The sequence below is a fragment of the Cydia amplana genome, chromosome 1, assembly GCF_948474715.1.
Source record: "Cydia amplana chromosome 1, ilCydAmpl1.1, whole genome shotgun sequence".
In the NCBI taxonomy this organism is placed as follows: domain Eukaryota; kingdom Metazoa; phylum Arthropoda; class Insecta; order Lepidoptera; family Tortricidae; genus Cydia; species Cydia amplana.
Genome location: NC_086069.1, coordinates 22,764,760 through 22,878,693, shown reverse-complemented (window position 1 = coordinate 22,878,693; position 113,934 = coordinate 22,764,760). Strand labels below are relative to the sequence as shown.

General features: G+C 37.4%; 9 protein-coding genes and 1 long non-coding RNA gene across 10 annotated transcripts; 5 read left to right on the top strand and 5 right to left on the bottom strand.

Moving 5' to 3' along the window:
* Positions 1-5,061: 5,061 nt before the first annotated feature.
* LOC134653992 (protein apnoia) lies at positions 5,062-12,033 on the top strand. Its single transcript, XM_063509365.1, has 3 exons — positions 5,062-5,557; positions 11,126-11,301; positions 11,820-12,033. Exons 1-3 carry the CDS (start codon positions 5,452-5,454, stop codon positions 11,979-11,981), a joined length of 444 nt encoding a protein of 147 aa, XP_063365435.1. The 5' UTR covers positions 5,062-5,451; the 3' UTR covers positions 11,982-12,033.
* A 14,033-nt stretch (positions 12,034-26,066) lies between these two features.
* Positions 26,067-28,924, top strand: LOC134653982 (uncharacterized). The gene is made up of 2 exons (XM_063509354.1): positions 26,067-26,330; positions 28,620-28,924. Exons 1-2 carry the CDS (start codon positions 26,120-26,122, stop codon positions 28,889-28,891), a joined length of 483 nt encoding a protein of 160 aa, XP_063365424.1. The 5' UTR covers positions 26,067-26,119; the 3' UTR covers positions 28,892-28,924.
* A 4,858-nt stretch (positions 28,925-33,782) lies between these two features.
* On the top strand, positions 33,783-37,104 carry LOC134650599 (interleukin-1 receptor-associated kinase 4-like). The gene is made up of 4 exons (XM_063505555.1): positions 33,783-34,030; positions 34,664-34,830; positions 34,981-35,924; positions 36,697-37,104. The coding sequence occupies exons 1-4, from the start codon at positions 33,867-33,869 to the stop codon at positions 37,084-37,086; spliced, it is 1,665 nt and encodes a 554-aa protein (XP_063361625.1). The 5' UTR covers positions 33,783-33,866; the 3' UTR covers positions 37,087-37,104.
* Positions 37,105-39,275: 2,171 nt separating this feature from the next.
* Positions 39,276-50,020, bottom strand: LOC134653961 (spermidine synthase). Its single transcript, XM_063509331.1, has 4 exons — positions 49,808-50,020; positions 49,008-49,133; positions 40,187-40,485; positions 39,276-39,537 (listed from the first exon to the last, which is right to left on the bottom strand). Exons 1-4 carry the CDS (start codon positions 50,009-50,011, stop codon positions 39,303-39,305), a joined length of 864 nt encoding a protein of 287 aa, XP_063365401.1. The 5' UTR covers positions 50,012-50,020; the 3' UTR covers positions 39,276-39,302.
* LOC134650592 (uncharacterized) lies at positions 45,893-48,277 on the bottom strand. The gene is made up of 2 exons (XR_010097053.1): positions 47,072-48,277; positions 45,893-46,837 (listed from the first exon to the last, which is right to left on the bottom strand). It is a non-coding gene; the product is annotated as an uncharacterized LOC134650592 (long non-coding RNA).
* Positions 50,021-52,016: 1,996 nt separating the features above from the next.
* LOC134653949 (ubiquitin-like-conjugating enzyme ATG10) lies at positions 52,017-58,068 on the top strand. Its single transcript, XM_063509322.1, has 2 exons — positions 52,017-52,327; positions 57,856-58,068. The coding sequence occupies exons 1-2, from the start codon at positions 52,035-52,037 to the stop codon at positions 58,055-58,057; spliced, it is 495 nt and encodes a 164-aa protein (XP_063365392.1). The 5' UTR covers positions 52,017-52,034; the 3' UTR covers positions 58,058-58,068.
* A 560-nt stretch (positions 58,069-58,628) lies between these two features.
* LOC134651350 (U4/U6.U5 tri-snRNP-associated protein 1) lies at positions 58,629-79,964 on the bottom strand. Its single transcript, XM_063506432.1, has 16 exons — positions 79,725-79,964; positions 74,529-74,667; positions 73,528-73,700; positions 72,743-72,875; positions 72,101-72,206; positions 71,625-71,759; positions 70,495-70,608; positions 69,134-69,259; positions 67,572-67,649; positions 66,775-66,903; positions 65,839-65,926; positions 65,254-65,387; positions 62,378-62,536; positions 60,510-60,787; positions 59,396-59,627; positions 58,629-58,823 (listed from the first exon to the last, which is right to left on the bottom strand). Exons 1-16 carry the CDS (start codon positions 79,861-79,863, stop codon positions 58,698-58,700), a joined length of 2,289 nt encoding a protein of 762 aa, XP_063362502.1. The 5' UTR covers positions 79,864-79,964; the 3' UTR covers positions 58,629-58,697.
* Positions 79,965-82,773: 2,809 nt separating this feature from the next.
* LOC134650581 (aminoacylase-1-like) lies at positions 82,774-91,741 on the bottom strand. The gene is made up of 9 exons (XM_063505538.1): positions 91,464-91,741; positions 89,258-89,427; positions 88,581-88,752; positions 86,265-86,411; positions 86,084-86,154; positions 85,008-85,124; positions 84,257-84,352; positions 83,839-83,972; positions 82,774-83,113 (listed from the first exon to the last, which is right to left on the bottom strand). The coding sequence occupies exons 1-9, from the start codon at positions 91,543-91,545 to the stop codon at positions 82,909-82,911; spliced, it is 1,194 nt and encodes a 397-aa protein (XP_063361608.1). The 5' UTR covers positions 91,546-91,741; the 3' UTR covers positions 82,774-82,908.
* A 658-nt stretch (positions 91,742-92,399) lies between these two features.
* On the top strand, positions 92,400-94,294 carry LOC134653938 (uncharacterized). Its single transcript, XM_063509311.1, has 4 exons — positions 92,400-92,611; positions 92,808-93,143; positions 93,535-93,722; positions 94,222-94,294. The coding sequence occupies exons 1-4, from the start codon at positions 92,455-92,457 to the stop codon at positions 94,252-94,254; spliced, it is 714 nt and encodes a 237-aa protein (XP_063365381.1). The 5' UTR covers positions 92,400-92,454; the 3' UTR covers positions 94,255-94,294.
* A 404-nt stretch (positions 94,295-94,698) lies between these two features.
* LOC134650570 (large ribosomal subunit protein uL4m) lies at positions 94,699-95,833 on the bottom strand. Its single transcript, XM_063505527.1, has 2 exons — positions 95,077-95,833; positions 94,699-94,958 (listed from the first exon to the last, which is right to left on the bottom strand). The coding sequence occupies exons 1-2, from the start codon at positions 95,715-95,717 to the stop codon at positions 94,742-94,744; spliced, it is 858 nt and encodes a 285-aa protein (XP_063361597.1). The 5' UTR covers positions 95,718-95,833; the 3' UTR covers positions 94,699-94,741.
* Between the last annotated feature and the right edge of the window lie 18,101 nt (positions 95,834-113,934).

Here is a 113,934-nt window from a genome sequence, read left to right as displayed (position 1 = left end):
ATAAAATGAGAGGAGGTTGAAAATGGCTTCGAGAAAAAGATGGTACGGCCGTGGCTCTTTGTTTTTCTTGACTTGACGGGGGCACTGCCTTACCCCCAACATATTTAATTAGTAAATTCGGTTCGTTTGAAGCGCCGAACCTCGGTTTGCACACATCGAAGCGTTAATTAAAGCGTCAGGGATCAGGAAGAAGGGTTTGGATATTTCAACATCATTTTTCATTTCAGGCTGGATACACGATTTAATTAACTTGCCTCACCCGTTAATAAATCATGCACTGTGATTAGGGATTCTATAAGTCAGTGTCGGCGCGTCAGACATATTATAAGAAGATATTACTTACTAGGTAAGCCGTAGCTAATTTAGTATGCTTTTTCTTAGAGATCCGTAGGATAACATACTAATCTTATCCGATAGATCTCTAAGAAAAAGCATACTTAAAACCTAATCCTAATCCCTTCAGACTATGGAAGCGAAGCGAGCTCTACTGATAACGCTCCGTTACTAAAGAGCCGAAAGTCCGTCTAGTCTAACTGTGCACCAATTCAATTCGAACAGAACAAAGTGAGGCGCTGACATTATAAAAGTCAAATTTAACATTTCCACACTTTATCATTGCAAATGCCATGCAGAGTCCGACTCTACCGCGAGAGCTTGGTCCGACTCTACCGCGAAAATCTAAATTTTGTTATATCTTTTTTGAAACATGTTTTACCGTTTATCACCGTAATTTTGTTAATCTTGAGAGATCTATCAATAGAGAGGCAGATTAACGAAATTTCCATTTTAGATTTTCACGGTATATCCTTTATAGCAGCGATCGGCAACCTGCGGCCCGTGAACCTGTCACTTGTGGCCGGCGAGCCTCCCTGGCTATTTTGTATGTAATATTGACAAACGACAATGTCTGATAAAGTCATAAATATTAACAAAGTGCGGCCCGCGTCAACTTCGTTAACTACTTGTGGCCCTTGGCTGCTAAAAGGTTGCCGACCGCTGCTTTATAGTATAAATTACAGTTTCTGTTGTTTTTGTAGGTACTCAATCAATCAACTCAGACTGTACTGGACAACTGTTAGGGTCCTACTGGGACGTAGAAATAAATCGCGGACTGTATCAAAATAGGCTGGTTTATTCCGCCTTAATTACAAGAAGAAATCCCGGCCAAACAATTATAAAATTAAATTCGGTATTCGTCCGTTGCCGGTGAAGTAGGTAAAGGCAAGTGAGTGCCGCGCGTCGCTCGCGGCTTGCCGCGATGACGTCGCGTGCTGCCCGCCGCCCGCGCGTCTCCTCCCGTGCGTATATCCAGTACTTAACAACAACCATGGTCGTAGAATTGTGATTGCTTGGTTTGATATGTGGGATCAATGCCTTACATGCCCCTTCATTTGGCTTTAATCGATTTTTTTATTACTTAAGTAATGTAGGAGGAAAAATGTCGAGCATATTTTTGCAAGGTCCTAACTCTTATTAATCTGTCGAAAAACTTAATAACTATGATGGTGCATAGCTGTGCTTAACATTAATAATATACTTATCCATCAAATTATTTACAGATATTTTATGTACCGTAAAACGGGGTCACCAGCAATCGCGGGGTGAATAGAGAAAATTTCGGTACTTTCCTTTAAGTACACTGTTATATTTTAAAAACTAGACTACCATTCCCATTTCTATTGAGATAACAATTATAGTAGAATATTCAATCTTTAATCTGGTAACACAAATCAAGCATGAATATGATCACAAGTAATAAATATTTTAGTTTGAAGTGAGGCCTTGTGAAAGTAAGATATATTGCCTGTCTGAACTTTGACATAGCAGTGAAATACAGGTTAGTTATTGGGTTATTTATGATGTATTAAGTAAACAAGTTCTTCTAGTGTTTAAATAATAAAAGATAATGCCGATTTTCCTTATTAATTAAAGATAAATGTGCAAAAAACAAATCATAACCGTTTTTTACATCCCAACGGGGTGAATAGATACGACAACAGGGTGAGGAGAGACGCCATATGGGGTCAACAGACACGTCATATGGAGTGAATGGAAATATTTATGCTAGGGTTGTCAAAACGTATTTTCTCCAATTTTTTAAATTACTTATCAATACTATGAAGTATAAAATTTAGCAATGTTTCATATATTTTGGTATTAAATATGAGTTTTGAGTTTGAACACTTTTTTATCATAGTTCATTATGATTTTATGTATTATGATATGAATATTTATCACTGCTCTTTAAATAATAAGTAGGTACTTAAAGAATATGCCTCTAGTGTAAGCTAAGTTGATTTTTTACGTACAATTCTCATACGTTTTATGAGTATGTGACTAGTTTAATTATGGTTGATTAATAAAAAAAGTGATTTACTGAAAGTCAGTTTATTTATTTACTTTTATCCTAATAAAAACCTATTTGAAATTTGTGACAGCCCTGACTGTTTTTTCTAATCACCCCATATGACGTGTCTATCGACCCCGTTTTACGATACGTCGAAATCGGGTAGTTTTTCTTGATTTTCTCTAAAATAAGCGGGTTGAAATTAAAAATAAGTATACAGAATTGAAGAACTAAGCAAGACTCAAATCATGATATCAAAATTATTACTTTTATCATTTGGATTCTTGGTGAAAATCGTCCTTGAAGTTGAAAATCGTGTCTATTCACCCCGTTTTACGGTAATGTTTATTAATTATGTTAATGTTAATCAGACAGGAAAATGAGGACTACGCAAGGCATGACGTCTGCCAGGACCTCCTGGTCCTATCCTACCACTATCACTATCCTAGATTCACGGCATAGCAGGAAATGGCCCATATTGCCAAAATCGAGTGCATTAGCATACGGCGCGCGGCGGCCGCTGCCGGTCACGGACGAATTGTCGTCGCGCGCCGGCGGCGACGCACAGCGCGGATTTCTCTACCACCGCTACGTGCGGCGACTTCATTACTCGTGTCTAATTATACGACAACGAGACAATGCGATACTTAATACATATGTTTTATTAAACAGTGCTTCAAACAAATCGTCACTTCTAATGGCACTGAAATATATTGTTTCTTCACGCTTCACGCGCCACAGCATTTAATTGAGGCGTATATTTTATGTACACCAGCCTTAGTAGCACGGTCGCATTTTTATCGTTTGTCACCATGCCACGTTCTAACAAGTATGTAAGTGCGAAAGTGACGGGCATAGTGATAGTCGATAAAAATGGAACCATGCTGAGCCCGCAGGCCGTAATTTTATGTACTTAAAATATTAATATTATGTACCTATTCGAATTTATTTTTAGCTCATTCGCGTTTCTAAATAGGTATTATTTTAAACTATAATTTAAAAAAATGCTTTATGTATTGTACCTAAATTACGTAGTGTCTCACATTACTTAATTAAAGATATTCGAGAATTAGAGACATAGAACCTACCGCGACCCACTTCGTTAATTGTTTCATCTATTTGCCTCTCTATGGCTCAAAATATGCAACGCAGATTACGAGTAACATAATTTGGTAACACAGAAAATGGCTGCTGCAAACATTTATTAGACTGGAAATTATATTTTTACAAGTGAACCGAATTTTCATTGCTAATCGTAACCCGCTTCATAAATCAACAGTAAAGTACCTAACTGTCAGAGCTTGAGAAATTGAACTATTTTGATTATAAGTAAATACCTATTTTATTGAGCCAAGCGTTACTTTACGAAAATCCACATTAGTTAATATTGCTTTGCGGATTCCACTACCTAAATCAAAACGTGCTAGTTAAGAGGGGGCGTAATTCCAGGTAATTAGAAAGGAACAAATGATATAGCGCATATTTATCGCTGGGTACTGTATATCGCGCCCGAACGCAGGTCAATTGGTAGATTTGAGTTATAATTACAACTCTGAGAATTGCAGGAGTGGCTCTCGTCGGTGTTATTTTAATTGTTTGGGGTCACGAGCAAATAATATTAATTGGGGGCTAAGCTATTTCCGATAACGGTATTATGGAACCTAATCAAATTTAAATAGTAGGAACATCTAACGGTTCATTTTGGAGCCGTTACCCCCAAGTAATTTTGAGTACCTACTCTTATTTAAATAGACACTTTTTAAATTAAAAAGCTCAATATTACTTAAGTACTTACATTAACATTTGACTGCCAGTAGAATAGTTAAATCCGTAAGAATTGAGCATAGGTACACTAGGTACAATCGCCATCAATAAATCGGGACGGCCAAGGTGCTCACAAATATCTGAACACACCTCTATTATCAAGGCGATAGGATGCCAGTTCAGATATTTTTGAGCACCTTGGACGTTCCCATAAAGCTGATAGCTACTGTACATACTTGTAACATAGGTAACTAATGATAGTAATCATATTATCTCGACGAATAATTATCTTTTCCTAATTATCTTCTTGTAGATATTGTCTGAATGAAACCGTTTATCATTTAGGTACAAATGACAGTGAACAGAGTAACGCCGTCACAATGCCTTCTAATCTATAGCTTTTCTTCCGTTCTATCCTGGTGATGACAGATAATGACGGGAGTTAATCTCTTTTACAGTCGAAAATTGCTAATTGCAAGCCGAAAAAAGTTTAATAACATCGTGGATTTGATTTCTAAAGAAAATCTGACACTCACTAACGATAATTAGCGAACAGTTCTGTTTACTCGCCTCATTAAAACATAAAAAAAAACCTTATTTTATTTGAACATTAATACCGGTTTAACTAAGAGTGCTTGTCTAGCTAAATTAGCAACTAGAACTATATTTTCTGGGATTCAATGATGCAACCCACGTCTTGCACCTTGGTGCAACGAAGGATCTCGACATTCCGACATAACCGACATACCGAGCATGGCAATCTTCTCTTCTCTGGACTGAACTGGACAGCACTGGAGAACAAAAGAGAATAGAAGAGCACTGGACTGGTCTGGATCGGACTGGACTTATCCGCTGAACCGATGATATTGATGAACATTTATACTCCATCTCCATCTCCAACTTGTCCAATATTTTCAACTTTTCTATATTATAAAAAATCCAACAGCTTAATTCATATGGAATAATTATCGAGCTCGTTTATGAATATGTATGTAAGTAGACGCGGCGGTAATGACATGGACTCACGCGTCCGTGTTTCTCACTTTCAATTATGCCGATAAGGATCAGAAGTCGTTGTCGATGTCCAATATGTCCATGGGGAGCACTGGGCCCGTTAATGATTCAACATTAGTCGATCAGGGCCGGGAATCGGGGCCAATTTCAACAGTCACGCACTGTGCTTTCTTTACCCATCGTGACTTTGGTCTCGCCGACCATTGTCTTCGCAGGACACTTTATATCCTGGGTGCATGTGAAAATACAATCAGTCATAGTGTAGCGACTGACTGGCGATCGTCCTTTCTTTTAATTGCAGTTCAGAAGTGTTGTGGGTGGCCGATATGTGTAACAAATTCACCGTGTTGTCCCTAGCCTACGTGGCTATATTCGTAGGCTTAGTGCAATGTGAGGAAGATGCATCTAACTTGACGGAAATTTTGAGCAGCGGTAAATACATTATATTCTACTAACAAACTCTCCGAAATTTGTTATACCTACTTTATCAGTTTATAATATCATTACATATATGAGGGTCCCTAGAGAGAAAAGTATCTACTTATACGGAAGTAATATGCTTAAGATTTTCCTTATTAATTGGGTACTAAGTTTGCCAGCATATTGAACAAGAATAAATAGGTCTAAGAAAAGTCCTTCAACGGACATAATAGCTAAGGCCCCATTTTTACCTAATAAGTACTTAACTTCTTTACCGAATTGGGCAATTTGTAATATTCTTACCTAAATAACTTCTTGCATCTATTAAGAAAGTCTATTTACACATATTTTATGAGAAGCTTATTGCCTTACACGTACCGAAAAACGACTTGCAAACTTCGTGCATCTCGTCTGTGCTTTTATATTGGTGCAAGTGCAAAGCACGATGCACTGAAATAATTTTTACAGTACATACTTTCCCGAACTAGTGCGGTAAATAGCACTTTCCGTTCGTATGTCGAAAGTTTAAAGTGCCATATGTACTGTAAACCGTTGTACGATACTCGTGCGAATAGGTAATTCGCAACTCGTGTCGATTTAAAAATATTCGGTCGTGTTTTAATTTATCGCCACTCGTTTCAAACTTCCTCTTTTCCGCACTTGTATCGTAAATAACTATTTTTATACAGTTGCCCAAAAAGGGGTTCTTTACGTGGGGCCTAAACAACGTTTGGAAAGTAAGTTGTTGCGAACTAGTGTTTTTTAATAACCGTTTACTTTGCATGTGCAAGTGTCATTGGGTACTAGTCTCGTGTCTTTTATTCGTCTACAGCTCATAAAATACATCTCGGGACACTTTTTACATTTGTAATAAAATATACTACATATTTTGAAATTCTAATTACAAATACAAATGCATTTATTTCATTACTTTTTACATCAGTTCTTAGGTATAATATAAGGGTTAGGTAGGGTTAATTAGCGCTCCAGTTTTGTCACTGAAGACTAATCTAAAATAATGTTCCATTATTTAGGCATAAACCGAATCCGACGTACCTAATGTACCTTAATTTTAGGATACAAATTAACTTTGTACGAGTATAAGTATTATGTCGAACGATGGCAACAAAGATATCGCACTTGGCTAGAAAGATTTTAACGAGTGTAAGTTAATGATATGTTCTGAATAGCACCGCACGGTGTTGCCAGTAATTAAAAAGATTACGCAGTAATTAAAAAGATTAAGCAGTTATTTAATACAAAGAGTATGCTCTTAAGCTCTCGTCCGTTAACAGAAAGTCTTAATTTGACTCACAGTAATCATAAGTTACCTTCTTTGATTACGAGTACCATGCCAACCTAGTATCGAATTAATTCTACTTTGCATGAGCTTATACAATGTCATATATTAAATTATGGGAAAATTGTTAGTTAGAAACATGCAATGAATGTTCGCATGAGACCATATACTAAGACAGCTTAATGCTCCTTTATTACTATTATTATATGAGAGAACTAAGAATTCTCATACTTTTACTATAAAATGGGAAATGCAAACAATGAAGTACTTAGGTACCATTTTAGGGTTCCGTAGCCAAATGGCAAAAAACGGAACCCTTATGGATTCGTCATGTCTGTCTGTCTGTCCGTCCGTCCGTATGTCACACACAGCCACTTTTTTCCGAAACTATAAGAACTATACTGTTGAAACTTGGTAAGTAGATGTATTCTGTGAACCGCATTAAGATTTTCACACAAAAATAGAAAAAAATGTACTTCTTATTAGTCTACCTCATACTCTAAACCTATTGTAGTGCCGTTATGCAACCTAAGGTAATAAAAATGTGTGCCCAACCCAAATCCAATCTAATAACTCCTATTTTTAAAATATCAATTGAACCTCCGGAGTAAATAAACGCTTATGTAGATCTCTTTTATGTAAGTTTTAATAATATTTAGCGAATAATGTTAGTTTGGTACAGCGGATAAAAAAGTCATTTCACAGAGCAAATATTCGACTAGCTAAGTAGCTGTATCCTGACGGTGTTTTTTTGAATTCCGTTAACTTCGTGGTATGGCTAAGTACATTAAAGGAAACTAAGATGTGTGTAGATATAATTAATGTGTGTGTAGATATAAGTAATGAGCGGCCGCTGAGCGGGCGGCGTCCCTAAGTGTAAGGCCTGAGTGGACGCTCGGAGCGGAGCGTTGGGCGGGGCGTGCAGCGTGGCGTCGGGCTCACAAGTGACTTGAGCAGCATGCACTAAGGCCGCTCCTATACGTTTGCATTTGTTTAACATGCACGCCGCGCGGGCCCCGCCCCGCTGCACGCCCAACTCGAGCGTCCACTCAGGCCTTACACTAAAGAGGGACAAGTATGCCGTTGTCAAACTTCTTGTTCGTTCCCCTTGCCGTGGAGACGCCTGGGTGCTGGTGCGCGGAAGCGAAAACTTTTCTTGGGGAGCTGGGACGCCTGCAGGAGAGGGGTCTCGACCCCCGCTCTGGGTCGTTCCTAGCGCAGACTCGCAGAGGTTGTCTATCGCGAATCAAGGCGGAAACGCGGCTAGCGTGATGGACACCTTTGGGCGGCTAGCGTGATGGGCACGGGAACGATGCGGGGCGGGGTGGGTTGTTCGAGTACGTAGTTAGGTTTAGTTTCAATTATATTTCTTTGTGCTTGTATTTATTAGTTCTTTTAGTGATTTTATTCTCCTTTTTGTTATGTTATTGGTTTTATTTGATATGAAAGATATATGGGATTAATGTGTTTCATTTTATAGGTAAAATTATTATTGCAATAATATTTTAAAGTGAAACATCACGATTTGGTTTCGGTTGGTTGATTTTATAAAGGTATTTAAAACTTAATGAAATATTTCCAGGCGGATTACCACGGATTTCTATTTGCGTGACCGACCCTGTTTTGTAGGTATTTTATTAAATATCTCGGATTGCGAAACATTCAACACTTAATTACAAGTTTATGTTATTCTTGCTATATTTGATATACGATTACCAAGTCAAATATCCCAAGATATTTTATTTAGATATCTGATGATAGTGATGGTGAACAACGAAATCAAATAGGTATAAGAACTCTGTAATATAATAAAAAAATAAAAACAATGACATTGCGTTAAATCTGAGCTTGTTAGATTCAACTTTAAGTGCAGTCGAAAGTCGAAAGTTACAGTCGGAAAATTAAACGCTACAGCAAAATAGTTAAATTCAATACAAGTGCGAAAAAGAGGAAATTCGGAACGAGTGGAGATAAATTAAAACACGACCGAAGGGAGTAGGTAAATCGACACGAGTTGCGAATTACCTATTCGCACGTGTATCGAACAACGTTTTACAGTACATATGGCACTTTAAAGTTTCGACATACACACGAAAAGTGCTATTTTACGCACTAGTACGAAAGCCCCATATGTACTGTAAAAGTTTTTTTTTACGGAAACGAATATAGGTAATATTAGTAAGGTTATAATGGGTATCAACCTTTCACGAAGGACCTACTATACAGTGTGGAAAGATAAGTCGAGCCCTGGAGGGAAACTACCTTAAATCCTTAAGCTGGCTCATTTTACTTAAAGGAGACATTCCTTTATTTTTAAAAAGAAACAAAACTGCATTCAAAGATTTTCTAAAACTCGCTTGCCTCGCCCGGGACTCGAACCGACTAAAAATTCCAAAAAATAAAAACTCGCAATTTTATTCTACTAGTCGATACAGTTAATGTTAATGATAACATTTCTCCAAGAAACATTAGGTCTCAAACTCCTCTGTCGTACAAAATATCCATAAAATGTAATATTTAGTACTCAAGATTTTTTTAGACAAGCCAAATTGAAGAAAAAAAAGGAAAAATACTTTGAATGCAGTTTTGTTTCTTTTTAAAAACAAAGTCCCCCATTAAGTAAAATGAGACAGCTTAAGGATTTAAAGTAGTTTCCCTCCAGGGCCCGACTTATCTTTCCACACTGTATATGTCGCAGGGAAATGATCAAAACAGAGATTTGAACAAATCTCTAAGGGATATGATCAAATCACGCAGGATGTTAAAATGGCGAATCCATATCATCATTTCCCTAGAAAAATTCAGTCATTTGACCAAATCACTGACTCTGTTTAGTGAAAAGACAAAATCGGCCAATAAACGCGAAACGCTTTTTCATTTCACTAGATTTGTTTAGGAATTTGACAAAATCCCTAACCACGACAGTAAGTTGACGAAACGAACTTAAAAAGTCAACTAGTTTTATCATTTCGCTAAACAAGTTTAGTGAAATGGTAAAGTCTCAACTGGAAGATAGTACCTATATGGTGATTTGATTAAATCTCTGAACAGTTTAGTGAAATGACGAAAGCAAGACAGAATACAACAGTTTACTCTACAGTTAAGCGATTTGATCAAATCTCTGACTAGATTAAGTGAACATTTTTGAAAATATCGGCTGAAAAAATGAAAGAGACTTCTCTGCACAAAGAGTTGCTAATCAAATCAAGCGTGTTGGTGGACGTCCCTAAGGTAGACAGAGGTCCATTAGATGGAAGTAATGTACCGGGCATTATTTTAAATAGGTATTAAAAATTATCTGTACCAAATCGGTACATCTGTCGGCATCATAATTTCAAAAAAATTCACTTAATCTAGTCAGAGATTTGATCAAATCGCTTAACTGTAGAGTAAACTGTTGTATTCTGTACTTGCTTTCGTCATTTCACTAAACCTTTCAGAGATTTAATCAAATTACCATATAGGTACCATCTTCCAGTTGAGACTTTATCATTTCACTAAACCTGTTTAGCGAAATGATAAAACAAGTTGATTTTTTAAGTTCGTTTCGTCAACTTACTGTCGTGGTTAGGGATTTTGTCAAATTCCTAAACAAATCTAGTGAAATGAAAAAGCGTTTCGCGTTTATTGGCCGATTTTGTCTTTTCACTAAACAGAGTCAGTGATTTGGTCAAATTACTGAATTTTTCTAGGGAAATGATGATATGGATTCGCCATTTTAACATCCTGCGTGATTTGATCATATCCCTTAGAGATTTGTTCGAATCTCTGTTTTGATCATTTCCCTGCGACATATATATATTTTTTTGGTATACTTATATAATTCTCTACCGCCTATTGTTTACCTCTGCTTGTGTTTCTATTTTCTCTTGTATTATTTACATTTATTGAGGTGTCCAATATAGAGTAATAGCCCTTGATTCTGTCTTACAAATACTTGGTTCACAGTCATATGGATACAATGGTCTTAAATTATATTGCCTTTTATGACATTTAGGAAACGCGCGGTTTTCGGTAGACGCAGAGGTAGAGATCCTCTGTGTACGCAGAGATAACATTTTGTTGTTTTAACGATCGCGTAGTGACTTTTTTAGAACCTTCTCATTGCCGTTGGGCATAATTTATTTAAGCTTTAGCTTTTACTAATCTAAGAACTTGAGATAACGTACAATCAGCTATAGAGAAAAGTGACCAGGGGGGCCCTGCTTAGGAGTTTGTATGGTGCTATGGTAAAGGTGCTAAGCGAATAGTATTGCTGACTGTACTCATTCTGTTTTCAGCAGAGGAGAGCGTCGGCCGTACGTTCGGCCACAACGCGCTGAAGCGGCTGTCGTTCATCTTCCTGCCCGTGATGTTCACGCTGGGTGTCATCTCGACGCTACTAATGGCGCTGGCCGTCATCTCCGTCAAGAACCTGGCCATCGGCGTTTTGCTGCTCATTGTCTCCGTCAGTCAGGTATGATCTAAATTTCATTATCATAATCTGCTTAAACCGTATACAACATCGTCGCATTTAGGACACGAAAGTTACGCTAGTTACGATCATAATACCTACAAATATTATATTTAGGCTCGTCACTCGTGGCATTATTCGGCACAGGTTCAGCTCGTATAACCGTCGCAGAAAGTAGAATCCGTAGAATAGCCATTGATGAGGCAAGGAGTTTTCGGCACAGACTCCATCTAACAAAAAGCTTATTCATAGCCAGCACTCAAACCCACAACCTCCATTATTAAAAACCACACGCCCAAACTGCTTGATTTCGAAAACTCATCAACAACCAAAACCACAAAACTACTACCACTAACGGCCTGGCCACGACATCGCGCGGCGGCGGCAGCGGCGAGCGGCGGCCATAGGTAGCGAGACACAGCGATCTGACCTTTCGTTCCCACCTATGGCCGCCGCTCGCCGCTGCCGCCGCCGCGCGATGTCGTGGCCGGCGCGTAATGCTGGTTACTGCATGTCTTCAGGCCGTATCGCGCTTGTTCGTGGCGGCGGCGCCGTCCCCCCTGGTGCACCTGCACCCGCGCGCCGAGCTGCTGCCCGCGCCCGTGGCCGCGCCCTGGCCCGCGCCCGGGCCTCTGCTCTCGCCCTGGGGCCGCTCCGACAACGACGCTACCATCTCCGACTAAATACTGCTATAGTCCAACCCGCCAGATACTAAATAAAATGCATTAAGTAGTCCTCTTTTCACATAGGTAGGTACACCCAGCTACAAAAGTGAATGGCCACTTATGAAAGAATTCCATTAAAGCCATATGTTTTTTTGCAACTATGCAGCTCGCTGGAAATTCTACGCAGGATCCTATGAAAAACAATGAGAACTTTCTTTTGACGCATATTCCGAATCTTTAGATAGAGACTAGAGCAAAAATAAAATGAGATTGTTATGTACTTATTTTATCTGCACCATTTAGCCGTAGAATCTACGAAAAAGTGACTTAAAATGGTTTTATTTTCATTTGATTTAGAAATCGACGAATACGAAGATTCTCAGAAATCTAAAAAAACAAGAGACGAATAGGTAACTAGAAGTAGTCTTTGTAAAGAGGATTTGTTCCTTAATTAAATAGGATCCTTAATTAAATTAGATTTCCTAGTAAGAACTGATAATAAAATATTATTTTCTATCAAATAAAAATTTTTGGATTATATAGATTGAAAATGTGGTACTCAGTCATGTTATTCAAATATAAAAACATACCTCAATAGTTATAAGTCCTATCTACCTTTAAACCTACCTTAAATATTTGCATTTGTTAGAATAGTGATTTAATTTATTTTATTTATTAATTTGTACCTTCATTCTGAATATTCAGATATATTAGTTTTGTCTGTCTCTCACGAACTCTTTTTGTGGCAGATAGACGACGAAAGAATGTTGATTACACCTACTTAGTTGAATAAGTATATTATAAAATAAATGAATAAAAACCTAATATAAAACATGTTGGTTTTTTGGTAATGTCTACCTATAGACCTCAGTCCTTCCTAGTTCCTAGTCCTTTTTATATTATACTAACTAGACATTTGGAAGTATTGTTATTGTGGCGGCAAGGCATTGTAACAATAAAATTATTGCAAATTGGATTGCGACCAATGCGACCCTTAACTTTCTGCTCGTAACATATCGAGCGCGACATATTATTGCACTCATGGTTCCGGAGAAACACAAACACTTTCATCAACATCTTCAAGCTGCCTGGGTTTTCCGGCACTCAGTATTTTTTATCAAGTCTGAAGCTATGCAGAGAAAACTCTTGATTGATAGTGTCATTTGCAGTGTTTACTGCGCGAAACAGCTTCATCTAAGCGTGCGATTCCTTAGCGAAACAAAAAGGGATCAAATTTGCGTTTATTATCTCGAGAAATCTTTTAGAGCGCAATTCAAGTTTTTAATAGGTAATTAATTACCTAACCCAGGAGTAGAGGAACTTCGGGATTTAATCATGATATTATCGTGCTAATATGATGTTGGAGCACTGTAGGTATGTTATGTGTTGGAGGCCAAAAATGTCCATAGGAACACTCAATGATTATTGGACGACTGTTTATATAAAAGTTCAGTCCGCGATAAAAGATTTTATCAAAAATGATTTTTTAACAAAAAAAAATATTTCATAATACTCGTAATATATTTCCCGCTGCTGGAGTCAACCTAGATTAGGTTTTATTTAGGTATCAAATGTTTATTGTTTTGGATTAACCGGCCAAGTGTGAGGCGGACTCGGGCACGAAGGGTTCCGTATAAGTAGGTACGCAAAAAACGGCAAAAAAATCACGTTTGTTGTGACCCACTCAAATATTTATTTAATTTTGTTTTTAGTACCTTCTTGTTGTTATAGCGGCAACAGAAATACATCACCTGTGAAAATTTCAACTGTCTAGCTATCACGGTTGATGAGTTACAGCCTGGTGACAGACAGACGCACAGTGGAGTCTTAGTAATAGGGTCCTGTTTCTACCTTTGAGTACGGAACCCTAAAAACATTATAAAAGCCTAACTTAAGAAACGAATTAAATAAAGGGCAATCTAGCCTACATCATCCTACATACGTCTCATTGTGAAAAAACCTCCTGTCAAATACGCGAGGGATTGGGATAATCCCACGCTGCGCTATTCCAAAGCGGAAGGGAATTATTTCATAACTAACTTAATTCAGGAAGCTGTTTGGCAAACATTTACCACTAAGTCTTTGAGCTAACATAACATTAATAATAATAATAATAAAGGTGGCGCATCAGGTGCCCATCTAGCGAGTGGCGAGTCACCGCCTGCCTCGACAATACTGTATAACACAATGTTATGGCAGGTGTCCGGAACTCTTAGCAATAGCCCAGTCTTTTTTCCACCCAAACTTAAAACATAGACCAGTACTCTGTCCATATTCTCTACAATAGCTTCCAATGCCTGCTGAAACCGGTTCATGGGTATCTATTGATGTACCCGTGAATGGGTTCCAGCAGGCGTTCTACATGACATCAAATCTCTCCAAATGGCCTCTACGTGTTGGATCTATATCCCCACGCACGCCTTATAAATGACCGGGCTCGAAAGACCCGAGAGTTTTATAACGGAGATACAAATAATAATAATAATAATTTGAGCCTATATACGTCCCACTGCTGGGCACAGGCCTCCTCTCATGCGCGAGAGGGCTCGGGCTATAGTCCCCACGCTAGCCCAATGCGGATTGGGGACTTCACATACACCTTTGAATTTCTTCGCAGATGTATGCAGGTTTCCTCACGATGTTTTCCTTCACCGAAAAGCTAGTGGTAAATATCAAATGATATTTCGTACATAAGTTCCGAAAAACTCATTGGTACGAGCCAGGATTTGAACCCGCGACCTCCGGATTGAAAGTCGGGCGTCATATCCACTCGGCCACCACCGCTTTTTAACATAACATTACATTACATTACATTAATTTAACCTCGTTTTCGTCGTTTCGCCGGTTTAACGTCGAAATGAGAGATAATAAGCTATTAGAAACTTAATTGTACCTATACGTATTATACTTATACATGCTCTTATGCTGACTAAATAGTCAAAGAAAATCTCGAGTCTGGACCGGGAGTTATTCAAGGTCAAAAGTCAGAACAATCGGGTTTTCGCGGATATCGATGTTTTTATTTAGCTCGAGCCAATGTTCAGATTTATATAAAAAAAATATCAAAAAAAAATATTCAGACAAGTTATTAGCTAGTAGAGGATAGAGAACGCACAGCGAGCGGTCACTCATACCTACATAGAGCAATTGAAGACCAACCGTGAATCGTAAACAATTATGTAAGGTAAAGGGCCCCAAGTTCGTGTTAGTACGTTATTTCGTTAGTTTTGTTTCTGGCGCAAATAATAATGAATACAAATATTTTTTATTCAAATTATACATATGAAAAAAATCTGTATTATTTAATCTCTTCAATAAAATAATAACCAATATTTTAGTGATTAAACTGAGAGTAATACGACGGTCGAAACTGTCAGACGGCCGCGAATAGCTGTGTTGTATGCGTGCACTTTTTTTAGGCGTAAGGTGCGCGCTCTCACTTGTTAAGCTTATAGGAAGGAAAAGCTAAACCCATTCGAAAAAAAGTTTTTGGGAGTGTTTCTGTGGGTTCCTTAGTAATTGATTTGATAAGAAAAAAGATTGAATATATGCATAGAAATACCTTAAAATTGCAATAAATCGACTCACGAAATAGCGGTCATTATATTTTTCGTGTGTCTCCTGTTTCGTGCCACTAACGAATCAAGGATTTTCTAGATACATTTTGAGTGCTTGTTTTTAAATATAACAACGAAGATAATGAAAAAAATAAATCAGAAAACAATTAATGTATTTCATGAAGTTTCGTATGAGCGAAATTCGGTATATGTTTTTTTCACTAGAATTCTCATAAAACGAGTTTGAATGTGACCCGAGTTTAAATTCTTAAGGTATATTCCACGTATATTCTCAATTTCTCATATTAACTACTAGCACAATTTTATTTATAATTCAATTTATTTGATTTATTTTTGTGTATGTTTATATTTAACGTATAAGATAGTTAATATGTTTTTTGTAAAAAAAAATTTTTGGTAATTTTTTTTTTTATTTTTTATTTATATAGTTTCGGCTTTTAATCAAGTATTAAAGTACCCATACGGTTTACGAAGTCTTAATTCAACCATTAAAGTCGACGAGTACAAAAAGCTTTAAGCTACTTAGCTCTCAATTTAATTTTTTTTTTCAATATTATTTTTAATTTGACCTTACAATTACTCGTAAGTAGGTAATTTAAAATGATTATCAGCAAATTATCACCAATTACTCTAAGAAAACTTTATTACGAAACAGGGGACACGAATTCACGAACTTAGGAGCTGAGCTAAATTTGTATCACGAAATGGGAGCCAAATAAGAGGTTCACGAAAAAATTCATATAAAAAAAAGTTTCAACTAAAACCCTATAGTTTATACATTAAATTATTAACAAAGAACTAATATAACTTACTCAAAAGCTTTCAAGGTGTTAATATGCTTAGTAATATTAAAAAAAAATGCTTGTTAATATACAAACTCTCAAGAGCCTTAACCTGCCGAAACAGGGGCCCTTTACCTTACTTATACTTGGTCAACCAGATCTTGACAGTAGAAAAAGGCGGCAAATTTGAAAAATGTAGGCGCGAAGGGATATCGTTCCATAGAAAATTTGAATTTCGCGCCTTTTTTTACTGACAAGATTTGGTTGACCAGCTATACCTAATATATTCTATAAAGTTCTCAAATCAATAAAACAATTTTTAGGTAATACAGAGATTATTATATTATGAAACAAAAGTAGGTTACTTATTAATCTATTAGATGCGATGAAACTACGAGGTAGCCGAGGTAGGCAACTTGGGTATTTATGTTGGGGCATCGACCGTAGGTACCTACATAGGGTCTCTGCATTGTACTAAGGCGACTGCATTATTTACTAACATTACTACCTCTAAAACAAGGAAAAGTGACCTTTAGCGCGAGCGGTTCGCCAAAAACGCTGCAAATAATGTTAAAGGTATGAAAATCGGTACGATTGATCTTTAGGACATTTGAAACAATTTGACCTGAAGCACCAACAAATAAAAAAAAACGAGAGTTATGAGGTCATCTTCTTTTTGTATGGAATATAAAATAATTTTGTTCAGAAACCTATCGTTTGTGGTATTAAACGAAAGGGCTTTCTGAGCCGATTCTAAAAATATATCACAACATTATTCATTACATTTCAGTATTTTTTTTATAATAAAAATAATTTCCAAAACATACCAAGTTTGGGCATCTCCAAATATACATATACCGTTAATTTTTTTTTGTAAATTATATCTCAAATTATACCTAATATCCTCTTATCTAATCGTAATAAAGCAATTTTGAAAATATTTACATTAAGCAATTTTTTTTTTAATTTTTTTTTTACAATTCTCAATTCTTACATAGACGATATTTACTACGTCTTATAGATTCCGAGATATAAGCGACTTTCTGAAAAAAAAAAACCGTTATACAGGCTATTTCCTGTAACAGGAGCAATAAATTAAACTGTAGGCTGTACTCCTCAAACTCACCAACATTTGTTCAGCAACTTTTAAAAATAACTTGTTATGATTTTTATTACACTTTAAAGTTCATTCTAAGACGCAACGTATTGCAAATTTTGTTATGTTTAGAGCGTGACAAAGCAACGTCAAATACACTGATGTCAGCGTACATTGAAGGCAATATTTATTTTGTATGAATAAGAGGAATTCTAAAAGATATGAAATTTTTAAAACTTGTTTCACAAAATATTATCTTCGGTTACCGCGATAGTTACTCATGAAATAAAACTATTAAAACGGATTATATCGCGTATGTTGAATTTATTCTATATCCCGACGTTTCGAACCCTCTACAGCGTTCGTAGTCAACGGGTGACTGAGGAAAAATTACACTGTGCAAATCTACCCACTTACAAAATAATGAACCATCATAAACTATAAATAATATAGATTAAGAAATATGTGTCCTAACTATGTATGTCATAGCTCCTCTCGTTTTTTTTTTGTTTGTTGGTGTTTCGGGTCAAATTGTTTCAAATGTCCTAAAGATCAATCGTACCGATTTTCATTCCTTTAACACCATTTGCAGCATTTTACTGAATTTCGCGGTGTACCGCTAGCGCTACTTATTGAGCATCACGAGAGCGTAAATTATTCACAACTCAAGCTGTATTCAAAATTAATATTACATATTTATCTTATACCTTTAAGCGAGCAGTTCTTTGTATTATACCTATCCATAAATCACGGGGGGCTTCAGTCATTACCCAGCACACACATGTGACACATGAATTGAAAGCGAGAGATGATGCAAATCATAAATACCGTGATGTTTTGTGTAATTAACAAGTGAAATTAAATAGACATCGGCATCAGAGTGATGGTGAAATCTGATATCAATAAGAACAATGATTCTTAAGATATCGGTTTCTCCATTGTTTAGGGCTTGTAAAATACAAGAATTATGTGCAAATGTACCTTTTTTTGCTACGGATAATTATGTATTAAGTTATTAACCCATCGCAAAAGTGGCGATCAGTCTTTACTTACACTGTTTGGCAAAGGTCATGCAGCAAAGATAGAATCACAAGAAGGCCAATTCAAACATACATTTTGATATCGTTATCAAAATGATGTCATTTTGTTATCATTCGCGTATGCATTTCGCTCGCACTTGTTCGTAGTATGTACCTATTGACGAGCGAGACCCACGGACGAATTTGTTCGTAGTATGTAATGTACCTATTGACGAGCGAGACCCACGGACGAATTTGTTCGTAGTATGTACCGGTCTATTGACGAGCGAGATCCACGGACGAATTTGGCATCAAAATGTAAGCTCAAGGAATTTTTCTTACCCAGTATTATATTACCTTCTCAAAAAAGGATTGGCTGCCGTTTTTTAGGGTTCCGTAGCCAAATGGCAAAAAACGGAACCCTTATAGATTCGTCATGTCTGTCTGTCTGTCTGTCCGTCTGTCCGTCTGTCCGTCTGTCTGTCCGTCCGTATGTCACAGCCACTTTTCTCCGAAACTATAAGAACTATACTGTTGAAACTTGGTAAGTAGATGTATTCTGTGAACCGCATTAAGATTTTCACACAAAAATAGAAAAAAAACAATAAATTTTTGGGGTTCCCCATACTTCGAACTGAAACTCAAATGTTTTTTTTTCATCAAACCCATACGTGTGGGGTATCTATGGATAGGTCTTCAAAAATGATATTGAGGTTTCTAATATCATTTTTTTCTAAACTGAATAGTTTGCGCGAGAGACACTTCCAAAGTGGTAAAATGTGTGTCCCCCCCCTGTAACTTCTAAAATAAGAGAATGATAAAACTAAAAAAAATATATGATGTACATTACCATGTAAACTTCCACCGAAAATTGGTTTGAACGAGATCTAGTAAGTAGTTTTTTTTTATACGTCATAAATCGCCTAAATACGGAACCCTTCATGGGCGAGTCCGACTCGCACTTGGCCGCTTTTTTGTTAATGTTATGAACAAAATTGGGCCCGGTAAAACTACACTCAATCTTATTTTTAGTGTACCGCGAACAAAATTTGTGCGGTATGGGATCACATCGGTCTTGCAAATCAGTTAAATGTGTTTTTTTTTTATTATGAATAAGCAATGGGAGAACATAAGAAGTGTTAGGTATTTTTAAAATTTCTTGTAAATTACTTTCATCGCTATAAACCTACTTTTGATTAAATATTGTACCTAATTATCACAAACACTTTTACATTTATAATATTACTAGCTGTTGCCCGCGACTTCGTACGCGTGGATTTGTATATTGGTGGTTATAAATTCTACATTAGCTTAGAACATTATGCAGCAAAAGATAGAAGTAGGGACGGTTAATCATTATTATACAACGCATGAGATTTGTCTTTCACAACCTGGCTACGAAGTTTCAAGCCCCTAACTGAATAAAATTGTTCTCGATAATCTCGATATAATCTCTCTCAATCCCCAGAAGATTTTCAAGTCCACTATTTAATAAAACCTATTACCTAACTACCTATTTACGAAGTTTGAAGGTCCTAGCTTTAAATAAAGTTGAACCCTCTACCAACTCTCAACCCCTGTTTAAACTTTTAGGGGATGAATTTTTAAAAACGCTGAAATTACTTTTCTTGTATTGTAATAATATGCCTTTATACAACGATTCAAGTCCCGCACTCCGATAAATATTTGGGTTCCATACAAATTTTCGACCCCCTTCACCACCATGGGGGATGAATTATTCAAAACTCTGAAATTAGTTTTCTTTTCTCTTAATAAAATACCTTTTTACGAAGCTTCAAGTTCCTAGCTTTAAATAAAATTATAACCTATACAATCTTTCAACCCCTTTTTAACCCTGTTATGGGATGAATTTTTAAAAACGCTGAAATAAGTTTTCTTGTGTTCTAATACCATGGCTTTATACAAAGATTTAAGTCTCGCACTCTCAAAAATATTTGATCTCCATACAAACTTTCAACCCCTTTTTCACCACCTCGGGGGATGAATTTTTAAAAACGCTGAATAGGTTTTTTTGTTTTTTAATAAAATTCCTTTTTACGAAGTTTCAAGTTCTTAGCTTTAAATAAAATTTGAACCCTATACAAAATTTCAACCCCTTTTGGACCCTTATAGGGTATGAATTTTTAAAAACGCTGAAATTACTTTTCTCGTATTCTAATAATATGTCATTATACAAAGATTCAAGTCCCGTACTTACAAAAAATATTGACCTCCATACAAATTTTCAACCCCTTATTCACCACATTAAATGATGAATTTTGAAAAACGCTAACAATAGTTATCTTCTCTTTTAATGAAATAACTTTTTACGAAGTTACAAATTCCTAGGTTAAAATAAAATATAAACCCTATACAATCTTTCAACCCCTTTTTAACCCTTTTAAGGGATGAATTTTTAAAAACGCTGAAATTACTTTTCTCGTATTCTAATAATATGTCATTATACAAAGATTCAAGTCCCGTACTTACAAAAAATATTGACCTCCATACAAATTTTCAACCCCTTTTTCACCACATTAAATGTTGAATTTTGAAAAACGCTAACAATAGTTAGCGTTAGTTAGAATAACTTTTTACGAAGTTACAAATTCGTAGGTTAAAATAAAATATAAACCCTATACAATCTTTCAACCCCTTTTAAGGGATGAATTTTTGAAAACGCTGAAATTACTTTTCTTGAGAATTAATAATATGGCTTTATACAAAGATTCAAGTCCCGCACTCTAAAAAATATTTGATCTCCGTACAAACTTTCAACCCCTTTTTCACCAACTCGGGGGATGAATTTTTTAAAACACTGAAATTTGTTTTGTTATTTTTTAATTTAATACCTTTTGGCGAAGTTTCAAGGTCTTAGCTTAATATAAATTTTGCACCCTAAGACAAAGTTTCATCCCCTTTTTTACCCTCTTAGGGGTTGAATTTCCTAAAACGTCGCAATTCCTTTTTTTTGCAATCGGCTATTATGCCTTTCTAAGAAGTTTCAAAGCATTTGTAATGGATTCAAACTTTCAACCCCTTTTTAACCCTGTTAGGGGATTAATTTTCAAAAACGCTGAAATTACTTTTCCTGTCTTATAATAATATACCCATATACAAAGTTTAAAGTCACACACTCACAAAAATATTTGATCTCCATACAAACTTTCAACCCCTTTTTCACCACCTTGGGGGATGACTTTTTAAAAACGCTGAAATTAGTTTTCTTATTTTTTAATATAATACATTTTTACAGAGTTTCAAATTCCTAGCTTAAAATAAATCTTGAACCCCATACAACCTTTCATCCCCTTTTTAACCCTTTTAAGGGATGAATTTTTAAAAACGCTGAAATTACTTTTCTTGAGTTTTAATAATATGGCTCTATACAAGAAGAATAACTTTTTACGAAGTTACAAATTCGTAGGTTAAAATAAAATATAAACCCTATACAATCTTTCAACCCCTTTTAAGGGATGAATTTTTAAAAACGCTGAAATTACTTTTCTTGAGTTTTAATAATATGGCTTTATACAAAGACTCAAGTCCCGCACTGTCAATAATATTTGATCTCCGTACAAACTTTCAACCCCTTTTTCACCACCTCGGGCGATGAATTTTTAAAAACGCTGAAATTTGTTTTCTTGTTTTTTAATTTAATACCTTTTTGCAAAGTTTCAAGGTCCTAGCTAAAAATAAAATTTGCACCCCAAGACAAAGTTTCATCCCCTTTTTTACCCCCTTAGGGGTTAAATTTCCTAAAACGTCGCAATTACTTTTTTTTGTAATCGGCTATTATGCCTTTCTAAGAAGTTTCAAAGCATTTGTAATGGATTCAAACTTTCAACCCCTTTTTAACCCTGTTAGGGGATTAATTTTCAAAAACGCTGAAATTACTTTTCCTGTCTTATAATAATATACCCATATACAAAGTTTAAAGTCACACACTCACAAAAATATTTGATCTCCATACAAACTTTCAACCCCTTTTTCACCACCTTGGGGGATGACTTTTTAAAAACGCTGAAATTAGTTTTCTTATTTTTTAATATAATACATTTTTACAGAGTTTCAAATTCCTAGCTTAAAATAAATCTTGAACCCCATACAACCTTTCATCCCCTTTTTAACCCTTTTAAGGGATGAATTTTTAAAAACGCTGAAATTACTTTTCTTGAGTTTTAATAATATGGCTCTATACAAAGACTCAAGTCCCGCACTGTCAATAATATTTGATCTCCGTACAAACTTTCAACCCCTTTTTCACCACCTCGGGCGATGAATTTTTAAAAACGCTGAAATTAGTTTTCTTGTTTTTTAATTTAATACCTTTTTGCAAAGTTTCAAGGTCCTAGCTAAAAATAAAATTTGCACCCCAAGACAAAGTTTCATCCCCTTTTTTACCCCCTTAGGGGTTGAATTTCCTAAAACGTCGCAATTACTTTTTTTTGTAATCGGCTATTATGCCTTTCTAAGAAGTTTCAAAGCATTTGTAATGGATTCAAACTTTCAACCCCTTTTTAACCCTGTTAGGGGATAAATTTTCAAAAACGCTGAAATTACTTTTCCTGTCTTATAATAATATACCCATATACAAAGTTTAAAGTCACACACTCACAAAAATATTTGATCTCCATACAAACTTTCAACCCCTTTTTCACCACCTTGGGGGATGAATTTTCGAAAACGCTGAAATTAGTTTTCTTGTTTTTTAATATAATACATTTTCACAAAGTTTCAAATTTCTAGCTTAAACTAAAACTTGAACCCCATACAACCTTTCATCCCCTTTTTAACCCCCTTAGGGGTTGAATTTTTCAAAATCGCTTCTTATCTCTTGTACACTTTACAAATGCAACCTAGTGTGCAAATTTCAACTTTCTAGCTTTTGTAGTTTCGGCTCTGCGTTGATGAATCAGTCAGTCAGTCAGTCAGTCAGTCAGTCAGTCAGTCAGGACACTTGCATTTATATATATAGATTACAGGATCTTTTTGAAATTCGAGAATGTTTCACTTTTGTCATACAGCGTCTTAGCGACTTAGTCATAAGTAGGCACTTCATTAACAAGATCATGATCAAGATCAAAACGCATTCGAGAACTCCATTTGCCGTAACTTTCACGGCCAGAATGCCGCGACTGCGTGTTTATTTTTTATTTCGGTGCAGAAAACATGTCAGCGTCATGGACCAAAGAATGCACGGACGCCGCGTCGCTGAGATAGGGATTTGATTCCATAACACACCGATTTCGCGCCTACACTTAGAGCTCATATTTGCTTGAACTATTTTCTCTCCTACAGCCCAAAAGATCACCTGATATTTAGCTCTATTATCGGATTTGACAAGGGTTTGACCCGTTAACGGTTCAGCTTTCGTTTTGTAAATGTATGAGAGTTGCGAAAATCAGTCATAACGACAGGGTGGCCGTAATTCTAAGATCTATGGTGACTGTCATACATTCATTTGATTCATACAGCTTTATTTTTGCCTAGATTTGTATCGACCGGTAGATTAATCCACCCATCACCCGCTATCCGCTATCTTCAGTTACCCGTGAATAAGATGCATGTGTAGTGTAACTGCGTCGAAATATCGGGAGCTAGAAAACAATACAATATCCCGGTCGATATAAGTCTAGTGAACTGTGAAACTAACCGTGAATCATTCAAAACGGTTGGCTTCTGTTCATTTTTATAACGTAAAGATTTATGTAGTACTATCAAAGGGTGGATTTGTGTATTTTGACAGTCGTGCTCTGGGGCGGTATTCAAATTTGAAAATCTGTTATGATTTTATATTGATGTGATACGAATACTCGCGCTAATTAATGCAATACAAGCGTGTCAAGGTACATATCATAACAGTAACAGAATCATAAGATTTTAAACTTGAATCGGCCTCGTGCTCAGTTTCGTTCGCCGCTATGATATGACCTTGTCGAACGGCATAGCTCCAAGTTACGGAATCCCATCGGAATTGTTAGTTTGCGTGGCAAATTATTCCAAGAAGACTTGGAAGTAACTTATTGTACCTGAGTATAAGTACCTACATATATAGGTACTAGGAATTTGACGAACATTATTTAATTACCTACTAACTTCAGTGAAAAGAAAGGAATTCAATCAAGCCAATCACTATACTTATGTCATGCAGATGTCAGATATAAAGACACGATTTTGCACCATCTGTCTGAGCTCATATTTTTACACAGACTCAATTTATTTTTATCTAAAAATAAACCAATGTCCTCCCTCACATTGGTTTATTTTTAGATCTAATATTTGCAGCACAGGATAGGTACATCCAAAATTAGAATAGGTACTTATGAGTAGGTACTGCGTCAGTATGACATCATAATGGTTTATCTACGGTGGCCATACAGTACTTACTCACATCTAGGCTTTATCATTCGAATATTGACTGCTAACTTTCAGATGACATAATACCTTATGCTTCATTCATCATGATCCGTCCGTCACAATCCGTCATGTGAGACTGGAGCCAATGGTAAGTTTCTATCTAATAAATAAAAATCTCATGCTTACGAGCGCGTTTCACTTTCAAACCAGAGGCTTAGCTAGTAAATAGAGAATACCTACTATCAAACTTCATTGTAGGTATGGACAACGCCGTGAGAATCCTCATTGTCGTAGATGGCGCTAACCGCGCATTACCATTTATTTGTGCCTACGCCAGCGGACAAGTCTAACTTACATTTCGACAGTTTTTATAGGTAAGTACGGTACGCCCAAAGCTAAAACGCAATAATAGTTAATAGCGCCACCAACCGATGAGGCATTTGGCACGCGGCAGGTACTGTATGGAGATTATGGAGAATATCGGTCTTCTTTACTTACTAGCCTCTGGTAAAACTGTAATAGCTAAACAGGTGAAAAGCAAGTAGGTAAGCGAAGCTATTGAGGTCGATGAACAAGATATAAAGCTTATTCGCAATTTCTAACTGGTTGCGGCGGTTCCGTTCCACCCAGGTTCCGTACGTATTCCCTACAGAGGGTCTTTAGCAATGGCAATAATCCTGGGATTGAGAAAGTTGTTTGAATATATTAGATGACGTGTTATCTCTGTTCAGCTTACTTTATTAGTAAAGTTCGATAGGCACAAACAGTAAAATGACGATTTGTATCGACGCAGTAAAATTAAATAGTTGTGTCCAGCCAAATCCAAACAGATTACCTATATAATTTAAACCGTATTTAAACAATAAGAATCAGATAACTGCTGTATGAATACTACGTGCATTTACGTAGGTACTTGCTTAATACCTTATTAAATTTTACTATTAAGCACTACAAACTCATCACGCGCTCGGATAAAAAAAAAGCTAAATGAAATTTAAAGAGAATACCTACCACAAATCAACATAAACGTATTTGAAATGTAAGGTCAATGCTCAATTAATTTATGATGAATTGCGTGGAAAACAGCTGCGTGTGATACGCGAATAATTCATCACACTTTATTGAAGTTATATCACCGTAACGTGATAGTAATTTTCTAAATCACTTCGTTACATGCATGTTATGTCATGCAAACTCGTTCCCAAATTTTCCATGCAGGGCAAGATCGAGATCTCAGTATGAATCCAGTTCGAACTGTTCGAAGCCGTTTGTCTGTTAGGGGGGAGTGTGCGCGCAGTACACTGCCAAAGTGTCCGGCAGAATGGGCGCACCGCGCACGCTGCTCTGCCTCGCGCTGCTGGCGGCTTGCGCCGGCGCCGGCGCCTCGCCGCAGAATGTGCCCGTACGTGCTGAAAAACAAATTGAGCTTTTCGATGGAGTCACCATGCACTTGCCGACTCCCGAAACCACAAACAGGACTGAGAATGCAATAGTTTCCTTTAAAATTGACACTAAAAGGAGCTTACAGGAAGGTAAGTGTAGAAAACTATTTTTATTAAAATTCCTTAAGTACGAGTATACGAATAGAGCGTGTTAAAATATTAAAAGTGTATTTAATGGAACATTCACGTGGTATACGTTATTGAGATTGCTTTTTATTTAAATAAAAACGTATCAAAATAATCAAACAAACATAATATCATATCCTTATTGCTAACTAAAATTAAAACTGAAAATAAAACTGTCATTATCATTACGGATAGGTACAAATCCCGCAAATGAGAGGATTGTGCGAACAGCTGGCTTATTTACTACTACATTATGTACAATCACTACATAGTATAAAACAAAGTCGCTTCCCGCTGTCTGTCTGTCTGTCTTTATGCTTAGATCTTTAAAACTACGCAACAGATTTTGATGCGGTTTTTTTTAATAGACAGAGTGATTCAAGAGGAAGGTTTTAGTATAATTTTTTAACCCGTGCGAAGCCGGGGCGGGTCGCTAGTACAGTATACATTAGAACCCTTTTACCTACCAAATGTGTATATACCTAATAGGTACGTAATAGTAATCTCTTTTTCAGACGCTCATGATACAAATTCTGCATTGTATTGTATTCCATTTGTGTTTCATTTTGAAATTTATACGACTAGGATATTTAATTAATTATGTGTAAGTTGTTTGTTAAATTTTAATCTTTAATTTAATTGTAATATTTATTTTTATTATTTAATTTAAAATTTTAAAAAATATGGACTCTTAATTGTTTGTAATATTTTTTTTTAATACGACAATGGAAAAATAAAGGCTAGGCTAGGTATTCTCAACTATTCCTTTTTCCATGTTTAATACTTGTAATCCACCTTATACCTTTTGCACATAGTTTAACTACAATCAGTTTCAAAAGTAGAAATGAAAGCAGATTTAATATGTATGTAGTTATTTAAGTCAGTTGAATCGCATTTGAATAAAATAATACTTATATAGGTAATAATTACCGTTATGACTTAACACTTTATTATTTTATATTTTTAGCGCCTCGTGCATAACACCGACACAAAACATAGTAATTAATAGGTTGTGTATAGTTAAAAACTTCAAACATGCACGTACGTTGTCGCTTCTACCAGTGCTATTTTGCTACAAGTAGTACGTTCCTTTAAATAACACTTTCCGATTACATAAGTTATTTTAGCCAACTTAATTATGCCACCCACCCCCATGCTCGAAAGAAAACGCATCTGATTCCAAAAATATTTTGAGTTTGTTTTCATAAAGGCCCGTTAAGCTTGAAAGTCTATAAAATACTGGAATTGCGGAAAGTGTAACTTTTTCACAACAACGTCCTTTGTAAACCAGCCACGAAATTTGGCCACGAGAAAGTAGAAATTACCTTTCGAGGCTGACGTGTATAATAATCAGAGCGGCTGCCTGTCGCGGCCCGGGCATGCCGCCATCATTAAATCGATCAACCATCTGCAAAGAAAGCGAAATGCAATGTGCATTCCATTTTTTTTTCAACTCCGTTTTAATAATTATGACACATACAATTAGTACAACAACTCTTAACACTTTCTTGTTAGGTGTAAAACGGCATTAAATCTCATTGACAACTGACAAAGGCATCGTTTGTTTTCATGAAATATGTCGTTTTGTTTTACATTTTATATCTCTAATTTCGTTTGGTTTCGTTCGTACATGCAGGGAAATCGGTAAGGTAGATTATCCCACCAAGGGCGTGGGAAGCGGAACAACCATATAATATTAAACAATTAATTTTACATACTATGTTACTTATATGTATACACAGGCTGATTTGTAATTCGAGACATTATTCCTTCAAGGCATCAGCTTCAAGGAGCTGATATTAAAGTTAATTAGCAACAAATTATGCCTTATAACCAGGGATCGAATAGTTATTTGTACAACAAGAGATTAAAGTTTGATATTTCTTCGAGTGCTTATTTTGAGTCCCGTGCAAGCGAAAGATTCTATAATAGATTCACGAGCGCAGCCCCCGTCTGTAGGTATTGAAAACATTTACTACCTACAGAAGTTACTTAAGTCTAAAGTCTATTTTTTTATTCGGTAGACTAAAATGACATTTCATTGTATGAAATGACACATGATGTTCATACCATGAAATGTCATTTTAGTCTACCGAATAAAAAAATAGACTTTAGCAATAAACTTTTCTTTCTGAAATTGAGCATTATTGCGTTATTAAATTTCTTTTTTCGACGGCCAGTCAGAAAGTTACAAAAAAAATCCGACACACCTACTCCCTTCCCTACTAAATTTGCATTTCTTAATGTTCCCAGGTCGCGGCAAACAGAAGAAGCTGATGGAGCGCATCTTGCCCATGTTCATCATGCCATTTGTCATCCAGTCCACCATCGTCCCCATGTTCCTCAGCATGCTCAAGTTCATGCTCTTCAAGTCCATGATGGTCGGCAAGCTGGCCTTGGCACTAATCCTCTTCAACGCGTTCAGAAACCACAACACCTTCAAAGGAAGAAAGGAGGAGCAGATTGCAGACGTCCACTACGGCTACCACGGACAAATGGAGGAATACGGGGCTTATATAAATTGAGGGTGTATCAACAAATTTGTGACTTTAAAAATGCTTTTTATGTCAGTTGAAAAAATTGTCGGTTAGTGTAGAACAACGAACGACCATGGTAGGTAATTAGGTATTCAAAATTACAAAAACTTTATATAATCACAGTCGAGAACTATTTAGGTATTGATTTAGTCAAGCAATTTATTATTTCAATAGAAACAATTGTTTGGAAATGGTTTGCATACGAAACGTAAATCATGCATGCAAGCAGAGCAATAATTTTCATTAAATACCTACTTCCCTGTTATTAACAAAAGGACCGGGGTACCTCTACGAATATGTTTGGTATAGTTTACTTGTAATAATGACTTTTATTCCAGCACTATAACGGAAATTACATGAACTCAGTGTATTTTTGTGGTATTTAACATTAAACCAATGTTAAGCGGTCGGCATTTTTTGAACTGATTTTATCGAGCAGTGGTGGCGAACAGGGGGAGGTGGGAGCGGAGACAAAAGAATAACTTTCGAGTAGTTAGTTACCTAATAGAAAATTTTATAATAAAATCCCGCAAGTACGTTTAACATATTATTATTTTTACTTTATTTTGGTGTGCTCGATAGAAAACCGCTCCGGGTAGGTACCAACCTACGCGACGCTACGCCGCCACTATTATCGACATTTTAATGTAAAAGCTTTAATTAACTATGTCATTATCTCATTAATTATGTACATACTGTATTTTCTTTGTAACTATTTCTAAGTATTTCCTAAAAGCTTAATATAGACTATTTCTCAGAGTTTGTAGATACCTACTGTAGCAGCCGTTAGCCACTAGGTATAACTTTCTAAAAATAAAGAAACACATTAGAACCGAGAAATGATTGAGTATGGCCAACATTACTATTTATTACAGACATTAGATACGAATAAAAAATAAAAGAAATGAATTGAAAAGGTAAACTTCGAAATCGTCGTCGTCGTCGTCGAGTCGTGAAATGTATTGGGCCGATTTGGGCCCCATACATTCCACGACTCTTCTCTTTCCGCACAGACTATAGTTTAATGTTATGTGACAAAAATATTGGAATTATATCTGTACTTACTTTGCTTTGTCTTTACAAGATATTCAAAGTACGAGGTGAAAATGTGATAGTTTTTTTACGTTTATTGTAAAAGGAAATGAGATCGCGTGGCGGTTCCACTTTTTACTCAGAACAAAAAATGACCGAGACTCACTTGAATTCAATTGTGTGGTTGTTTTAGCAAGATGCGACTTGCATAGCGAATTTAGCAATCCTGGTAAATAGGGTAGGTGCGTTAGTTTTCGTCCAGCTCTAGTTTTCGTCCACTTGATGAAATTGAATATAAATCTACATTGCTGCACAAATTTGGACTTAATACAATCCTTAATGTCGAGACAATATATCTATCTACATAAAAAATGTATTTGGCAAGTAGTAAATTAAATATCAAATATGTTATTTGCTAATCTGTCATGTGGACGAAAACTAGAGCATGGACGGAAACTAGCACAATGACCCTATACGAAACGTCCCGATAATAAAGAGTTATATAGATATTTTGACTTTTGACTGTATAAAATAAATACTAAACTCATTCTCTATTAAGTTTACTGTTCGCTTAATAATAATAAAGTACACAACAGAGACAGATAGACACTCATATGAGAGACAATATAGGCACCATCAGCTATGTGTTACCGAATCGGTAATGTCAAACTAATTTTATCATTTAATTAACAGACATATTTTAAGAGTCTGGAAAGTGAGGAATAGATGGATGGGTTAGTTCCTTTAAAGATACAAGTCCATCTACCTATTGCGCTTCACTTCATTCATAATCACTGTGAGGAAATAAATTAATTATTCTTTTTATAATTCTTTTACAAGATATATGTACCCTGATAACTTTACAGCCACTTGAATTTCAGTAGCGTTAATATAATATAATATATTAGTGTTTATTATTTTAGTCCCGTCCCATGATGATTTTGTAAAGTGGATTGCAAAAATTAACAATTCATTAAACAAACTTACCTCATCGGATCCAATCATTTCCGAACAGTGACGGGGAAAAACTATTCATGAAAGTTTATAATTGTTTGTTGGTACATCTTATTGTATATAGATAAGTTTAATTATTTCCTAAGATTAATTTATTGTTATTTATTTAAAAATTAAAATTAATAAATACCTACATTGCCATGTTTTTTCGTTAAAGGGTACAAAACGGACGGAAGCCTCAAATAAATACATCGGTCAAATCTTACAATAAAAAAATAATGCCTGATGTAGTTCTGTATTTTTGTATGTTTTTTTGGAGTCCTTGGAGGAATGTGAAAGTATACTTGGTCAAGCAGATCCATGTCGGTATAAAAAGGCGGCAAATTTGAAAAATATAGGCGCGTTGGGATATCTTCCCATAGAAAATTTGAATTTCGCGCCTTTTTTTTACTAACAAGCTTTGCTTGACCAGCTATAACTATATTTTGCATGCATACAAAGTTGTGCTCCCTGCGTAATTTGCGAAAAAATGCAAAAATTTCGGACTTTTTTCACTTTTTGCAGTTTCATTATGAAACTATGGGTTTGGGTCTTGAAATATAGAAAAAAACTAAAAATTTCATTTTAAGGAAAAAAATACCCTTTTTTAAAGCCCCATATTTCAAGAACTAATGCTGGTCAACCAAATCTTGTCAGTAAAAAAAGGCGCGAAATTCAAATTTTCTATGCGACGATATCCCTTCGCGCCTACATTTTTCAAATTTACCACCTTTTTCTACTGTCAAGATCTGGTTGACCAAGTATATTTGACATACTGCACTGTAAATCGGCTTAAATTGTTCCAAATTTAATGTACTTTCAACATTACACAGCAAGTTTAGACCAAAAAACATACAAAAAAAAATACAGAACTGCACTACATCACGCATTGTTTTTTTATAGCTGGTCAAGCAAATCTTGTCAGTAAAAAAAGGCGCGAAATTCAAATTTTCTATGGGACGATATCCCTTCGCGCCTACACTTTTCAAAATTGCCGCCTTTTTCTACTGACAAGATCTGCTTGACCAAGTATAGTAGAATTTTTTGTAAGATTTAACCGATCTAAAAGGGCTGTCCACACTCGTTCACGAATCGGGCTTAAAGGCCCCTCGAGACTATGTGCGTGAATCGCAGGCGAAGCCGCGAACGCGAGTGTGGAGTCGATTTCCACAGAACCAGATCTTGACAGTAGAAAAAGGCGGCAAACTTGAAAAATGTAGGCGCGAAGGGAAATCGTCCCGTAGAAAATTTGAATTTCGCGCCTTTTTTTACTGACAAGATTTGGTTGACCAGCTATAGTATTATTTATTCCGTGGTAGAGTCTGTGCGGAAAGAGAAGAGTCGTGGGATTTGAGGGCGCGCCAGTGCTATTTTATGGTTTTTGCTATGCTGACAACACTGGTCACGTGATTATAGTACGACACTAAAGGTTATGATACTTGAATCCCTTTTGCTCCAGGTTTTTGCCACGGCTTACTAAACCGAGCCTGGTGGTGGTGTCGGCTCGTCAACTCAATCCTCTGATTTAGCGCAGGCACTAATTTTCTTTTTAATACACACTCTTGTTTTTATGTCTCAGATATTAAAAAGTGACAGTGCGATTGACAAAACTGCTAAAACTAGTTAAGAATCTGCCCAATACAACTGTCATTTTAGTTCCAAACAAGATAGTCTCATTTATGTACTGCCTAATCTGTGCAATCCAACAGTTATTTTAATATAAAACCGGGTAGATCGGGTAGAAATTGGGCAATAGAACTGTAATTTTACTATCTGGGATATAAAAATAGTGCATAAGTAGGTAGGCCTTATTGGGATATGTCCGGTTCTCGCATCTCACGATATTTTACTTCGCCGAAAAGTCACTGCTAAATATGAAATATAATTTCGTAACTAACAGAACCCAGGAAACGAACTTACAAATAAAGAAATATTTTATTAGAAAAAGTTTTATTCTTTGTAATCGAAGTCTGAATTAAAATAGTCACTTATGTTTGAGCTAGCTTCAGAACAACCAGGGACACTCATATAACATATAACTATCTTTATCTGAATTGGATGTGCTTGAATCCGGCACGTAGATTACAATTTCTTGCATATCACCTACATAGCGGTCTTTTATTCGAGATACCGTAGGTACTTTTACTCAATCCTGAAAAAAATTACATATAAATATGCATAAAATGGCAAGTATCAAGACCATTTGAAAGTTATTTTAAAGATCATGAATAACCTGCATATTTATGAAAATGAATATATTTTGAATGAATATACTTACCGATTATGTACCGGAGACAAGTTACTTAGGGGGTCTATTAAATAGGTAATTATTTAATATTAAATACATCATCAATACCCGTCAATAGCGGAAACATGTTCCGCGATTTTTTGTAAGTCGATAGTCGGCTTTTAGCCGTTTTCTTCCCGCTGACAAAACCGAACAATGTTAAATATAATTTTCCTTGTGGTTTGTGTCCGGTTTTATCGTGTTTTGAAAATATTTTATACATAAAACTTGCGATTTTTGTTAATAAAAATATACAATGACAGAGATTTGTTTACTTTTTACAAGACAGGTGTCAAAGGTTTGATTGCCATATAAAATTGAAAATGTTAGTTCCCGTTTCTGCCACGACTCTTCTCTTTCCGCACAGACTCTATTATTTATTCTGTGACGATATACGTCAAATTCGGTAAAATGTCAAAATTGGCATAATATCAAAACTTGGTCGAGTTGAGATTTTAGTTTCACTGGGTTTTACATGGGTTTTTACCCTTTATATATTTACTGTTTACCCAAAGGGCTAAATATAAACGTTTCTTAGATTCCGAACCTCGAATTCCTGTTGTGAACACTACTGTATAGTTGTGTTTAGCACTATTCGAAAAGGGGAATGTGCTTAAGTTTTATAAATAAAGTTGTGTTTTGTTAAGGATCATGTTGGCAAATACAGAAATTCGCAATTTAAAAGAGGGCACCCTCGATACTATAATAAAAATATTGCATATTGTAGAAGACGATTGGAAGAAATTCATGGCTTTTATACCCATGGACCCTCAGAAGGAAAACTCAGATCGTAAATACAATAGTGAGCACATAAGGTGAGTCACAAACAGAAAATGAGTTGAATTTAAAAATAAAATAGTGAATTATAGTCTCCACACAGTTTTTTGGTAGTTTAACTAGTTTTTTAACAAGGATAAGCCATATGGATTAGATATTTACTTTACTCATGTAACAATAAATATAATTATACATTCTCTATTTGAGAACACTCTTACGTTAATCAACGTAAGCCTTTGGACTGAAAAAATGTGTATTTACTGGTACTACAATATATACATATTACATGCAGAAACATATATGTTTGAGTTGAGTTATCGTCACAAATACAGGGACCGTTACTAGTATAACTTAAAGTCAAAATATGACATTGCATTTGCAATAATTCATTGATATTCTACAATGGTAATTAGTTAAGGAAAATGAGTATCAGATTACCTAAATGAAATACAAAAATATTCATAAACTACCGAGATACCGAAAATGAATACCAGTATTTTTAAACAAGAGGCTAAAAATTAATCAACTTAACCAAACTGTTAAACCACTGTAATTTTTTTTATTTAATGAAGTGGTTTGTGGGCCACTGATGAGGCGCAATTAATTTATTACATAAAGTCATTTTCGCCAGTTTCTATCCCCTCAGGACTGTGACACTTTTTGTTTTACAGATTGATTGAGGAGCATTCCCGGGTTATCAATGAAAAATGTGCAAAAATTTTGTTTGATGAATGGGGAACCTCCGGCCAAATCAGGCCCACACTGAAGACAGTGCAACAAATTGCATTGAAAGCGGAGATGATGCGACTTGCAGATGAAATAGCTGACATTTTGGGAGGTAATACATAATATTTTTCATTATTGTTCAAGGAAATGAAATAATAATACAAATAGCTAAACCAGAAAGGTTCAAAAAGTGCAGGGTCTTTTAACATCCAAACATTTTGGGTCCTTGTAGATTTAATGAAAATGATCATAACATTTCCAGAGCCTCATCCCCCGCGGCCAACACAAGGACCTGGGGCTCCTGTAACTGAAAACATATCACTTTTATTGAATGACAGCAGCTCAGAAATCAGGGACACAACTGCACAGATGAAGTCTGAAAATAATGACATACAAGGACAGAGTACTGAACAAGTATATAACATGCCTAATTTTAAACTTATAGCAAAGTCTGTTGGCAGTGATGAGTCCTATAAACAAGAATCCAGCAAACGGTTTAGTGAACAATTGAATGATCAACAACCGTATCTACAACAAGCTAACTTCCAGCCTTCCGGTCATCAATTGGATTATCAATCTGAATATCAGCAATTTCAGACATCTGTGCCAAATATTCCTATATTTCAAGGAACAACTGAAGGTCTGACCCTGAGTAGTAAAATAGATTCATCAATCCTCCAAGATCCCGACTTGACCCACTTTGATTATGAGGAATTACAAACTGCCACAAATAATTTTTCTGATATTTGTAAAGTAGGATCTGGTGGTTTCGGGATTGTGTTCAAAGCTCCCCACCCCAGACACGGCATGCTGGCCGTCAAGAAAACTCACAACCAGCCCAACCAAGCAGAAGTGATGAGAACATTTAATTCCGAAGTACGGTATCTTTCGCAATTTCGCCACATAAACATAGTTCCAATATTGGGATTTTCTAAAAATGGTCCGGTGCCTTGTATTGTTTGCGAATTCATTGAAGGTGGTTCTTTGATTGAGAAAATAGCTGAAAAAGTGTTAAATGAGAGGCAGAGGATAGCTATCATGCAGGGAACGGCAGAGGGGCTCCGCTACCTGCACAACAACCGAACAGACCATCCCACCGTGCCATCGGCAACAGACCCCAGCGCACTAAATGTCTCCAGAATTAACTTCGTCCATGGTGACGTCAAAAGCGCAAACATTTTGCTTACAAAAGACTTTGTCCCCAAGGTTTGTGTTGAACTACATAACTTTTTCCCGTTTATATGCTGCCAAAGACTATAGCTATGCTTTTCTAATTAATGCTTGTCTAATGACCAAGGCCGTCATTTTCTTTAACTTCATGTACCATTTGTCAGCAGTAACAAATATTTTCTTACCTACCCTGCTGTAGCCACCGTGCAGGTCAGGAGCTCGACGACTCAAATAAAAAGCTTCAATTCTTAGTGAACTTATATAATCTTCCAAAGATACTGGTTTACAAGGGTTCTTGCCAAAACGGTTAAATGTAGAAGTGGTGTGGATATTGTATGAAGGCTGATGAGAGAGTGATTTGCATAATTTAAATAGTCCAAAAGGTGGTTTAAATTTAGGTGCCTCTAATTGGCCGCGATACAAAGTATGTGGAGCGCTCCTATTGGTGCTTAAGAAAAAGCTTCCGAATACTAGCCGAGCCCGACGGCCGCGTTTAGCTACTGCATTAGGAATATAGGTATTGAGATTTTATACAAATATAAAGATTCCGTTCGCAACACTGCTCACTTTTACCTTTATAACGTTTACAGATAAAAAAACGACTACTAAAATAATACACTACTCACTATCAGACTGACGTAAAAAGTAACTATCGCGTTTTTTTTTAAACAATTGTTGCGTTTTTATGTTAGTCAACAGGCGGGTCCACACAAAACGAGCCGCCTCGCGAGGAAATTGTCTTGCTCGCAGCAGCTCGTTCTGTGTAGACCCGCCTATTGCCGGTTAGAAACAGAATGTTTTCTTACAGCTCTGTGACTTCGGCCTAACGAAATCATATGAAGAAACATTCATCATGCCAACAACATTTGGAACACAAGTTTACATGGCGCCCGAGGCGATGCAAGGCACCGTCACTCCGAAATCAGACATATTCAGCTACGGAATCGTCTTACTAGAACTCTTAACTGGCCTCAAACCTCTTGTCTTAGCAGACAATACAAAAATAGACATTAAGACTTACATTTATGAGGGTACCAGTTGTGGGAAAAGTATTTATGAATTTCTGGACCATTCGACTCAATGGACGAAGGCCGAAGAGATCTTTGCGTTAGTCAAGAAATGTTTGGAGAATAACAGGCATGACCGGCCGACAAGTGAAGTTATATGTAATATATTGAATGCCTTCACTGACAACTGAAGTGATGTATCTGTGATGAGTTAATACTAGGAACCGTGAAATGTGCTTCTAGATTTGAAGTTCTATATTTGATAGCAATTTATTATTATTACACAGCCATATTTAATGATATTAACGGGTCTATCGCAATTAAATTGTAGGTATTTTAATGTTGTTTAAATGTTTAATCCATATTTCCGATGACATTTTGCTGACAGATCGGTCATCTCCATCTGTGACCACAGCTGGTGTCCCCCAGTTGAAATATCGGATTTAAGGTAAAATAATGAAAATCGCGGTAGACCCGTTAATATAATTAAACATGTGTGCATAAAGAGTTTAAGTTTACGCATAAAAACGCATTTAATGCGAAAATTAAATGTTGACAAACACTTGTTTAACCGCATTTAAAGAGTTATTTATATTCCAATGTTAAATTATTTATAATAATATAGGTAATTTAATTTTTATTATTAATCAGTTTTAAGTATATATAGTGTTCAGATATTTGTGAGTAACTTGGCTTCTCCGATAGGTATATCTGATGGCAACTGTCCCTACATTGTATAATATACCTACATGCTTTTAGGCCCAACATACACTAAATTTTACTTACGTAAGTAGGGAGACAGCTATACTACAGAATGATAGATGAATATCGTTATCTCATTCTAACAAATAGCTTTGTCCCTACTTACGTAAGTAAAATTTACCTATCTACAAGTGTATCTCAGGCTTTAGAATGAGCAACATACAAGGTTGACTCTTAGAGAATGCTTTTGGCATTAAGTCCGCCTTTTGTACAATAAGTTATTCGTTTTTGCAATAAAGTATAAAGAAATACATACACTATATTGCATGTTTCAAGCGCTAATACCACGTTCATATTCTTTCTTTTCGGTTCTATTTTTAGTTCTAATACACTTAGCATATTTATTTAAGTACCTAAGACCTATGAATGCATAGCCTATGCCTAGACATGTTTGACGGAAAATAAACATACGCAATAAAAAACATAATTTATTGTCATCGATTTAACGTTTACATAAATGTTTTATAAATATACAAAATTTATGTATAAAAATATCGTATTACATATACTTATAGATTGTGAGCAAATTTCCTCAGTGTAAATGCATTTTTTCCTTACTTTCACTACAATATTGTAAATGACCGAGCAAAAACTCAAAAATGCGCGTTTCCCAGAGATAAGACCTAGCTAGATCGATTTTTCGCACCCGAAAACCCCCATATGACATATTTCGAAATCGTTAGAGCCGTTTCCGAGATCCCGGAAATATTTAAACTACCTACAATAATTGTTCGTTTTAAGGTATAAATGTATTATAACTATATAAGTATGTTTGGTAATATATAACATGGAATGTGAGAAAAGCTTCAGACGCGTCCTCGTAAATATCAAATGTACAAATATACAGGTATGGTCTTATAACATTCAGTCTTACATTATAACCTGTTAAAATATATTCGTATTAGTACCTTTATATTTCAAAGATATGGAACAATTTGGAACATTTGTATAAAAATATAAATTTTTAGATTACTATAAAAAATAAGTGCTCCATGAACAAAGTTTTGTACGGAGCACGACGACACATTTAGAAGACACATTACATTTGAATGTCTTAACAAATAAGTATAAATTAACAATTAGCCAACAGTGAAAACATCTAAAAACAACAACATAATGAAATACCTTTCCTTATTGCATTCACTATACTTAATACATAGTTAGGTATAAAATCTAGGGTATTTCACATCTTGATTTTGTTCTAATAAAACTGTTCTGCTCGAGAGAAAATACTAAATTTGTTTTTTCATACTTTAAGAGTTAGAGTGCTACTTATAAAATTTTTACTTCCCACAGCAGCACACGCTACAAAAGCATAGTCTTTAGTTTTCAAGCTGAACTAGTTTAGGATTTCATTGCCTATTTATTGTATTAGAAACCACAAACCGGAGGCGCAAAAAATGGTTTAGAACGGTTTCTAAACCTTTGTCTGTACGTAATAGGTACTACAGAATCTCTAATCTGAAAATCTCAAGCTTGAAAACTAAAGACTACGCACATGACTTAAAATTAACTTTGAGCATGCGATGAGGTGGATATTTCGCATTAAGAGCACTTCATTGCCATATTTCACTCGAAACTAAGTAAAAAATGATAAAAAATGAAAATGTTATACCGTTAACTAGACCCGTTCCGGGTTAAGTACCTATGCGAGCTGATATTTAACAAACGTCGGCAGCACGAACGCAGCCTTGTGCACCTCCGAGTTGTAGTACCTCAGTTTCATGGCGGCTTCCTCGTCTTTAGTAAAGGTAATGGTGGGAGCGTCGAAGCGCGCGTTGGGGGTGAGAGAGCCGATCACGAACCCGATCTGGCCGGACGGGTAGGTCGGTACTGACGCGTAGGCGTAGGCCGCTGAGGGGAACTGTTTTCTGCAATGGCTGTGAAAAAGTATGTGTTAAACCAAGTTAAACATAGGTTTTACAAACAGTACAATTTTGTCTTTAACTGCTTAATCCAAGGCCTTCGGGATTTGTGCGCTTTAAAAAAATACCAAGTATATAGCTGGTCAAGCAAATCTTGACAGTAAAAAAAAGGCGCGAAATTCAAATTTTCTACGGGACGATATCCCTTCGCGCCTACATTTTTCATATTTGCCGCCTGTTTCTACTGACAAGATCTGCTTGACCAGCTATAGTTTGGCAAGAGTCACTTTTTACTGGAGTTTAGGTGGAGAAAATCATACTTCTTTTTCTTACACTTTTAGCATAGTTTGTCAAAAGACTGTCTCATTTCAAACATAGATATCTAGAGAGAATCATACTATCTTTGTCTTACACTAGTACTAGCACCCAAAAGAAAAGGATGAATATAGTTTTTTTTTTTGTTCTTATTTATTGACAAATTGGTTTGACCAATTATTTAAACACAAAAAAGGTACGAGGATAGTTTTTTTATCTTACTTCCACGGATAAAATTTGTTAGTCGGACTTTATGTACCAATTTGAACCAGGTAAATATACAAAAGAATGCCATTATTATTAAACACCGTGATCTTAATACAAAGCTCGTAGAAAGAAGTAAACATACCTCAGCGTACTCGTGACAAGGTGCAAATCATTCCAAATAGTTCCCGCCTGCGAGCACACGATACCGTCCTCCCTCAACGCGCTCTTCATCAAGCCGAAGTAATTCTCCTGGAACAGGCTGACGGCCGGGCCGACGGGGTCGCTGCTGTCGGTGATGATCACGTCGAACTCCGCGCTGTGCTGCTTCATGAACTCGAAGCCATCGCCGACGTGCAGCGTCAGCTTCGGACTGTCGAAGCCCACGGCCATGAAGGGGAGGTGTTTCTTTGATACCTCTATTACTTTTGCGTCGATTTCCACCTGGAAATCATTTTTACTTACAATATACGAGGGGTATTCAAAATATTCTCGGTATGAGAATGAAAACAAACAAGTACGAAAAGTTTGATATTTTTATTTTTCAATATACTCCCCCCCTATGTTCATACACTTAAAAGATCGATCAATTATTTTTTTTAATCCCTCGTAAAAATATTTTTTATCTTTCGTGTAAAAATGCTCCTCCACTGCCGCCTTCAATGCTTCATCGTCAGAAAATTTATTTCCACGCAGATCCTTTTTAAGATTGGGGAGCAAAAAGAAGTCGCTGGGGGCTAAGTCCGGACTATACGGTGGGTGAGTAACAGTTTTAAACCCACGTTCAACAATAGCTGCCTTGGCAATATGAGCAGTATGGACGGGGGCGTTGTCATGCAGAAGCAGAATACCTTTGGTTAACTTTCCTCGCCTCTTTTCTTTAATTACATCCTTTAATTGACGTAGAATGTTAGCGTAGTACTGTCCTGTGATATTTACACCTTTTTCTTTATAATCGATTAGTAATACTCCTTCACAATCCCAAAATATCGTGGCCATGACCTTGCCAGCTGAAGGGATGACCTTCAACTTCTTGGGATGAGCTGAACCCTTAATGTGCCACTGCATGGACTCTTGTTTACTCTCTGGGTCATAATGATGAACCCAGGTTTCATCTCCAGTAACTATTCTTTGCAGCACCTCATCAGGATTTTCACCGCACAGGTCAATAAAATCGGAACAACAAGCTACACGCATGTCTTTTTGAAGCCGAGTCAGCATTCGCGGAACCCATCTTGCACTTACTTTTGACATATTAAGATGGTCATGTATAATATCATGTACGGTACCAATAGAGAGATTGGTTACTTGTGCTATAGATTTTACCTTCACTCGACCATCTTCCAATATAAGTTTTTCCACTTTATCAATATTTTCTTGTGAAGTAGCTACTACAGGCCGGCCAGGTCTAGGGTCATCTTCAATACTCTCCCTTCCGCGTTTAAACTCGCTTGACCACTTTTGAATGGTAGATAAAGAAGGAGCAGACTCACGGTAAACACAATCCATTTCCTCTTTTATGGTTTTTTGATTTTTACCCTGTTTTGTCAAGAATTTTATCACGCATCGATGTTCTAATTTAGTTAACATTGTCAATTCGCACAGGATGTTCATGTTTGTTCAGCAATTGCAGAAAAACAAAAGACTATCTCGGTTCGAATTATACTTTTTTTTTAATGTCAATGAATAAACCTTAGCGGCCAGTAACGAAAGAAATTTTAGAAGAGGTCGTAAGATATCAATACCGAGAATATTTTGAACGCCCCTCGTAGTTGGTTTCTGGCTATGCGCAGGTTGTTTTATCAGCTACGGAATTAACTTACTGTTGGTAGGCCGTATTCAGTCGCAATAAGGTTCATGTTTAGTAATTCTGTGTTAACGATGGTATTGCATTACCAATAATAGAAAAATATCAACACAAATATTTTCGGACAAAAAAATCATTTATGTCAGTTTTTTAGCCCATAAAACACTGAGACAAATCACACAATACATAATACAAGTACTTAAACGACGGCAAAGCTTAACGCAGATGGCGCTGAAATCGTTTAAAAAAACGTATATTGAGAGGAGCTGAAGACATATACTTAACCTACTTACCTTTTTCTTTCGGGCGACAGTGATTAAGTAAGGAAATGTTCATACACGTTTTAACTAGACCAAGTATGAATTACTTACATGTGGCTTTCCATGTGCAATAAGGAGAAGGGTCCTTCTGCTTCATGTGCAATAAGGATCTTTCTATCGGAATTTCTGTTAGAATTTAAGATAAAAAGGACCTTATGACACTTGAAGCATAAGGTCCCTTCTATGTGGAAAGTCACATATGTATACCATACCTAGGTATTATCTGGTTGACCGCCGTTATCGTTGCCATCGTTGGTCGTCTAATAATTGCGTGTCTCACGTAAAAAAAATCTTCAAACTTACCACTAATATATATATGTGACGTTCCACGGAAAAAGTTACCTTATGGCGGCAGGCCTTATGGTGGGATGTCACATATAGTACCAGGAATTGTAAATACTAACTATCCTACTAGCTGAATCGAGAATCCGTCATTTCAAAGTTAGCATAGTCAATAAGTTGTCTGTATAAAACATACCCATAAATAAAACAACTTTCCTTGTTTACTAATCAGGTGGTGGTATATTTAAATATAATAGGCGTTTAGATGGAGGGTAACGAGAAGGAGAAGCCTCCAGACGAGGCTGATGATAATGACATGAACTGGGAGACAGTCTCACGTAAACGTAACTTGGATTTGTCACCGACCAAGCTGGAGCCTTCTCCTAAAAAAATAGTAATCGACCCGTCAGAGGCCGGCAAGCAGTCGGGTAATACAATTAATACAGTTGAGCCTAATAACAGTAATGTGGTTGACTTAAACAAAAATAATCCAGCCCAGACAAGTCAAATTAATACGGTTGATTCAAACAAAAATAATTCAGACGAGTTCAACCCACACTTATACAAACACCCCAGTCTAGACAGCAAATACCGAGAGTACAATGCCGAAGATGATGGACCATTTATAGTTCATGTCTCCAGAGAGTCTGCGCCATCTTCCAATGCTTCTCTAAAACCCATCAATGTAGGCCTTCTGCTTACTCAAGCAAATGTTAATAATATCCAGAAAGAAGGTGGTATTAAATCAGTAGGTCGCAACAGAGTAGCAGTAACTTTCTCCACAGCAGCTGATGCAAATAGCTTCCTAAAACACCCGTTACTAGACAAACATAAGTTTATAGCTGATATTCCCTCATACCATGTGTCGCGTATGGGAGTTGTGCGAGGAGTTCCTTCGGATTGGTCTATGGAGGAATTAGTCAACGGCACAAACCTCAAAGAAGGTAGAGGAAAAATCCTTAAGGCCCGACGACTGCAACGAAAGGTGACAAAGGATGATGGCTCCCCATCCTGGGTACCAACCCAGTCGGTGGTGGTTACTTTTGAAGGGCAATCCTTACCATCAAAAATCTTCGCCTACTACACCTCACTAGTTGTAGAAGTATATCAACTGCCAATTATTCAATGCAGGAAGTGCCTTAGGTTCGGACATATTCAAACACAGTGCCGGTCTGATGCCAGATGTTATAAGTGTGCACAAAAACACCCCGGTGATGGATGCAATGTAGCTCCAGAACATGTGACATGTATATTTTGTTCAGGCAGACACTTTGCTACAGAAAAAGTATGCAATGAATATGGTCGGCAAAAGGCCATTAAACTTGCCATGTCTGAACAGAACATCTCATACGCAGAAGCAGCGGCACAGTTCTCAGCAGTTCGCAGGCCATATTCAGATGTAGCAAGAGTCATGTTTGAACCGGTTACAGACTCTTCACAATCTTCCCAGTCCCCAGGCCACCCTAATACTTTCATGCCAACCCCTCCGCCCACCACATCATATCGTAAGACCGTATACCTACCGAGCGCCCCGGACGCGGGTCTCTCTCTCCCCGGGTTATGATAGAGAGGCTCACAAGAATATTGTCCGAACTCCCCCACCTCAACATCCTAATGGCCATGCTCTGAATGATTCTTCTTCCTACAATAGAATCACTCCCAATGAAGACCTAATGGAGCTCTGTATAAAACTCTTAACAAACATAATCGCTAAGTGGAGCGATTGCCTACCGAACGACGTTGCGCCCCTAATGATCACACTCGCGGAAAGACTTACATTTCATAACGGCCCCCCCGGTCACATTTCTACAATGGAATAGTCGAAGCATTATTCCAAAAAAACCTGACCTTATTCAGCTCATCAACAATCACGGTGTGACTGTTGCGGCCATTTCGGAGACGTGGTTACGCCCCGGAGCCTTTTTCAGAGTGCCGGGCTTCTCATGTCTCCGGGAAGATCGTAATGATGGACGCGCCGGATGTGCGTTGTTGATCAAACACGGTTACCCTTTCTCCCAAATTTCTATCCCCCCTCATTCGGATGGGATTAATGCCGTAGCTGCCAAGGTTATGGGCATTAATTTCATCTCTGTATATATTCCCCATACTGAAGTAGTTGATATAAATGAATTAAATTCTATTCTCAAATCGGCTCCACCTCCTCTTATAATTTTAGGGGACTTTAATTGTCACAATATGTCATGGGGGTCATACCATTCGGATGCGTTTTCATCTGCCCTGTTGGATTTATTCGATGAAATCAATGTAGGAGTTATTAATGACGGTACTCCCACGCATCGGGTATACCCAGGTCAGAACCCCCAGTCAGTTCTCGATCTATCTGTTTGTTCTCCTAGTTTGTCTTCTTTATTATCCTGGAGGGTATTACGCCAGTCGTTTGGCAGTGACCATTTCCCAATTATTATCACGAAGCCTTCTTCTATTCTCCCAACTCCCTCCCCTGAACCTCTTTTAAAACACAAAATTCAATCAGCAGACTGGCCCAATTATGCATTATTTATAGAGGAAAATATGAAAGAATGGGACACGAGCGAAATGGGTCAAGTTGAAAAATATTTAAAATTTACAAATGTGTTAATAGAGTCCGCCGATAAATTTATACCAAAAAAGAAACCTGCTAGACTTAAAATCCCATCTCCCCCGTGGTGGAACGCGGACTGTACGGTAGCCGTTAAGGAAAGAGATGCCGCTGAAAAGGCTTTCAACAATTCCGGAAATTTGGATGACTACATTTCTTTTAAAAAAATCTCGGCACGTACAAAGCGCTTCCTAGCAAAGGCTAAAAAGAGGGGATGGAAGGGATTCTGCGAGAGCTTATCTCCTAGAACCCCTCCATCACTGATATGGCGGAACATAAAGAGGTTCAGGGGTTCATTTCATCCAGAGTCTATGCCCACCACAGATGCTCCTTGGCTGTCAGACTTTGCAGATAGACTTGCCCCGCCAACTGCTCCTGAAGCATCCTGCTTGTTACTTCCCCCGCTGTCAGGCACCTTGAGCTCCCTGGACATGCCTTTCTCATATTCAGAGCTCAGTCTAGTGCTTAGTGGATTGAGAAATACTACACCTGGAGAGGATGGCATACCATACTGTTTCCTGTCTAAGCTAAATTCATATTCACAAGAGTATCTGCTTGGTATTCTAAACCACGCCTTTGACACGGGAGAGATTCCAGTTGACTGGAAGACCCAAGTTATTATCCCAATCCTAAAACCGTCTAAAAACCCAGACGAGTCTAGCTCATATCGCCCGATTGCTCTTTCCGCGACAATGGGAAAGATATTAGAGCATCTGGTTAAAAATAGATTGGAGTGGTTTGTGGAAAACAAAGGTATCCTGGCTGACACGCAGTTTGGCTTCCGAAAGGGCCGTAGTACAATGGACAGTTTAAATATTTTAGCAACTGATATCCGACTTACCCTTTCAAAAAACGAATATCTGCTGGGATGTTTTCTAGATATCTCTGCGGCCTACGACAATGTCCTTCTTCCGGTGCTCAGGGCAAAAATGCTACATCTGAGCATTCCCGCGAAGATTGTACATATTGTCACCAAATTGTTCATGGGTAGGTCAATTAAAATTAGGAATGGTAATTCTTATTACCCTCCTCGAACTTTGTGGCGTGGTCTTCCGCAAGGATCGGTGCTCAGCCCCCTACTTTACAGTATCTACACCTACGACTTGGAGCAATCTGTCCTATCCTTCTGTAATATCTTGCAGTATGCTGATGATCTAGTCTTATACACCTCAGCAAAGTCAATGGACAAAGCCACTGCTAGTCTAAATACAGCTTTGGGTTACCTCAAGGATTGGCTTGATGAACATGGTTTGACCCTATCACCAACAAAAAGTTGTGTAGTGACTTTCAGTCGCAGAAGGATCATGCCTGCCGCAGATGTCCGTTATGGTGGTGTTGTGATTCCAAGTAAAGAGTCAGTAAAATTTCTAGGTGTTATATTAGACCACAAAATGTCTGGCACCTCACACCACAAATATGTACTGGGTAAATGTGAGAAAAATATTAATATTCTGCGAGCGTTGTCAGGTGTCTGGTGGGGCTCCCATCCTTATTGCCAGAAGCTACTATATAATGCCATCATACGCAGCCATATGGACTATGGGTCATTTTTAATGGAACCCTGTAATAAGGATGGCCTAGATAAATTAGACCTTATACAGGCTAAATGTTTAAGGATCATACTAGGTGCTATGCTTCCTTCTCCCAAAAATGGCATGCAGGTGGAAGGTGTTGAACCGCCGTTATCTCTACGCAGACAATACCTCGCCGACAGGTTCTTGATTAAAGCCAGCTCTTATAACAACCACTTGCTGCTTCCACGCTTGCGAGCACTGGCACTGGAGGTCACTGAAAACCGATATTGGACATATAAAGCCTTTCCCAGAATAGTAATTTCTTTTTCAAAATTAATTAATATTCACCCCAGTGTATACCAATCTGGTACTAACCCTTTATTTGAAGTGGCGTTTGAGACCTTAATATACTCACCAAAAGTTATATTAGATATAGGAATTTTCAAAAATGATACAGGGGCAAACAACAAACTCAATAAATTTTTGGAAAAATGGCAAGAATACTTACCGGTTTTTACTGATGCATCTAAGGTGGATCCTACAAGATGCGTGGGAGCAGCGGTGTGGATTCCTCGGTACAATATTGCCCTCCCATTTAAATGTCCTCCTCAAGCATCCATTTTCACCGGTGAGGCAGTTGCTATTCTTGAGGCGGTAAAATATGCAGACACACATAACATTAAAAAAACAATTATCTTCTCTGACAGCAGGAGTTGCCTGCAGGCAATTGTAGGCAATCAATTCAAATTTAAAGCAAAATTTCCATTGATCCTTGAAATTAAGGCTGTGCTACGTAGGTGTGAACTGAGGGGCCTACATATTGTTCTCGGATGGGTTCCAAGCCACTGTGGTATTAGAGGTAATGAGATGGCTGATATATGGGCAAAACAGGCGATTGAGATTGGATCAATAAAACAGGAAATTTACAGTACTGACCTGTTGAGTTGTGCACTATCTGATATGTTTGATTCATGGCAGGAACAATGGGATACCTCTAGATTAGAGACCGGTAAACATTATGGCTGTATACAACCTCGAATTACTCGAAAACCGTGGTTCTATCGATTCCGTACTTCTCCGAAATGGGTAATATCCACCATTTGTCGCTTACGCTTAGGCAAAGTATGTACCCCGTTATTTCTGGCTATGATTGGTGTCCGTGCGAATTCAATGTGTGAATGTGGGTTGGATGAGGGCAACTTGGACCACATCTTCTTTGCTTGTTCAAAATGTAGCTACTCGCTGTACGATGTATTACCCGAAAATGTTCCACGACCTATATGCTTTAGCTCGCTACTTTGTCACATGGATACTAAGCTAACTTCTATCCTAATTAAATATTTACAAACGAATAACATTAAACTCTAAATAACGTCTTATCTTTTCTAATTTAACTCGTTTAATTCATGTCAATTTATACTCTATATCTTTATCTATATTATATATATAAAGTATTCTTCTCTTCCACTTCCTTCATGTTGGCACTACTAACGTTCTGTCACCCGCTTCCCGCTTTTTTGCTAATTTTTGTATTCGTCATGTGTTTGTCTGTGATGTTCATAACAATTATTTGTTTTTAGGGTTTCCCAACTACATCCTTCCAAAAATACAAAATTATTATACCGAACATTCTCCTCACGTGTGAAAGTCAACACCGACATTGGCAAATTCACCCTGGGCAAAATTGCAGGGAGTAAGCCAGGAGAAAAAAAAAAAAAAAAAAAAAAAAAAAAAAAAAGTTGTCTGTATAGGTACATCCTGTTGCCGGGTCAGCCTGGGGTACTGATAACAAAGATAACCACCCGACCTTCCCAATACCAAGTTCAGATAACAACACATTTAACTCTCTATCAGTCTAAGCAAACTAATACTTTATCTATGCTTTACTACTTACTAACGATGTTGGTATCGTCACTATTTCAAATCCTTATCTAAATGACTATGCTACTAATATTTAAAATAATTTTGGTTAGTAGGTGTGTTGCGGGTTAATATGCAGTTATTGAAATAACTAATGAGATTATAAACAAGCCTCATAGTACCTATTAACAATAAGCATCATTACTAAACAATGTTTCTTTTATTATTCAAATACGAATAAATAAAATAATGATTGCCATCTTATGTTGTTTCAATTTAAGGCCCTATCATTAAATACAAATGGGTATTATTTGTATGTGATAAAGTAAATTAGTTATTGTAATAGTGTCTAATGTCTATCACTCTTTTCATTATTAGAGTTATGATGTTGTATGGAATTATCATATCAATTTTTAACACACATCAACTTCACTTGTAACAAACAACAATGTAATCAAATCTAGCATGTTCATTTAAACTAGCCATATCATTTTGAAACCATGTAATAATATACTGATGAAAATACAATAATCAAGTACCAAATACTGTCAGCATGCTTTTTTAATGTTTTATATAAAGCTTACCTGAACAATTTGTTTCACCTTGGGATGCTTGGCAACTTCTCTGGCTACTCCGCCATCACCTCCACCCACAATTAGTACTTTTTCAGGATTTTTGTGGCAACATAAAGGCAAGAATGATATCATCTCCTACAAAAAACAACTTATAAATCATCATCATCTTCCTCGCGTTGTCCCGGCATTTTTGCCACGGCTCATGGGAGCCTGGGGTCCGCTTGGCAACTAATCCCAGTAATTGGCGTGGGCACTAGTTTTTACGAAAGCGACTGCCATCTGACCTTCCAACCCAGAGGGTAAACTAGGCCCGTATTGGGATTAGTCCGGTTTCCTCACAATGTTTTCCTTCACCAAAAAGCGACTGGTAAATATCGAATGATATTTCGTACATAAGTTCCGAAAAACTCATTGGTACGAGCCGGGGTTCGAACCCGCGACCTCCTGATTGCAAGTCGCACGCTCTTACCGCTAGGCCACCAGCACTTTTTTTTTTACTTATTAAATCACATATAATATTATTTACACACAGTTTAACAAAATTAGGACTGAAAGTCATTTTAACAAACTCATAACTGTATCATTGATAGTGTTCATAATATATTATAAAAGTCTCATATTCTTAATACATACATATAGGGTGACTGCTATAGTTACTAATAATGCAAATAAAATAAGTTTCCAACCACAATGTTTGTTTGTGAACTGTAACATAACATGCAGTGCTTTAGTTACACTAAATCCTGTTTTTTAAATTTAATTAAAATTTTATTTAAATAGTTAACTGAAATTAACCCAGTAAAACTGACCTGATAAGAAAATTCGTCTTTTTCAGTACACTGTATGATCCCATCCAGTACCAAAACTTTGCCTAAACTTGTAGTATCAAAAACCTGAACATGTTGGTATTCAGATTTCTCATCACAAAGCACCTCCTTCACTTCGAACGAAAACGTGCCTCCAGGCCATAATTCGCATGCCTCAGTAAACCAGTTCTTTTTAAGAGAGTCCATTTGGAGAAATTGTCTCTGGAAATAACAAAAATGAAAACTTCAAAACCCAAAATATTAAATAAAAATACTGAATTCTTATTAGAATTAAATATATTTTAAAATTAAACATAATTTATTGCAGGGTTGTAGACAAAATGTACCAAGACTAATTAATTATTTAAAAAAATGATGACTTACTTTCTGATCTGATGCACGAACAATATCAGAGCACAGAAATGAATATAATGAACAAAATGAATATTATGTTTAATAACTCTTGAAGCGTCAGAATGCGTTGAAACTTCACCGCAAGTTTAATCAGACTACGAGCAACTTAGTGAACTTGTATGGATGATCGTGCGCATCCGATTCCGATCTACTATAGTTTGACATTGACCACAGACCAACATTGACAGCATATTGACAGTATCAGTGACACTGACAACTTGACAAACATGTGTCAGCTGCATTTAAGACACAATTAAAACCTTAAACGCAGATATAGTCCGTCAACCAAATCTTGTCAGTAGCAATGTAAAGCAAACTAAAGTAGGGCAACACTCAAAGAGCAGTATTGCGCTAAGAAAAGCAGCAATGTACATCGAACCAAAATATTTTTTTTTCCGCTGAGCGCGCCCTGCGTACGTCAATTCAAATTGTCACTCGCGGTTTATTGAAAAAATTTGAAACATGGACGGACAATTTAAAAGCGATGTTAAAACAATGTTAATCAAAATGATGAACAAATTTGAAGATATCAAAAAACAACGCCCTATCTTAGTGCTTATATTCTCTTTGTTCCCTATCTATGTCTTCTAAAGTTTACTAAAATAAAATCATATCAAAATGCAGATAATTAGATAGTGCATATATTTGTTATTTACAATATAATATGCCACTTGTTAATGAAAATTAGTGTACTCTTCTGGATGAATATGACATACCTGTGTAATTTTTTTGATTGGTATATATTGTACAATAGGATTACATATTAAAAATAAAACAACTGATATTTGGGTGTTTATTTAATTGAAAGGTAAATAAGATAAGGGTCACTTTAGCTTACACTATAATTCAGGTCATTAATTGAAAAAATATAATGAAGTTACCAATGTTACCGGGTCACTTCAACCAAGCATAATACTCTGTAGTATTCTATTGCATCTTTGTAAATAGTCACAACTGATCGCTGAAAATATTAGACATGTGGGCCTATGGACGGTTTCCAGGACACAATTTATGGTCTTGTTGGATAGATTTAGGCATACGTTTTAATTTTATTTATGCCTTTTAACCCTAAAACAAAAAAACTGAACATAATCTTAAAAGTTCGAAAGAGTTCTTCCAGTATGTACTTGTCATAACCTCAATTTTTAGTAATGTTTACCATCAACGAGCATGATTGTACATTATAGGCCCCTTAGCTTTGCTTATTCTTATTTAATGTATTGGTATTTAATGGTGACAGCAGAAATATCTCTTGAAACAGAAACGATTCAGAATGAAAACCAAATGAAAACAAATAAGGTGACGGCTGTCATTCACGGTCCACATTCCACAGATAAAACACAGATGACACGCATTTTGGAATTATTCGAACACAGTGTTGCTAACCCGCGATTTTTCAAATTTGCCGCCTTTTACTACTGACAAGATTTGGTTGACGGACTTTAAATAGATAGATGCGCTGTTATATTTTTTAACAATTTTGTACGCAATGTCGTGGCCAGCGCGTGACACACTACCGGCTACCGCAACGCGACTTTGGTGCGCCGCACTCATAAGTGAGAGTGAGATTTCCCGTTCTCGCTCTCACTTATGGATGCGGTGCACCGTGACCTTGGTGCGGTAGTGTGTTACGGCTATTCCTATAAATAAACACAGACCCTCACAGACCAGACCTATAATTCGTTGTCTCAAACGTTTCCAACATGTCAGTAATTTTTATGTCAAGTATAAATAAAGCTTTTTGTTGTTTTGATTATTATAAAATATATAAAATTATAATTTGTTGAAACTAATTGCTTTCATTGTTTTGTACAGTATGAGCGCAATATCTTACGAAGACTTTTTCAATGCTGCTGAACAGTTTTTAAAGATTTCTCAAAAGATAAACGACGGATGGCAACTGTTGCAACTACAAGAAGATAAAAGTAAGATATACCTCAAGAAAGAGAGCTTTAAAGTTTGTGAAGGAACAGGTGAATCTCTTTTAAAAACTGAATATGTAATATTTTATAACCCTAGTTATGGGGTACCATCATTCAGTTTCAATGTGTGGAACTCAACAGGAGCCCTACTGACTTTGGAGAAAATTAGACAAATGTCTTTTATCAGGTAAAATTAGAATTTGATTTGGCTGGGATGTTTAACCATAGCCATTCACTATCTTTTGGGTTGGTGTATACTTGTATCACTGACCATCCAGCCTCTAGACTCAACTTAGGCCAATTCTTTCATGAAACCGATGCTGCCAAAAATACAGGGGTGCGGGGGACGAGGTGAGCGAGTCCCGTGCCGTGATTGGTCCGTTCAAACACACGTGGGCGTCAGACAGAAATATCTGCCGGGCGCTAGTGATGTGACACGTTGAATAATAACATTGTCAATCACGGTCAATAATGTAATAACAGTAATAATATGCAAGCATGTTTTGAATGCTATGTTGATTCGTTCGTTCGAAAACATTAACCCATAACGTTGTGGTTTCGTTTGCAGGTGTATCTGCTTTATATAATTAATTTAAAAATAAACTATTGGTAAAAAGGCGTCTTATGGGATTTAGAGAAGCGCGAGACGAGACGAGATGCGGATGCGGATATTCGCAACATCCTTGCTTGGAAGCACTTCATTCACGCAGCTCGCCCTTCGGCCTCGCTTTAAATTACTGAGGGTTGCACGCTTGGAAGTCGGGGTGAAGGCTTCGGGCCTTCGGCGGGTCAGCCTTCGGCCTCCCAGCCTGATATTCGCCCTTCGGGTTCGCTTAACCTACTTGGAAATTTTCCTTTGCCCGTGTCCGCCGCCATTTTGAGTGTTAATAAAAAATAATTCACATACTAATCTTGGGCCCCCAAGCTCGCCGCATGCCAAATCTCAACGCGCTCAGACCAACTTGAAAAAAAAAATCATATCATAATCATAATCATAATTCTTTATTGCAACCATGGTATTACAAGGTGTTCTTATGTTAGTTAGTACATTTTGAAACTTTTTAAATGCAATTTGTCTTGTCTCGGGCCCTCTATGGCATTTGGTCGAGCACCCCCCACCTATCTCTCACCTTTGAAGCTTTTCATAAAAAAAAGTGGCCATTTTTACCGCCATATTGGTTTTATTAAAAAAAAATCCATAGGAATACAGCTAGGTGACCCCGAGTTTTCGTGACCAAAATTTTAGCGCGCTGGGAGCATTTTGAAAAATGATCGCTATTTTGAATCCGCCATTTTGAAAAAATAATGGCGGCTTCAAAAACTGTCAGCGTCCCTCTATGACATTTGGTCGAGCATCTCCCACGTATCTGTCACCGTTTAGTGACCAAAAGTCGGATAATCCGGTAGACCAAAAGTCGGATTTTTCTGGAAGTCACCAAACCACCCCCTCTATAAGATAAGATAAGATAAGATAAGATTTCTTTATTGTCAAAGCTGGTACATAGGTCTTATTAATATCAAAAAAGTCCATCAGCTTGCCCATTTCGGGCGTACAATTATAAACTAACCTAGTGCATGCAAAAAACAATAACAATAACATAACATCATAACGATTCATTGTCTATGTACATAAAATATTCATTTAAATTATAGAAACTTGTTAACAGCCATTTCTTGAGCTTGTTTTTGAATCTAATCCCCTCTTGGGCCTTAATATATTCAGGCAAGTGATTAAATATTTTTATACCTGAGACATATGTGCTCTTGCTTAGTATAAAGCTAGACGACCTAACTGTACAAACATCATATTTATATTGCGATCTTATATTATTTTTTGAGTCACTTTTTTTCATAAATATGTCATTTTGTTCCTTAACCAATACACAAATTTCCAAAATATAGATACATGTCAGAGTTAATATTTCATTGTCTTTAAAAACTTCTCTAAGAGATTCCAGATGCCAAAGCTTAAATATTATACGCATGCATCTTTTTTGAAGAATGAATGTCGATTCAACGTTTACCGAATTTCCCCAAAATATTATGCCATATGTCAAGTGAGGATAAACATTTCCATAGTACGCCTTCTTTGCGACATCAGTTGAGGTTATATTGGCCAATATTGATAATGCGTAACATGCGCTAGCTAGTTTTTTATTTATTTTGTCTATGTGATGCTTCCAGTTTACGACCGTATCAAAGTCAAATACCCCAGGAACCCCCTTCTGGGAGAGCAATTATGTCAATTAATCAGTCTGGTTGCGGCTTTATATACAGGGTGGATTTTCTTTTTGGCTCAGTGAGGGCAGCTACCAGATCCCGTACTGCTACGAGAAAACGGTCTTAGGAGACCTTCCCTCCATTTCAAATTAGATCCCATTCCTATTGAGGATCAAAAGCTTGTATGGAAGCAAAAAAAATTCCGGCTATAAAAGCCACAAATCGAGGAAAACTTTTCCCATAATATTTGAATGAAAATGAAAACTTTTATTTTTCACATGCTACTTTTGTATGCCAATCGTTTCCATTCCTATCCAGTATCAATAGTTTCCTAGGGGTCGACTTACGGTAATGTACTAAAAAGCCACAAATTAATAAAAACTTTTTCCATACATTTACTATGGAGAAAATGTGAAATTTTATTCACAATTTTGTATAGGTGAACCAGGATCTATTGAGGGTGCGCCATTTTACGGAAATTTGTTGGTACTAATTTCTAGCAATGGCAACAATTACCCTCTATGATAGTTGTCAATATTGACAATGTAAACATTGCTTTGTCCATGGTATAATAATATACTCCGCCTGGTACTCTCTTCCGAGATTCGCGAATGACCTAACTGTCACTTGCCTACGTCATCATGCTGTTTACAGGTTCTCAAACTTTAAAATGTGGGAGAATTTTAACCAACGGTGAAAATTATTTTAACGGCATTAATTTTAAGTTATTCATGTAGAAACATAGTAGAATAAAACAAATCTATACTGCACTTTTCACTCCTACTCTTACAGTTCCGAATAGAACAGCCAACCATTTTCGTAACAAAACATTAATTACCAAGCTTACGACGTGAAAAGTTTGGAAAACACTGCGACTGCTGACACTGAGCGAGAAGGAAATAACAATTAACACGCGTTCGACAAGGATGACGGTCAGGGACAAAATGGCGGATTGTCAAATGTGACAGCGCTATCCTGTGTTGCCAGTAGTGTAAACAGAATTACCCGAACGTCTGAAATTTCTTTCGTGAATCGGAAGATATTGCTAACGAATAATTAAAAATGACGTGTTATTGTAAAATTTAAGATAAAATACATATAAATGAAAATTATAAAATTATAAAGAAATATTTTAACTTATTAACCATAGATATAATGTACCCATGTAACATGTTATGTTGAAATAAAGTGGCAATGTTTTTGTGACGTAGGTAAGTGACACTCTGGGAAGAGAAGACCATGTTTTATTAGACCATGGCTTTGTCTAGTTTCGTGTGAATTATTATTAGACTGCAATAATCATGCCGAAAGTTTTAGATTTTACAGAGAAAAAAGTTGTAAATAGTCTATATAGTTATTTATTGGAAAAAAAAACGTGCGGGAGAGAAATTTCTTCCATTAGAAAACATAACGAAATTAGCATCTGAATTGACGGGTAAGTTTCAAACTTATGGATAAATGTCACTATAGTCAGGTCGTCACGATTTGGTTGATGTCTTGTAATCATTTGATTTGTGTATTAGGTGTATCGCATGCATCGGTATCACGGATTGCTAGCGAAGGGCGTAAGGGCGTAATTAAACGACCAAACCTAAAAAAAAGGAACCAAAAAAAGAAAATTGACTTTACGCTATTCATTTTATCTAAATCGAGTCAGCCATTTAAGCGTAAAAACCGAAGAAATATCCAAACATCAAACTTCGCACTTATTAAAGTTGTCGGAATAAAACAAAAATCATCTGCCAATTTCCATTGTCCCCACTATACAAATTGTTGCTATATAAAATTCAAAACGAGCGCCCTCTTGACAATACTCCCAAAGTTTTGGTTTACCTATACCTCGCCCATCATTCGTACAGCAATGTCTTCATACAGTATTATGGTTCTTAAATGTAACAGGACAGGACTGATTGGCCAAATATTATGGAAAAATTTCCCTCGATTTGTGGCTTTTCTAGCCGGAAATTTTTTTTTGCTTCCATACAAGCTTTTGATCCTCAATAGGAATGGGATCGATTGGCATAAAAAAAAAAGTTTGTCAAAAATGACCTTTTTCTCGTATCCTGTATGTTTTTTCCAAAATCTGTAAATGCCAATCTTCATTAATTTGAAATCGAGGGAAGGTCTCTTAAGACCGTTTTCTCGTAGCAGTACGGGATCTGGTAGCTGCCCTCACTGAGCCAAAAAGAAAATCCACCCTGTATTCGCGGTATCCTACTATACCCACCCATTAAAAACACCCTGTATAATTCTATTAAGAGTTATTACATGGTTTAAATCAAATATTTATTTGTTATTATGTAAATGAAATGTTATTTAACACAATCTAACTAAATGAAGTTTAAATTATTTGGCCGAATGTTCAAGTATCATTGCCATGTTGGCAGTCGTACACAGAAAAAAAGCAAAAATTAAAAAGTTAAACCGACGCCCACTATTCTCAACAAAAATGGAATCAAAATAATGCATTTTAAATTGCAACCGTGTGTTTTTGTATAAAATTGGTCTTGTGATTAATTTAAATTTGCAATGTTTTTATAATCGCTAAAAGTAATACGAGTACCTATGTAGTGCTGAATTGACAATATCGTTTATGTTCAAGGGAAAATTGGTACCTGACCTTAAGTGTAATTCTCATATTATTTATTTGTTTTATAGTGAATTTTTCGCAAATACCTATGCGATTTGAATTGAATTACCTTGTCAATAGTAAACAATCACATTCTATGGATATGGACATCACTAGTTTGGGCTTAGGAATGTCACGTAATAAAAGACAAGAAAGGATGTATACGGATGCAGCGCGATAGAAAGAGACTTTCTTAAAAGACGTCATCGAGTTTCAAGCGCTGTCAAATTTGATGAGACGCTTAAATTAAAATATTTTTTATCCAAATCTCTAAAAAATCGGCTTACCTGTGAAATGAAATGCCATTTTTTTGTACACCAGAGTTTTTAGTGTTCTTGCCACACAATTTGACACAACAATAATGCATTTTTGATAGCAAAAACTTCTTCGAGCTACCGAAGTTTCTAGACCGAGCCCGGTCCGCCGACTGAAGTAAGCGGTGTAGGCGTGACTCGAAGATGGAGTAACGCTACCGTATGTGTGGCAGAGGGGGTAGCGCGACTATGCTATGTCTAGAGGCTGGATGGTCAGTGACTTGTATAGTATAGGAAAGGGGGCCCTATTTTATTGCACTATGTTGACTCTGTCACAAAAAATTCTCAAACACCTTTAAAAATTTACAATGACTACCCTGCCTATCTCCATGATTGTTGATCTTAGAGAAAAAATTTTTATACGACAATCAAAGTCCCAAGAACAGGGGCCTTATCCTATACTCGCCTTTTTTTGAAGATGAAATGAAATCACAATAAAATTACATTGTAACATAAACTAATAATAAAAGCATCTCTTTTACTAGAAATGCCATGAAATGACCATGTCTAGTTTTCTGTACAGGGTTGTAAGATTCTCCAAAATTGTTTCAGTATCAGTGAAAAGGACTTTTACTCTGTTATAACTCAACAGGAGCACCCAATATTCTTCCGTCCATATTTTATGGTGCATCCTTGCCACACTGAAGAACTGCTCATGGTGTTCAAGAACAAATCAAGGAACATAATTGTGACATTTCTTGGATTAATAACTCCATTGATAAAATTAGATTTGCCAGTAGAATATGGCTTGTGACCGTATTTTTATATCTGATGTTTTATTTTAATTGTTTTAATAAGTAGTTACTATAATTTTTATTTATTGGCAAGGTGCGCAGTCGGTGGAGGGGGAAGTGGCGCTGATCGTCACAAACACAGGTAATCTTATGGAATGTCTGACATTAGTACTAGCGGCAGCCGCTTGAACTAATTTTACTCCATAAGATTTAACGTAGAGAGTCTGCCAAAATGAGGGCAGCACCAGTCGTGCACCTAGCGAATTGCTGTGTGGATGGGTAAGAATTAAAAGGAACACATAGATAGTCTAAACAAATTTATTTCCAGAATACTAATATTGAAAATTCATCACAATTATATTTTTACTCCCGGTAACTGAATTTCATGGTAATGGTTTTGCTGCACTAGTGGTCAAACAAATTGTTTAGAATGCAGAATGAATTAAATTGATACTTTTTTACAAACAACATGCCTTGTGCATTTTTCAAAATGTTAGAAACATTAGTACATATGACCTAATTGACAATTGAATTTTATTACGGTCGGAGCTCTGATGGAACATTTGACATGTTATTTATTAGTATGATGGATCCTAGTCTAAATGCCTAGTATATTTAGAGGGTTAATATCCACTATTACCAATATCTGGTACATTACAGTTAGCGTGGTGGATCACGCTTTGCACCGGACAGCACAACGTAAGCTGATTTCGTCTCCTTCTGCTTATCCTGAAGCATCTGTAGCGTGCCTAGCGGCGTGTCCGTTGAGCTCATCTTCTTCATCAGCTGTTAAGTAAAAAAGAAATGTAATGTAATACCCAGAAAGCTTAGCAAACTATATGTAAAATTTATTATATTGCTTTCGTAAAAACTAGTGCTACACCAATTCTTGGCATTAGTTGTCAAGCCGACCCCAGGCTCCCAGGAGCCGTGACTAAAATGCCGGGACAACGCGAGGAATTGAGTGAATTTTGTGGAAGGACACTCTGACCTCTACAGAATGTAGTGCTCAAGTACGCCTTTTAACAGAAGGTAAAGTTTCTATTTCTACATCTTTGTTGGAGTTCATTATAAATTTTTAAAAATAGTGGCTTTTAAAACAGCCGTATACTGACCCCACAGACAATCCAACCTCTAGACATAGCATAGTCGCGCTACCCCCTCTGCCACACATACGGTAGCGTTACTCCATCTTCGAGTCAATCCCGTGCCGTGATTGGTCCGTGTCTTTGAACGGACCAATCACGGCACGGGATTCGCTCACCTCGTCCCCCCGCACCCCCGTATTTTTGGTAGCATCGGTTTCATGAAAGAATTGGCCTAAGCTCAGTCTAGAGGTTGGATTGTCAGTGACTGACCCCCTCCTGCAGCTGTTTCTTGATGCGCTTCTCCTGCTTGTTCTTGCCGGGCCCCTTGCCGTGGAACTTGTGCGAGAGGTAGCGGAAGGCCTCCTTGGGCGCCAGCGGGCGGCCGTCGTCGTCCGCGTACTCCAGCTTGATGCGCGGCCGGAACGAGGACTTCTCGCGGAACTCGGTGAGCGGCCCGCCGCCGCCGCCGCCGCGCTCGCGCCGCCCGTGCTTATCGTCCTCGCTGCACACAAATTTTTGATAAACAACTCGAATCGAACCTTCACATCAAAAATGTCAAAAACAATTTCCCTCTTTAATTATTTTTTAAAAGTTAAAGGCACAAACTTATTGTGCCATTCAGTACCATTCAATTTTTCTTCAATTAATATAATTGTGCAATACAAAATAATAATTGTGCAATATAAGCTATATGAACACGGATGAGATCCTTAAAAAAATATAAAAATAATCTTTGATTTTATTAAGCAGTATTCGCACGATCATACACGAGCACGACGGTCTTGTAAGAACGAGACATGTAAGATCGTTTATCATACTATCTCACTCTATCCTCTATCTAAATGATAGCTGATCGGGTCGTGTAGACGCGGCCGGCGGCTACAATAATTGGCTGTTTGTGTTTTTTATTGTTAAAAAGTAAAAAACACTACAGTAATAAGTTATTACTGTATTGTTTTTTTACTTCCCGTCCGCTAGAACAGGACAGCGATAGTCAGATTTTTTTTAATTTGAGTTTGACAATAAGGAAAAACTTCCTGTTCTATTTTTGCTACAATAAAGTGAACATTTCCGAGCATATTGGAGAAAATGATTTTAGGTAATTGATGCTAAAGAGATTGTCACATTTAAAACTCCAACCGAAAAATCGGTTTATGAAGATTCCTAAAAGTATAATATATTTTCCGGAAGATAGCCTAAATTATAAGGTCAGGGCGCCCACGTCAGCATCTGGAATTTTTTCTCACCTACTACCACCGGGTAAGAGATGGAATATAAGAGCCAAGTTTTAACCCTCAACTTTTTGCTCAGATGAGATTTTTTGACACTACCCAAATGATCCCCAAGAAGAAGTTCACGCTCGTAAGAAGCGAATGAAAGTTACCCTTGCGTCTTGTCCTCGATGGAGTAGTGCCGGGCCTGCAGCAGGTGCGCGAGCGCGGAGCGGGGCTGCGGCTGCGCCCCGGCGCGCTCCAGGTAGCCCTTGCTGAGCGCGAGCTGCAGCGCGCCCGCCACGCCGGGGCCCAGCGCGGGCTCGGCCGCCAGCGCGGCGCCGCCCGCCAGCAGGTCGGCGGGCGCCTCCTCCGCGATGTCCACGCGGCTCCACGCGCCCGCCGCCTCCCCGCCCTCCAGCTCCGGGTCCGCCTCCTCCCGCTCGAAGTCCTGGGTGGGAGCAATATCGATCGTGACTACCGACTCTGACGAGTTTCGAGAGTGACAATAGTTATTTGTACAACAAGAGATCAAAGTTTGACATTTCTTCGAGTGCTTATTTTGAGTCCCGTGCAAGCGAAAGATTCCATACTATAATTTAGAATCTTGAGCGTAGTAAGGGACTCAAAAGCGCACGAGATGTAAATAACTTTGATCTCGTGTAGTTCACAAAACTTTTCACCTCAGCAGTGAGAACATATTAGAGAACCCGAAAAATGTATTCCTTCTTCATCATCTTACCTCTATTCACTCATGTTTTCTTAAGATATACCAACAATTAAGTTTTCACCTCAGCAGCTCGAACAAGGGTACTTTGCTACTTAAAAACAGTTAGCAAAATCGCATTTTGTTCATTTTGTCTCACTCAGTGAGCAAAATGCGATTTTGCTCACTGTTTTTAAGTAGCAAAGTACCCTTGTTCGAGCTGCTGAAGTGAAAACTTAATTGTTGGTATGGCAAAAGTCGGGACGGAGGGCGAAAACTCAGTCGCTTTTCTTAAAAAAAAAACTACTACAAATTGTTCTATCTGGAACATTTTTATCACAAATATGATTAATTCTCTCCCAGCCAACTTAGGGCAAAACAGAATAGTACATTTCAATGCAAGTGTGAAAAGTGTGTTATTATTTACGAGTCCCGAGATGTCTTTTATGAGTAGGCGAATAAAAGATACGGGACAAGTAAATAATAACACTTTCACACGTACATTGAACGACGTTTTTTAATACATTTGCGAAAAAATCACAATAAAACAAATATTAGTTACACGAGTACTTACAGTTACAGTTACGAATTTTCGCTTGAACTGGAATGATATTATATAATTTATATATTATTCAGCACTATAAACTATGTTCAGCATTGATTTACATTGCAAAAATTAATCACATTAACTCATTTCATACAAAAACACTCTTAAAGTTTCAATTTAAGTTCATTATTTTGATACAACTAAATTTTAAGTGAAAATAGCGGGCGCCTGTATGGCGCCGGTTTTACTTTTTCATTTTTTCTGTTAACGACAGCCATCGCGGCAATGATAGTTTTCCATTCAGCCAAATTATAAAAAAGTTTTTTAGTGAAATATAGTATTATACATATAACATTTTATATCTATAATAACAAATAAATATTTACTTTATATCGTGTAACAATACTTTTTGTACGTATTATATGTCTAATGTCAAAATAAAAATTATATAAAGTTTTTGATATTCCAAACTTTTTGGTGTGGACTTATCGATTACGGTCAGAATTAAATTAAAAAAAAAAACGGAAAGTAAAAAGCACTAGTTCGCAAAAACACAACTTTGCGAACGCTAAACAGCTACGTAAAATATAGATGGTCAACCAAATCTTGTCAGTAAAAAAGGCGCGAAATTCAAATTTTCTATGGGACGATATCTCTTCGCGCCTACATTTTTCAAATTTGCCGCCTTTTTCTACTGTCAAGATCTGGTTGACCAAGTATAAGCACTTTATGAGCAACTGTATTAAAATAATTATAAAATTAAAACCTTTATTCCGATTAGTACTCACCATAATCTCCTGCGTTTGATCTCGGTTGCCGGCCTGGCCGTAGGTGGGGATGTCGCCGAGCGTGCGGCAGAACTCGGCGCAGGCGTCCAGAACCATGACCCCGTCGGCCGGCTCATCGCCTACGGGCTCCTCTTTCGCTCTTTCCAGGATTTCCTCCACCTTGGAACAAACGACATATCATTTTATAACACATGCGGAAAAAGAGAAGAATAGAGGGGTTATTCCCACTAGTTACCACCAAGTTGTCACCAGTGGTAACTACAGGGAATTTTTTCCCATCTTTTACCACTGGTAACTACTGGGAAAAATAATTCCCAGTAGTTACCACCAAAATTTTGTTAGAGTTAAATACTAATAAAAACAGTATAAAAATAGTATAGTATAAATAAAGAGTGATTTAATATATAATTATAAGTCGATTAAAGTTTTAGTAAACTGCCTTAAAAGTGACCTAACCTATTGAAACAGTTTAACCAGTGCTAGTACAAAAACTATAATATATAGTCCGTCAACCAAATCTTGTCAGTAGCAATGTAAAGCAAACTAAAGTAGGGCAACACTCAAAGAGCAGTATTGCGCTAAGAAAAGCAGCAATGTACATCGACCCAAAATTTTTTTTTTCCGCTGAGCGCGCCCTGCGTACACGTAGTGATTAATTGATTATATTCTCTTTGCTGCGTACTTCAATTCAAATTGTCACTCGCGGTTTATTGAAAAAATTTGAAACATGGACGGACAATTTAAAAGCGATGTTAAAACAATGTTAATCAGAATGATGAACAAATTTGAAGATATCAAAAACAACTCCCTATTGTAGTGCTTATATTCTCTTTGTTCCCTATCTATGTCTTCTAAGTTTACTAAAATAAAATCATATCAAAATGCAGATAATTAGATAGTGCGGATAGTGCATATATTTGTTATTTACAATTTAATATGCCACTTGTTAATGTAAATTAGTGTACTCTTCTGGATGAATATGACATACCTGTGTAATTTTTTTGATTGGTATATATTGTACAATATACATATTAAAAATAAAACAACTGATATTTGGGTGTTTATTTAATTTAAAGGTAAATAAGATAAGGGCCACTTTAGCTTACATTATAATTCAGGTCATTAATTGAAAAAATATAATGAAGTTACCAATGTTACCGGGTCACTTCAACCAAGCATAATACTCTGTAGTAATGTATTGCATCTTAAGCATAAAACAGATTTGTTTCAAAATGTGTAATTTAAGTTACTACTACTAGTGCTTCATATGCACGCTGAATAAATTATTTTCTTTTATTTAACAAACAGGTATGTACAGCGACTTAAACTTCTTTTAAATAGATACATCCCTACTTCAGCAAGTATAAACTAGGATTTCCCATAGGCAGTCCCATAGGTAAGTACATATGTGCAGTAACTGAGTGCATGAATCAAATCAGCCTACATAATCTATTTTCTTGATGATTAACATAATGATTAATGACAACTTTTACAAGAATAATCTGTTCCATTGCTCTCAATATTTTTGTTACATTTTTAAATAATAAGTTTATTTTTCGACTTGGTTGCGTTGTACATAAACCGCCATAGGTAAGTATTGTCTGAAGAGATACTACCTACTACGAACGCCTTATATTGGGCAAGATTTAATCCTGCAACAAACATGTATGGATTAGGTAGATATTCCGAAAGAACGGCGATATAATCAAGGCTCTTAATACTGTTTAAAAGGTTTACCTTTGTAAATAGTCACAACTCTGATTGCTGAAAATATTAGACATGTGGGCCTATGGACGGTTTCCAGGACACGATTTATGGTCTTGCTGGATAGATTTAGGCATACGTTTTAATTTTATTTATGCCTTTTAACCCTAAAACAAAAAACTGAACATAATCTTAAAAGTTCGAAAGAGTTCTTCCAGTACTTGTCATAAGTTCATAACCTCAATTTTTAGTAATGTTTACCATCAACGAGCATGATTGTACATTGTAGGCTCCTTAGCTTTGCTTATTCTTATTTAATGTATTGGTATTTAATGGTGACAGCAGAAATATCTCTTGAAACAGAAACGGTTCAGAATGAAAACAAATAAGGTGACGGCTGTCATTCACGATCCACATTCCACAGATAAAACACAGATGACACGCGTTTTGGAATTATTTGAACACAGTGTTGCTAACCCGCGATTTTTCAAATTTGCCGCCTTTTACTACTGACAAGATTTGGTTGACGGACTTTATGTAAGGAAAAATTTAATTATCCATTTAGATTATTTTTCAAGTGATTGTATTAGGTAATTCAAAATCACTCTATATTTATACTATACTATTTATACTGTTTTTATTAGTATTTAACTCTTAACAAAATTTTGGTGGTAACTACTGGGAATAAAAATTCCCAGTAGTTACCACCAAACCGAGTTGGTGGTAACTACTGGGAATTATTTTTCCCTGTAGTTACCAGTGGTAAAAGGTGGGAAAAAAATTCCCAGTAGTTACCACTGGTAACAACTTGGTGGTAACTAGTGGGAATAACCCGAATAGAGAAGTCTCAATGGACGATTAAGCAGAATAAACAATTTTGTACATAATTGTTACTATTAATACAATAGAATACATCAACGCAAGTGTCCGACCAACTGCGGTAAAGTAAATATCGATCGACTAATTTTTCACACCAGAAACTTGCGTATAAATATAGATCTCGTATAAATAACAGAAATTCCGTCCATTTCATAGTGACTAGCTAACTCGGCACAGATTTAGCGATAGCAAAGTATGGAAGTGTCATCAAAAACGTCAATTTTCACATTCGCACTTTGTCTCGACAAAGTCGGTGTGCAGTACCATTTGTGAGTATCTGTGCTGTAACTGACCTTGGGCACGATGGGCGTGTGCTCGGCCTGCCGCAGGCGGCGCGCTCGGGCCAACGCCGTTTGCAGCTCGGAGTCCACTTCCACCTCATCCTCGTCGATCACCAGCGAACTCTTCAGCTGATCCACCTTTACTTCTGCAAGGGTAACTAACATTTATAACCAATACAAGAAATCAAGCTAAAAACTAAAAAGTAACTAAGAAGATGACTAGATCAGCTACAGCTGTGGTATTGTGGTTTTGTTTGTGTATAATAAAAAATTGCATAATGATGCTAATTTACTGTCATTTAGAAAGCTTTCAGAATACTAAAACCACGTACTTTTATAACTACCACGGGATTTAATCGCGTAAGACTTACGTTTATTTATGGCCCGACGTTTCGAACGTGACATTACGCTCGAAACGTCGGGCCATCAATAATAATAGGCGATTAAGTCCCGTGGTAGTTATAAAAGCCATGGTAAAAAAACGGTTAGCCTACTTCAATATTAACTAAATCGATGTTTAGCAGACTTTCAAAATATAGGTATTGTTAAAGTGTTATTATCTCATAATTATAAACTTAGTAGAAGTTGCGAGTGTACCTGTGTCGTCGGTTTCGAGAGGTACAGCGGCAGCGTCATAATCATCGACATCGATCGGCTCCTCCTTCGCCTTCTTGCGTATCTTACCCTGCCGAAACAGACGCAAGTAGTTATTAATACGGACTTTAATTAATGAACCTTAACCCTTAAATACATGATTTTTTCGTTTTGCCCGAAATTAATATATATATCACATAATTGTTTGCCGTTTCTAGGAAAAATAGTAAAAAAAAATATATCATCGATTTTCACTGGGAAATCAGTGTTAAAAGTTGCATAGTCTAAATCATATTTTTGGAAATATATAGCTATTAGTAAGGGGTATAGGAAAAATCTTAACTGCCAACAGAAAGGTACACTATTTGTGATGTTCCTATGATAAAATTTGTAAATATAAAATAATTACAAACCCCGAAAAATCTGCCCAAAATCACATACTAAAAATCATCAACTTCCAGGTTTTTCCAAGTTTTCCGACATTTCGTCTATAAACAAATGTAACTTTTATAAATTAAAATACTGCGTAAATTTATGTAATAATTTGGAAAATTTATTAGTTTTACTATTGAAATAATATACAAGAACAAATAGAATTTGTTTAATAATGCATAACATTTGATGTTTATGTTGTGTGTATAAATGCATCACTATGCATTTAAGGGTTAAATGCGTGTTTTCAAGGTGTTGTTTTATAAGAACTACAGCCAGTTTAGCAAAACTAAAGTACTTAATATTACTCGGCTCTTTATTGTAAACCACAAAATTAGCAAAACTGACATACGATAACAGAAAGGTTTAAAAGGTGTGTATTCAGCAAAAAGGCGCCCACGATACACTGAGTTTTTATCACTCGTGTTTCCATTGCAGAGTACCTGCACTGCACCAATATCGCGTATTTCTAAAATGACATTGGCCACTTTACCAATAAGCACTTACCCTGCGCTTGGTCTTCTTGAACTTGGCGTTCAACTCTGCCTCGCTGAGGTAATCGGACGCGAGCTTGAGTTCGGGCAGTTTGAGCGTCTCCAGCCTCTTGTCTGGCCCGCCACGTAGCCGTTCTTGCCGCTACAATAATGATAAATGTAAGGCCTGAGTGGACGGACGCTCATGTTGGGCGTGCATGTTAAACAAATGCAAACGTATAGGAGCGGCCTTAGTGCACGCTGCTCAAATTACTTGTGAGCCCAACGCCACGCTGCACGCCCCGCCGAACGCTCCGCTTCGAGCGTCCACTCAGGCCTTACACTAAGACGTTACTTCGAATCAAAGTAAACAAGTCACATTCTCGACTCAAATATTGAATTTACGTATCGACTACAGCACAATTCATAAATATTTATGCCTACTGGGCATGATGAGTCAAAGTAGGCCGATATATTTGGCTATGAGCGATGCTTGTGGTGCGGGGAACTCAAAGCGATGATCGCTCGATGTATTTGATTGTCGACTGTCAAATGAGTCATGTGTTCCACAGCCACCAGGTTCACAGTTCAGTTTCATTGGTCGATAACTCGATCGATATACAGCGTGCGGTGACTCCCCGTAGAGCATAGGCGGTATTGCGGTAAAATGACTAGTAAAACTCATATGGGATGCGTTTTGGAAATCGAGGAATGAAAACAGTTACCCGAATGCGGGGCCTATGGCATGCTTTATGGAAATCTCCCCTACCCCGCATATAGTATCAAGTTATCAGGAAATGAACCTTTATAGTAGGAGCAGTGGGCACTCACCATCATGTCTCGGAAGCGCTGCGCCTCGATGCCCGCGTGGTCGCCGAGAACGAATCCGCGACTCTTCTCCGCTGCTTCCTATGAAATCATAGAGAAAAAAATACATAGAATGCTCACTCCATACATCAGTTTTAGTACCAAAAAGACTATTAGCATCTAGCATCGAGTAGCGGAACTATCAGTACTGCTACTTGACAATAGATGTCGCCACCGACCGGAAAGTCTTATGCTGTTGAGATAAGACTTTCCGGTCGGTGCTACATCTATTGTCAAGTAGCAGTACTGATAGTTCCGCTACTCGATGCTAGATGTAGACACCGAAATTAATAGTCTGAACTGATGTATGGAGTGAGCACTCTTGTCTTACTATATTTCTCTATGTATGAAATAAACCACACTGTTAACTGTCTCGACGATAGCCCTTATTTCAAAGACATAAGGTACACCAATGGTCAAATATGGGTAGTGTTGTGCCGTTCTCGATAACGTTCTCCGTTTACTATGAGAAATATTCTCAAGCGGGAAAGTTTCCCATACAAAACGGAAAATGCGGTCGAGACAAATGTACAACTCTAATTATGATTACAAATTTAAATGTTAGTGGTCTTGTCAAAATGATTCTATTCAGAGATGTAATAAGTCTGTAATGTTACACTGGAATTTTCCAAAAGTGCGAAACTTCTACAAGCGTAAAATTCGGAAACTTCTTATATTTTGGTATGAATGAAGATTCAAACTTTCCATTTTCAATTAATTGCCATGAAATTTTCCAGAAAGCACATAATATGTGTAGTTGTGTACCCTGAACCGGTTCGGACACCCTTTTAAAAAAATAAGGATATTAAATGGAAGCATGGCAAAGTCCTGTAATCGGGATTTCATTAATTTAGAAATTTATTCCACCAGATTGTTGCTTGGGCACGTACGGCACGATTTTTTGCGATATCTAGGAAGCAGAGTTTTAAATCACAACACCACCCACAACATTTTTAAATTTAAGCCATGAAATATGGTCAAGACTATTCTAACTTCTCTATTCCCCGTCCCGCGCGACCACTGCCATACATGAAGCGGGGAGAAATGGGAATGATTAATATGAAGCGCTTATTCCCATCTGTGCCTGGCGGGGATAAATGGGAATGCACCAGGGATGTTGCGGATGCAGATTTTTTGACATCCGCGGATGCGGATGCGGATGTCAAGATTAGGTACTTCTAGAAAACGTCAAGTATTACATTTAGTATTTTTTTATTAAAAAAAAACGAAACGTTTAGTATTTGAGCAAGAATATAGCTGTGCGTTATATTTAATAAACAGTAACTTGGCCGACTTTTCTAGATCTAGATGATTTCGTCATTACCTATAACGGGTAATGACGAAATTACCTAGCACTTACGCCGCCGCTAAGACGTTCCCGTACCGACTTGTTTGACATCCGCATCCGCATAAGCTCCGCATCGATTTTATGCGGATGCGGATATTGAAAATAATGCGGAAGTTCCGCGGTTGCGGATGCGGATGTTCGCAACATCCCTGGAATGCACCATCATCGTCTTGGTTACCTTATCCAATTCCTCATCGTATTTGGAGAGCACGGGCTTCTGATAGCCCAGGGCGGCAGCTTCCAGGTCCGCCTCGTCGTCGTACGCCTGGTAGCCGGTCTTGGCCTTCTTGCGGGACTCGATGTTCTGACGACGGAAATAATGTTTTCTCAAAAATGGACGGCAAAGTCGACGTCGCCGGTTAAAAAATAGGTCGCGTAGTTTATGGTCATTCAAAAAATTAAAAAGTTAAAAACATTGCAGTCTCGATTTCGGGACTGCAATGTCGCATACAAATTCCATTATTTAACGAGTTCCAAACTTTTTAAAACTTTAAATGGCCATATCAAATGAAGGCATAGGTCCCTTAAACAGCCAAACAGATGATCAGCACTTATTATTATAAAGCCTATAACAGACTATCGCACCGCACCGCGACCTTGGAGCGTCGCACCCATAAGTGAGAGCGCGAAACAGATATCTTTTTCTCGCTCTCACTTATGGGTGCGACGCTCCAAGGTCGCGGTGCGGTGCGATAGTCTGTTATAGGCTTAATGTTGGTACCGCAACTATTTAGGTGTCTCAAATAGGTTGGCGTATTTTCAGCAGAAAAATACACTTCTTTTTTTTTAAAGGCGTCAAGCTAATTTTTTTAATAGTTGTAATTTTTTTTCTGTGAAAATTAGAACGTTGCTTCTGTAAGTTCTGTAAAATATTTCTATTTCTTGCACCATTTTTGAGAAAAGCACTATATATGACTCGGCTGGAAGGCTACTTGCTGGCTTCGGATTCAATTAAACGGACTCCCAAGGTCGTCCGTTTAAAACGAATCCTCAGCCTGCAAGTAGCTACTTCCGAACCTCGACAATAATGTACTATTAAATATACATGTTTGCGTAAGTATACAATATGAGGATTTTTATTTATTTGTTATCAGGGCCTAAATCTGTTACGAAACTCAACATTTAAGCCTTATTAAGGGCAGAGCAGAGTCATAGTGTAAACTCATTGACGCTGAACGCTTGCTCGCAGCGGCGGCCTTCGATCATGCTATGGCACTTTTCAGTGATAAGGGACTAAACTAAAGGGACCTATCCATTTTATTGCCAGGTACGACATGTTTTGAATTTAATACAATATTAATCAAAATTAACAAAATGGTTGTTCTGTTTATAAATGAGCGCATCACTTCACAGTTAAGTGGCAGTGGCGTAGGGCTCATTTAGACGGCGCGTGAGCTCGTATACGATTTTAGTTACATTGCGGACCATTGAGGTTACATCAATTCAGCCGACCGATCAAATGACGCAATGTAATGAAACTCGCATGCGTCTCGCACCGTCTAAATGTGCCTGTACACGTGTATCGTGTTTTGCATCTACCTTCTTGTAGCGCTCGTCGTCCACGATGTTGACGTTGACGAGCACGTCCTCCGCGTCCTCGGCCAGCACGTCCTTGTCCGCCAGCGTCAGCACCGTGTCGCGCTCGTCTGCCAACTAATTAACAAATGCACATTATTTACACTTCGTTCTACATTATGTAATACTGACAAAACCTTTTGGCCCAGACCTCGTCAAGTAATCAGGGAACATGTATAAAAAAAACCAAATATCCCCACAAATTAAGAAGCTCCTCTTTCAAAATCTAGAAGTCGGTTAGCAAAGAATAGGTTTTCCAACTTTTTAAATTGTCTAGGTTACTGCTTCAAAGTAACACCATTTAGCGCCTTAAGGAGCCATGTTTCCATAACCCAACGATGAATCAAATATCATCAAACATCAACATTTATTCAGCAAATAGGCCACAAGGGCACTTTTACACGTCAACATGGAATTTAAATACAAGCAAAAAAAAACACATCAACAATTATAAAATACATCAAAATCGTAAATATCAATTCAAACTAAAGTATTACAATTACATAGAGATTTGTAAAGTCTCTAAATGTCGAATTACAAAAAAAAATACTATAATAATAAATAGAGATGCAACGGATAGTTGTTTGGCTGGATACCGGATATCCGGCCTGGACATTGGCCGAATATCCGGTATCCGGCCGCCGGATATTCGGCCGGCGGAACTATACCTATATTTTGAGTTTTGCAGGTGCGCGTCGTGCAGGTTTCGACCTATTTCGTAGTGAACGTTCGCGCGGACACATTTCTAGGAGCGTAACGAGTTTTATCATGTCATTACGTAGTAAGTTCGTTTATAGTTACAAGTGCGCGCGCGTATTTTTGTGTAAACGAATAAGTGTATTGCGTGACATTGGTTACGTATTCATTTCTATCTACTGTGTCGTTAGCATTATGACCGTGAACGTTTTTTAGATTCCATTTTTTACCCCAAAATGTGTTAATTTTACTATCCGGTATCCGGCCGGATAGTAGGTCACTATCCGGTATCCGGCCGGATAATAAAATAACGGCCGGATACCGGATAGTAACCGGATATCCGGTGCATCTCTAATAAATTAAAAAACCACAAACATACAAAAACATTATATACATACAGAGTTGAGGTCGTGTGCGACCCGCAGGCCCGTCAGCGCAGCGGCACTGTAGGCTAGGGACCGGTCGGCGCGCTCCTCCTCTTCGACCAGGGCTGACACACCGAACACTGCGTCCATCTCGTCCAGCATGGCCGCCTGATGACAAAAGACAACTATAGCTGGTCAACCAAATCTTGTCAGTAAAAAAAGGCGCGAAATTCAAATTTTCTATAGGACTATATCCCTTCGCGCCTACATTTTTCAAATTTGCCGCCTTTTTCTACTGTCAAGATCTGGTTGACCAAGTATATTTAACATTTTTCTCCAGATTTTAAAAGTGAACATGATTTCCAGTCGTTTGGAAAGCTCGTTCAGTTCAGAGACCGTAGATTATGATAGACTGTATATTTCTCGAAGATAAGGTTTGCAGTCGTGTGGCAGATTTAATCTCCGATTTTTTTTAATAATTTGAGAAAAAAAAGAAAAGCATTGATTACCCTCTTAGCAGCCTCCTGTTTCTGTTTCTGAATGTCGCGAGACTTGTTCACCCAGGCCGACGCGTCTTCATCGTCGGAGCCTTCTGCCAGCAGAGTTGTTTGCAATCTGAAATATTATTAATATTATATGCAAATGTAGTGGCCATCCCGCGGATTATACTGTTGATATCTTCAAGGAGACCATACTTTCAACTTTCACTAGTATCAAGAATATAAACAGCAAAAATCATTCAATAATATAATATTACGCGAAAGTCTGCGTAGGGGGCGCCAGTCCCACAATAAGTCACAATCTAAGGGTCTACTCCAAACGAGAGAGTCAAAATTTTGATATCTAACCGCTCGATCACTCTTGCATATTCGAGCGATAAAGAGGCAGATAGCTGAGTTTCGACTTCGCGTGTCCTGGGTAGGCCCTTTGTAAACAAACCGCCTTGATGTATCAATGTTATATTTTATTGTCTGTGAAAACTTGTCAAAAAACAGTTTAAGGTACAGTGTGTATAAGTTACTCTATGCCCTCTATGGTATAGTTAAGTCGCTTGTGCTGCAATATGGCGGCAAAACATTGCAGTAATACTCCCTATTATTCTGATGGTAAAGCTTGATCCTTCGAAACAAGTGAAGGTTAACTGCACTTACTTCATTTCCATTTGTCTCTTTTCTTTGCGCAGCTCCAGCCGCTCGCGTATTTTCTCGGTGCGTCGCTGCTGCGCGAGGTTCGCGGCCGGCTTGTGGTAGAACTCCCCCAAATCATCTTTGAACTTGCCGTCATCTGTGGAGGTGGAGCATCACAATTATTGTAGACCTATTATAGGTCTGTTAATAAAGCGGCATTCGAGCACTAAGAATTTTCTGAAAAGATCTGCTATATCTTCTCGTTAACCGTGTATGATGGTGACTTGTTAATTGCCAGAAACAAGGATCACAATTTCTCTTGTTCGATGGTCGTACTTACTTACATACTTACTTGGCTGGCGCGATGACCCAAAATGAGTCTTGGCCTCTAACACAAGAGCACGCCACTTTGCTCGGTCCAGAGCGGTATCACGCCAGCTTTCGCCGACGCCGAGCTCACGAAGATGGTCGTACTAATATACATTATTTGTCTGACTAACCAGCTGTGGTGGGGCGTCAAACTTACTCGTAAAATCAAAAACCGTATATAAATGGTAACCGTAATCTAAAAATGAGGTAAGAAAGTACAAACGAAAGAGCTCTAAGCGGTTACTTGCAGAAGTGCTATTTGGTAAATCGGTCAGGCATCTTGTGTATTATTTACCCAAACGAGCTTGAGTCAGGCTTGGCTCTCGGTGTATTTCTCAATGGAGAGACTGTTACCAGCGCCGGTGATCTTTTCTATACTTGCGATTTAATTAATAAGCTAAAACTTACAAAAAACTATCTTATGCGTGGCTGCTACTTACCGTCTGGTTTCTGCTGAACCTCTAGAGGCTTTAACCCGAGCTTGGCTCGCAGTCTGTTCGTGTCCTCGATGGAGAGACTCTCCCCCGCGCCGGCGCCCTCTACCGTGCTGCCACCTGCGCGAGGTGACGATTCGCGCGAGTAACTGTCCCGCGGGTAACTGACTTCACGCGTGCTGCAAAGAAACCGGCCAAGTGCGAGTCGGACTCGCGCACGGAGGGTTCCGCACCATCAACAAAAAATAGAGCAAAACAAGCAAAAAAACGGTCACCCATCCAAGTACTGACCCCGCCCGACGTTGCTTAACTTCGGTCAAGAATCACGTTTGTTGTATGGGAGCGCCACTTAAATCTTTATTTTATTCTGTTTTTAGTATTTGTTGTTATAGCGGCAACAGAAATACATCATCTGTGAAAATTTCAACTGTCTAGCTATCACGGTTCGTGAGATACAGCCTGGTGACAGACGGACGGACGGACGGACAGCGGAGTCTTAGTAATAGGGTCCCGTTTTTACCCTTTGGGTACGGAACCCTAAAAAAGGAGAATATGCTTATACCCGATGCTGTCGCACGCTGCACTGCGCGACTAAAGCGTTTGGCCTTCATAAGTGCCTTAAGAAACCTCGTACTATATCCACGCAAAATATGTAAATGCACTGTAAATGTATATGGATGTTGACGCTAAGATGGACTCGGCGAGATTACTCGACTGCTGTGGATCCAGCAAGATAAAGAACATGATAGTATATTTCATTATTAAGCTGGCGTTCGGTTTTTTATCCAATAGCCCAGTATTTAGTCCATCAATTTCACCAAATATTATTAATTCTAAATAGTCTTAATGCCGGCGGGTGCTGCCTCTGCGAGCATGCCATGACATGGGCAAGGGCACATCTACTCTGTATCCCTCACATGTCATTAAGTTATCGATAGGCCCTAACAAGGTGGTAAAAGGTGACAGGTATATAATCCCCCATAAGTGTAGTCTTGTGTAGTGCATACCTGACTGGATCATCGCGCACGCGTTCCCTGCGCAAGCTGCGTTCTCGCTCACGTTCGCGCTCGCCGTTGCTGCTAGGCGACGACTCGAAGCCCGGCTCGTACCGCTCCGTTAAATGAGAATCCACTGGCACCTCCTCAACTGCAACAAGTTACACAATATTAGGGCAAATTACCTACATTTTGAAGTATACGTGTACGGTCTCCATCGCGTTCGTCGGGGCGTTCAGCGTAGCTCAAGGCATTCGAGCAGCGTGCACTGAGGCCGCTCGCTCGAATACGTTTGCATTTTGGTTTGCCATGCACACCCGGCTGGTAGCCCTAGTTTGAGCGTCCACTCGGCTTCCACGCTACGTTTTCCTGAGTTATTGCAAAACTTCGTGTTAAAGTAAAAAGAAGCCTGAGTCAGGCTTGGCTAAACTGGAAAGTGCAGAGTGCGTTAAATGGCATTTAATATAGATTATGGAACATTTCCTTTTACCCGACAGCGCAACGCGAAGGATGATAATGTGTTTAGGATGCGCTTGGGCCTATTTTGGTGATTCTTGCGTCAATAGATTTGTCTTAAATGACAAATGACCGAGTGGTCCGAGTGTCACCACCAACTATAATAATAAGAAATAAACAACATAGAACAAGAAAAGTGTGCAACGATTTTGATACGCACACGCAATGCAAGTGTTATTTTAAACGTCGAACTTCTTTCTTGCACTACGTGTGGTATCAAAATCGTTGCAAACTTGTCTTGGTCTAACTCTAGCGACAATCAGACGCCATCTCTAGCAACAATCATTTGAAAAAGAAAATTACTATGTCCAGTGACGTATCATTTTGTACAGACTTAAAAAATTATCTTTGTGTAATTTCGAATTACCATTCATCTACGTAACATAACGATTTATGGCGTTAATCATAATTTAATCATAAACGTTTTACAAGCCTGAATTAGCTATTATGATATAGCTATCTGTCATTTTGACTGATGTATTTGTAAGAAAGGGATAAACATAATTTAACTAATTCACGCTTGTACAGTTTTCTGATATTTATGAATTAAATTAATCGTCGACTAATTTCCAGCGACAATTTTCTTCAATCAATTAATTATTCGACTAATTTTCTCTCGATAAATTTTAGGAACAAATATGATCTTTGTTGTTTTAAAGGATTTCTAGAGTGGATTTCGAAAATGATGACTACTTTGGAATCCAAAATGGCGGCTACGCATTTTGTCACAAAAATCTTCATGGATGTCGATTTACAGGTTTTAGGAAGTGCGAATTTCGAAAATGATAACTATTTTTGAATCCAAGATGGCGGCCACGCACTTTCTCATAAAAGTCGTCATGGATGTCGTTTTATAGGTTTTCGGGACTGCGGATTTCAAAACTGTTAATAGTAGCTTGCGCATTTACTCCTGGTAATAATTAATCGGTGAAGTGGAACTTTGTCATGAAGTCAATCTTTTTTCCTTATGATTATTCATAAAAATAGTTATTTGTTTTACAAGGGGGCAAAGTTGTTGTTTAACCTCTCGTGCTAATATTGATACCCGAGCAAGCGAAAGATTTCAAAATTGGAATGGAATGGTTCAAAAAATGGAATCTTGAGCGTTGCGAGGGTTTCAAAGCACAAGGGTTAAACAAAATTTGCCCCCGAGTGAAACACAAAAGTTTTCACTACACCAACCCGAAGCAAATATTAAATGTAAAATATCAAACAAAATCAGACCAAATCAAATCCAAATGAATGTTGTTAAATATTTATCATCCAAAATCATCATATAAAATAAATTCAAATAAATTCTACCAGCAAACATAGGAAAACAACTCAAAATTTGCATTTGATTACTTTGCCTCACTTTGCTGCCAGGGTGGGTTTTTATAACAAAATCGAAACTGCTAAGGAGGACACCGAGATATTCAAAATTGCAAAACAACGTTTTCGAAATACTTTGGATTCCAAAACTAATAAATATATCAAAGACAAATTAGGAAACCTTCTTACCTCTGATGAAGCCATAAGAGCGCGGTGGAGAGAATACTTTGATGAACTCTCAACTGAAGAATTTCCTAGTGAGGCACTACCAGATTTAATACCTACCTCTGGACCGATTCCAGCTATTAGTGAAGATGAAGTGATACTCGCAGTGAGAAAAATGAAGAATAGGAAAGCAGTTGGCCCCGATGAAACCCCGGCCGAAATCTGGAAAATGCTGGGCAATATTGGGACTAACTGGCTAACGAAATTATTCAACCTTATTCTCTCAACTGGTAGTATTCCTAATTCCTGGCGAAATAGTTACTTGGCACCTTTTTTCAAAAATAAAGGAGATGTTAGCGAATGTGCAAATTATAGAGGAATCAAATTAACATCACACACCCTCAAAATTTGGGAGCGAATTATAAGTAGACGTTTACTAGACCAAATAACACTATCTGAAAATCAATTTGGCTTCACAGCAAATAAGTCGACTTCAGATGCTATTCAGGCATTGCGAATCGTTACGGAAAAACACAGAGCAAATAAAGAGAACCTGCATGCTGTCTTTATTGATTTAGAAAAGGCCTTTGACAGAGTCCCCCGAAAATTAGTGTGGCAAGCGATCAGGGCGCAAAACATTCCCGAAAAATATATCAGCATAATCAGGGACATGTATTACAACTGCACAACTCGAGTCAAAAGCCCAGGTGGCCTTAGCGAACCGTTCGAAGTCCAAGTTGGTGTTCATCAGGGGTCCACTTTAAGCCCTTTACTGTTTAATTTAGTAATGGACTATTTAACCAAGGATATACAACTGCCGGTGCCATGGTGTATGCTATACGCGGACGACGTAGTACTCTTAACCAAGTCAGCTGAAGACATGCAGACCCAACTTACATCTTGGACTAAAGCGTTGGAACAAAATGGCCTCAAGATTAGCAGGAGCAAAACCGAGTACATGCAATGCAAATTTTCTACCGAAGTCCAAGACGACAGAGACGTGTGCATCGGAGAACATCCTGTACCTAAGGTAACTAGGTTTAAATACCTAGGATCTGTCATCTCATCCGATGCCAATATAGATGCAGACGTCTCCCACAGAACACAAGCGGCATGGCTCAAATGGCGAAGCTTATCAGGGGTTCTATGTGACAGCCGTATGCCCATTAAAGCGAAAGGAAGGGTGTATAAAACTGCTGTGAGACCTGCCATGCTATACGGCTCTGAATGCTGGGCCATAAAGAAATGTCACGAGCAAACCCTTCACGTAAATGAAATGAAGATGCTACGCTGGGCTGGTGGTGTCACAAGACTAGACCGGATAAGAAACGAGTACGTTCGCGGAAGTTTCAAAGTGGCTCCAATCCAAGACAAACTCCTTGAATCTCGTCTACGATGGTACGGCCACACTCGAAGAAGAGGAAATGACCATATTGTAAACATTGCGCTAAACCTTCCTGAACGCCCTAGAGGAAGAGGCAGGCCAAAATCCACGTGGTGGTCCAATATTAGAAACGACCTGGAGAACCTGAACATCGAAGAACAGACAACCCAGAACCGACCACTCTGGCGCAAATTGACAAGGAGACCCGACCCCACATAGGTGGGATAAGGGAAGGAAGAAGAAGAAGATTACTTTGCCTCACATATGAATAAATTGCAACTTTGCTATCAGTTTTTGAAGTGCAAAGTAAGTCTTTCCGAGCTGGTGTGGTGAAAAAAAAATTTAAAGTACAGTCGTCATCAGATATATCAGAGCGGCCAAGGTGAGTGTTCAGATATTTGTGAGCACCTTGGCCGCTCCGATATATATGATGGCGACCGTACAAGCAGATCTTTTAACAGAGAAAAGCAGAGTTTGAAAACTGAATTCTATGTTTTTTTGCTAGGTATGTTAAATTTCTGGAATTTATGTATCATAATGTAATGTACTTAATATCAACAATTAAGTCTTCCTACTTTGTAACTGTCGTGCCTCGGCCGAGGCGGCGCGTGCGAGGCACGTCTACACCGGGCGTTTTGTGTGCGAGGAAATTTCCTCACGCGTATGCCCGCTCCGTGTGGATCCGGGTGTTTTCCACTTTTCAATATTAGTTGTAGAGCCTCTGTATTTTATGCAAGATATTTACTAAGTAAAGTTTCAAACTTATCAAATACAATGCAAACTAATGTAAGTATACTGTAAACATGCATTTTACTTGTACTTGACATAAATGTACATTAAGAATTTGAAATGGTTTGGTTGTGTTTACCCTAGTCAGTATAAAGCTGGAGAACCTGGGTTTCAATCCCATTAAAGGGATTTTATTTATGTGTTTAACACAAAAAAATCTCCTTAACTCTATGGATCTTTTAAATGTAATTAAGTATTTATCTATCTATATGTATGGTCATCTAGAACCAAGCCTTATGGAGCTTTCTGTGGGCCTCGGTTGATTCATCTAAGATTATCACATAATATTTACTGTTATTATTTATTTGTTGATGTCTTGTCCAGCTGGTTTGGTTCAGACCAATCTAGACTCTGTTTGTTTTGGTTTTGTTTGATAATTGAGAGGTTTGATTGCCCACGTTTGAGGCTTTGTGATGATTTGCATGTTTCTAGAAGTACCTATTATGTTTAACCACTATTTCGGTACTTCTAGAAACATTGCCTTAGTAATTAGTAATTATTTCTTCCTTTGTGAAATGTAGTTTTTAAACATATTATCTATAAGTCCATCCATACTAACCATAATGGTTACTTGAAATAAATTATATTTATTCATTTTTATCTATTTGCCTTAGAATTTAATAGTAGTCTGTGCAGAAAAAGAGCCGTGGAATGTATGGGACCCAATACAATCCACGACTATTTTCTTTCCGCACAGACTCTATGAATTATGTATGTGGCTTTGAAGAGAAGGCTGGTTCAACATTGGAGAAGAGGCAACTATATTACAGTACCCACCTGCTGGCACCGACACTCAGGGCGCAGGGGCCCGACGCGAATGCCACCGAGTCTGAAATAACGAGCAGACAATGCCATTATCAAGTCAAACGGGGGAGCCGTCCCGCCAATTATCATCTCTATGCAGGCCTGCAGGGTGACAGAAACAACGCATAAAGAGACTAATAATTTCGTTGCATATTATTGCACAATCACAATTGTTCCCAAAACAGAGATGATCATAGGCGTAAGACGTAATAAAATAAAATAGTGGAGGTGAAACTAACCGTCTGGGGACCGGTCCTTTTTGCGATCCTTGTGTTTTCTGTGCCTTTTCCGTTCACGTTCTTCGCCTTCCAAAGGAGACCGCGACCGACTCCTGTGCTTCTTCTTTTTTGACTCCTTCTTATGTTTTTTGGAACCCATTTTGAGGTGATTGATTTAAATACAAAATGTATGTACGTTTTCTGATAATATCACTGAATTAAACACTTTAAACAACTTCAAACAGTTCAAACACAACACGTTTTATCTGTCAAATACTATACAACGACGCCATATTGATTTTCAAAAGAATGAAATGAAATAAACGAGACGGGAATTTTATAGCCCTAACACACCACCGCACCGCGAGAAAGAGGGCAAATGGCAAACGCAAACCCAGTTCGTCACAAGAGACGACATCTCGAACAAAATGTTTCCGCACCTCAGAGAAGTGCATACACTTCTTTGCTTTTAGTACGTCACCGACCACTGACGAGATGACACACATGTACAGAAAATGTGTTAAAAAGTTGCAACAATAGCACAAGAAAATAGTATTTTATGCAACCGTTGTTTAAGAGGGGTCAAAAAAGGCGAGTGGCGTGAGTAACAATTTGAGGCGAAGCCGAAAATTGTTAATAAAGACGCCACGAGTATTTTTTGACTCAGTTAAACAACGTTGCATACAATACTTTTTCTACGATCAAACACTTTGAAAAAAAAAATGTAAATTTAATAAATATTTTTCATTCAACAAAAATAATACTTTAAACAAGTGGAATCATATAGGGCATATATGTAGGTAAACAAACCAAACCCGGCCACCGCGCCCCGCGCCCCACGGCCGGTTGGTCAGCGACACCTTCTTGTAACTCATGAGGCCCTGGTACTTGCTGTTAGTTAAATTACAATCTTGGATAGTTTTTTTCTCGATTTTGGCCACAGTAGCCTATGGAGACTAACAAGCAACGCTAAGCGGTGTTCGTAGTCTATGGATCTTGCTATATTACGGGTGTCACATGCGCGTTTCTGACTTCTAAAGCAATTATATTGTTTCTACTATAGAACCTAATGAATATTTTGTAAATTGGCAGCAATGCACTTAGTACTCATCTGTCAGAGATGACAATTAAAATTAGGTTGGCAACAATGTATTTCATACAATATTTTTTAAGTGGTTATTACACGAAGTATCGTAAAAGTACCAAAAAGATACTGCGTGTATGCACAAATACTTTTTTGGGGAATAGACTAAAGACTTGTCTTGACAACTATAACATAGGGGTTTAAAGGTGTGTGTACGACCTTTTAAATGACAAATAAAGGTACGGGAGTAGAAAATATAATAAAAGGGATGGAATAACATTTCACCGGTAAGCAATGGAATAACTGTTGATTTTCTATTATTTAGTTTTCAAAGTACCTAAATGTTTGGTCGTAGAAAAAGTATTATATGCAACGTTGTTTAACTGAGTCAAAAAATACTCATGGCGTCGTTAATAACAATTTTCGGCTTCGCATGCATGCATGCACTTCTCTGAGGTGCGGAAACATTTTGTTCGAGATGTCGTCTCTTGTTATATACCTCAATGTTCGTCACTATTGACTTTTACACGACAGTTCACATATTTTTATTCATAATTACCTATTTAATAATTATCATAAATCATAATTATTTCGTTTCCACGCCACATTTATGTTAAGTTCGCCTTTGTACTAATGAAGAGTGTCTTCCCTGTTTTGTATTCATTTATGTACAATAAAGTGTTTTACTTCCTTACTTAATACTTTATTCCACAAAACAAAGAAGTCAAGACGCGCTCATTCTTTTTTCCGTGCTTTATTCCGACTTGATTTAGTTTTTGGGAATAAAATAATGTTAAATTCATAATAGGTACGGGCTTGGCGGAGATTGGTATTCTACCTAATCGTAATTACTTGAAGAAATTATCATTAGGTAATTATATAAAATAAAACTAATGCAAAGGGGTCCCTAGGTATGATTCGTTTAATAAAATTTAAAATACATATTAACAAATAAAATACATTCAACTTAACATGAAATAAAACACGTGGTTTAATTAGTTTTATATGGAAGACCAGTGAACAATAAGTTATTATAGTTTCATTTACTTACGTACATTATTGTAAACTTTTGTAAATAAATAAAAAAATTAAACATTTAACAAGTTTATTTCGAATTAACTCAGTATTCATTCATTCATTATTGTTGTAGTAAATGAATCAAATATAAAATGTTGTACAAAAAATACTATGACTATGAATATGCTCAAAGGTATAAAAGGGCATAACTCATAAGTGTTACGCCCTTTTATAACTGCACTGGCCGAGACTTATACCCTTATTCACTAGGGCCACAGAATTGTTTACACACCCACAGCTACAAACAAACCACGTAATACTAGACAACATGTCGGGTATAATCATAATTTATTAACTATGTCAGCGGCCTACAAACTTTTAGAGCAGAGGGTCACGGCCAGGCTATTGTTTCCTTTTTGCGGGTCTAATTCTATAGAATTTGGCACTATTTGCGGGCCAAGCTTCCAGGCTCCGGCCCGCAGGACGTAGTTTGGAAATCCCTGAACTATACAAATTATACTTCTGTACAAAATACTTGTCAGTGTTACATTAAATATTAACTCTTATCGGAAATCAACTGTCAACAATAGGTACTTAGAGTAAAAACATTTTCAACTTAAATTGCTCAACATAAAAAATAACAAAATAATTTTCGTCAATAGGTATAAATAAATTACTACAGTAAATACAAGTAGTCCAATAATGATAAAAAATCCATAGAGTCAGACCAAGAAAAGTCTGCAGCGGGTTTGACAGCCCTCGCAGTGCCAGTGTTATTTTAAACGTCAAACTTCTATTAAATTATGACGTGAAAATAACACTTGCACTGCGTGGGCTATCAAATCCGCTGCAGACTTTTCTTGGTCTGACTCTATGATAATAAGGCACATTGCAGACATTATATACATAATTAAACCTATAGGTTTATTACCCAAAAGTAGCTATACTATTTACCACACGCATTTAACTATTTTTAATCCTTTGACAGCCATAGCTGACAAAGATTACAGTATAAAATGAACCTTAAAACATCCTAGTATAGTTTACTATCGCGTGTTATATAAAATAGGGTTGTCAACAGTGCCTCGAATGAATGAGCATATTTTATAGGTTAGCGACAGCTGTTATCAGTTTAACATATATATCGATGCCCTTTAAAAATGTGTCGGCCTTCAGAAACTCGTCGTGGTCGTGTAGCAGCACTGGGGTATAGTTCATCGGCGAGAACCCCAGCGCAGGGATACCAACTTCGCGAACGTACCTACTATCCGTAGCAGCGGGGAAGATTCTGCAGGCCAGTTTAATATTCCTGAAATTTTACCAAAAAGTGTCATACAGCTAGTTAATATATTATGTCAATTCTTGTTAATAGTACCTAGTAGGTTTACTAGTATGCGAATGAGATACAAGCCTCTGGTTTCATTTACTTTTTCGGATCGTTTTCTCTAGTTTGTCTTGCTCGGTAATAAGAGACAATTTTGATTAGCAAAAAAAGGAACAGTACCTACTATACGTGAATTATACAGACTTCTATGAGTTAGTTATAGACTATAAGTACTATAACCAACTACTAAATAAACAAACGGTAGAGAAATGGATTGTTGTCTATTTACAACTTTAAGTAGCTCAATATTCCCAATAATCACATTGACCTTTGTCCCACATACGAAACAGTTTGTTTAGACATTAATAAGTATATTTTTTCTACCTTTAACGTATTTTATTGGGGTTATACTTTAGGATTTTCTCCAAAAAAGGAGTGTACAGGTTTTTAAAAAGAGTGCAACGGGCAAGTAAAATCCCTGAAGCTGCCGGCGTTCATAGGCTACGGTGATCGCTTACCATCAGGAGGTCCGTACGCCTGTTGGCCACCGAAGTGATATTAAAAAAATCTATTGATAAGTTACATCTAGTGATGTGCCGTTCCCGGGAAAATTCCCTAGGTGGGATTATTCCCGGAAACGTTCCCGGGAAATTTCCCATATGGGAATATTCCTTGTTCCGGGAAAATTCCCATGGCACATCATTACTTACATCTCATCGGCGGCAGCTTTGAATGCTACCCAGTAAGGGTTGCTCGCGTCAAGCTTGGTGGACTCCACCTTGTCGTTTCTCTGTTCAAACTCGTAATTTACGCCCTCCCCGGCTTCTTTGCACCATTGTTTAATCTGAGAAATATGCAAAACATTTGAAAAAAAAACTGCTACCGTAAAATGTACCTGCTTTGGTCTCCATTGGGTAATTGCGCTCCAAGTTTTTATATATGAAGAATATATCACAACCTCACTTAAATGTTATTATATAATATGGCAGTATTGATACGATAGTTTACTTTAAATTGATATAAGTACATACATAAATATATCAACATACCTACCAAATAAATGTTGTAGGTACATAAATTATTATTCAGATTGTTATTAATTTCATTTAATTTAGAAATTAAGCTTACCATATTCTCGAATTGCACATGGTCCACGGTAATAGCCAGCCTCATATCGAAAACTACACTTAGTTTTTCGGGAACTACATTCGATTGCACACCACCCTATTGAAGAAAAGACAATTTGGTCAGCTTTTGTATGTAACGAAAATATTTCATTCTTTCATTTACAGATTTTTACTAGGTAGTTAATTATAACATTTCAGATTTAAAATGACAAATATAACGGCTTAAAAGGAGTGCAAATTTATTAATTACGTCTGCCCACTTACCATTTTCAATTAAGTGGTCAGCTTGAAAATAAATCGCACGATGCTCAATAATTTCTCAAATATTTCCAATAAAGACTATTAAATTTTAATTAACCATAAATATAAAATCTCCCAAGTCCCTTAACTAACTTACTACTAACCTAAAAATATTTTTTTTTATTCGGTAGACTAAAATGACATTTCATAGTATGAAATGACATTTTATGTTCATACTATGAACTGTCATTTCAGTCTACCGAATAAAAAAATAGACTTTACCTATTTTTTTAAACGTCAATAATCTATGAAATTATGATGTTTAATAACACTTGCATAGTCAGTAACATTTATGAAAATAATTTGCCTTAGAATTCTTCATTGAAATATTAGATTTTGTTTTGGACCATAGTTGGGAGAATAAGGACTATAGTAGGAAGTACCGCAAATACACCCAGTATTTACGGTACTTCAAATTTTGTGACACACCAAAGGTAATAAAATAAACTTACATAGATCTGCGTCATATTTATCGTGGTCACATCTCCAGTTGTTAGTTTGGTGTCACTTTGCAGGATGCGTTTTTGTTGTTCCCGCAAATCCATAAACTTGTCGATGATATATCTCAGCTATAAAATAAACATTATTAGTGAAAATAAATACTAACTAACAGCAACACTCCCAACGTCTTAACTGACCATAAGTGGATACGGTCGCCTGCGGCACTTTTAAACCCCTGGCTTCATGGTGTTTAAAATAACTAAACATATTTTGTATTTTATGGCAGTTTTATTTTAATAATATGCCTTTATACAAAGATTCAAACCTCGCACTCACAAAAATGTATGATCTCCATACAAACTTTTAGGGGATGAATTAAAAAAAAAAAACGCTGAAATTAGGTTTCTTCTCTTTTCTTACAATACCTTTTTACGAAGTTTTAAGTTCCTAGCTTACCATAAAATTATAACCCCAATACAAACTTTCATCCCCTTGTTAATTCCCTTAGGGGTTGAATTTTTAATAATATTCAATTAATGTTATTATGTTATCTTATGTTACGCCTATAAGAAGTTTCAAAGAATTTGTAATGGATTCCATCTTTCAACCCCTTTTTAACCCTGTTAGGGGATGTTTTGGGTCCAAAATACTTTTTAATGCCTAAAAAATTCACAAACTTAAATGTAATACAATTAACTTACAATATAAAAATTATAAAACATAACATTTTAATAAAATTCTACATTTTTCCTTAATACAGCCGTTTTACTGTGGGTAACTCTGTTACTGTTACTGTTACCACGATTTATTAGCATAATTTATAAAATGAAATAAAATACAGTAATATTTATTTCTTGTTGTTTACGACTAGCCAATGCTCTTCCCGCAATATTTTTTTTCTAATAAAATATAAGGTTTAAGTAAAGTAACGCAGTTGTTGTTATGACATCCCATGTTTTTTTAAATATCGATATAAATAATATAGTTATCATGTAAACTTCGCTGAAGTTATGATATACCTACTGAACTGATTAGACTGTGGGTCATAACTATTAGTAGAATGAGAACGTAAGATAAAACTTCTCACCTTTTCACCAGCCGTGTTCGGAAGAATGAGGGAACCATGTCCAGGCGTTCCAGGGCAGTGAACGTGAATTTCTAAAAATAGGTACATCATATCTCTTTAGTTCGGGCGATATAATATACACAGACGTAGAGTCTGTGTTTATTATGTTGCCCGACGACTTTTTAATTTAAAAAAAACTTACGCCATATGCTACGCTCGCCATAGAACAAGATGAATTCTTCATTAGGGCTCGCGATCCCTTCGTCTAACCCGAATCCCACGTTTAACGCCTTGAACTCAGGAGTATGCACAAACTTCATCATGCCATCATGACCCCCAATTTCTTCATCTGCAAAAGTTACACAGTACCTACTCAAAATGTTGCTCTTATTAAAGATAAATTATTTATCTTCAAAGAAACAGTATTTGTTCAAACAATGAAAGTACGCGTTTAATAATGGCTAAGTAAACATCCAGAGATTCCAGAGACGGTATCTTAATTAGTATGTAGATAATAACATTTTACTCAGTTTACTTTCATAGCTACTTTACTTGATAAATCAAGCAACTTTATACTTAATATAATAATAACCAATAAGCGCGATTTACCCCGCGATACCTCTAAGTACTTACCTATGTTTGGGTTATACGATTCAAGTTCTCAATTCATTGTCATATCTTTTTAACCCTTTGAGCGCCGTTGGCATGTATACAAGACAACGATAGAACGGTACACTGGCGCCGCTGTCTTGTATACAAGACACAAATTCAACCGCTCGGTAAATGTGAAAAAAATATCAATTGTAATTTTTTTACACTCTTTTTAATGTTTTAGGTCTTTGTTTAAAAAAATGCATTTAAAGCAGCTATTATATGTAAATCCATTCTTTTATAATAAGGCTATCAAAAAATTTGCTCCAGTTTTCAACGTTTTTCATGTTCCTCGTCGCCGTTGTCTTGTATACAAGACAGCTAGGGATGGGAATGTTAACTCGATATGAGAATATTCAAAATAAATATCAAATCGCAAATCTCGTTTTATTTAAGCATTTGAACACTTGTTAAATGCCAATTGGTGGTAACTAGCTGAAGTATAGCATAACTATAGCTGAAGTTCAGGGAGCTTCTTCAGCTGTAGATAGTAGAGTCAGACAAGTAAATCTGTCCTTGTGGTCTATTTGCAGAACAAATGATTAATTTTGACATGATAGTGTAGTGGGGAGTGATACCCCTGCAGTGAGTCATTTTAAATTAAAGATGATTACAATTTTCACATGCATATTTTTAGTCACGCACACGTGTTCAAGTGTATAAAAATACCACACTGTTTTAAATCACACGTAGGAGCAAAGGACGCGCCGCGCGCCGAGCGTTTATTATGTGACGGTTTATAACCCTTAAAATTTTCTTTGTTCACTCGAACCGAAAAACACAGGAACCAAACCGAAAAAGGACAGCTGATTATTTTTTGATAAGAAGTTAGGATGGAAAGTAAAAAAACTCCTAATTGTTCGTTGATAAGGAGTTAGGATATAAAGTAAAGCTACGTATGCTACTATTAAATTGTTTTTCAAACTATTACATTAATAAATGACTGAATAAATATTCTTATTCTTCACTCATTGACAATTCAACCCACGTGTAATTTTTCCCAATGCAGTTCCGGTACATTTATATTATCGACACACTATGCGCGGCTCTAACGTTACGCTTATAAAGTTTACGTACCGACGAGCGCTTACGCCGTTGACCTAGAGACTATTATTACTTAATCCGCGCGGAAACAGTCCTTGTCCGTCTGCACTGCGGCCAGTCCATGCGCGCCGTTGGCATGTATAAAAGACTTCTCGTACAGCCTAGTGCAGTGATATTACGTCATGAATCGATATTATTTAGTGGTTGTTTTTAATGATAAAGACCTTTATTTTTAACATTGTCGTGTGTAAAAAATATGTAAATTTTTGGCATTTTCGAAATAAATTAAAGTTGGGTAAGAACAAAGCCAAATTGAGAAGATTTTTACCATAAATTGTAAATATCGATATCACTATTTGCAATCCCTAAACTTTTTATTAGTTGTTTACTTAAAATTTACTCTGGCGTGTGAGTGAGCGTCTTTGCGGACTAGGTCCGGCGGCCAAAAGGTTAATATCTCCTATTCTTCAAAAGGTTTGCTGGTTAGTTCGTAGTGAAATAAAAACTTGACGAATTATCTCAGTTCTTAAATGATCATGTTTTTATTTTTAGTAAAATGTAATGTGAAATCGGTCCTTTTTGGTCATCTAATGATTGTCGAAAATCTTCATTTATCACTTAGCCTTACCCGATTAGTGAAACTATAACAAATTGTTTATTTCTCTCTGCCATCAGTGCCATCCAAATACATTGACGGGTTTTCCAATCGAAATAAGTACCTGCCTAGGTTTGACTTTTTTTGTGGATGTTACCTACCCCATGACTCAAAGGAACCTCAGTTTACGGTACCTACCTTAGTAAAGTTGGATGTATTCTTATTTACCTGGAACGAATGTGATGTGAAGAGTACTCTTTAACTGCACCCCGGCAGCCTTCAGTTTACGAACAGCCTCCAGGTATTGTATACCAACGCATTTCATGTCTTGAGAGCCACGGGCAAAGATTTTTCCATCCTTATCGATGTGGGCACTGAAGGGTGGGTATGACCAACTTTTCTGCAATAATAACAGATGGCTAGTTTACAGCTAGATTTTATAATAGTAAATAAGACAACAGCGTAAAAACTCGTTTTTTTTAACTTACGTCTAAATATATCCCACTGCAGCTGCGCTCTAATCATAATCGTGAGACATAAATCCCAATTAGAATCAGAGGACCGCGATAATTTAAATGTACTGCAAATTCTTGGTATTAATGGCACTACATATCACTAAACTTATTAGTTATCGTCCCTTGCATCGATGGGTCATGAACCATGAAACAGTTTCTCTCCCTTCCTTCAAATACATTAACCCCTCGCTTCCGATCGATGCGAAATCGGTTTAGTAAAGATAATCAAATTTCAACTCTAACTTCAACAAATTTAGACCCTTGAGGGTTGTGGTAAATAAATATGGCGTTTTTTTTTCTTAATTTAAAAACGTCAAGGTGCTTTTTTGAATTTCAAATTTTTATTTGAACCCTAGGGTTTAGAGTTAGTACTTATAAAATAATACTAACTTCGAACACAGGCACGACATCCATGTGCGAGTTCAGCAGTATCGAAGGACGAGCCGGTTCCGAGCCTCGCCATGTTAAAATGACGATTGGCTTCTTCAGTACGATCTCATGAACTACAAATTCCAGACCGAGCGATGACGCTTGCTTTTTCAGGAAACTTACGCATGCATCTGAATAACATTAATAAGGTAGGTAAGTTTGCATAAAGATGATAGTTTTTTAGGGTTCCGTACCCAAAGGGTAAAAACGGGACCCTATTACTAAGACTCCGCTGTCCGTCCGTCCGTCCGTCCGTCCGTCTGTCACCAGGCTGTATCTCACGAACCGTGATAGTTGAAATTTTCACAGATGATGTATTTCTGTTGCCGCTATAACAACAAATACTAAAAACAGAATAAAATAAAGATTTAAGTGGGGCTCCCATACAACAAACGTGATTTTTGACCGAAGTTAAGCAACGTCGTGCGGGGTCAGTACTTGGATGGGTGACCGTTTTTTTGCTTGTTTTGCTCTATTTTTTGTTGATGGTGCGGAACCTTCCGTGCGCGAGTCCGACTCGCACTTGGCCGGTTTTATGGAGATCACCAGCCTATGTCCAAGAGTCACAATAACCCCGCCACTAAGAAGCCGCACTCATACAATTGAAGATACACTCTCATTTTAAGACGAAATGCCGAAATAACATAAAACTTGGTACAAACATTAAATTAAGTAGGTAACAAAATATCTATGGCTGGTATTAGTTTTTGTCGCTAGGAAGGTAACTTAGATTAGATTGGCGGTGGCTACGTTCTTGTGACTTTTAATTATAATCTTTTTATGATGTCCATGCCCAAATTGTAGACATTTCGCTGATTGCGATGTTGTACTTGAAGTGGCATAAAACATTGAGATATCTTAACACTATCAAAAGTGGGCATTCTCATTATTCAATTGTGCCAGGATAGACTCAATTGGTTCCACGTCAGCCCTATCTTACAGGCCAAATGGTATACATCCTGAGGGTTACTGCCATCTAACTAGGCCTTGTATATTGTCAGTAATAAGTGAGATATATCTATAGGTAACGCTATCTATTACTTTGTGCGTGGTTTGTTACCGTTATTTGACACTTTCAAACTTTATCATGGTCGTCCAGTGTAACAAACCGACTTTAAAAGAGGAGGAGGCTATCAATTCAACCTTTTTTTGTTTGTTGATGGTTACCCCAGTTCTCTGTCATTTCTGAACCCACTTGTAAATTAATTTTCTTGTTTAAAATTATTTAGTTCCAGATTGCTTTCTTTAAAATTCCAAATGGAGGAGGTTCTCAACTCAGTTGTACCTATGTTTTATTTTTATTTTTGTTACCTCAAAACTTCGTAACTTCTCAACTGGTTTGGAAAAATTATCAAATGGTTATTTGACTGAAAGTATAGGTACTTATCTACTTATATACTTACTAACAGATTGGTCCCATTTTTGTCAAAATTTATTTCTGATGGTGGGGGAATTGAGGAAACTCCTCAAATATTAGGAATACATAGTATAACGATTTTTGTACTTTCATCATCCAACCAAGCATTTGTATTCGAAAAAAAGTGACATTTGATGAAGTGGAACTGCTGATGAAGACCAGATTTTCTAGTTGATACCTTCATGCACTCTTATGAAAAAGGATCTTGGCAGACAAATGGACCGAATGATGATTTAAACATTAAATTTATAATAACTAATTTATTTCAAATTGATAATGTAACAAATTGTATCATCATGGCTGCACTATGAGGCAAAATCATCGGTAATTTTATTTCATACTTCTACAAGCATAGTTTACATTAAACATTGATAATAATATTAGATAAGATTACAGAGATTTTCTCATCCTGTCACTGTTTCTTGTAATAAATTATAGGAGTTTTGATGAATTTTGTCTTAATATTAAATAATACATTATGTGATTTTGTAAATAAATAACAAATACTGCATAACTGTAGTTAGACCATAGACCTATTATATTACTTCGTAATCATCAGAGCTCACCTCCGCCAAGCTCTGGTAATCATTGAGTTAGACCTTAATGGACAATACATGGTTTTAACTTGTGAGAACTGTTAAAGGAATAAATAATTGATTAACTGTATATTTGCAACCTTATCTCATACTCAATTGTTTCTATTTGCTTTCCAAATAAATAATACAAAATATTGTGATATTTCTTACTTACCATAATTGATGTTTGGCTGCACACTCGGTATCTGGAGATATTCCACAAAGTTTGCAATGGCCGGGTTACTGGCATACGACATGGCTGTAGGTGTACTGTGTTCATTCAGAGCTCTAGGGCAGAAATGATAGCAGATTCAAGTTCCGCGCCTTATATACTGACCTACGTCGTCTTCTGAGATAACAAATTTGATACGCTTCCAACTGTGATAAATGTCTGTTTCTTGTTATGTTCCATTAGTTTATCAATAAAACAAACATCAACGTTTTTAATAAACAATCGTGTATTTCAATAAAAATTAAGTAGAATTTCTACAAGATAAAAACTGATTTTTTGTTCAAATACTGACACTTTTTAATTGAATAAATCATTGTAAGTACATTTAATAATCCAGGTATTTTTTTTACTTAATATAATATTTATTTTTATGATTCAGATTTTTTGACTTTTGACGTACCGAGCTGTGAGTCGAGTCTCTTGTCTCTTCAGTCTCTTGACTATTGACAGATTTAAGGGACATACATACATTGTGCAAATCTAAAAGCTATTACAGACGGCCGTACCGGACCGCAACCTTGGTGCGGTCCGGCGTACGTTCGATCGAGCTCGTCACCTCGGAATAATTCCTCCGAGCTCGTCACGGAAGAAGCGATATTATAATATTCTAAATTATATAGCTGGTCAAGCAAATCTTGTCAGTAAAAAAAAGTGCGAAATTCAAATTTTCTGAGAAGTTCGAAGTTCAGCCGAAACCATCTTGTTTGTCATGTGTAGCAAGACCTTTTCCGAAAATCCAACGTATGTCAAATGAATTGTCAATGTCATTTAAATTTTAAACGCACTGAGTTTTGGCACTTTTGGCCGTTTTGCTTTGCGTGTTCTTGGTTGACCTGGTTGACCAATAAGTGACCGTTGCAGTTAAACTAGTTATACACAGCGAAGTTTACATTATTAGATATAAAGTTACAAGTTTTCGGTTAAATTTCATTTCATGTCGCACTTATTAAATCATAGTAATAACATGTCAGTTATTGGTGAAGAGTACCATAAGCTAACCGCGGAACTTGACGCTAGGGAAGTACTGCAATACTTAAACCATCTAGGAATTCAAAATATAAGCGGAGAGGTTTTGAAACACTTTATCACAGGTATGGTGTTATTCTTATGACGGGAGTACTTTCGAACTATTGCAGGTGGCGCCTGCCAATATAATATGGTTTAAGAATTTTATTCTCAAAAATAATTAGTTAAATTAATTAAAGTATTTAAATGGCGTTGTTTTTGTTTTGAATCTTGTTATGGCGGCATCCTAGTGTAAATTCTAATTTGTTTTTGCTTTTACAGATTTAAAGAAATTAATCAAGTATGATCTTCAGCAGAAATATGGTTTTGATCATGAGAACATTCCAACACAAGGTCCAGAAAGGCTACACAGTGCTAGTACATTCTCATCCAGGATTAGATCGCGAATGTCAGATAACAAAGATTTGAAATGTAATAGAGATTGCCTGAGTAGAAGAAAGGCATTGCACGTCCGCAATATACAGTCTACTCCTAACATTCGACAGACAGTGCCCGATGAGCAACCGTTAAGAAGGGCTTGCTCGTGTGTAAGAGTTGAGAAAAAGGAATCTACATCCAGCCAAGTGAAAACCACTACTACCACCTCAAACAATAATAGTAAGATGTATAATGAAATAATGTGTCATGACCAATCAAAAGATACTAAGACCTAAAATACTTTAATCCTTTTTGTCATATTTTTGGATTTTAATATTTTATTAAACATATGGCATGCATGATTAGGCAATCAGAGTACAGCTTTGAGGTTGTTAAGCCAGGTAACTACGTCGGGTGTCTGTGCATCCAGGTCCTCAGCCGGGCCAGGATAGGAGTGAAGATATTGATACTATTAGAGTCAGAAATTGCCTTTTAGACTTTTTGTTTAAAGCTAATTAATTCATGTTTATATAAATAGGAGCAAGATGGGAATTTCATAGACCGGAATATCAAAAATTACTTATATATTTATGTTTCATGTATATATTAAAATTAATTATGATTGTTTCAGTAATTAGAGTTGCAAAGCCACCAGCAATGAAGAAATGTGATCCTGTATCCCTGTATCATTATTACACATCACTTTGGGAGAAGTACAAGCCCAATGTTCCCGGTGAAAATAACTGGTCTGACTTGAGGTGGAGTGTGAGGCAGAAAATGGCAGGTAGTGCCAGTCAGACACATAATAAAATAAGCAAGGTGAGACTAACATTTTAATTGCCACTTGCACCATCCCGTTAACCCAGTGTCAAATTGTACTGGTAACCAATGGTAACACCAGGTTTATATGGTTAAACCCGGGTTAGTGAATGGTGCAAGTGGCCCTAATACATTTAAGTGCAATAAAAACAGGTCAAGTCAGGTCAACAGGTTGTGTGGAACTGTGTGTAGCATGTGTAAGTTTTATACTGCACATGACATGATTTATTATTATTGGGGTGGTACAGGACCTTTGAGTATCGCATCAACCATTCAAGCATTGATCTATTGTGATGGCCATGATACTTAAGAGATTAATTGCCACCCAGCTAAACAAGACATCCGCACCAGACCACAAAAATTTCATATAGCTACATTCGATCAATGTCAGTGCTGACCGTCGCTCAAGCACTGATTCCAGCCTTACTGTGGATGTAGATACAACACATCATATTTCTTTATCTTCCTTCTTTTAATTATAGTTTTTATCTTGTTCTAGATTCCGGATAATCCCAAAGTACTGGATAAATGACAAATGTTTTTTAACATCAATTTATCTGTGGATAACATTATTGGGAATGAAATCCTGAGTTATTAAAGTGATGTAAAATAGCAAATATGTATTGCTAATATTGTAAGGCTTGTTTACACTTGGTTAGTGTTATACTATTCAATGTGTAAATAGGCCCTTAGATTAAGTTAATGGTGTAACATTCCTTGAGAAAATACAATTAATGAATATTAAAGTTTTCTGTGCATAATTTCATAAAAAGCATGTGACTGTTTCCATTATATGCTGCTCACATTTGAGTATGCAGCACAGTAAGTTGGCTTCTATCTATATTCTATTTGCATAATGGCAGTAATGTTAAATGGTAACAATTTTCAATGAATAATATCAGATAGAACCAGTTTTTTCAAGTTAGGCTAAACCACACCTGATGCTGTTAAAAAATTAAATGAAAAATACCTCATATTTGTAATTTTTTATTTCTTTACTAACTTTTTGCCTTAAATATTTAAACCTGATCTAATTTATACTGTGACTGCCTCTCAGTGGTAATGCCGTGCAAGTGGCTTAGAATCCGATCTTCGATTCTTTCAGCTGCAGACATTGTGAGAATTAATGTGTCATGTTTCAACATGGAGTACACATTCAGACCATAAACTGGCATAATATTGACATGTGGCATAACATCGGTGGCCACTGTTATATTTCTTGATACAAAATCAGTACTGAAAAAAACATACAAAATTAGACAAATCAGAAACTGTTTATTTTAACAACGCAACTATTAATTTCAATACCCTAGTTCCCCCTCTTTCTAATGTGCAATAAAATGATAAAACTTACTCATCAACAATTAGGACAGATGGTCCCCAATTCCTTTGCTCAATAAGCTCAGCAAAATATTCTGGTTCATCTGTGGGCAGTTCAAGGTCTCTGACTATGTGCAAGTCATCTTGGGCAAATTTAGCAGATAGCGTAGACGTCAGACCATGCAGTCTTAGATGAAAGGGCAACATGTAGAAGTGGGTTGTGCCCGAGCGGGGTCCATGGGCTACACCGCCTCCACGCCATAAAGGAGAGCGAATCGAGCCGTGTCTGGCTCTGCCTAGACCTTTCTGAGGCCAAGGTTTTCTACCTCCTCCGCGCACCTCTGCTCTGGTCTTTGTGTGAGCCCACGACACCCACCGGTACTTCCTCTGCCACACCACATTACGATGAATTATATCTATTCTAGGCACCGTTGCATATACCGAAGGGTGCAACTCGAACAAACCCAATTTCTGTTCCTCAATTGTATCCAAGTTCTCAATCCATACTTCGCGAGGCTTGGTGTATAGGGGCGAAACCTTCCACTCTTTTTTGCTCACCGTTAATGAATTATCCTTAGATGTTATAATAGAAGCATTAGCCGAAGCAAAGGCTCGTATTTGCGGCTTAATTGATATATGAAGGTTTTTCAATGCGTTTAACAGTATTGAATTCATTGTATGTTTTAGCAGCGAGTAAGTCCAAAATAGCTTTTAATCAGAAATAGTACACCATAATCTCTTTTAACTCTAAAATTAATCAAATCAATTCATTAAATAACATAACCTCAACACTAGAAGTCATCCATAAGTCATCTGTCATTTTTTTTAATTAGTCCTTCTGGACAGGCTAAGACCATAGGCCATACTGCCTCGTCTTCGGTAAGATTAAATTTCTTAAGTCGGTTTTTATAATATAGTCCGTCAACCAAATCTTGTCAGTAGCAATGTAAAGCAAACTAAAGTAGGGCAACACTCAAAGAGCAGTATTGCGCTAAGAAAAGCAGCAATGTACATCGAACCATAAGATTTTTTTTCCGCTGAGCGCGCCCTGCGTACGTCAATTCAAATTGTCACTCGCGGTTTATTGAAAAAAATTGAAACATGGACGGACAATTTAAAAGCGATGTTAAAACAATGTTAATCAAAATGATGAACAAATTTAAAGATATCAAAAACAACTCTCTATCGTAGTGCTTATATTCTCTTTGTTCCCTATGTCTTCTAAGTTTACTAAAATAAAATCATATCAAAATGCAGATAATTAGATAGTGCATATATTTGTTATTTACAATATAATATGCCACTTGTTAATGTAAATTAGTGTACTGTTCTGAATGAATATGACATACCTGTGTAATTTTTTTGATTGGTATATATTGTACAATATACATATTAAAAATAAAACAACTGATATTTGGGTGTTTATTTAATTTAAAGGTAAATAAGATAAGGGGCACTTTTCGACTTGGTTGCGTTGTACACGTATATAAACCGCCATAGGTAAGTATTGTCTGAAGAGATACTTTCTACTACGAACGCCTTATATTGGGTAAGATTTAATCCTGCAACAAACATGTATGGATTAGGTAGATATTGCGAAAGAACGGCGATATAATCAAGGCTCTTAATACTGTTTAAAAGGTTTACCTTTGTAAATAGTCACAACTGATTGCTGAAAATATTAGACATGTGGGCCTATGGACGGTTTCCAGGACACAATTTATGGTCTTGTTGGATAGATTTAGGCATACGTTTTAATTTTATTTATGCCTTTTAACCCTAAAACAAAAAAACTGAACATAATCTTAAAAGTTCGAAAGAGTTCTTCCAGTATGTACTTGTCATAACCTCAATTTTTAGTAATGTTTACCATCAACGAGCATGATTGTACATTGTAGGCCCCTTAGCTTTGCTTATTCTTATTTAATGTATTGGTATTTAATGGTGACAGCAGAAATATCTCTTGAAACAGAAACGATTCAGAATGAAAACCAAATGAAAACAAATAAGGTGACGGCTGTCGTTCACGATCCACATTCCACAGATAAAACACAGATGACACGCATTTTGGAATTATTCGAACACAGTGTTGCTAACCCGCGATTTTTCAAATTTGCCGCCTTTTACTACTGACAAGATTTGGTTGACGGACTTTACTAATTTATTTTACGTTTGAAGAACTTATTTTATAAGTAACTTAATTCAGGTAAGTACATAGAGTCCGACCAATAAAAGTCTGCAGCGGATTTGATAGCCCACGCAGTGCAAGTGTTATTTATACGTCATAATGTCATAATTTCATAGAAGTTTGACGTTTTAAATAACACTTGCACTACGTGGGCTATCAAATCTGCTGCAGACTTTTCTTGGTCTGACTCTAGGAACTATAGGAACTACGTTAGAAAGTTCTGGAATAGAATAACCTAGCCTAGGTTATAAAAATGGACGAGCGATGATATTTAACAGCTGCCGACTGGACTTCGCAAAATGAAGTTGGAATTTTCCTTCAAGTAATTTTAATCCGTAATCCTTCAGGTCATGCATTACGTGAAACTACATTGTGTTTATTTCTAATCTATTCGACGAAGCAACTTGGATAATAAAATTATGATCGAACTTCACTTATGGTAAGTTCGTTTAATCATTAATAAAAATGGAGGAGCGATGATATTTAACAGCTGCCGACTGGACTTCGCAAAATGAAGTTGGAATTTTCCTTCAAGTAATTTTACTCATGACCGACTTCAGTTAAACTTTTATTGGAAATTATATAGGTATCTTAAGAAAAAACTTCTCATTATTAATAGTTCAGTTTCCATTATTACATTTAAATTGTTAGCTTTATTACCTAATTGACTACGATTTAGATTTAGAATTACTTAGATTTCTTAATTTCATAGGTATAGCTGGTCAACCAAATCTTGTCAGTAAAAGAAGGCGCGAAATTCAAATTTTCTATGGGACGATATCCCTTCGCGCCTACATTTTTCAAATTTGCCGGCTTTTTCTACTGCCAAGATTTGGTTGACCAGCTATACGTAAAAGTACCTACATAATTGTTAATTATACTTATATAACTAGTATTTATGACTTCACATTGTACTTTACGAGTGTGGAGGGCTTTAGGGCCCGGCCACATGTCAGCGGTGCGGCGCCGCCGCCGCCGCGCGGCGCGGCACCGCAGAAATCTGCGGCACCGCAGACCGCTCTGCGGCGACGCCCGCCGCAACGCAAAATTTTGCGGTGCCGCGCTGCGGCGCCGCAAAGCGGTGCGCGGTGCCGCAAAGCGGTGAGTTTCGCCGCGCGCGGTGCCGCAAAGCGGTGAGTTTCGCCGCGCGCGGTGCCGCCAAGCGGCGTGCGGCGCCGCGTGCGATGCCACGCTGCATAGTAAAGAATAAAATTCGACTACCAGTTGTTTAATCAGACATGGATCCTTTCACACGTGTTCTGCTCTTGCTGTTGTTATAGCGATAGCGGTTCGCCAAAAAACGCTGCAAATGGTGTTAAAGGTATGAAAATCGGTACGATTGATCTTTAGGACATTTGAAACAATTTGACCTGAAGCACCAACAAATAAAAAAAAACCAGAGGAATTATGACGTCATCTTTTTTTGTATGAAATTTAAAAAAAAAATGTTTAGAAACCTATCGTGTGTAGTATTAAACGAAAGGGCTTTCTGAGCTGATTCCAAAAATATATCAAGTCATTACATTTGAGTCATTTTTTTTTAATTATAATAAAAATATTTTTCAAAACATACCAAGTTTGTGTTTCTCCAGATACAATACCGTTAAATTTTTTTGTTAAATATACCTCAAATTATACCTAATATCCTCATATCCATATCTATTTATTATTTATATTCATTGTATTTGTTTATAGCCTGACCAGTAATATATGATAATTGTCAAGAGGGCGCTGTTATTCTCATGTATAGGGTGACAATTCAGTGTAGTATGAAAAAATTAGTTCCAGTGAAATTCCGCAACATGGCGCACCCTCAATAGATCCTGGTTCACCTATAGTTGTGTAAAAGTAGGTACCTACTTTGTTTTGTAATTATAACATGATATTGCACCGCCTACAAGTTATCTGATTTGCCCGAAGGTTGACTGGTAGAGAATGCATTTTAGCATTAAGTCCGCCTTTTGTACGTTTGTATTTTCATTTGTGCAATAAAGATTAAATAAATAAATAAATGTCTAATTCTAATAAAGCAATTTTGAAAATATTTACATTTAGTATATTTGTTTTAATTTTTTCTACTCCCGTACCTTTATTTGTCATTTAAAAGGTCGTACACACACCTTTAGTCTATTCCCCAAAAAAGTATTTGTGCATACACGCAGTATCTTTTTGGTACTTTTACGATACTTCGTGTAATCACCACTTAAAAAATATTGTATGAAATACATTGTTGCCAACCTAATTTTAATTGTCATTCAGTATTCAGTATTCAGTATATTTATTGCATCTTCATGTTGTTTTTACAAGGTGTTAAGGTATTTCATTTCTGGATCAAACATGAACCCTGTTAGGGCATAGCAATCTTATAACTATATCTTATATCTAATAATTTACATGATACTACTATTCTTGAATAAAATAATGTCATCTCTGACAGATGAGTACTAAGTGCATTGCTGCCAATTTACAAAATATTCATTAGGTTCTATAGTAGAAACAATAAAATTCCTTCAGAAGTCAGAACGCGCATGTGACATCCGTAATATAGCAAGATCCATAGACTACGAACACCGCTTAGCGTTGCTTGTTAGTCTCCATAGGCTACTGTGGCCAAAATCGAGAAAAAAAAACTATCCAAAATTGTAATTTAACTAAGAGCAAGTACCAGGGCCTCATGAGTTACTAGCTAGAAGGTGTCGCTGACCATACGGCCGTGGGGCGCGGGGCGCGGTGGCCGGGTCGCGTATCTTAGCTGTATACTTTTGGTTTGTTTACCTACATATATGTCCTATATGATTCCACTTGTTTAAAGTATTATTTTTATTGAATGAAAAATATTTGTTAAATTTACAATTTTTTTCAAACTAAGTGCTTGGTCGTAGAAAAAGTATTGTATGCAACGTTGTTTAACGGAGTCAAAAAATAGTCGTGGCGTCTTCATTAACAATTTTCGGCTTCGCCTCAAATTGTTACTCACGCCACTCGCCTTTTTTGACCCCTCTTAAACAACGGTTGCATAAAATACTATTTCAATTTTACAAAGTGTAATAATACCCATGCCGAATTACTCATAATGTCATTCGGGTAAAATAAGAGTATTGAAACTTGGTTTACATGTTCCTTTGGTAATATCTAAGCTTTAAGTAAGAAAAAGTTCTCATGAGTGGGGGGTGGAGAACTCGGGGTAAGGGGGGGGGGGGTTAAAGGTGAGTTTTTTCAGTTAATTCTTACATAGATAATTTTTACTACGACTTATAGATTCCGAGATATAAGCGACTTTCTGGAAAAACTATGCTTTCTATTTAAATATTTAATTGAGAGATTTATAGATCACACTTCGTAAAATTGAAAAATTAAAAGAAAAATACTTCATGTAATTATTTTCAAAATTGCTTTCTTAGCGTTAGATATGAGAATATTAGGTATAATTTGAGGTATATTTTACAAAAAAATATTGAACGGTATTGTATCTGGAGAAGCCCAAACTTGGTATGTTTAGAAAATTATTTTTATTATAATTAAAAAAAATGACTGAAATGTAATGATATGATATTTTTGGAATCGGCTCAGAAAGCCCTTTCGTTTAATACCACACACGATAGGTTTCAAAACAGTTTTTTTTAAATTCCATACAAAAAAAAAGATAACTGATCTCGTTTTTTTTTATTTAATGGTGCTTCGGGTCAAATTGTTTCAAATGTCCTAAATATCAATCGTACCGATTTTCATACCTTTAACATCATTTGCAGCATTTTACTGAATTTCTCGGTGTACTGCCAGCGCTATTAAGAAGGCGCAGAAATAAAAAAACAACTGGAAAGAAAATTTTGGGTGAACCCATATCTTCGTATAATGAATGAAGATGCAAATCATTTCAAAAGAAAATACCGGCGCGGCACCGCAGAAATCTGCGGCGCCGCACGCCGCTCGGCGGCACCGCGCGCGGCGAAACTCACCGCTTTGCGGCACCGCGTGCGGCGCCGCGCACCGCTTTGCGGCGCCGCGGCGCGGCACCGCAAAATTTTGCGTTGCGGCGGGCGTCGCCGCAGAGCGGTTTGCGGTGCCGCAGATTTCTGCGGTGCCGCGCCGCGCGGCGGCGGCGGCGCCGCACCGCTGACATGTGGCCGGGCCCTCGCATAAATGCGTCCCTTGGAGTGGCCGGCGTTGGCCCATCGTGTAGAGGAGCCATAACCTAATCTAACCACGATCGATACCTAGAGTAAAAGAGAAGAGTCGTGAAATGTATGGAATCCAATACATTTTACGACTCATCTCTTTCCGCACAGACTCTACTTACAAGGAAAGGTCGCTCCTATTTTTATATTTATGTCATGGAGCAGTCTAAAATAGAGTAGTAAATAATTTTTACAGTACATATGGGGCTACTTTTCCGCACTAGTGCGTAAAATAGCACTTTTCGTGCGTATGTCGAAACTTTAAAGTGCCATATGTACTGTAAAACGTTGTTCGATACACGTGCGAATAGGTAATTCGCAACTCGTGTCGATTTAAAACACTCCCTTCGGTCGTGTTTTAATTTATCGCCACTCGTTTCGAATTTCCTCTTTTTCGCACTTGTATCGAAAATAACTATTACAGTACATGGTGCTACTTTCCCGAACTAGTGCGGGAAACGGCACTTTCCGTGCATATGGCAAAAATTTAAAGTGCCATATGTACCTACTGTAAAACGTTGTACGATACACGTGCGAATAGGTAATTCGCAACTCGTGTCGATTTAAAACACAACCGAAGGGAGTAATTTATCGCCACTCGTTACGAATTTCCTCTTTTCCGCATTTGTATAACTATTACAGTAGGTACGTATATGGTGCTACTTTCCCGAACTAGTGCGGGAAAGAGCACTTTCCGTGAGTATGTCGAAAGTTTAAAGGTACCTTCTGTAAAACGTTGTACGATATACACGTGCGAATAGGTAATTCCAATTCCCTACTTTCAGCACTTGTATCGTAAATAACTATTTTAGCTGCCCAAACTCAACCTCTATTGGGAGAAATTGTACTCCAAAGTAGTGAAAAGTGACAAAACCCTCTAACTTCTGTTAAGAGTTTTGTTCAAGCAAATTGCTAGTTAATTACTAGTTTGATTATCCTTTTCGACCCAAGCAAATTTATGCGCTATTGAATTTGGAACATACTTTTACACACGAGTTAAAAAACTCAATTTTCACCTCAGCAGCTCGAACAAGGGTACTTTGCTACTTAAAAACAGTGAGCAAAATCGCATTTTGCTCACTGGGTGAGACAAAATGAGCAAAATGCGATTTTGCTCACTGTTTTTAAGTAGCAAAGTACACTTGTTCGAGCTGCTGAGGTGAAAACTTAATTGTTGGTTAAGTTAAGAAAACATGAGTGAATAGAGGTAAGTGATGAAGAAGGAATACATTTTTCGGGTTCTCTAATATGTTCTCACTGCTCACTGCTGAGGTGAAAAGTTTTGTGAACTACACGAGATCAAAGTTATTTACATCTCGTGCGTTTTTGAGTCCCTTACTACGCTCAAGATTCTAAATTAGAATCTATCGCTTGCACGGGACTCAAAATAAGCACTCGAAGAAATATCAAACTTTGATCTCTTGTTGTACAAATAACTATTGTAGGTACTTGTACAAATACGCCTCACTTACGAGTATGTTAGAGCACATGAAAAAATAATGGACACGTGTTTTATTATTTCGGCTCAAACTAAAAAAAAAAAACACTCTTCAAAGTTTCATAGGAACCTTCTATAGGAACTTCTTTTTTTTTCCTACTTTGGAGGACGATTTCTCCCGATAGGTTGAATTTTGACAGCTTAAAAAAATATACGTGTCTGTTTTTAGGCTACTCTATGACATAATATCAAAATAAATAAAATCGGATTCGGTCATTTGGGTAGCCGGGAAGTTAATCCACTATGCTTTATATGATATCCGCTTAGTATAGTATGACCTTTGGTATGACGTGTTTGTCACTTCCCTTCGATGTCATTATGCGGATTCTACTGTACCTATATAGCCCCGATTCAGAAAACACGTTTAATTAATTTGGATTCGAGTTATTTGCTTTCGTGTACGACGAACAGAATTTGGTTTCAATACAATGCACCGAAACCCAAAGTAAAGAGAAGCTTTTAATCGCTTTTTATTTAATCTATTTTAAAATAATAGGTAAGTACTTGTAGCAAAGAAAAGTTGAAGGGTGCCCGGAAAGAACATGTCTAGCGAGCTTTGAAGTGACAAAGATGTTGCCATAGACGGACTCTAGTTGTTTTTTTGACTCCAATGTTTAATGAAGTAGTTTTGACTGTCCAATTCGCAAGATAGATGTTGAAAATGTAGGTAATCTTTTTTTGTTTCAGGTAAGCGCCTTCCAAATTCTACTTACGAAACACCTTTCGTAGAATAGATTGAGCCGGCCGTGGCCCGTGGCAAATACGATGGATTCCGGATATTTAATACGGATAAAGAAATGGCAATTTCCTCTCCCGTTTATAGCACTGGGGTATTTTTTGTATCGGCGAAATGTGCGCATAGCAGTCGCGTGGAGGCATTAATTACGGCATTCCCGGCCGTAGAGCTCCCTCCGCCTTAAGATGCGGCTACACGATAAGTGCTGCTGCGCTACCTAAGTTCCATTTAGTCTACATTCTATATTTGGAATGAAAAATATGAACTCCAAGAGAAACTTTAAATGTAAGGCCTGCGTGGACGCTCGAGTTGGGCGTGCAGCGGGGCGGGGCGTGCGGCGTGCATGTTAAACAAATGCAAACGTATAGGAGCGGCCTTAGTGCACGCTGCTCAAATCACTTGGGAGCTCGACGCCACGCTACACGCCCCGCCGAACGCTCCGCTTCGAGCGTCCACTCAGGCCTTACACTAACGTAAATCTCAGATTAAGTCTAATTTGTTTTCCATTTCAATTGGGTTACCTATCAAATGGGAGTATGTAGCTATTGAAATAATTGAAGGTGCTCCATTGAATTTACATTTATGCTTACATTTGATGGAATCTGTCCTAATGATTTGTAGACATTATTCACAATTGAAAATATTACTTTCTATTCATCATCAAATATGCTCCCATTCTAAGGATATGTGCTAGTCCCAATATTGACCCAATACAGATTCCTAACGATTACGCGTACCTAGGAGTTAATAGAATAAAATCCTGTAGTCATCTTACTGTAGTAGATATTGCGGAAATGACAAATGAAGCAGAAATGGTTAAAGGAGCTGGATTACGATATAGTAAGTCACAACGGCAATATGTAATAATAACATAAAGTATTTGAGTAGTGATTCTGTATAATTATATTTTCAGCAAGCATTTTTAATATTTATGTACTTGTGTTTGTTTGTTGGCACAACCACTTGTTATATGTATAATACACACAACCCCAAAAGTTTCTCGCATGTATTTTTATACATTTGTATAGCGCTGCACAAATTATAGTGTTCCATATGATATAGTGAACTTAGGTATAAGTGCTACTGTCTAACAAGAAGAAAAAAACACTGCCAGCACCGCAAAATGAACCTAGTTAAAGTACAGAATCTTTTATGGCCGTACCAATTACGATTGAATCGAGTTTTAAACCATTATCCTTCGTGTGTAGCAGCGCCTTAAATAGGTATATGGCGCCATTACACAGCCCAATCTCAATTTCAATTTTATCTCGCCGATTTGGCTCCGAATTAGGTGCGATTTATTTTCATTCTGTACGTTCACTCGGTGGAAGGTAAATGTTAAGGTTCTCACAGATTTATTGCTTTTCCCGAGCGACTTGACGGGCCCACTGTTATATTATATTATCACTGAGGAGGAACCGCTCAAAGCGATTTGATATAGGTTCATTTTGTAGGTACTGTATAGGTCGATTAACCAAAGCTGGCCCTGAAGCTCAATGGTATTTCCATTAACGGATACATATACATTTTGTACACAACAGAGTGCTACTTATTGCGAATTAACATAACTCAAGTCTTATGGAAGAAGCCTCAGCTCGTGAATACGTCCGCATAGAAGTCTTCAATTTTCACCTCCCTTGGGGTTGAAATTCAAAAATTTGTTGTCCTTCGTAGTGGAGCTCTAAAACATTCAACAGTTTTGGCTGTACGTTGTCTGTCAGTATCTGTAAACGGACCGTTTTCAATAGTACCTATGTAAGTACAATCACAAGCCTCCAATCTTCACCGTCCCATTCTGACGAGTGGTTTCGATGCCTGCATTGCCAGCTCACTTCAAATAGAGCAGCGATCGCAAACGCTGCAGTTCTAGTGTCAATTTGCTCAATCTTTGAGATCGTCATGTACTTTGAGAGGGTTGAATATGCTTTGCAAGGATTTAACTGTTTATGTTTAAATTTCTGCACGAAGAGTGGAACGCTTAAATGGGTCAGTGGGGAGGGAGGGAAATAAGATGCCTATGTTTGTATCCAGGATCAAAAGTTCCTCAAAAGATAAATAAACACACATCTCTTAATTGAATATATAGATTCTGAAAATAGTGTTAATTTAGAGCTTAAAAATGATTTTAATGAAAACTATAGCGAACATGATGATATTGATGATTGATCGGTCCAGCCGTTTTTGAGTTGTTGCAAAAAACCTTAAATTCTGTTCTTAGTGAAAAGACGTAATAGGTATAATTTACCTACCGTACGTACTTACCGTACAAAGCGCTACGAAGTGTACTCCCTTATGCTTGTAATGTACTTACGTGACACTTTACCCTTATGCTTGTAATGTACTTACGTGACACTTACTAATAGTCCCCGTTTACGAATGGCAACTACGGAACCCTACACTGAGCATGGCCCGACCTGCTCTTGGCTGGCTTTGGCTTTTTTATTTAAATTAAGATCTAGGTCAAGACACTTGGAAAACTTCAAATCAAAGACCATATGTTTTCCTTACATTAATTTTGGAAAAAAATAAACATTTTCAAGTGCGCTTTTTACGCCAATTAGTACTATTCTAGTTACATGCATTTGTCGAGAAGTAAGTATTTTTTGCGGTTGAGTGGATGTACTTTTTTCTTCATTCACTTTAATTCAGTTGAATCGAATCCAGACAAACGTACTACTAAGAGAACCTTAAATACCGAACGGTACGGAACGAAACGATGTGGGCTGCGTATTATTTATAGTATTTACCCAGGACTCGTGTTTAATCAGCAAAAAATGCCTTTGGAATCTGAATTTTTATACAATGTACATATTTGCTTTACCTACATAGCTTCGAATTTAACATCTTCAAAGCCATTATACGTAATTATCGCTACCTTAGTAAAATATTGTAGGCCATCGATTGCTATGGACGGGGTATTAATTAGTATTAAGTTCGTACATGTAAGGGACTGACATCAAAACACCTCTCGTGAAGGTACTATTAGTAATTAAGCCCGTAACTGAAGCATTATGTGCTCGTAAGTAACTGGTAGTCCACGAACCACGAACTAAAGAAAGCCGCAGACGTTAGGAATTCTCATTCGGTTTCCGTACGGATAATGACAGGTGGGAACGGGACGTCGCTCTACACATGCATAGAGCTGTCTCGCTTGCACGTGTCATTCGGTACGGTAAATTCCGAACGTCTGCGGCCAGGCTTAAGAGTGTTCACGAGGAGCGCGAGTGGTGATCGCGAGTTGTCAACATGCTCCGTCTTGTGGTCAAGGTAATCTGTTCCAAGAAAGCACTATGTCAAGTCGTCTTTCCCATTGCTTACTAGAGCATGTAACTCGAACCCTTAGGTGTAATTGGAATCTTGAAATCCATAATCGTAGGTTACCCGGCCCGTCGTACCTGTTTACATCATCAGATTCAGCATAATCTCATAATTTATTTGTTGCAAGTATGGAAGGTATTACAGTTGTTCTTAAAAATAAGCAAGTACAATCATAGACCCTACTAAGGCGTAGCAACATGTCTACCTACACGTAGTCTACATAGAAAATTCATTATTTTTCCAAGGCACTGAAACATTACTTAAACAACACAAAAAAACAATAATTATAATCAAATATTGACAGTTTAGGTACACATTAAAATAACTAAGTAGTTATAATATTATTACTTTATCACATTCTATATTTTTGCGTTCTTAAAACAAAGTAACAAATCATTTGCAAAAAAATATCGATGTGGTTACATTTGGATGGCGACAGCGTTGACGCGGATGATTTTTCTGTCAATTTCTTTGATAAATTGCGTGGCTGTCGTTACCGTAATTTAGTTGCGATTAGAACTTACCTACAACCCGACGCACAATTTATCAAGGAAATTGACAGTGGTCAGTGATCTCGTCCATTTTCCGCTGCTACAACGCTGCACCAGGAACGCTTCATCTGTAACACTGCTGCAATAGCAACTTTAATAATGGTCGCCATGCGGCCAGCGGCATAGTCGACAGTCCTGTCAAACACAAAGCTAATCAGGACTGGTTTGCCTCAACCTTTGTCTGTCCTGTGTTCGCAAGCGATTAGAACATCCCAAGAGTTATTCTACGCAAGCAGGCAATAATAAGAACAAATTGCCGTCATTACTTAGAGTCAGAAGCCCCGCCCGGCGAGTTACCGCGGACCCGGATTGGGATACACAATGACCTGCCCAGTACCCGCTCTCGGTTACGTAATTATTTTAATTGGTAATACTTAGGTATTATCATTAGGTTCTATCATGATTAGGAAGCTTTGGAAACGTGTTTTAAATAGAATTATACCCTGTCGTTGTAATATTTACGTATACTTATAATAGGTTATTAAGCTTCTGTACCGTTATTCAAAGCCTATTAATATTTGAGAGAGGCAACATTGTTTGTCGTGACGTGACGGTTGCTGATTGGTAAATACCCACTCCCTTCTCCCCTCCATCTAGTTCCAGTTTCTGCCACCAGGGGTCGTAGCTACGGAGGGCGCTGGCCAGCGCGCGACCTTTCATTTGGCGTCTTGTCTGTCGAGGCGTACGGTTGTTACAAATTCAAGGAGTTTGTAAGTTTGCTGATTTTAAATTTAAAATTTATAACGGTTTTACCGTTCGAGAATGTAAAATATTTTGTATTAATTCTGATTTATTTTTTCAGAAGTAGTGTGATAAGATGTCGGACACTAGTACAGCTGGTACGAGTTCGTCATCAGAATCTGAAAATATTGCACCCACTCCGGGACCGTCATGGGAGCCAACTCCTGGGCCGTCGTCGCAGCCGCCGCTACCTGTGGGGCCGCCACCGCCGCCAAATCGTGCGGGGTTAAAAAGAAAAGCAAAAAAATCTGGGTCGAGACGCAAGCGGCAGCGTACCGACGATGCGATTCAACGATTAACTAATCAGGTTAGCCAAATTCAACAGTGTATCAGTGATATGTTGCAATGTCAATCCGGAGGTCCCTTAGCGCAATCTGATAGCTGTGAGGAGGAAATAGAGTGTAACGTAAGCGGAGAGTTGTATGAGAATGAGACTGAAGCTCAGCCTTCTAATGATAACGCTACAGCGTTAAAGTTTGCATTTAACACCGTTTTGAAAGAGCCATCAATTCCCAAATCCACTCCCGCTCATGTTGACCTCGTATCCGAAGTTCAGCATTTTAATTCGGAAGATTGGTCAAATGTTCGATATTCGGAAGTTCAAAAACTTTACTGCTCCCAGCCGGCATTTACAGACCTCGAAACAAACGAGGAACTAAAGCCGTTTGATAAATTTTCCAATTTAAGCATTATTGAGCGGGGTTTTGCAGCTATTACGCAAGCACTAATTAAACAAGGCGAAGCCGCCCAAACATGCTTTGATGATCTAGTCTCTTGGGCCTGATCCACTTCCGAGCTGACCCCACAGGCATTGCAAAGTAAGGTAAAAGAGCTCTTTATTGAGGGAAACTTTCAAAAAATTTCTAACGATGTCTTACAGTTAACTTGTGGTCACCGCGCTGACCTTATTCAACAAAGACGAGATAATATTCTGCGCTCGGTAAAGGATAAGTTCTTTAAAGAGTCGTTAAGAAAGATTCCCCCAAGCCCACAATATCTTTTTCAAAAAGAGGCTTTATCATCAGCAATTGAAAAAGACGGGGGAGCTGCAAAATCTTTTTGGCCGGTCCGTCCGCCACCAAACAAACCTGCTGCGCAAGCAGGGTTAAATCAATCAAACTTTGCTCAAAAGGCGCCTGCGCAAGGTGCTTATGATCCATCTGGCTATTTGTTGAATGGGCCCCCTAGATCCTACTTACCTTTGCCTGCGCAAGGCAATTATAATTTTTTACCAAGAGGGTGGCCGGGCGCATTTCGCCCAACGAGACCGATGGCAAGTTCCCAAGTTAAACCTCCTCGCCAAAGAAACGCTTTACCAAAAGCTAGGGGCCCATATGCCTATCAGTCCAATGCTCGAACCCAGGGGCGCCAAGCAGGCCCAAACGTCCCGCGCAGGGATTATGATAAAAAGAGACGATTCTGACTCGCACAGTTTCCAAGCGGGGCAGCTAAGAAATTTTGTAAGAATGTGGGAATCAATGAACGCCCCTCCGACCCTGTTAAAATTAATTCAAGGTTTTCGAATTCCATTTTACCTGAAACCCCCGCTTTCGATGCCAAACTTAAACTTACAGACCCCATACTCTGCCGAAATGCAAGAGGCCATCCAAAAACTATTAAAAATGGGGGTCCTAGAACCGGCAAACCACGGTCCCAGCTTTGTATCACCCATGTTTCTAAACCCCAAAACCGACGGATCGTTTCGGCCAATTTTCAATTTGAAAAGGTTAAACCTGTTCCTACCATACCTAAAATTCAAATTAGTCAACATGCATCGCATTCCAGCTTTCCTACAGCCCCTAGATTGGCTTGTAAAAATAGATTTGTCAGAGGCCTACTTCCATTTGCCAGTGGCAACAAGCCACAAACGCTTTCTCAGACTCATTTTCAACGGCAAATTAATGCAGATGACCTGCTTGCCCATGGGCCTAGCCTGTGCGCCAAAAATGTTTGCTTCTCTAACCAATTGGGTGGCCCAGGTACTAAGGGAAAGAGGAATCCGAATCTTGGTATATTTAGACGATTTCCTCTTAGCACATCAGAGCCCACAAATCTTGGCAAGTCAAGCTCTGGAAACTGTACGATTACTAGAACAGCTAGGCTGGCAAATAAATCGGGCCAAATCAATTTTAACTCCTCAGAAAGTCATCGAATACCTAGGAATATGTTGGGACCCTCATACCAACAAGAAATTCCTGCCAGCAAAGAAATGCTCCGCCCTCAGGCAAACAATAGAAACATTACTAAAGTACAATGCGGCGTGCCTAAAAGAAATTCAGAGCTTAGTAGGTTCTCTAAACTTTGCCAGTTTTTCAGTATTGCGAGGACGATTGAATCACAGGGCGCTGTTAAAATATTGTCACAGTCTTCTAAACCAGCCAAAAGTACGCCGGTTCCCAATCCCACAGAATGCGCGGCTCGAATTAGCTTGGTGGTTGAACAACCTCAACAAAGAATCCATGATACATTATCCCCCAATAAGTCACTATCTAGTCACCGACGCTTCGTTACTAGCATGGGGGGCCCAAGTAGACAACATGAAATTACAAGAACGATGGACCTTCACCGAATCCACTCTCCATTCGAATATAAAAGAGATGCTGGCAGTGTTTTATGTCCTAGAACGTTGTCGCCAATATTTGAAGAATTCATCTCTAATGATACAAAGCGACAACAAATCGGTGGTTGCATTTCTGAGGAACGAAGGGGGAACTCGATCAGTTGCCCTGATGGACCTTTGTTACAAAATATTCCACCTGGTAGATCAGTGGAACATCCATTTTCAGATTTACTACCTCCCAGGGAGGTTCAATTGCGAGGCAGATCGTCTCTCTCGCCTAACTGCCTCTCCCGAATGGCATCTTCTCCCAGCAATAACAGAGAGAATATTCGCAAAGTGGGGCACCCCGATAATAGATTTGTTCGCGTCAGCGGCGGCGCACGTAGTCCCAAATTATGTATCACTCGATGTGACAGATCACCAAGCCCAATTTCACAATGCTTTCAGTCAAACCTGGCACTACCATCTGGCATGGCTATTCCCACCGCCATTTCTAATACCTCAGGTACTAGGTTCTAGTAGCTCATTTGAATACAGCCGTAGGGATATATTTAATCATAGCCCCGCGGTGGCCGAAGGTTTTCTGGAGGCCAGACCTCAAAAATCGATCCCTAGCCCCTCCGTTCACGATATTCGCCCTAGACCAGGTGCTGATAGACACAAACACGGGCAGGCCTCCGCCCCAAGTTCAAGGTGTCGGTGGGCCTTTTGTAAATATGATTCACTTTGTGAAAATATGAACATATTAAGTAGGTAGGTATCTGCTATTTCTTTAAATGATGTAATGTACCTAAAACTGAAAAGGTAAGTATGTATATCCAGTGCATGATTAAATGTTATAAAACTTATTATATCAAATACGCTGCAACCTTTCATGCCAGCCATACCGTCGAAATCGTGAATAATTCGAGCCACATAATACCGTGAATCCGCAACATTGTAATTATACATTCCTTGATATATTCTCGCTCATTTTGAATATGTTTGAATTTTCTCCACAGTATCGCGCTATACCAAACTCACATTAATTTAGTTAGGCATTTACTTAACAATTCAAACGATCCTTCTATTCTATAATGATATCAGTATAATATCTACATAATCGTATTGAAAGTGTCTAAAATATGCACAGTAAAGGCTATACCGTAATCGAAATACATAATAATATATATTAGGGGACATGTTACATAGATCAACCTAGCCCCAAAATAAGCAAAGCTTGTACTATGGGTAAATTAATTTTAAATTTCTGTAAGTATTACATTTGTAGAGAGCTGTAATATTTTACTAGTAAGTAATTGAGCAAAACCGCAAACTGAAAGTAGAAAATGTTGTATTCAACGGCTACTTATTCAAAGTGACACCTTTGTTGTAATTTATTTTAGAAGTGAAACTTGTGGCTTAAAGTTAACTCCTTCTTCAACCTAGCGTTTTCCCGGCCTAGCGCCAGGGTCCGCTTTCCTGCTCAGTCTTCTTCACTTTGCCCGGTCTTCGGCATCCTATGCAAAGGCGCCAAGCGAATACCTAGCTTTATTTGACGTTCATTAGCGCATTGTAATTATGCCTACTTGAATAAACTATCTTTTATCTTTATCTTATCTTATAATAATATTGCTGACTGTACATTATGGTTCACTATCTACAACTACATACTGGTACAGCTGAATTTACATTATGATCAGAGATCGGACAAATTTGCGCCATTGCTCGCAATAATGTGGACATGACTCCAAAATTGATTAAATAATTAATCATTTAATTAATTTCTTACCTGAGGTTTAATTTTGATTCCTAATCAATAAATAACACAAAGAGTTCTTATAATGTAAATTTATTTAATAAAAATAATTAGTATGTTTTCCAAATTTTCTGTAGGTACTTATTTTTTTATATCAAAAATATATTTAAGTGCTATTTATTGACTAGGGAACAAAATTAAATCTCAGGTAAAAAAATTATTAAATGATTAATTATTTAATCAAATTTGGAGTCATGTCCACATTATTGCGAGCAATGACGCCAATCTGTCCGATCTCTGATTATGATGCCCACGTAACGCATGCACAATTTCGCAGCTCTAAGATTAGAATTATCTCATTTTAAACGAAACAAGCACTTTCAGAATTCTAGTGAGGACCCTTTCGTTGATAGTCTTAGAGATCGTGATTCTGCTACTCGTCATCCGGCCTATTTACAAGGGAGTCCATCCACCCCTGCGCATGGGGCCCAGGGCGACGACCCATTCAGCCAGAATAAACAATTTCACGGGTCGGGAACTAAGCATTTGTAGCGCTTGATAGTAGAGCCTTCTTAATACATGGTGCTTTTTCTTCAACCTTTAGCCACATTTCGGGAGGTTAATATGTAGGTATAGACAATTTTTAACGACTGTAATAATTTCGCACATTCGCAAAAAAGCTACATTTTACCAAATTACCAATTAATCTACCAATTACATTTTATGGAAGATCGCAAGGATTTCTTTTTGACCCAATTACGCCGCCGAAGCCAAAAAAATTGACCTGAGTAATATTCAGTGTGTTCGTCCGTCGTTACTTTGTCTCTTTAGGTATACAGGGTGTGGCCACGAGCAAAAATTTAAACTGTAGCCTGACTGAACTTCTCAAACTAACCAACATTTGCTCAACTACTTTTAAAAATAACTTGTATTTTGATTTTTAGACCACTTATTCTAAGACGCAATGTATTGTACGGCTGAATTGTTTTAAATTAATGCTGTGTGGTTAGATAAAACAATATAAATGGTGGTTCTTAGCAAAAGAATATATGGTAAAAAAAGCAAGAATAAAATCTCCTTAACATATCGAGTGGGATATTAAAATGAATCCATAGTCGGATTTCAGTTTTATTTTTTTTACTTTTTAATCATAATTGTTCCATGTTGTCAACGAGGCCGCGGTTCTGCTTCATTTTGCTGAACTTCAGTGAGTCTTTTATTAATCATGAACAATAAGTTAGTCAGCGCGATAACAAATATCCAAATATGACGAATAAAAATTATTCGCCACAAACCTAAAAGTACCTACTCAAATTAAAGGAACTTTATAGAATGTCAATAGCCGCAATAACATATAAGATTTTAGCTGAAATTTTATATTATGAAT

Coding starts and splice junctions, on each gene's coding strand:
- LOC134651350 (XM_063506432.1), bottom strand. CDS start 79,863: ATGGGTTCCAAAAAACATAAGAAGGAGTCAAAAAAGAAGAAGCACAGG. Junction 70,609..71,624: donor TCGCACACGACCTCAACTCT/GTATGTATATAA, acceptor TTTGTTAATTAG/TTGGCAGACGAGCGCGACAC. Junction 65,927..66,774: donor TCAAGAAGACCAAGCGCAGG/GTAAGTGCTTAT, acceptor CTGTTTCGGCAG/GGTAAGATACGCAAGAAGGC.
- LOC134653982 (XM_063509354.1), top strand. CDS start 26,120: ATGGGCGCACCGCGCACGCTGCTCTGCCTCGCGCTGCTGGCGGCTTGC. Junction 26,331..28,619: donor TAAAAGGAGCTTACAGGAAG/GTAAGTGTAGAA, acceptor TAATGTTCCCAG/GTCGCGGCAAACAGAAGAAG.
- LOC134653961 (XM_063509331.1), bottom strand. CDS start 50,011: ATGGACTCTCTTAAAAAGAACTGGTTTACTGAGGCATGCGAATTATGG. Junction 49,134..49,807: donor AAGACGAATTTTCTTATCAG/GTCAGTTTTACT, acceptor TGTTTTTTGTAG/GAGATGATATCATTCTTGCC. Junction 40,486..49,007: donor AGGTGAAACAAATTGTTCAG/GTAAGCTTTATA, acceptor AATGATTTCCAG/GTGGAAATCGACGCAAAAGT.
- LOC134650570 (XM_063505527.1), bottom strand. CDS start 95,717: ATGAATTCAATACTGTTAAACGCATTGAAAAACCTTCATATATCAATT. Junction 94,959..95,076: donor TCTGTCCTAATTGTTGATGA/GTAAGTTTTATC, acceptor TGTTTTTTTCAG/TACTGATTTTGTATCAAGAA.
- LOC134650599 (XM_063505555.1), top strand. CDS start 33,867: ATGTTGGCAAATACAGAAATTCGCAATTTAAAAGAGGGCACCCTCGAT. Junction 34,831..34,980: donor AATAGCTGACATTTTGGGAG/GTAATACATAAT, acceptor TAACATTTCCAG/AGCCTCATCCCCCGCGGCCA. Junction 35,925..36,696: donor CAAAAGACTTTGTCCCCAAG/GTTTGTGTTGAA, acceptor GTTTTCTTACAG/CTCTGTGACTTCGGCCTAAC.
- LOC134653949 (XM_063509322.1), top strand. CDS start 52,035: ATGAGCGCAATATCTTACGAAGACTTTTTCAATGCTGCTGAACAGTTT. Junction 52,328..57,855: donor AGACAAATGTCTTTTATCAG/GTAAAATTAGAA, acceptor AAATTGTTTCAG/TATCAGTGAAAAGGACTTTT.
- LOC134650581 (XM_063505538.1), bottom strand. CDS start 91,545: ATGTCGTATGCCAGTAACCCGGCCATTGCAAACTTTGTGGAATATCTC. Junction 86,155..86,264: donor TGGCGAGCGTAGCATATGGC/GTAAGTTTTTTT, acceptor ACCTATTTTTAG/AAATTCACGTTCACTGCCCT. Junction 83,114..83,838: donor AAAGCTGCCGCCGATGAGAT/GTAAGTAATGAT, acceptor GTAAAATTTCAG/GAATATTAAACTGGCCTGCA.
- LOC134653938 (XM_063509311.1), top strand. CDS start 92,455: ATGTCGCACTTATTAAATCATAGTAATAACATGTCAGTTATTGGTGAA. Junction 92,612..92,807: donor TTTGAAACACTTTATCACAG/GTATGGTGTTAT, acceptor TTGCTTTTACAG/ATTTAAAGAAATTAATCAAG. Junction 93,723..94,221: donor CACATAATAAAATAAGCAAG/GTGAGACTAACA, acceptor ATCTTGTTCTAG/ATTCCGGATAATCCCAAAGT.
- LOC134653992 (XM_063509365.1), top strand. CDS start 5,452: ATGTGTAACAAATTCACCGTGTTGTCCCTAGCCTACGTGGCTATATTC. Junction 5,558..11,125: donor GACGGAAATTTTGAGCAGCG/GTAAATACATTA, acceptor TTCTGTTTTCAG/CAGAGGAGAGCGTCGGCCGT. Junction 11,302..11,819: donor TCATTGTCTCCGTCAGTCAG/GTATGATCTAAA, acceptor GCATGTCTTCAG/GCCGTATCGCGCTTGTTCGT.